Source organism: Mustela erminea, chromosome 12 (genome assembly GCF_009829155.1).
Source record: "Mustela erminea isolate mMusErm1 chromosome 12, mMusErm1.Pri, whole genome shotgun sequence".
Lineage (NCBI taxonomy): Eukaryota > Metazoa > Chordata > Mammalia > Carnivora > Mustelidae > Mustela > Mustela erminea.
Window position 1 is genome coordinate 88,261,034 of NC_045625.1, and position 118,204 is coordinate 88,379,237.

Consider the following 118,204-nt stretch of genomic DNA (forward strand, 5'->3'; position numbering starts at 1 on the left):
ATCTCTGTGAGGTATATACTGATATCACCTCTTCCCGTGTTTATCTATCCTTGGACTCTTCTGTTACATTGATCAACTCATTTGTTTTTGTCCTTGGGGTTTTCGTCTAGAAAATGTTGTTGAATTAGTATTAAAGGGTTTGAAATCTTACTCTTGGCCTCAGGACAACACTTGAAGTTGTGATTTTTTTCATCTGCAGCCCTCGCCATGCTGTGGCAGGCACCAAGGCTCCCACCCTGGGGGAATTTACACAATGAGAAGATACTGCATCTCTTTCTCCTACTGTTTTCCTTCCCACTTTCACCCCAAATCTTTATTCAGTCTCTTCCTCTCTGAATGTGTTTGTCTCTTTATAAGTATGAAAGCATACTCACCACTTACTTTTTTATTGGATATCTTCTCCTCATGCATTATTTTAAAAGCAGATGAATATGGGATTTAATATAAACAAGGAAATTAAGTTATACTTATCTATGTATGCTTAAATGAATTTTTTCTACTATAAATCCAGTGCACTCTAATTTTAGAAAAATATTTTGGTCTTTCACCATGAAAAAATAGATATTTGAATTCTACAAGGAAGTGATTTTATTCCAATTTAGCAACCGCCGTAAAATGATATATCCTTTCTATTTTAACTTAAACATCTATAATAAAAAATAAATATTGCATGTAACTGCATTCCTAGAATGTTTGCTCATAGCCAGAACATTGTAAGAGCAAATAAACTTTATCTCATATTCTCACATCTGGAGTAGAGTAGAGTCATGTAACAATATGCAAAGCAAATTTCCTGTTGGGATGTCTGCTGGCCCCATGGGACAATACTTGACTAAAACAAAGACAGTGGGTATTGTCTATCATTTCCCCATTCTGTTAATGTTTTTTTGGGTTCCCAGTCACTGGAACCAAAATATCAGGACCACATTTACTCCTCTCTTTTCCGCATAACTGAGCTTCAATATTGATCTAATCCTCTTTCACAGATCTCTTGTTCCAACTACTTCTTTGGTGAACTCTCTGATACCATACCCTTTGGGCCTTTACATCAGAATGTTCATATTTGTTCAAGCAATAGGAAGACCATTATCTTAAATAGCAAGAAGTATACAGGTAGAATGGCTCTGTCTCTGTTTCTCTGTAATTCTCTTGGCCCCACTCTACTGGGTGGTTGACTCTATGCCCAAGGTTTTATCATGACAGCTGTGGTAGTTCCACACCCTGGTCACATGCCCATCCCAAAACCAGTTGTTGGCAAGGATTTACTCAGGAGTCAGGGATGAAATCATCTTTCTCTGTGTCACAGGAGGATAGATACCTTAACCAAGTCAGGGCCTTGCCACCATGGAAGATGGGGGTTTGAATGTTGACAGACAACCAACAGTGTCTCCTCCAGACCCTAACTACTTCAGTTTGAATAATAGCAGCTTCCTCCTGATCATGCTCCCTGCCTTCTGTTTTTAGCCCCCATTTTCTCAATATTTATAATAAAGCCACTATAATTCTCCTTCAACATATTTCTGTCATCATAGCACTTTCTTAATACTCTGGTGGCTCCTCACTGAGTGTAGGATAAACTCTGAACACCTTGGCCTCCCCATTTAAGACCCCCACAATGAGCTTCCAACCCTTTATCCTTCCTTCTCCCTATTCTCTTATAACAGGCGTGGGCATTTTAAAATTTTCTGTAAAGGGCCAGAGAGTAAATATTTTGAGCTTTGTGGGCCCCATGATCTCTGTTGTAACTACTCAACTCTGCCATTATAGTGTAAAAGCAGCCTTACATAATATGTAAACAAAGGAGTGGGGCTATGTTTTGATAAAACTTTATTTACAAAAACAGAGAGTAGACCAGATTTAGTCCCCAGACCACACTTTGACTAACTCTGCCTTTTAAGAAACCCCTTACTCCACTGGCCCTTATACTGCCATAAGCAAAACCCCTTTAAAGCCATAAAGAAGAAAAAGAGGTTGTGGTTTGAGGCATTGCCACACACGTGGGCTATTTGGCAGGCTCTGGGCTTCACATATGATACATCATCAAAACTTACTATAGCAGCAAGATTTTTTGTAAACGGGGGTGCCGGGGTGGCTCAGTGGGTTGGGCCTCTACTTTTGGCTCAGGTCATGATCTCAGGGTCCTGGGATGGAGCCCCGCGTCGGGCTCTCTGCTCGGCAGGGAGCCTGCTTCCCCTTCTCCCTCTGCCTGCTTTTCTGCTTACTTGTGATCTCTCTCTGTCAAATAAATAAATAAAATCTTTAAAAAAAAAACTTTTTTGTAAATATATTAATTCAATTATCATACTGATTCAAAGATCAAAAGATCTGGTAGGGTTCTATTTCAAATCTTTTCCAAGCTGTGGTACTTGGGTTGCTATACTGAGACAAATAAATGGGTTCATTTCTCTGCCATGCAGATAATGTCTGGGCAAGTCATCAGTTCAACTCTTCTCACTATCCTCACTGGGAGATACACACCTTAACTCATGCAATCTTTTTTTTTTTTTCTCCATAATGCTATTACTTTTTTAAAATTGTGGTAAAATATACATAACATAAAATTTAATCTGAACCATTTTAAGTGCACAGATATATTCATGTTGTGCAATCATGACCACCATCTCCATAGCTCTTTTCATCTTAAAAGTTGACACTTTATACCCAGGGAATAATAACACCCTATTCCCCACCTCACCTTGCCCTTGGCAACCACTCATCTACTTTGTGTCTCTATGATTTTGATGACTCTAAAATATTTCTTTTATGTGGAATCACACAGTAATTGTCTTTCGGTGACTGACTTATTTAACTTAGCATAATGTCTGTAAGGTTCAACCAGGTTGTAACACATGTCAGAATTTCTTTTCTTTTTAAGGTTTAATACTACTATTCCATTCAATGCATATGCTGTATTTTCTTATCTGCCCATCGGCACCTAAGGTTGCTTGCAAGTTTTAGCTATTTTAAATAATGCTGTCATGAACATGGACATACAAATATCTCTTTAGAGACTCTATCTTCAATTATTTTCTTCATATATATTCAAAAGCAGAATTGGTGGATGATATGGTAATCCCATTTTTAATTGAGGAATTGCCACATTTTTTTCCACAGTGGCTATATATTTTACATTCCCATTAACAATATGCAAGGTTTCCAATTTCTACACATTCTCGCCAACATGTTATTTTCCTGGTTTTTTGGCAGTAGCCATTCTAGGGTTTGAGATGGTATCTGTTACGGTTTTGATTTGCATTTCTCCTATGATTAGTGATGCTGAGCATCTTTTCTTGTGCTTATGTGCTATTTGTGTGCATGGGAAAATGGGTATTAGTTTTATTTTAAATGTTTGGGAGAAATCACCAGTGAAGCCATCAGGTCCAGGACTTTTCTTTGTTGGGAGATTTTTTTTTTTTTTAAGATTTTTTTTTTTTTTTAATTTGAGAGAGAGCACATGAAGCAAGCGGAGAGGGAGAGAGAGAAAGAGAAGCAGACTCCCCACTAAGCAGGGGATCCCAGGACCCTGGGATCATGACCTGAGCCAAAGGCAGACGCTTAACTGACTGAGCCACGCAGGTGCCCCGTTGGAAAATTTTTGATTACTCGTTACTCGTTTGAATCTCGTTACTAGTTATAGTTCTATTCAGATTTTCTATTTTTTTATGGCATAGTTTTGGTAGATTTTATTTCTAGGAATTTATCTATTTCATGGATGTTATCCAGTTTGTTGGCATATAGTTGTTCACAGTACTCCTTAATAATTCCTCTGTTTTTGTTGAATTAGGAGTAATGTCACCACTTTGATTTCTGATTTTGATAATTCAAATCTCTTTTTTTCTTAGTTCATCTAGCCAGAGATTTGTCAATTTTGTTTTTCTTTTCAAATAAACAAATTTTAGTTCCATTTATTTTTTTCCTGTTGGTTTTCTACTCTCTATTTTGTTTATCTCTGCTCTAATCTTTATTATTTCCTTCCTTCTGCTAGCTTTGGGTTTAATTTGCTGATCTTTTTCTAGTTCCTTAAGTTATATATAGTTGGGCTGTTGATTGGAGATCTTTCTGGTTTTTTAATGTGTTTATAGCTATAAGTTTCCCCTTAGGACTGTTTTCACTGCACTCACAAATTTTGGTTTGCTGTAGTTTTTTTTTTTTCATCCATTGCTAAGTATTTTCTAATTCCCCTTATGATTTCCTCTTTGAACCATTGGTTGTTTAAGAGGGTGTTGTTCAGTTTTTAGAAATTTGTGAATTTTCCAGTTTTATTTCTTTTTGATTTCTAACTTCATCTGTGGTGGTCAGAGAAGGCATTTGATGATATTTATCATACAATTATACCTATAGTATGATGTGCATTTGAGAAGAATCTGCTGTAATCTGCTGTTGTGGGATACAGTGTCCTGTATATGTCTGACAGATCTAGTCAGTGTGTTGTGTTGTTCAAGTCCTCTATTTACCTACTGTTTATTCTATCCATTATTGAGAGTGGGGTATTGACATGTCCAGCTATTATTATAAAAAGATTTCTCCCTTCAGTTCTGTCAGTTGCTGCTTCATATATTTTGATGGTCTGTAGTTAGGTTTATAAATGTATTTATAAGTACTATATCTTCTTGCAAATTAAATTTTTATTAATATATAATGTCCTTCTTTGCCTCACAAACTTGTTGGTTTTAAAGTTAGTTTTGTCTGATATTAGTATAGATGTGCCTACTTTCTTTGAGTTACTATTTGTGTGGAATACATTTTCCAACCTTTTACTTTCAATCTTTGGACCTTTGGAGCTAAAGTGTCTTTTAGACTGCATATAGTTGGATTATGTGTTTTTTACCATCCTGTTGATCTTTGTTTTTTTTTTTTTTAAGATTTTTTTTTTTTTTTTTTTTGACAGGCAGAGATCACAAGTAGGCAGAGAGGCAGGCAGAGAGAGAGGAGGAAGCAGGCTTCCTGCTGAGCAGAGAGTCCAATGTGGGGCTCGATCCCAGGACCCTGGGATCATGACCTGAGCCGAAGGCAGCGGCTTTAACCCACTGAGCCACCCAGGTGCCCCTGATCTTTGTTTTTTGATAGGAGAGTTTAATTGATTTGAATTTATTGATTTATTTATTTACTTATTTATTTATTTGACACAGTGAGAGAGGTAACACAAGCAGAGGGAGTGGGAGAGGGAGAAGCAGGTTTCCTGCCGAGCAGGGAGCCCATGTGGGGCTTGATCCCAGGACCTTGGGATCGTGACCTGAGCCGAAGGCAGATACTTAATGACTGAGCCACCCAGGGACGCCATAATCCACTTAAATTTAAAGTAATTATGGATAAGGTAGGACTTAGTTTTGTCATGTTTCTATTTCCTATAAGCCTTATAGCTGTTTTGTTCTTCATTTAGTGCATTACTGTCTTCTTTCATGTTTAGTTGATTTTTTTTTTTTTGGTAGAGAGATGTTTAAATCCATTTCTCTCTCTCACTTTTTTGTGCGTATATATTCTATAGCTATTTTCTTTGAGATTACCATGGGATTACATTTAACATTCTAAATTTACAATGCTCTGATTTGGATTTATGCCACATTAACTTCAATAACATACAAAAATCCTGATCCTTTATGCATTGTCCTCATCCATTTTGATTATTGAAGTCACAAATTACACCTTTTATATAACATAAAGTAATATTTCTTTTTAGCACATTAATTTCTTAAATCATTTAGAAAACAAAAAGTGCATTATTACCATAATTCTAGCTTTTATAATTACCTGTATATTTATCTTTACTGAGAATTTATTTCTTCATTTGGTTTCGAGTTACTGTCTATTGTTTTATTTCACCCTGCAGGACTCCCTTGAGCATTTCTTGCAGAGCAAGTCTAGTGTTAATAACTATCAGCTCACTGTCTTCTGGCTTCCAAAGTTTCTGAGGAGAAATCTGCTAGTTATTTTATTGAGGATCACTTGTATGTGATGAGTTGCTTCTCTCTGCTGCTTTCAAGTTTCTCTGTCTTTTAAAAGTTTGACTATAATGTGTCTTAGTGGAGTTCAGAACTTAAAGTTCATTGAGCTTCTTGGATGTTTATATTCATGTCTTTAATCAAATTTAGGACGTTTTCAGCCATTACTGCTTCTGAGAAACAGAAAGAAAAGACATAAGTATGCAGGTCCTGGCTCATTTGATGGGGTGCCACATGTCCCTTTGGCTCTGTTTACCTTTCTTCAATGTCTTTTCTTTCTGTTTCTCAGACTTGACAATATCCACTGTCTCATTCTCAAGTTAACAGATTCTTTCTTCTGCCCATTCAAATCTGCCTTTGAATCCCTCTTGTGAATTTTTCACGTCAGGTATTGTACTTTTCAGCTCCATAATTTCTTTTTGGTTTCTTCTTAGGTTTTCTCTCTCTTTACCATCTTTCCATTTTGTTCATACATCATTTTCTTGACTTTCTCCATGTCATTCTTTAGTTATTTGAACACCTTTAAAAGTTGTTTTGGAGTTCTTGTCTAGTAGATCTGCCATCAGGTCTTTTTCAGGGATAGCTTATGTTGATTTATTTTTTTCTTTGCACCATACTTTCCTGATACCTTGTATGCCTTATTTGTTGTTACTGTTATAGAAAACAAGACATTTGAATCTAATAATGTAACTGGAAATCCAATTCTCCACATTCCTCTGAGTTTGCTGCTTTGTTACGATTTTCTTTGTTATTATTGTTATTGTTGTTGTTGTTGTTGTTGTTGTTGTAGGCTGTCTCTGTACCAAGGATCAAACTAAGGTGTAAACTTAAGGTCTTCTCCGGTCTTTCCTGAACCTGTTCCTTTCCTTGGCCATATACAGTCACTTTTACATTTTTTCCAATATATGCCATTGTTTTAAATGTCCTCGTCTTTAATGTCTGGCTCCCCAGAGGGAAGAAAGAGAAAAATGATAGGGATGGAGTAAGGAAAAGGGTGCTGACCCTTTAAGACCCCCTGGAAATCACTTCAGCTGGATGTGGAGGGGATTGCAGCAAGGAGAGGAGGTGCAACAACAATGGCCACTGCCTCTTTGTCTGTACCTCTATGATCTGATCCAGCCATCACTGATCAGAGCACGGATCCTCAGTATTGGGAGGACAGAGTCTTTTTCCCCTTCCCTGGCTCCCACAAGCTGTGTGTGAGCTACTCCAGGAACATGTGTATAGCTAGCTTCCTGTGGCAAGACAGGGTGGGGAATGGGCAGCTGCTATTGTGCTATGAGCTGAAATGTATCAGAATTAACTGCAATTTACCATGCCTTTCCCTGCAAATGGCAGAACTTCCATAGACTCCAGAGTTCCTGAATAGCTGTATCAGACAGATTCTGTCAATGTAATTATTGTCCAGGTGGTGAGACAGACTCCTGGTGCTTTTCTACTCCATCGTCTTCTTTCCACCAGTCATGCAGTCTTATCCAAGGATTACACTGCCTCCATCTCCCTGGCGGTGGGGAGGGACAAAAAACAGAAGAAACAAAAGGTTATAATCTCAGGATTACACTGTTAGACCTGCATGTATCAAACACTGGTGAAGAGACTGCTTTAGTGACCCACAATAAAACATGCCAGTGGTTAAAGTATTTCCAATAGTTATAGGAGTCACATACACGTCAGAAAAGACTAAAATTTGGCTTGTTTATTTAGTTTGCACCTATATCAACAAAGAGTATAATAAAACTCTATTAAAAAATAGGATGAGGCACCTGTGGGCTCAGTTGGTGAAGTGTCCAACTCTTGATTTCAGCTCAGGTCATGATCTCAGGATTGAGACCTGCATCAGGCTCTACTCCAGGCATGGAGTCTGCTTGAAATTTTCTCTCTCCCTCTCCCTCTGCCCCTTTCCTACCCCCCTTCCCCCAAAAAGAAAAGAAAATAGGATAGTAGAGTGAGTGAGAGCAGGGGCTCTAGAGTTAGGCTGTTTGGGCTTGAATTCTGGATTTACCGCTTTCTGTTTATTTGACCTTGGATAAGTTACTTAACTTTGCTTCTTCATGTGTATAATGGAGGCAATGATAATATCTCACTTAAGAGAGCTGTTAAGATAATTATGAGTTAATATGTAGAAAGAAAAAACCTCAAGCACATTATAAATACTGAATATGAGTTGGTGGAAGAATATATATGTTCTGTCCCTAGGCATGTAAAATTTCTATAAACAAAAGGACAGAGTCAGTATCCACCTAGGCAGGCAGTTTGCTCTGTGTAGCCATTCAGGGACTCAGATGGTTAATGGCTCTGTTATATTCAGTATGTGGTTTCCAAAGTTCCCTTGTTGGTGGGGGGGGGGGGTCTCCTTACAGCTTATTAAGCTAGAAAAGTACAGAGAAGCTGGATGGAAGGTTTTTATAAGCCAAGTTTGGAGACAGTGCACATTTCCCCTTCCATTGGTTAGAAATCTATCATACGATCATACCCGTTGCAAGGGAGGCTGGGATGTATAGTCTGTATGTCTAGTCTGTATGTCTAGTCTGCTGAAACGAGAGGTGTATATATGAGTTTGGAGGGAGAGCTATCAGTGTGGGTTATAGCTGATCATCTAGACAAAACCATATTGGTCTTGGTATCCCAGCAAGAAGGGTATATTGAATTGAAATAGCTATAATGTCATTGGCCTCTATTGCAGGTATTTTCACAAAGCAACTGTTTGAAACTGGTCATTACCTACGGATGAGGACGTTCTTCACTTCATCTCCCAGTGTACTTTCTAAGTGCACTCAGAAAAAGGTCCCTTTGATCTTGATGCCAAAATAGTTGTGTTTTCTTTTTTTCTTTTTTAAGATTTTATTTATTTATTTGACAGAGATCACAAGTAGAGAGGCAGGCAGAGAGAGAGGAAGGGAAGCAGGCTCCCTGCTGAGCAGAGAGCCCGATGCGGGACTCGATCCCAGGACCCTGAGATCATGACCTGAGCTGAACGCAGAGGCTTTCTGCATTCAGAGCCACCCAGGTGCCCCATAGTTGTGTTTTCTCAAGTGAGAATTTGTTTTGTTTTACCGCCCAACCTGGAAATATTATTAATGTGTTTAAATGTCCATTGTTGGCTTAGAAAGCTTAGAGCCAATTTTTTTTTTCATTCAACTAATATTTACTGAGTATTTACTACAAATCAAGCTTTGAGCTAGATTCTGAAGGTGCAAGAGACAAGAGAACAGACACAGCATGGCTCCTGCCTTGTGGAACTTGCTGCCGATGAGGGTCTGGGGGTGGAGATGGAAATACGTAATAAGCAACTGCATGCTCACATCAGGGGCAACAAGACCCATGAATAAGAGACCGAGGTAAAATTAATCAGTCAGGAACTGATTTTAAACACAGTGAGTAGGGCAGGAACTTCTTTGAAAAGCTAACGTTTAAACTGTGCTGCACAAGAGTTGGTATGCTTCCCGGCGGGAGCTACAGTTTGCACAAAAGCTTTGAGGTGGGACTGAGCTTGGCAGGATCAGGGGATAGATCGGCGCAGCCAGAGTGATCGGACAGTGGCAGGTGAGGTAGGGAGGAAGGTATGAAATTGAAACATGAGCCATACAGGGCTTGGAGTGCATCATGAAGAGTTTGGTTTCCATTCTAAATGCAATGGGAAGTTGTCAAAGGTTTTCAGGAGGAAAATGATTGATGCTGCTTGTGTTGTGAGATCACTTTTGCTGTGGTGTAGACAAAGCACTGAAGGGGCATAGAAGCAGGGAGAATAGTCAGACGATGGGTGTGGTAAGTCTGGAAAAAAGCAGACGGCAGCCCAGCTACAGCAAGCCCGTGTATTCTGACAGGGAGCACATTCCCGGCTTGTGCCCAGGGAGAAGCGGAGCCTCCGGTTTGATCTTATTCCCATTTCCCTCCCTTTTCTTGGCCCACTTTTCACTTGCGCTCTTGTGTTGTATGTTAAAGACCCTTAAATCCTTGCTGGGTATTCGATATAGTCCTAGAATCCTAGGCTATAGATCCCTCCTTCTTCCAAGAGTGATTCGTGATATTGCCAAGAAGGAATAAGTATTGTTTCTCAAGAGGTTTGGTGTTTCTGGGTAAATAAGAGAATTAAGCTGGAAAGACAAGTGGGACTTTTAGAGAAAGTGGGTCCAGAAAACCCAAACTGCTACTAAGAACAATTTGTAAATGGAGGTCATGGAGCTCCGAAAGACGTTTCTCTTTGATACTTCTCCTGGGTTAAATGAAAGAGAGATACTGAGGAATTGTGTGGACCATCAGGGAAACCTCCAGTTTGGTGCCTACAAAGAGAGGAGCTACCATTGGGGAACCAAAGGGTAAACGTGGAGAGAGGGAAGTACAGCAGGAGACTGCTTCCTCAAAATCAGAATGGTTATGAGGGTGCTCTGGTTTGAACTTCAAGAACTTACTGGAAATGAATAATGTCACACACGCGCGCACACAGACATCTATTGAAATGACGTAGCAAATGTCTTGCAAGTGAGCTTGTGGCAAGTTAAGTTCCATGATTATCCTTAAATCTCCTAAGGGAGAAGAGACATTGACTGCCCAGTGTGGGTATGGACAGGGAGTGAATATCCTGGCTGCTGTACCCATAATGGAAAGGTGCTGCTCCCTCTCTTCAGGCCAGTCCGCCCAGCCAGTTCAGTTTCCTTCCTTCCTAGCCAATGCACCACACACACTTGCTAACTCTGTCCACTCTTTTTGGTCACTTACCCCAGAATCTCTGTCATTTCACTATTAGTATCATGTCATGGGTCAGGCCTCTGGCTGGACCTTTGACAGCCTTGGGTACCTCATTTAACTCAACTCTCTTCCTGTTTTATAGAGCAGTGAGGTCAAAATTTAATGACCTTAGACATACCGTATATGGAGTAAAATGTTAAATTTGATTATTTAATAACACTAGAAAATTAACAACTTGTAGATCTATATTTGCATGAATGAAATATGGATGTATATATACATAAGTAGATTATATGGACATAGAGATATACACACATATCAGAGTGTTTGCATGGGAAAGAGATCAATAATGCCTGTGTGTCTATTGGATACAAAGTAGCTATAGCCTATGAGGAAGAGACCAAGGGAACAGGAGGGGAAGAGTAAAGTAACCAGAGCCTACAAAGAGTAGAAGCAAAGATGCCCACATACCTTCTACTTTTAATTCAAATACATCACTGTCAGATCCCGCCACTAGAATCCCCATGGTTCTGCCCCAAAAGATGCTGTTCTCTTCTCTAACCCCAAGCCAGGAAGGGCTCCATTCAATCCTCTTTCCTTTGTCAGGTTTGATATTCTTAAGAGGTCTCACTTTGGGGTACCTGGGTGGCTCATTCAGTTAACTGTCTGCCTTCGGCTCAGGTCCTGATCCTGGGGTCCTGGCATGGATCCCCGTGGCCGGGCTCCCTGCTTAGTGGGGATTCTGCTTCTCCCTCTGCCCCTCATCTTGCTCATGCTCTCTCTCTCTTTCTCTCTCTCTCTCAAATAAATTTAAAAACCTTGAAAAAAAAAAAAAAGAGGCCTCACTTTGACTAACAGGCTGAAGAACTCACATTGGCTTCTCTAAGGATATATACATATATATATCCTGATCATTTGGGGAGTGTTTAGTTGAAGATAGATGCCCATTATTACAAACATGAGGAGGAGCAATAGTAAATAGAAGAACTTGGAGCTAGACTCTGGGAGTTCACTCAGTTCTCCCGTTTACTCAATGTATGACCTCCAGCAAATAGTCTACCCTATACAGGCCTCAGCTTCCCTATTTATAAATGAGACTAATGAGAGTACCTACCTTATAGGGGTCTTGGGAGAGATAATTGAGTTCATACACATAAAGCACTTGGAACTGCCCTGACAATATTTAGACCTCTGTGAATATTAGCCTATATTACTGTTTCCCCTTCAGGAGGAATTACTACAGGTAGTAGCTGCTTATTCCATTCATTCTGTCTAATCCTCCCCCACACCAAACCAGTGTGATGGAATGTTCCACCATACCCGACGTGGTCAGGAAAGGAGGCTGGAGTGAAATTAGTGGAGTGGCTGGCCTCTGGTTTAGGGTGAAGGACCAGGTGTTTCTTCACTTTCCTCTACCTGTAAGAAGAGCTAGTGTGAACTGAGTAAGTCTAGATGTGGTCCAGCCTGTGTCCCTTTCCTTCCCATACTTGATTCATCTTTTATTAGTCTCTGGACAGTAGAAGGTGCTGAGTCATATGGCCACCACTCATGTCTCTTGCTGCACGTCCCAGCTTTATTTGCTAAGGAAAATGCTCAGGTTATTGGCCACTTGATGAGGAACATTAGGAAGAATCTTCCCCAAACATGATTGGAGTAAAATACCATTGGACATTATACCCTCAGAAAGTTCCTCAAAAGTTAAGTGACGTTTTCAACCAAATGAACTTCCCTATCTGATTTCCTGGAAAAGCCAGATATTCAAAGAAATTGCATGGCCACAGTAGCCCAACGAGATCAGTAAATTCTCCCACTGGGTTCCTTCTCAGGTCTGAAAAATTACCTGCTGGTATAGGAACATGTTTGAAACTTGTGGGCAGGGATGCCTCTAAATATTTGCCCTCCTGCAAACTGACCACTTGCCCACTTGTCCTCCCACAACTAGGTCTTGAGTTGCTGCAAAAAATACAAGTTGGTGGCTTTGTAAGTGCCGTTAAGCCAGATGACTAGCCCATCTCTTTTTCCACAGTATGTGTTATTCTAGTGGGACTTGTGTCTTCAGGTGTATATCCTTTGATCCAGAGATAACCCTTATAGCAAATTTTCCCAAGGAAACAGTCAGACAAGGACCCAGAGCTCACTGGGTGGAGTCTTTTATGGCACCATTGTTTTGTAATATCAACAATATGAGAAATAACCTAAGTGGCCATCAATAATGACAGCTCAAATACTAATGTACCTTACAACGAAATACTCATCAGTCTTTACAAAAAATCATGAGATCTATAATTACTGATATGGAAAGATGCTTACAATATCTTTGATGAGTGATAAAAGCACTTCAATGAACAACATCCTAATATAATGATGTGTGTTAAAATTACATTCATATATATATATATATATATATATATGTATATATATATCCAGAGAGCTATAGAAAATTATGTTCACCAAAATATGAGTGGTTATCTCAGGTATGGTTTTTTGGGTTATCTTCACTATTTTTAATTAATTAATTAATTAATTTTAAAGATTTTATTTATTTATTTGACAGAGAGAGAGATCACAAGTAAGCAGAGAGGCAGGCAGAGAGAGAGGAGGAAGCAGGCTCCCCGCCAAGCAGAGAGCCCGATGCGGGGCTCAATCCCAGGACCCCAAGTTCATGACCCGAGCCAAAGGCAGAGGCCTTAACCCACCGAGCTACCCAGTGCCCCAATCTTTACTAATTTTTTTTTAAAGATTTATTTATTTATTTGACAGACAGAGATCACAAGTAGGCAGAAAGGCAGGCAGAGAGAGAGGAAGGAAAGCAGGCTCCCTGCTGAGCAAAGAGCCCGACGCGGGGCTCGATTCCAGGACCCTGAGATCACGACCCGAGCTGAAGGCAGCGGCTTAACCCTCTGAGCCACCCAGGCACCCCTCTTTACTAATTTTTAATTTAAAATATATTTTATAATAATACGGGGTGTCATTTTGGAATTAAAAAACAAAGCTTTCTATATTTTAATTCTGAGGGGGAAACATGAGCTAGGTTTTAATCATATTTTTACAAATATGATTTTGGGTTTACTATACCAATCAGGTAATAGCATAAGAATAAATAACATTTATTGAGCACTTACTGTGTGCTAACAGACCCTGTTCTAAGCACTCTTCATGTATCAAACCATTAAATCTATACAGTATTCGACATTTTAGGTTTATCCTTATTATAGATAATGAAACAGGTACCAAGAGAGAAAAATCATTTGTCCAAACCCCCATGGCTGGCACAAGATGAAACCTATTTGGACAGGGTCTCTGATCGTGATTCCTGTGCTGCTCCAAGCCCAGTTCCCCTGCCCTTTATCTGCAGCGAGGAGCAGAAGGTGCAGAGATGTGAGAAGGAGAAGGACTGTTTTCTTCCCCTGTTGTTCGCAACCCTCTTCAGCCTCTCCCTGTTCACCTGTTCGCTTAACTCCTGTGGACTTCAGTTTCCTCTTTTGTAAAACAAGACTTCTGAGACCTCCCAGCTTAAAGTGACTGAGGCCCCTGTATACCATACATGGACTAGTAGCTACTCCTATTGTAGCACTTACCCCCTGCCCCCCACTGTTACCACCAACACCCTATCTCAGGATGAGAGACAGGCTCCCGTGTCCAGTACATATTGTAATGGCCACTGTTTTCGGTTCTCACCTTCCTTTCCGCCCTTTTACTCACTGTTCTTCATAAGGATGGCAGTGACCAAAGTAATCAACCCGTGATATTCTCTAGTGCTGAGCCATCAGTTAGAGTATGCGGGAGCCATCAAAATCACCTGATCAAAGTTTCCCCCAAAATGCCTATTTCTGCACCCCAACCATGGAGATTTTCAGTCAGGAGGTCTGTGGTAGTACCCAGGCACCTCTAGGCTTTTAAAGTTCCCCAGGGGATTCTGATGTGCAGCCAGGTTTGGGAAAAACTGATCTGGGTCAGAGTCTTCAAAACATGAGTCAGCTGTCTTCTCCTGTCTCTGACTGCGTTTGAAAAGATGAATCATCATTTCACTTTCTTTTCTTTTCTAACGAGTTGAAACCAAGAGTCAATATGAAAACTTCTTATTTCCTTTATCTGGCGTTAAATCCCCTCCTCTTCATCCAAGCACTGCCTCTTCTTTTAAAAATCTTAAGGGCAAAGGACATCGGTCTACGAATGTGGAGAAGATTCCCTCCTGCATTCAGTCCGGGGACCATGTTGTAGCCCTAATGAGCAATGGTTAGGGAGTCCTTGGATGAAAGGGCTATATGATTTCTGATTTCTAAAAGAAATAGATGTTTGGTCTTTGGTCTCTGTTTCTGGTATAGGGCTCTGCAGTCCCTTGGAATTTCCTAAGTGACAAGAGCTATGTTTTTGTTACATCAGTGAGTGAATTTCGGATGCACCTAAGTTTGGGCTGGTTGCCAGGAGAGCCAACCATGTGACTGAGGCTTGAAATTTGGAGTCTTAACTCCCAGACCTCCTGGCAGGAGAGAGGTGTCAGAAGTTAAATCAATCACCAATGGCCAATGATTTCAACAATCATGGCTACGGAATGAAGCCTCCATAAAAACCCAAAACGAGAGGGTTCAGAGTGCTTCCAGGTTGGGGAATCAGAAGTCTTCCACATGCCACTGTGCAGGGCCCAAAGTCTATCAGGACAGGAGGGCCTTTGTTTGGGATCTCAGCCTTTGTATCTCTTCATCTGACTGTTGATTAGTATTTTTTTTAATTTCTTTTGTAATAAGTCAGCAATCTAGTGAGGAAACAGGTTTCCTGAGCTCTGCGAGTCTCTTCAGGAAATTAACCAAACTCCAAGAGGGGTCATGGAACCCTCCAATCAGTAACTGCTCCATCGGAAGTCCAGGTAGCAGCGTGGACTTGGAACTGGCACATGAAGTGGGGTCAGTCTTGTAGGACTGAGCCCTCAACCTATGGAATCTGATATTTTCTCTGGGTAGTTGGGTCAGAGCTGAGTTGAATTGTAGGATGCCCAGCTGGTGTCTAAGAGCTGCTTGGTTGGTAGAGGAAAAACCCACCCCAACCACTTCAGGTTGGCTTTGGGGAACCTTCCTTCCTGAGTTACTGGGATACTGAGATACTGCTGCATCTTAGAGTGGGCCTCAATGTCTGGGGCCAACAGTCTTGCCTCCCTCTCTCCTCTCAGAGACGAGTCAGGACCAGGAAACAGGAGAAACATTGGGATCCATGTAGATTATTTAGTTCCTTAGTTTTACCTTACCTTCTCCCCCAAACCACCACAGCTGAGGCCAGGCCTAGGTCAGCATATAGCAGTGAGGGAATCTCAGCTTCCTCTGCCTCTCTGTGTAATTACAAGTGTCTGATATAACACTTGTGCAGAAATTCAAAATGTTTTGGAATTTCAAATTTCCAAAACTAATCCCAAACCTAATGGTTTTGAAATTCCAGCAAAATTCTAGCAAACCTAATGCTGAAACCACGGGCCAGACAGCAGAAGGAACTAGAACAAGGACCAGAATTCCAGTCAGGGCTATCTCTCTCTTCTCTGCTGCCTTCTTCCATTCCTCTCTGACGAGCTTCTGTGGGCTACGTGGCTGAAGCGGCCTCTACCTACCCCCGTCCTCCCGCCCCCCTGCCTGTTGGGTGGAGAGTGAGCTTCATTGTATCTCAGTCCCGTTTCATAATTTGCAGCTCACTTATGACTCAGTTCAGTTCCAGTTCTCTTAACAAGTTTTGAGATATAATTCACTTACCATACAATTCACCCATTTAAAGTGTACCATTCAGGGGCGCCTGGGTGGCTCAGTGGGTTAAGCCTCTGCCTTCGGCTCAGGTCATGATCTCAGGGTCCTGGGATGGAGCCCTGCATCGGGCTCTCTGCTTAGCGGGGAGCCTGCTTCCTCCTCTCTCTCTGCCTGCTCTCTGCCTACTTGTGATCTCTCTGTCAAATAAATAAATAAATAAAATCCTTAAAAAAAAAATAAGTAAAGTGTACCATTCAGTAGCTTTTTGTATATGGACAGAGTTGTGCAGCAAACACTACAATCAATTTTAAAACATTCTTTTCATCCCAAAATGAAGCCCCATACTCTTTAGTAGTCCTGCCTCCACCTTCCCTCCTAGTCCCAGTCCTAGGGCACCCCTAACTATATTCTGTCTCTAGAGATTGTCTATTATAGACATTTCATATCCGTGCAATTATACAGTATGTGATTTTTTTTTAAAAGATTTTTACTTATTTATTTGACAGAGAGAGACACAGCGAAAGAGGGAACACAAGCAGGGGGAGAGGAAGAGGGAGAAACAGGCCTCCAATGCAGGGCTCGATCCCAGGACTCTGGGATCATGACCTGAGCTGAAGGCAGACGCTTTGCCCCTGAGCCACCCAGATGCCCCGGTATGTGATCTTTTGAGATTGCCTTCTTCCTCTGAGCATGACATTGTCCAGGTTCATCCACACTCTAGACTGAATCAGTACTTCATTCACTTTTGAGGCTGACTACTGTTCCCCTGGGTGGGTACACCAGCGTGGACTTACACATTCACTGGCTGCTGGACAGTTGAGTTTGCTCCACTTGTGGCTGTTATGACTAATGCTGCTACAAACGTTGGGGCACACATGTTTATATGGACATGTATTTCATTTTCTCTTGGTTATATTCCTTCCTAGGAGGAAGTGCTTGGTCATATAGTAACTCTAGGTTTAACATTTAGGGAACTGCCAGAGCCCAGTCCCACTTGAAATTCCCATCTCGTATCCCTTTCAGTCTTCCCCTTACTCCCAGGACAGGGTAAACATTGGTTCAGCTGTCTTGCTGGGGGAGAGACAAATACCCCAGGCTGGGTCTGGTTCAGGCCAGTAAGTGTGGCCTCTGGTACGGGCCTAGGTCCCGATGCCTGTGGCTTAGTTCCCGTCTGTGCCCCCTTAGAACACAGAAGCCATGGAGTCTTTGATGGTCACTGAGGGCTCCAGGGCCTGAGATGCGGGGTGTCCCTATTTTCTTCATCCCTGGAGATATCCCCACAGCCTTTCCCTCCCCGGGCATGGTGTGCTTCAGGGAAACTTCCCCGCCCCTTCAGAAACTCCAAGCAAGAAGCAGGTGTCAGATTTTCTTAAGAGCACTCTCAAACCTCAGGATATCCAGCATCCCTTTCTTTCCCCCAAAGATGAGAGGGAAAAGCACAGTCCACCTCCCCTTTAGGTCCCCAGAATGTCCTCCGTGTCTCTGGAATCCGTATCTTGTATTACACATCAGAGGCTAGTAGACCAGGTCCGCCTCCGCCACTCTTCCGCTCTCGGCCCTTGTTTCCTGGCCCTGGACCTCAGAGACTTCCCTTACTGAATCCGACCTTTGTGACTGCAGTAACTTCTCCACGAGAAGCTGTCTCCCAGGTGTTTCTCCCTATGCAGTCGCCTGGGTGGAGGTGGGCAGGAAGCGTTCTTGGTCGGTAACTCACGTCCACCTATTCAACCTAAAATAAACCTCCCTTTTCTCTGAGTTGCTTTCAGGAAGGAACCAAACCTTGACCTTCTTGCTTCTAAAAACAAACATCCATCTCTGGTGTTCTGGCCAGAACACCCTTCCCATCTGCAATCTCCCTTTCCTCAGGGAAAGGCTATGCCTCCCTTCACAGGCAGGGGCCAAGTGGGATCCAAGCCCCGTGGGTGACGTCCGTAGGATCTCCAGAGGCTGAACTCCAGTCCCTGGGCTGAACATGGGTGGAGGAGGGGCGGTTTTCAGGATGGCCCCCAGGTGGTCTCCTCTCCAGCTACCCATGACTTTCTCCATTTTCAAGAGAGGGGGCTAGCCGTCATTGCTAGTCATCACCTTGCAGATAAACCTGCAGAATTTGGGTTCTCTGGGAGCAGAGAGGGAGCCGTCCTGCTGCTGTCCTTGGGGAGGGCACTGAGACTGGTTCCAGATAAGCTGCTCCTTCCTCGAAGTTCTCACCCCTCTTGATCTTGGCTCATTTCCCCAAAACCCTGGCTGCACTTCTCTCTCACCCTTAGGCTGTGTTCTCTTATTTAATTTATTTATTTTTTCTCTATAATGTGAAGCAGGGTGGGAAGGAGTGGACTTGTTTTTTGAATCTGCACTAGCTAACGCTGATTTAGTTCCTGCTGTTTGACAAGGACTCTTCCAGGGGCTTTCCATGAACACTTACATCCCATCACATTACGTTACATACACAGCATTTGGAGGAAAAATATCTGGGGAAGAAAGGATAGAAGTGACTTCTGCCCTGCATTCACAAGGTGACCCTGGTGAAGCTGTGCTATCTCTCTTTGCATCAGTTTTCCCTTCTACAGAACAGTTGGGTGGGGCCTGGTAGGCTGGTGATGTACCCTATGAGCCTGTTGCTGTGCTGCTCATACTGCATTATTTATGACCTGGATCCTGATTTTCTATTACCAAGCATCAGTGCAACATGTAGTGGTCTGTATCCTACCCACCCCTGCACGTGCACAGGCACCCACACACACAATTCAGCTATGCCTCCCCAGGATCTTTTATTATAAAGGGAACAACACTGAATTAAATAAATTGGGAACAGACATATGCTCTTGGCCAAATTCTTAAAATGTTTTCTTGTTGCTCTTGTTTAGGAGTTGAACTGTCCTGTCCGTTATTGACTCTAAAGGATTATTATTATTATTTTTTTTTTTTTGTCTTTACAGAAGTCCTTTGTGTCCATGGCAAGTTACTTGGGAAATAAAGGTAAAAGAAGCCACCTTTAAAAAAATCACCTGCAAGTACTGCACGCAGAAACACCACTCTTAACACTTTGGTGTCTATCCTGCTGGTGTTTTGTTGAAGCGTATGTATTTAGGAGGCAAGCAGATGTGCTGAGATTCCAGTTTGAGGTGCTTTGGGGCGCTGTTGTCGAAACACCCCAGGCTTCCCCCATCTGAGGTGAGTCTGTTTTCCTAAACCTCAGTTGCGCAGAGAAGAGCTGGGAGTGAAGATAGGCAGAGGGGGTGGGCTCAGACCAGACAGAGGAAGGCACACCGTGGGAGTGCGGCTCTCTCTTCAAGACAAGCAGGAGCGCCAGCGGGGGGTGTGGGGATCCCGAAGACACTCAACTTGAGAGCCACACAGGGGACACAGCCCACTCCTCAGACCATCAGGGAGCTGGGGAAGAAGGTCAGGGAAGAGCAGACCTCCGCCCTGCCACTGCCTACCTGGAGCTGAGGGTGGAGAAGCAGGTCCCCAGGGGGAGGCTGGCTTCCCGCAGACACAGCCCCATCCTTGGGGTCTAGGCAGCCAGTCCCATCTGTAGCCAATACAAGTTTCGGTCCCTCTTGTTTGAGGGATACACTTAAAAGAACAGGAGGAAAGGAGAACCCCACTTTTTCAGAAGAAAACCAATGAAGGGGAAGGCCTGGAGAGAAGACGAGAAAACATTAAAGAAATACGGTTGAAAAACGGGTCCTATCCGCGCTTCAGAGCCCTGTCCCTGCGCACCCATCCTTATGAGCCGAACGGACGGGGCGGAGGCACGGGGCTTGGTCATCCAGACTTGCGTCCGAGTTGGCCTTCTCTCGCACCTGCTTTGAGTCTTACTAGTGAAAAGCCTCACAATGTAGTGGGATCACAGCGGCCTAAGTTCCAATGCAACCCTGCAACCTCGACTCTTGCTTCATGTGTAAAATGGCTCTAATGGTGTCTAGACCACACATCGCTCCGAGAAAGAAATGGAGTACTATAGTGGGTTAGTGTTCCCCAAATATTTATGAGGCCCTGGAGCCTCAGAATATGACCTTATTTGAAGTAGGGTATTTGCAGGTGTAATTAATTAAGAGGAGGTCATCCTGGATTAGGGTGGGCAATAATCCAATGGCTGGTGTCCTTCTAAGAAGAGGAAAGGGGGGCGCCTGGGTGGCTCAGTAGGTTAAAGCCTCTGCCTTTGGCTCGGGTCATGATCCCACGGGGTCCTGGGATCGAGCCCCGCATCGGGCTCTCTGCTCAGCCGGGAGCCTGCTTCCTCCTCTCTCTTTCTCTGCCTACTTGTGATCTCTGTCTGTCAAATAAATAAATAAATAAAATCTTAAAAAAAAAAAAAAGAAGAGGAGGAAAGGACATTTGAAGATACACATAGAGAAGGTCATGTGAAGATGGAGACAGAGATTAGAGTGGTCAGCTACAATCCCAGAATGCCAAGGCTTGCCAGAATCTGCCAGAAGCTAGGAAGAGGCAAGGGAGCATTCTTCCCTGAAGCCTTCACAGGGCGTGTGGCCTGTTTTCACACCTCTGTCGCCTCCAGAAATGTGAGAGCGCTGGGAGCACAGTGTCTGTTGTTTGAAGCCACACCGTCTGTGTTAACTCCTGACGACAGCCCTGGGAAGCTCACACTGGAACCTCAACCTGTGTGAGGTTCCAGGCGCAGAGTGAGAACATTCTGGCGTTCTTTCGCAACCCCTCCTGCCACGATGCTTGCGCCTGCTTCCCCAGGGACATGGTTCAAGGAGTACCTGAGGGCCAAGAAGCCATGCTTAAAAGCAAAACCAAAACTTCTCAGGAGGCTGGGCTTCGGTCAGTTCCTCACAGCCAGTTTTGGTTTGAATTACCCTCCTGTTACAAGGAAGCCTGAGCTGGATGGAGAGGATATCTTCTCCTCCCTTGCCTCAAGGACTTTAAGTGATGGTTTTTCATGACCCATCCGTGTAGGTCCCTCTGCCAGCCAGAAGGAGTCCTGCCTTGGAGCTACTGCTTGTTGTAGTGCTCAAGGCATAACCTACATTTGTTTTGTTTTGTTTTGGCTGTTTGTTGGCTTCCAGGAGGGGATCTGATGCAAGGGCAACTATTGTATTTTCCTTTGCGTCTTTCCCTGAGGAGAGGTACCAAGTTCTGCTGCGAGTATCTAAGAGGCTGAGACTCTCTCCTATCTTGAGCCGGTGTTGCAGATGGTGATGAGGCCGCCACGGTTGGGTAAGTGCGGGCAGACTTTCACTCCACACCACTGGGGGCAGGAGGGAATCTGCCTTGGCAGTTGTGCTCACAGACACCAACAAGCTCGTTTCTGGCTGTCTCCAAAATAGTGGGATTTCTCCTCCTTGCTCGTCTACTTATTACTCGTGTTGGAAAGTTTTAGGAGATGAGGGTTGGTTTGTTTGTTTCTGCATGTAATAAATGCTCAGGGAAAAAGAAACGAACTGTCTTGAGATTGCCTCTCAGCTTACCATTTGGGGAGGATCATTGGAACTTAAAAATTTGTGTCTTTTTTTACAATAGACATCTTTTGTGGTTATCCCTTTGGCAGGCAATCACCAGTCCAGGTGAGCCAGTGTTTACAAGCTATGCTCTAAGGATAAGCTGTTGAAAACACAGAAGAGCAACAACAAAAATGGACCTACAATTAAATTAACTTATAATACAGGCAACCGTTAGTTAAAAAAGCAACATGATTTGATTAGAGCAAGTTTAGCTCAATGAGAGAAACCTGCGGCCTCCGTTCTTATTGCTCTCTGCCGGGGTGTAGATAGTAGAAAAGAGGTGACTATGGGTTCTCATGGGAGAGGGTTGAAAGGAGCGGCTTGAGTGAAATTCCCTACAAATAAGGCCTTCTAACGCTGAACTCTCATGGTTCTGTGGAATGGAATCACAGAGAGCCGTTGACAGAATGCACAGCAGGAATACTCAGTGTCAACAATAATCAGACACGGTCTCGGGAGTCAAATGCCAATTCCTTGGATATTCTCCAAGCTCCCTTCCAAGCCTGAGAGTCGCGGAGTGGATGAACCACATTGCTCTGAGAGCAGAAGCGGTCTGCGCATGTTCACCGCTTGAACTCTCACTACCAGCAGCTCTCCCCTACCTGCAGCTTCCAGGTGTCTTCTCCATATTTCGCTCGTGTGGGAGCCTTTCCCTTCAGCCAGAGCTCTTCCTGGGCAAGGACTGCGCCTTTCAGGTTCTCTCAATCCCAAGTGCCTGGCACAGTGCATAGGTGACGTGAGGGAATCTCAAAGTTTAGCCAGCCCCAGTCAGCTCAATGCCTTCCAGCCCTCTCTACCCCCTCTAAGGGCTTGTTCCACTTCTCAATTTCCAGACCTCTGTTATCAACCCCCTCTGCTTCTTAGAGTTTTCCTCCCTGGGCCCTGAGACCCTATGGTGGGGAAGCTTCTCCTACTCTTAGGACCATTTCTTCTTTGCCTTCTTCTCTTGTCTCCTATGCCCGCTCTCCTAATTTGGGGGCATTCGTCAGACTTCAGACCTTTTTCTCTAACCTGTGTTTTTAAGAAAGTTGATTCATTCCCCAATGTCAATTAATATTTGCATATTGGAATAACTTTTTTATCTTTATCTCTATCACTGAATTGTGTCCCAAACTTTAGGCTTTCATTTTTCTTATATTGTTTCAATTCCTTCATGACTCAAACCCAATTGATTTCATAGAACTCAGCTCAAAAACCTGGCTCCTAATCTAGTATTTCCTTCGTCTCACCCTTCTGCTGTGGCGTCAGTACGGTCTGAATTGTCAGGTCTCAAAACCACAGTCCACTTGTTGCCTCTCCTTCTTTCCTGAATGGATGATCACTTGTTAGTTGCTTTGTCAATTGTTTCGTGAATTGCCTTGTAGTAAGTTTCTCCTTCCTCTGCCTTTCTTCCCTTTTCTGACCCTGAATCGGGGACTTTACCAAATATTTGGATTAATACCATGACCCTCTAATTGAGTGACTAGCATTCCATTTCACTCCCTCAGTTCTATACGGATTTAAAAAAAAAAAAATTAAAAAGAAAAGAAAAATCCCAGCAGCTTTCACCTATTTTAAATACTCCTTTTAGTAACTGTCACTATCTCTTCCTGGCAGCTCTACCTGGCATTAAGCCCTTGACATTTTTGGCTCAACCTGCATTTCCAGTGTAGATATGGTACTCCCAGTACCCCTCAACAAGCTCTGTGTGTGTGAACCTCTGAGATTATTTCTAACATTTCTTCAGGGCCTCAAGAGTAGCTCCAACTCTCCAAAGCCCACTCGTCTTAGAAGTATCCTTCCACCCGTTAGCTTCCATGGTTTGGGCATTTCCATGCAACACCTTTCACATCACTTCTTACCATTTTTCGTGTGTACAGAATTTTGGCTTTCTGACTATGATACCATGTCTTCAAGGGCAGGAACCCTTTCTTACTTGAACCCTTTTCTTGATTCCGCACTTTGATTTGAATTGATTCCCTAATTTGAAGACTTGCAAAAAGTGGGAGCATAGTGTTTGTTGGCTAAAGAGTTGAGATGCAATTTGAATTTAAGTTAAACTTGAACTGAGGTTAAATAGACTATTGTCTTCTAATGCCTAGCTCAAAGACCACACAGTCAAAAGAAACAGCTTCCCTAGTGACCTGGCGGAGAGCAAAGGCAGGGCAGCAATCTGAGCAGGACTTTTCACCAATCTAAAAAGAGTATCTTTTGCTTCCTCTCTCTCTCAAGCCTGAGAACTTGTGAGTGAGAGTCCCTTCATGACTCTTCGTAGAGGCGCCAGAAAATGTTCTTGAATCTTTTATCCTATGCTGTTCTGTTCTGTTTTATACCACGATGACATCTCAACTGCTAGGTTGTGTTCATGGGCAGCATTGTTAAGAAATACCCAGAAATTAATTAAGAATTATCTGGAAATAAAGAAATTCTGCTAAACTGATTAAATGATTGAAAACTGATTTTTTTCTGCTCATGTTCTAATGTACCCCTTTGAGGGTAGCTTGCCTGAGAACAGATAGCTACAGTGAGCATCTGTCTGAGGAAAGCTCCAGCCCAAACAGCTCATACGTAAGGAATATACAATTAAGATAAAAACGAAAAGCCGTGCAGCCCTGGACAGTAAGATACTTAACATCCAGACCAAGGTGAATTTTAAAAGGCGAGACTGAAGAGGAGGTATGGTTGTTTGAACACATTCATTTCATCTCATGGTGAAGAGTCATCTCTATGCTCTTTTGGCCAAAGGAGAGCCTTACATATGGATGCTTTATAAATTATCCTTGAGTTACTTAATTTTGGCAATGTACTCTATAAATTCTCCAAATAAACTCTTTCAGGCTTTGCCAGCATGAATAGAAAAGAATTCATACTTTCCTAATATTGAAGGTTTCTAGAACCTGCTCTTTCAGAAAATGTCATTTTCCTAAAGCACCCAGAGGGCAAAGATCTCATTGAGGTAGACTGGCCTTTTGAGAGAGATTGGTGAGGGGCTTGGGGTACCTATGCAAATATTCTTTGGGGAGACAACCTTGTAAATAATCCTACTAAAGAGATATTCTTTTAATCTCCCATCTCTTTGGAAGCACTTCCTTCCACATGCACCTTCGCTCAAGCAATTTTAAGGGGGCGGGTGATGTTCCCACCCCGTTAGCAGCCCATTCCACTGTCAGTGACTTAAACTGATGAAAATTTCTTTCTTATTTGGGGCCAAAATTATTAACCAAATTAAGTTTTCTGTTTCTCCAATAGACAACGGAGTCAACTTGGGGGCCAGTAGTCTCAGAGTATGATGCTAAATGGCCATGCATGCACTCATTCATCTGTCCATTCACGGAACAGTCGTAATTGGTTATAAATAGTTATGAACACTCATGAAACACACACACACGCACACATACACGCAAACACACACAAAGAAAAAGAAAATTATTATAAGGACCTAACACAGTTCAAAGAACTCTTGTTCTAGCACAGAAGACCGATGTGTATGTAACCAGTTACTATACCAGCGTGGAGGTAAATGCTATTAACACTAGTTAATAGCAGATAACAGTTAAGGCAAGAGGAACAGCTGAGAGCAGTTAGGAAAGGCTTATCTCCTTGTGTTGAAGGCAGAAGAGCGTAAGGCCACTTAAGGAAATATTTTTGACCCAGGACAGTTTCTTTGAGCTCAAGTAGAAATTGAGATAGAGAGAAAATAAGATTAGACAAGATAAAGTAAGATCAGAAATGAGAGATTAGACTCTCAGAGCCCCTGTGAGGACCTAGTCATGGAGGGCACATGTATTATTTCTGTGACTGAGGCAGGAGGGACCAGATCACAAAGGGTTGTATAGTCCACGCTAAGGCCTTATAAATGGTGGGAGCTTTGAAGTCTTTCCAGCAGGAGTGTCATGATCACATTTGGTAATTCCATGTTCAGGAGATTCTTCTGTACAGGTGAAGGGCTCATTCCTTCAGCCAGTATTATCGGACTGCCAACGGCCTACCGGCCACAGATCTAGAGACTGAAGGAAAGTAGTACGCGAAACAAAGATGTCAGTCATTTTAGTGATATTCTTACGTACGATGTCAGTCATTTTAGTGATATTCTTACGTACGATGTAATCTAATATAAATGAATACATTATATGATATGTTAGGTAGGATTGAGTGCCTTGGAAAAAAGGAAAGTTGGGCATGCTAGAGAGAGAGGCGCTGCTCCCGCAATCTGCACGACGCAGTCTCACCAGAGAACAAGGGAAGTCTCTGGATATGGGGAGGTGCACCCTGGCAGCAAGGTCAGTGCTTGGGCAGTGGATCTGAGAAAGAAGCCCACAGGCCTGGGAGCAGGCTTAGGGCCGTTTAGAGATTTCCAGAGTCCCAGGATCCCAGACTACAATGGGTGGTGGGTTCAAGAGCTCCAGAGGACACTGTCAGTTCTGCAAATGCTTCACACTGCAGGGAGAGGCATGGCCACTCTTGTGTCTTCTAAAGTATGGGGCGCAAAGCAAATGTCTCTCTTGCTTGGGCTACTAGACAGCCTTAGGATTTTATTCTCAGTGAAATGTTGAGTCATCAAAGGATTTTGAGCAGGAAGCTCTGCTTCAATATAAGGAGGAATGACAAGAATTAAGGTGATAGCAGTGGGGTTGTAAAAAGAAAAGGCATCACCCAGAAATATCCCAACACAGAATTGACAGGACTGGGGGATGGACTGGATTTTCAAGATGAGAGATGTGTAAGTTTAAGATGACACACGCAAGATTCTGGCTTGAGGTGGCTGTTATTATTATTATTGGCATTATAGGAAAAGGGGGCACAAAGAGTTTTAATAAAGCGTCCAGGGTCTTAAAGGCTCATAATTTCTAGACCCAGGATTTGAGCTCAAATGTGTCTGACTTTAGAGGTTGAGATCTTATCCATTGCACAGAAGATAATACCCCTAGAAGGTTGGAAAGTACCTTCCTACCAGTGTCTATCTCTCTCGGCCAAAGAAGACATTGTACAAGGAAAGTCCCCGCAGACGGGCAAAGAAGAGAGGGAAGTTACAGCCAGAGGGGGTGAGCCAGACATCCCTTCTGTTGCCAGAGCATGTTACACGCTCTTGTTTTGAGCTCCAGAAATGCTGATGCTGGGCAAGTGCAGCATTAGGATGATACTTTGTCTGGGTACATTTGCATTTCAATAAGGAGCAGGGTCTTCAAGTCCAGCTAAAGTCCAGCATTTCCCTATGGAAAGCACTTGATGGGGCTCCCAGTTGATACCACCTGATGTGTCCCTCCCTAAAATGAGAACAAGACTACAGCCCACTGTGGACCTCACAGTCTCTTCTAGCTACGGCCTCATTGCTCGCTCCCATTATAACACTCTTCTCTGAAATGCTGCCTGTATTCTCCTGTCTCTGCACCCTTACCCTTATTTTCTCTCCACTTTACACCGGCTCTCATCTGCACAAATCCCCCCGATGTCCTGCTTGGCAGGCTCACTCATGACCTCCACGCTGCTAATGGCAGCTCTCAGCAGCATTTGGCTCAACCGAGCACTCCCTCCTTATAGCACTGCCTTTTAAGCTCTTTCATTATAATTGAGGTATAGGGAGGCCAACAGATCAGGAGATAACTGCTATTGAAAAAAAAAAAAAAGTTTGTTGTTCTCAGACCCAGAGAGAAGGAGGCATGCCACACTTTAGGGGCCACACAGGGAGGCATCAGGGTCAGACAGGAGGCAGAGCAGAAGGGGAAATGTGGCTAGAAGTCTTTATTGTGGTTTCCACAAGAAGGAGTGGGCAAGGCAGGGTAGGCAGGCTTCAATTGTCTAGTTTGAAATAGCTCATCAGGATTTGGAACAGAGGGGCTCTCCCTTGTTGTGTGGTACCTGGCCCTGGGGAGGTTAGGGCCATAAAGGAGAAGATTGAAGTTAGGGGTTCTCAGTTGTTTCATTTGCATTTGAAAGGACTCCCCTGCGTGAGTTGTTTACTATCTCTAGGAACTGGCTAATCCTGGGAGGGGCAACCTTGCAGGATCAGCAAGCATCAGAATACAGAAAATAAAAGACTTGATTAATTTCCATTTTTGCCCTTTCCCTGGATCTTCTTTGCTAGTGCCATCCCTCCCAGAGATCCCTGCATGTTGGAATCCCCCACATCTCAATCCTTGGACGCTTTTTCTCTCCTGTGTCTCTTGTGGTGATGTCATGCAGCTCCCTGGCATTAGGTAACAAGTAGCCATTGAGGACTCCCAAATTTCTCTCTACCCCAAACTCTAGGCTGTTATGCAACTGCTTACTAAACATCTTCATGTGAATGACTAGAGTCTCAAACCATGTACTGATTTCTGCTCCTTAATCTGTTTTTTTCCATCTTCTCCAGTTTAAAGTTAGCCCTTTGCTTTTCCTAGAGCTTCAGCCTGAAGGGTAGCCATACGGTCTTGCACACATTTAGTGGCCCACGGAGCTGCTCTCAAGGAACATAGGCTGTGGATGCCATCTTAGTGCTCTCCCTCTGCCCTGCTTCCACTCAGCAGTATGATCCAGAAGAAAGATGATATGGTCATCTGGAGCCCAGATTTTTGTGACCAACTCTAGAGAACACCTCCAGATTGCCTGGCCTTGGTGGCCAATAGGACTTACAGTTCCAGCCCACAGGACTGTATTATTTGCATATATCACTAGTTGCTGCCTAAGGATCTGACTTTCAACCAACCTGAATCTAGGTGCTAAGATCCTCCTCTTTGGGCTACTGACAGGTCTTGGCATATCCTCCACTGCTGGAAGCTATTAAAAATAAAATCGTTGGCTTCGACAAGCACAAAGGTTTGCAGGACAACCAAGAACTGAGGCACGGTTAGAGATCAAGTTTCATTTCCTACATAAGATCAGTTCTTCAAGACTGGGAGAGGGAGTTGTTTCATCTACTGTATAGAAACACAGAGAGTCAGGCAAAATGAAGTAACTAAGGAATATATTCCAAAGTCTTCAATAAATAATGTCGGAGATATTGGACAGCCATACACAATAGAATGAAACTGGACCACTCTTCTACACCATGCACAGAAATTAATTCAAAATGGATTAAAGACTTGAATCTAAGACCTGAAACCAAAAACGTCCTAGAAGAAAACATAGGTGATGAGCTCCTTGACATTGGAGTTGGTGATGATTTTTTAATCTGACACCAACCAAAACCAAAAACAACAAAAGCAAAAATTAAACTTAAAAAGTATCAAACTAAAAAGCTTCTGCACAGCAAAGGAAACCATCAATAAATTTAAGTCAACCTGCTGAATGGGAGAAATATTTGCAAATCATGTATCTGATAAAGGGTTAATATTAGTCCAAAATACCTAAAGAACTCACACAACTCAATAGTAACGCGCACACACACACACAGAGTCAAAATAAAAATGGGTAGAGGATCTGATTAGATATTTTTCAAAGAAAGACAAATAACCAACAGGTTCATGAAAAGATGCTCAACATCAGTAATCATCAAGGAAATGCAAGTCAAAACCACCATGAGTTATCACCTCACACTTGTTAGAATGGCTAGTATCAAAAAGATAAGAGATAACAAGTGTTGGTGAGGATGTGGAGAAATGGAAATTCTCCTATGCACACTGGATTCTAAGTTGGTACAGCCACTGTGGAAAACAGTGTGGAGATTCCTAAAAAAATGATAAATAAAAAATAAAACTACCATATGATCCAACTACCATATGATTCCACTTCTGGGTGTTTATCTGAAGAAAATGAAAATGCTAACACAAAAAGATATATGTACCCCATGTTTGTTGCAGTATTATTGCAGTATTATTTTCAATAGCCAAGACATGAATCAACCTGCTTTCATGTGTGTACGTGTGTGCATGTAATGGAATATTACTCAGCCAAGAAAAGAATGAAACTTTGCTATTTGCATCAACATGGATGGACCTCAAGAGTATTATTACACTAAGTGAATTAAGTCAGAGAAAGATGAATGCTGTACGGTTTCACTTATGTGTGGAATCTAAAACAAATAAACAAACCAAACTCATAGATACAGAGAACAGATTGGTGGTTGCCAGAGGTAGGGGTTAAGGGGGTGGGAGAAATGGGTAAACTGGTTTTTTTTTTCCTAGTGTTTAAAAACTGGAAGAAAAAAATAGGACATCGTAGAAAAGGTTAATTGCATGCTTGGGCAGCAGAGACATGAAATCAGCTTAAGGCAGCTTGTGCAGAAAGCAAACAAGCTTCCCAAGATTAATAGGAATGTGTGAAAAGCAAACAGAGGCTACCTTGAAGGAACTTCTAGTGGCTAAAATTACAGTGATTAAGACTATAAAAGAACAATTATTGGGGCACCTGGGTGGCTCAGTTGATTAAATGACTGCCTTCTGCTTAGGTCATGATCCCAGGGTGCTGGGGTTGAGCCCCGTTTCAGGTTCCTCACTCAGCAGGGAGCCTGTTTCTCCCCCTCTCTCTGCCTGGTACTCTGTCTGCTTGTGCTCTCTCTCTGTCTATGTCAAATAAATAAATAAACTCCTTTAAAAAAAAAAAAAGAACAATTATTATTATTTTTAAAAGCCCTCAAAATGGATCAGGGACCTAAATATAAGAACTAAAACTATAAAATACTCAGAAGAAAATATAGATGTAAGTCTTTGTAAGCTTGGATTTGGTGATGGTTTCTTAGATATGCCACCTAAAGCATAACCAATAAAAGAAAAAAATAGATAAATTGGGCTTCATCAGAATTAAATTAATTTGTGCTTTAAAATTAAATTAAAATATTTGTGCTTCAAAGAACGCTATCAAGAAACTGAAAAGACAATTTGCAGAATGAGAGAACGTATTGGCACATTATGTATTTGATACTTTGGCAGTTTCTCAAAAAGTTAAACAAAGAATTACCATTTAGCCAAGCAATTCCACTCCTACATATCCAAGAGAATTGAAAACATGTCTACACAGAAGTTTGTACGTGAATGTCCATAGCAGCATTATTCTAAAAGCCAACAACTAGAAACAGCCCAAATGTCCATCAACTGATGAATGGATAAACAAGATGTATATTCATACAATGAAATACTATTCAATCATGAAAAGGAATGAGGTACCGATACATGCTACAATATAAATGAATCTTGAAAATATTAAGCTCAGTGAAAACAGCTAGATTCGAAAGGCCACATAGTATATGATTCCATTTTTATGAAATATCCAGAATGAGCAAAACAATAGAGACAGAAAGTATGTTGGTGGTTGCTAGAGATTGGAAGGACAGAGGAGGGGAATTGGGAAATTACCATCAATGGGTAGTGGGTTCCTTTTTAGGGTAATGAAAATAATCCAAAATTTGATAGTGGTGTGGATTTCACAATTCTGTGAATATACTGAAAACCACTGAATTGTACCACTAAATTGTCTGTATTTTAAGTATATATGAATATATGCATACACATACACTCTTTTATTGTATGTCAATTATTCTTCAAGAAGGCTGTTGGAAAAAATAAGTTTAAAGAACAAATATGTATTTGTATATAATATATTCCTCTCTACAGACCACTTCTCACCTCTACCAGCACCACCATTCAAACCAAACTATCATCTCTGTGAAAACATTCCTCACTGATCCTCCTGCTTCTAATCTTGTCCAACCCACTGTCCTTCCCAAGTCTCTATTGTCTATGCCAAAGCTGAGTCCTCTTTTGAAAATGTAATGAGATCATGTTGTTCACCTGATCCCAGATCCTCTGCTGTCTTTCCATCACACTCAGAGAAGCATCTGACTTAGCCATATGGCTCCAACCAATTTCCCTTGGAAAAATGGTTCCATGGCCAGTAAAATTTTGAAAGTCTCTTTGAAGACAGACTAGTTCACAGTGATATATCCTGTCCCTTTTGCCTCAACCACAAAAAGTCCTTGGATTTGAGAAAGCCTGAGAACAAAGGTAGAAGTGTAGGAGGGCTAGCAGGACCAAAGTCAGGCACCCACTCAGTGTAGCCAGTTCTGTGCTCTTCCTGTCTAAACTTCTTAGTAACATGTAGTTCAAATAATCGGCAAACTTGATCACAACACTCAAAAGAGCCTGACACTCTCCTGCTCAGGCAAATATCAAGTGTTTATTGAGAATCTCTCTCTGCTCTACTGAGCCCTTTCCTTGAGTATCTGACTCCCAGAGTTCAAGGCCACCTGAAGAAGTTGGTGTGCATTATTCATTTGACAGTCATTTGGTTTTCAAGGACCCACTACTGAAAAAACTATGGGAGGTTTTGTGGAGGAGACAAAGAGGCTCAGATAATTACCAGTGTGGGTGACTCATGAGAACAGGTTCGTAGTCAGGAAAGGAAGAAGAGCTTCTGATTTGGATCGATGAAGATCACCTTGCTTCCTCTTACCTCGTCTCCCATCTCCTCCAGGCAACAACTTTGAACTTCTCTTCCTGGGGGTCCACCATGACTCTGCTGCCTCCAAGATGACCAGAAGGCAGTAGTAGGCTTCAGTACAACGGAGCCCCTGGGAGAGAAGCTAAAACTTCTCTTCTAGGGGCTTGTTTATGTGTCATTTCCCTGTTTTCAGGAATGAGCAACTCACCCAATCACGAGACCCAGCAAAAGTGTAGGAAGCGCTGAGACGTTCAATTGTCTGTTTCAGATCGGGTACAGACCATGTTCCTCCTTCCGCTAATTTTGAGCCTGGGAATGCAGCTTCATCAGACAGCAGGTAAGAACGGGCGAAAGGAGGGGGTCTGAGGAAGAGGAGTAAGCAGTTGCCCCCAGCTGAAGCCGATGATGAGAATGGGGTCCTCATGCTGAAGTCGTTCTCTGACAGGAAGTGGGATTACTCTCTGTTACGTGCACAGTAAAAAGAATGGTGCCCAGGTGGCCTGTGCTTGCCCATGTCCCTGTCTTACAGAAACAATAACCATTGGGCAGATGAGGAAACTGGAATTCAGAGAAGTTATTTAATTTACCCAAGATTATGTAGTTAATAGACGCCACAGACAAGCTTTCTACACAACTAATGTCCTTTCTGCAAGGACATCAGCTAGGTGATGTTGATAAACAAGCATGGCAGGCAGCTCCTAATCTTCCCCCTTTGGAAGGGGATTTTGGAATTAAGTTTGACTATAGACATATATTCAGTGTTGATACTGGATGTTCACAAAACCAAAAAGTATGATTGATGGATTATGTTGAAGAATTAACCAAAAGATGAGGTGCCCGAGCGGCTCAGTTGTTAAGTATCCGCCTTCAGCTCAGGTCATGATCCCAGGGTCCTGAGATCGAGCTGTCTCTCCCTCTCTGTCAAATAAATAAATGATATCTTTTAAAAAAGAGAGAATTAACCAAAAGGAAAGTATAAACAAGTTGTATCTTGCTTTCTCCTCAAGTTTCTCTTCTCTGCTTTCCACTATTCATTATGTGGATGATATCAGTTCAAACAAATATTAATTACCTGCCTAAATTGGACTACTTTCTCCTCAGGGGTCTTTTTGTTTTTTGTAAGTCTGATCATTTCCCATCTCCCTAATTAAGGAGTTTTAACTTCAAAGGTTTCTCATAGAGGCTACCTAAGCGGCAAAATGTAACAAAAGGGTCTGAGGATGGAAAAAAACGTTTATTTCTGGGGAGGGGAAGCAGTCCAGGATGAGGATTAAGAAGGACAAACTTATTTTTTTTTTTAAAGATTTTATTTATTTATTTGACAGAGGGAGATCACAAGTAGGCAGAGAGGCAGGCAGAGAGAGAGAGAGGAGGAAGCAGGCTCCCTGCCGAGCAGAGAGCCTGATGCGGTTCTCGATCCCAGGACCCTGAGATCATGACCTGAGCCGAAGGCAGCGGCTTAACCCACTGAGCCACCCAGGCGCCCTTTTTTTTTTTTTTTAAGATTTTATTTATTTATTAGAGAGAGAGAGCGCAAGAGAGGGAACACAAGCAGGGGGAGTGGGAGAGGGAGAAGCAGGCTTCCCACTGAGCAGGGAGCTCCACGTGGGGCTCGATCCCAGGACCCTGGGATCATGACCTGAGCTGAAGGAGACGCTTAATGGCTGAGCCACTCAGGCGCCCCAGGAAGGACAATGTTAACTAGTATGTTTCCCAGGTGGTTTTTTTTTTTTTAACAAGAAATACGCATTCATTTGTGTATTAAAAGAAGTATTATGCCCTTACTTGTCTATTAAAAGAAATATAAAAAAATTACATTTGTATGATAAAAATATAAATTTTAAGATATAAGAATTATTTTCAAAAGAATGCTTTCAAAAGCATTTGAAGGCATCAGATTATAGCATCAGGTGCCTGAGGACAGCCGCAGTTCTCAGGGCGGCCACCCTGCTGGCCTCCTCCCCCTCACTGTGCTTGTTCACCCCTAAACTTTCTCACCCCTAAACTTCCTCTCTTTGAGAAAGAAAAAAAGATAATGTGGACTGAATCAATATAATTCTTTATTACCTTCTCTATGTAAATTTCTATCTTTAAATTTTAAAAAGAATGCTTATAACAGCATTGTTAATCCTTCCAGAAAAGAAGCCCAAAACAACCAAATCCACATTAATCAACAGGATAATGCATAAATTGTGGTATATGAACAGAATGGAAAAACATACAGCGTTCAAATAAATTAATTGCAAAAATATGCAACTACATTTAAGAGTCTTAGTAACATAACATTGATTAAAAAATACAAAAAATCAAACATGGAATACAACATATAGTACAATGGCCTTTTTTAAACAATATATACCTATAGCTATATATATTGCAATATACCTATATATGTATAATGTATGCATATAATGCATGTGATATGCATATCATAATGATATGATATAAGCAGTATATATATGTGTATGTGTGTGTGTGTATATGTATGTGTGTGTGTGTGTGTATATGATAGAGCTAGAAAATAAGCCAGAGATTAATAAACACAATATTCAGGATGCTGATTACCTTTGGTGGAGATGTATGTCATTAGTAATGTTCTGGTTCTTGGGGTAGGTAATGGATTCGCAGGAGTTCATTTTCTTTGATTTGATATCCTTTAAAAATTTTTTGTAATTTAAACTTCTTTGTTGTAAAAGATGCCACAGGCAGAGAAAACCACATGAAACAAGTGTAAACCATCATGTTGCTGTAAGATGAATGCTTGTAACCAGTCACCCATGTCAAGTGGTAGACCTGTACCAGCCTTCCCTGAAAACATTCCCCTGCCCCAGTCCTACATAACCTCCCCCCAATAACACTCTACTATCTACCCTTTTCTCCATTAAAAAATTTTCCTAAATATCATTAAAAGAAATATTAGTAAGCACTCAGCAAAATAAGTTCTTTATAGTTTCTGAATCAGCAAATACAGATATCGCTCATTTTAAAGTGAATCTATATATTTCATTGGATATGCTGTAATTTATTTAACCAGTCCTTTATTGAGAGAAATTAGAGTTATTTAAAAAGCAATCGTTTCTTGCTAGATTAATGCTTGAAAAAATGTGTTTCCTAAGACTGTGATGAAGGCTGACTCCCATAAACCATTGACCATGAACCCTTTCCTTACTTGCCTGTCTGTGGGTGCTCTGTTCTGTTGTCTATCGAACAGCTTAATTGGCAGAATACATTTTCATTTCATTGTTTAAACATTTATTTATTTTCAAATTGACATACAGCAACATTTAGTCTTTTTCATAGAAACATCTACGAGTTTTTGGCAAACATGTGATCATACAAACAACGCCACAATCAAAATCCAGAACAGTTCCACGACTTGCCAAGCAAACAAACACAAGACACTCCCCAACTCTTAAAGCGAGGTACCCACTGATCTGTTCTCTGTCCTATAGTTTTGAATTTTCCAGATAATCACATAAATGGGATTATCTGCTACATACCTAGAGATGTGTTTTTTTCTGGCTTCTTTCACTTAGCATAAAGCAATTGAAGATTTTGTTTATTCATTCATTCATTCATTAGAGAGAGAGAGAAAGCACAAGCAGGCAAAGCAGCAGGCAGAGGGAGAGGGAGGAGCTGCTGGCTCCCCAGTGAGCAAGGAACCTGATGTGGGACTCAATCCCAGGACCCGGGATCACGACCTGAGCTGAAGGCAGATACTCCAACTGAGCCACCCAGGCACCCCATCATAATGCAACTGAGATTTACCCATGCTTTTATAGTATCAGGAACTCATTCCTTTCTGTTGCTGAGTAGTATTCCCTATAGAGACCAAATTTTGCTTATTCATTCCCCAGCTGAGGGACTTTTGGGTTGTTTCCTGTTTTGGGCAATTATGAATCAAGTTACTGTAAGTGCTAATGTATAGATTTTTGTTAGAACATACGTTTTCATTTCACCTGGGTAAATACTTGGGAGTAGGATCGCTGGGTCATGTGGTAAGTATATACTTAATTTTATAAGAAACCAGCAAACCTCTCCATAGTAGCTGGATTTCTTTGCTTTCCCAGCAGCAAAGTATAAGCACTCCAGTTGTTGCATTCCTGGGAGCCCTTGGCATTGATATTTTTGTGTTTTATAAAGTCATTTTAATAGGTGTGTTGAAGTATCTCTTTGTGGCTTAATTTGCATTTTCCTAGTATGTCATGATGATAAGCGTATTTTCACATGGCAATTGGACATATCCATATGCCTTCTTTGGTAAAGTTTGTATTCAAACTATTTGACCATTTTTAATTGGTTTATTCATTTTCTTACTTAGTTTTAGAGTTCTTTGTATAATCCAAATGCAAGTCCTTTAACAGATGTGTGATATGCAAGTATTTTCTCTCAGTCTGCGGCTCATCTTTTCATTCTCTTAACAGTGTCTTTTACACAGCAAAGATTTTAAGTTTGGTGGAATCCTGCTTATCCTTGTTTCTTACACGGACTATGCTTCTGGCATCATGTCTGAGAACTCTGCCCAGGCCAAGCGCTCAAAGATTTTCTCCTATGTTTTCTTCTAAACACATGATAGTTGTACATTTTACATTTAGGTTTATGATCCATCCTGAGTTAATTGTCATATAAGATATAAAGTGTAGGTTGAAGGTAATTCTTTTTCTTTTCCGTGTGTGGATGTCCAGTTTCTTCAGCCTCTTTTGTTGAAAAGACTATCCTTTCTTTATTGAGTTGCCTCTGCACATGTGTCAAACATCAATTGGTCATATCCGTTTGGGTCTATTTCTGGACTCCATTCTGCATCTGTCCTTTGCGTGTACCCTTTCCCTCATAGCACACTCTTCTGATATCTGTAATATTGTAATTCTTTTTTTCTTATGTTTTTATTTCAAAACCTAAGGTGGTCTTGTAACCGAGACACGGTTAAGGGGAAATATTCATTTCTGTATTTTCTCATGTCTTGGAGGCAAAGTAGCTCCAATTATTATTCCTTTTATTCATATTTTTCCTTCTTCCTTCACCCTCCAGGGAGGGATAAAAGCCAGGGGGTCACATGACCATGGTGACACTTGAGGTCACTCTGGGGTGGGGACCACACCTTGGGTCACTCCGCTCAACCTATCTTCAGGCTCTGAAACTACTTCTTCAGATCCCTGAGGTATACAAAGCAGAACTGTCAGGCTGCAGAAAGGATTTCTAAGAGCTGACATGTCCCCATGCAGTATTCCTACAAAGAGGAGTAGATGAGTCAGGAGCCCAGAGCAGGCTTCTATCCTAAACTAACAACTAGAGCTTTCTGAAGGCTGTGGTTGTGTCAAGCAGTCCCCACCTTTCAAGTTCATTAAGTACAGAGTCTGAAAAAACTTCAACTTCTGTTATTAAATGGAAAAAAAAAAGTATAAAATTAGCTTGAAGGGGAAGCTATCTTGGGAGGTAATGCAAATGATTTGTTTTGTGTTTCTGGAGACGTGACAGGTGCTGACTCCTATAGATGCCTGATTGCAAATAAAAGACAGTTTCCCTACGAGCTTTCAGAAAGGCTCCAGCATTACTGAAGCCAGCTGCTTTCATTTGCTTAAGGAAAATGCATGTATGAATTTTTCATGCCCTGGCCAAATGTGTTACCCTTTAATTTACTCAGGGAGCCAGAATGAATGGGAAAACCTGCTTTGTTTTGCTTTTGTCTGCTTAATTTTGTAGTTGCAGAAACTTTCCAATGTTCTCCTTTGTCTCATAACTTCAGGAGTTCAATGCTAGGTTGAAGCTTAATATAATAACCTCTAATTTCAAGCTGTATTACAAAAGTATAGTCATCAAAACAATATGGTATTGGCATAAAAACAGACATATAGGTCAATCAAATGGAATAAAGAACCCAGAAATACACACACACACATACGCACACACCCACACAAACCAAATTATATTTTCCTTACCATAAAGTTGAAAAGTATATCTATCTCCTTCATGGATATAATATATACACGCCAGTGGATACATTGTCGTATCTGTAGAGTTGTTAGTATAGGCTTTCGAGACACAGAGATACGAACTGGAATTCCAACTCCATGAGTTACCACTCTTGACCTTGGGCAAGTTGTATCACTTCTGTAAGCCTAAATTTCACCATCCATGAGATAGGCATGATAACTCCTGCCTTGCAGGGTTTGGGGAACGCCAAAGGAGATGATGAAGTAAAGATTAGCCCAGTGTCTGCCTCACTGTGTTGAATAAATGTTGAGGATTACTCTGCTTCCCAGTGAGAGCCCAAGTGCAGGCTCATGTTAAAAGAATGCTTCTCAGACAGTGACGTCCACATGAACCACCTCCGCTTTGTTAAAAGGTGGAGTCTGCTTCTCTAGGTCTGAGGCTGGGCCTGAGATTGGAAACCCCTTGCTTGCTTCCAGGTGAAGCTGAGGCGGGATCATAAAAGATATTTGCCTGTGCAGGTATTTTGTTTATCTAACCAATGCTTCCTAATACTCTGCACATTAGAAGCTTCCAAGGAAATCTTTAAAAAAATAATGGATGCTGGCCTCACAAAAGGATTAGAATTTATATTTAAAGAATCCAAGGTGGGGTCTGGTATTTTTTTAAAAAGCCTCCTGAGTGATTCCAATAATGGCCACAGTTGAGGCACCCTGCTTGGTGACTGTGATGTGCATCCAGGCTTGAGAAACATGTCTTCATGCAGTTGTTTGCAACTGTAATTTTATTGCCTCTGTAATTTACATCAAGTAAGAATAATTTAGGATCTTAAAAGTATATTGCATTTCCTGAACTCCTCATCTTTATGGGGTAATCAAGCTCTCAGCTTTGCACATCTTAGAAGATTTAACTGAGAAAAATTACACCAAATAACAATTAGTCCTCTAGTTTTCTGAGCTACTCAGATATTTGATTCAGGTTTGCTAATTACTCTTTCCTCTTATGAACATTAGCTGAAAAATATCACCTGCCTAAGAGGTAACATGCTTTATACCTACAACCCCTACACACACTCTGCACGAAGCAGAGTAGAAAAGAAGCAAGCAGAAAATGGACTTTTGTCAAAGGCCCAGAGTGTAAAGAGGGGAGTTCTGCTGTCTGCTATGGGGAGTTCCAGAGGAAGTTACTTCTCTCTCTCTCATGAGAAGAAAGCCTAAGTGCGGTAGATAAATTTGCTAAATAAATTCAATAGAGGCAACACCCAAGGTCCTCCGACACTTATATCAGACTTAGCAACTGAACTTACTTGCAAATCCCATTTATCTTCCCTGCTTCCTGCTGTATCATGTGTGGGGAAAAAAAAAAAAAAAAAAAGAATTCCTGAACCTGGCACACGGAAGACGGTTGCTGATGTACCAGATGGATGAGTAAATATTCCTCTGCAGGCCAGAGTGGATTGGGTAGCAGGTAGCTCTGTCTTGGTTAAAAGAGGACTTAGTAACTCAACGTTTGGCGATGACCCCCATCAGAAAGGGATCTGCCCTTAAGAGGTCCTTTTAGAGAGACCCAGAGTGAGAGTTACTACGAGTGGATGTCATGAAATGGAATCATGCAGGAAGTTCGGAAGCACAAATCTCTGTTCACGTGTGTCATCTCACAGTCTTCCCAACCTGTCCAGGCAAATGCGGGCGTGATCAGCAGTGTTTGACCGAGAAGCACTCATGTCCTAGACCTGCCCCAGCCCCAGCCTGCTGGCAGATGTGAATTCTTTCCTGTACTGCAAATCTGTCAGAAAGGCGTGTTCTAGTCATGGTGAAAACAGGGCTTGCAAAATGTAATCTCGCCCAGTTGTTCTTGAGAAAGCTCAAGTTTGGGCGTCACTACCAAGTGTGCTGTGTGATGATTAAGAATGCCAGCCAGCTGGTGCCCCAGGGGCAAGTTGCAGTTTGATGAGAGGAAGACAGACGTGGTCAGGCTCATCCGCTCTTACTTCTCCCTCTTGCTGCCATTTGCCAAACTCTTAAGTGGGAGGAACTATGTGCCAGGCGCTGAAGACACCAAAACAAACTTAGCCTGGTCACTACCTTCAAAGTCTTGCAGGTCAGAAGAGAATTGCAGTGTGAACCATTTAAGCAATAGGAAACCCAAAATTTACTAGTACTTTATTTATTTATTTTAAGATTTTATTTATTCACTTGACAGACAGAGATCACAAGTAGGCAGAGAGGCAGGCAGAGAGAGAGGAGAAAGCAGGCTCCCTGCTGAGCAGAGAACCCGATGTGGGGCTCTATCCCAGGACCCTGGGATCATGACCTGAGCCAAAGGCAGAGGCTTTAACCCACTGAGCCACCCAGGCACCCTTTACTAGTACTTTAAAATCTATTGCCCAGTAGGTTCCTGGGTGGCTTAGTCAGTTAAGCATCTGCCTTTGGCTCAGGTCGTGATCCCAGGATCCTGGGATGGAGCCCTGCAATGTGACGTCTCCCTCTCCTCTGCCCCTCCCCCTCAAACTGTGCTCTTTCAAATAAATAAATAAAATCGTTCAAGAAAAAAATCTATTGCCCAGGATGGTCAGGGAATGGGCTGTCCTGGTTAATAAAATATCACAGTTAATAAAGAATGGGCCTCGGAGCACCTGGATGACTCAGGGGGTTAAGCCTCTGCCTTCAGCTTAAGTCATGATCTCAGGGTCCTAGGATCAAGGCCCACATCAGACTCTCTGCTCAGCAGGAAGCCTGCTTCCCCCTCTCTCTGCCTGCCTCTCTGCCTACTTGCGATCTGTCTCTGTCAAATAAATAAATAAAATCCTTAAAAAAAAAAAGAATGGCCCTTGTTAGGTCCGTTATTAAACGAAATGAGACTGAGACAAAGTGAAAGTTATTTAAAGCTTTATTTTATGATAAGTATTAGAAGTCAGACTGATTGGTCAGGGGAACGAGACTGAGACAAGGTGAAAGTTATACAAAGTTCTATTTTATGTCAAGCATTAGAAGTCAGACTGACTGGCCAGGGCCATCTCTGAAGAGAGCGACCACCCCCAGCTCACAAGCTCAAGAATTGACTAACTGACCGGTCAGGGCCGCCTCCGAAGAGGGCGACCCTCTCCATCTTACAGATTACCTTTTATAGAGCAATAGTCTGGCCACACATAGGTGGCCAATGAGATTGTAGTCATGTTAGGTCACACTAGGTGGCCAATTGAATTACAATTTACCCTATAGTAGCTGTTTGACCCAACCTATTACTCTGGTCAGAATGGGTGCTCAAGGTTGGCGCCCAAACAGTGGGGTTTACATTCTTTGGTGGTTAGGGAAAAAGTATGTGTGTTTTTTACTGATTGGATGTCTCCACCCGGCCCGACTCGTCCTTGTATTCTGGGCTCTGTTACCAAGAACTGGCCGACCTGGCCTTGTATTCTGGGCTCTGTTATTAGGACTGGATGACCATATTTTACTGGTTCCCCAGACTTGCTTCTAAGTAAGTTCCTCTGGGGGAAGGGAGCAGGATCAGTTTAAGTTTTATTGCAGAAACAAGAAAATGGCTTTTAACCAAGATGGAGTTGCTCTGGCTAAATAGGTCCTTACAGCCCTGTGTTACATGTACAGATTACCACTTTCCCAAGAATTTTAACAGGGTACAAAAGACAGGAACCAGTGTTTGCTGACCACCTATCCCCTGCCAAAATAAGGCACTGCATACGTGCCATTTTGTCTAATATTCACCACAGTACTTAGATGCAGATATTAACCTTACACATTTATAGATAAAGAGAGACTCACAGAGCTAAATGACATATTCAAAATCAAAGAGCTCATAATCTCACCCCAGTCGCTCTGTCACTAGACCCCATGCTCTTACTGTACTGCTTTTTGTAATAGTAACATCTCCTTGAATAGCATATGCTTAGAAGCCACAAATATTTGTTGAATGGACGTCTTGACTAAATAAATAAATGAATGAAGCAAGCTGTCCTGAATATAATTTGATCTAGTCTTTTGTCATCGTTCAGAAATTACGTTAAGATCTTGCCACACCTCTGTGTAATGAATATCCATTCACTAATGATGGAGGTGACATAACCTTGTGCAGTTTCCCACAGTGTCTTCATGCACACACTACCTTCATTAGTTTTACTTTGCTTTACCACTCTTCATGCCGTTGTTTTTATAGAATTCCTTTAAATCAACTCAGCTTTTATTCTTTGAGAACAACGGAAAACAAGGACCACTGTTACTGGTAAACAGAGGATATAAGCAAAAATAAATGTGATGAAAGCAGTGTTATTAAATTCTACCCCGATACCTACAGTATCTGCCTGGGAGCTTTCTCTTTTATTAAAGGGAGAAATAGCCGTTATTAGAGGTATGAGAATCTAGTTGCAAATTATATGTTACTTGAAGGGTTGAAATAGGATTAAAGAGGAAATAAATTCCTCTCTGAATAACTCAGTTCCCTTTTGGCCTTAATTCTACCTTAAATATAATTATTTTGCATGCTTCATATTTGCCTCCTATTTTGGGACATACTGTTGCAGTAACTATAGAATTTTAGCGAAACAACTAATTGGCTCCCAATTTTAACTTCACTAACTGTGTGTCCTGGCGTGAACCTCTTTGAGCCAGTTTCCTCAACTGTAAAGCAGTAATAGTAATACATACTTCATGGTTGTATTTTCAGGATTAAATGATGTAGTTATAGAAGCCTAGCACGGTGCCTGGTGCATAGTAGGTCTACACTAAATATTAGTTCTATTCTTCCTTTCTCCTTACTGACAGAAAAGAAGAACCTTGTCCAGTGGGCTGATGCGACACGGTGGTTAAGGGCACACCTGGGTCTGATCCAGGCTACTTCCCTGTGCCTCAGTTTCCTTTTCTAACAAGACGATGGCTCTACTTTGCTGGCTTTCTGGGAAAACTCAATGAGATTGTGTGTTAGCAGAGGACTAACCCCTAGTAAGAACTCAACAGATGATAACTATGATTACTCCCAGTCACGAGAGGAGGTCGTCTTTGGCAGGGTTGATATAATCTGATCCATACAGAGAAAATGAGCCCGGGTGAGAGGCGCGAAGACAATAATCAGCCACACAGGTGGGGCGTGTTGAGAGAAGTAGCTCAAAACAGTGGGTCAAGAGCTCCACTCTTGCCCAGACAGGACAGGGCACTGGAGAGGAAGGAGCCTGAAGGACGGCCCAGTTCATGACAGGTGTCTCCCGGACCACGGGGGTGGGATGGGCCCCTCAGCTCCCACTCTGTACAGAACTGAGTTGTGAAGGCAAACAGTGGGAGAACGCCTTGTTTTTTGTTCAGCTTTATTTACAGTGACGGCCCCTAAGGAACTGTACACAGTGGACTATGGGAGCAATGTGACCCTGGAGTGTCGCTTTGACACTGGAGGTCACGTGGAACTCAGAAACTTAAAGGCCAGTTTGCAGAAGATGGAAAACTATACATCCTTGCAGAGTAAAAGAGCCAGCTTGCTGGAAGAGCAGCTGCCCCTGGGGAAGGCCTCATTCCACATCCCTCGAGTGCAGCTGACGGACGCGGGCCAGTACCGCTGCCTCATCATCTACGGCCTCGCCTGGGACTACAAGTACCTGACTCTGAAAGTCAAAGGTGAGTCGTTTCCAGGGCGGGAATCTGTGGAGGCATCTGCACAAGCAAAAACCAGGAGGATGGTTGCAAAGAGACGGGGCTATCTTAGAGAAAACAGAAGCACCTGCCCAGACATATTTTCTTAACATCTGAGTATAAGGTAGCTGAGGTGAGGGTACGTCAGGGTAGGAGCTGCAGGAATGATCTGGGTCTAGAGGGAAGGCAGGAAATGGGTCCCTGAAAGCCGGGAGGGTGCCAAAGATAAGCTTTGCCTGCTCACACTTCCTGCAAGGAACAACACTGGCTTGATCATTAAGCTCCTCTTTAAGAGAAACTTATTCCTCTAGTCCAGAGTTTTTCGAACCATGGTTTGCTGGCCATTCGTGGAATAAAGCATCGATTTAGTGAGTAGCAACCAGGTGGGTGTCTTTCTTCAAATAAAATGAATAGATCAGAAGGCATCACATAATAGGGCTGAATGTCATTTTGTGAAACTCTTGTTTCAGAGATAAGGGGTGTGTGTGTGTGTGTGTGCGTGTGTGCATTGGATTGTGATGTAAAATATTTTTTTTCACTGTGGGACACGGTCCCAAAAGTTTGGAGAACGCTGTTCTAGTCCAAGCTTCACGTATTGCAAATGAAGCAGCCGAAGTCCAAGAAGTGAAGGGTGGTGGGCTTGGGGAGCCCAGTCAGGTCCAACGCTGTCCCACTTCCTCTAGACTGAGGGCTCTCCTCACCACAACACAAGCCAAGAACCTAAGTCTGAAGAAATCTTCAAGGTCATGTTTGCTTTGGAAAAGGCCATTTTGAGAAAGCCTTCTAACAAAAGAACAGACTCGGTTCTGTTCCTAGCTAGTGTCTTTCAGCCCACACTGACTGATCTGGGTTTTCTCTGTCCTCTCCAGTCTCACCCAGTAAGCCTCAGAGGATCTGTACTGTCTTCTGGAAAGTCCATAGACTTCGGACCCTAAAGACCATGGAGCTTGGTAGCAATGTTGTGACTTCATGATCTGGGACAAGAAGGATAAAGTGGGAGGATTAGACATGAGGGTAAATGCTTTCACCTGTGATCCTGGGCAGGTTATTTCACCTTTACAATCACAGATTTTTCTTATTTGTAAAAGGATAGCCATAGTAGCACCTACCACAGAGGATTATTATACAAATTTTAAAAGATACTGAACCTAAGGAAGTGAGCATGGTTCTTGGCATGTGGTGAGTGTCTGGAGAGCTGGTCCAAAGACCTCCTCTGACCTCAGCTCTCAATAAGTCATGAGGAGAGTCATTAGCCTGGATGTAACTGCCTTCTCTCTTAATTGCATTTCCCGCACCCACAACTGGGATGAACTCCAGAACTTTGAAGTTCGTCTGATCTCAATTAATGGGAGGAAAGCAGGCTCTACATTCTCACGATCCCCTAATGAATTCAGTGTCTGCACCCCTAGCGCACTGCCTCCGTGTTTGTTAACCTCTGCTTGAATGCTAGAATGCATCGTAGGGTCCCTGGGCAACCTGGGGCCAGTCTTCCACTCCTCTCCAGCTGAGGGCTGCCCCTCCTTCCTGGGATGCCACGCTGCCAGCTTCATCACCTAGAGCAGAGATGGTCGGCTGCAGACCAGTGTATTCCTTAAATCTTAATTATTTATTCTTTAAATCCTTGTTGCTCTTCAAACGATGGTATATGGGGATCACAGGATTTTCTGAGGGTTCGCAGGGGCCCGGGCAATTTTAGGAAATGAGTTTCTAATTCTTCCTCTTCCCCACTTATTCTTTCCCCAAATTGAGTGTGCCTGAGAATTAGGCTTCCAGGCAAGTCTCTTGGGGTTCCCCTAAAACACTTCCTCTTTTATCATTGGCTTCTTCCATTTCATAAGAAGTGTACCTCTCACCAATGTGGTGTGTTGCCTCGGGGTGTAGAAAAACTCTTCCTTGCTAAACAAAAGACTAATCGGAAATATTGATACCGTATCAAACTGATGACTAACAAATCCCTCTGCAAAACAGGTGATACCAAATTCTGTTTTCAGCAAAGCTGGAGGAGGGCCTAATACAGTTAAGAGCTGATGCTAAAAAATGAAGTAGGGGTTGTTGTTGTTGTTGTTGTTGTTGTTGTTTTGCCAAATAAATCATAAGGCTATTGAGCATGAAATGACATCTCTATAACAAAACTCCTCCCACACCCACTACTTGTTTATATGAGTAAGTTTCCTTAGTATTTCTTGTCATAAAAATGGAAAAATTGAAATAGAGCTGAGGCTAGTCTTGCCTCATTCCAACAACCATATGCATCCTTGGATACATGAACAAATTGAAAAAGAGAGCCCCACCCATCCCCTTAAGGGATACATTTCCAGAAAACTTCTTTTTTTTTTTTTTTTTCAGTATTCCAAGATTCATTGTTTATGCACCACACCCATGGAGGACATTAGGAGAAGGACAACTCTTATCTTTTAATCATTATCAATATTCATAATATTTTAAATTTTGATTTTAGGTGTTCTGATAATAGAAATTAGATTTCAGTGCAGAAGGAAACTGAATACTTGAAGCCTTGTGATCACAAGCAAAAAAATTAATCTCAATAGCTATACATATTTTGTTGTTGCACAGAAATATAAGGATCCCCAATACAACATGTTGAGATTGGATAGAATCCTGTAGGAAAAAGTGGAATCGGAGCTGAAGGTCATGGAATGAAACAGTATGAAAAAGATAGTTTAAAGCTCTGACCATTACAGGAGAATTTTTTAAAAGATTTTATTTCTTTATTTGAGAGAGGGAGAGAACACACAGGGAGAGAGAGGGAGAAGCAGACTCCCTGCTGAGGAGGGAGCCTAATGTGGGACTCAATCCCAGGTCCCTGAGATCATGACCTGAGCTGAAGCAGATGCCTAACCGACTGAGACTCCCAGGTGCCCCTACAGGAGAATTTTTTTTATTTTTTATTTTTTAATTTATTTGGCAGACAGAGATCACAAGTAGGCAGAGAGGCAGGCAGAGAGAGAGGAGGAAGCAGGCTCCCCGCCAAGCAGAGAGCCCGATGTGGGGCTCGATTCCAGGACGCTGGGATCGAGATGTCAGCCAAAGGCAGAGGCCCCAGCCTACTGAGCCACCCAGGCGCCTACAGGAGAATTTGTATATGTATTTTTCCAAGGACAGGGGAGTGTATAAAAGATACCTCCTATGATGTCTAGACAGCATTAGGTACATATCTAAGAGGGAAATCATTGTTTTACTTAAAATATATGTTTATAAAATGATAAACATTATCTATTTTTCCAATACCCACACTTAGAAAAAATTTTAAGAACCTACCTAATAAATATGTGAGACGGTGCATACTGTGTCACAGCCTTTAAGAGGAATGTAAGCAAAAAACAGGAAAAGTTGAAGACCATCGCCTCAGAGTATCCTATCCTGATCAGGGGAGACCCAGTGCCTCAGTTAGGATCTGCTTCAATAAAACAGGACAGGAAGAAGTATGTACTTTTTCCTTAAAATGCCTGATCTATGGCATAAACTTGAAAAGAGGTTTATAGCACCTACTTCGATATCTGGGCAGTAGTTGATATTAAATATAGTGAAAAGAACTACTTTTTTAAAAGCACAGGAAAAACAGTACTAGGTAGAAGGGCTGGAGAGTCTAAAAGACCCAGGATCACAGGGACCTGACAGGCAGCTGTAGCGAGGAACCTGTCTGAGAGAGGGTAGGGAGTGTGGCTGCAGAGAAGAGGCCGGAGAGCCCAGGGACTGAGCCCGCACGCTGAGAACTGGCCTGAGCCAAGGATCCCAGACAGACCCCGAAGTCCTGGGCACAGAAAGGCCAAACCAGCCCCCACAGCCCTAGTAGGAAATGAGGAGGGGGATGGGAGGGCGCCAACCCCCAGAGTGGACTGAGGCTCACAGAAGTCTTTCAAATCCACAAAAAGGCCCAGGCTAGATGGGAGTTCGACTTGAGCGAGCAGAGGAAGGAGGCAACAAGGCTTCCATTTTCTCTCACCATGGCCTCGACCCGTCCTCGCCCAAGGGAAGCAGGGCAGCCTTGAAAGGGTAAGGGACAGTTGGCCTCTGGATAGAGAAAGCATTGGCTTAAAGCACTTACTGATGGGGCTAAGTCTCTCCCTTTCCTCCTTTGGGGAACCAGAAAGGCAATAAGGAAAGCTGGAGTTTGACAATGACCTTCTGAATCCCGCAGTGGGCAAAAGCTCCCTGGGAGTACAAGCTGTGTAACCCGAGGGTCCTCCCCAGGTCATCCGACAGAGGAATTGGGAGCAAGCCTAAAAGATTTCCCTCAGCGATTCCTAGAAACCTGCCTACATTCTGTAAGACCAAGGCGTGTGCAACTACATTTTTTCACCTTCGTTACCATCCTTACGATGATAGAGCAGATAATGCCGCCTGCTGCTTATCTCTATTTCAGAGATGCTAGAGTGTGGCTGGCCAGTCGCGTAGGGATCCTTCAGTCAGAGACGACCAGGGAGACAGAGACCATTCAAACCGGCAGAAATTTAAATTTGAAAACAGAAAATTCTTTTACTAGAACAGACAGAGTGACTAATCAGGGGGAACGGGGAGGCAAATCAGCAATAACGAGAAGCTGCTGCCTGCACTGCACTGGCGGGAGAGGAGAGCACAGGGCTACCGGAGCTCAGCGACCGGAGTCACTGAGACACTAGAACCTCAGCAGGCCCATCCAGCGGCAGCAGGAGGAAGGAAGAGCTGTGCGGGCTGCTGGAGAGGCTCTTGGAGCATAGGGCATTGTGGGGAAACACCGTAACTTCTCCCTCCTGTTTGCCCTCCAGACTTCCCACTGTGCCTCCTGTGGGCTGTAGGGAGCCTGGGAGACACGGCCTGCAGGAGTCAGCCTTCGCGCAGTGCAGAGCAGAGCAGAACACTTGCAGGATGGATTTGAGGACAGACAGGCCCAGGATCCACACAGCACACATCTTGTGCGTAAACTGGTAAAATGTGAGATGAATGGTGGTGTAATTGACCACAACTGTAACAGACTCAACAGCTGGGAGGTGTTGACTCAAAGCTGACAAAGGGTGATAGATGCTCTTGGGACAACCAGGAGACAGTCTGCAGGAGCCCACAGAGTTGTTATAGCCAACAACGCTGTACCTGGATCATTCATTTAATAACATTTATGACTTTAGGCTGCATGAAAACCCCAATGTGGGCCTAAAATGTGCTCAACACATGGAAGTAGTCATCCTGTGCTTCATACTGCTTAGGTAAAATCTGGAATATAGATCATGTTACATTGGAAAACAAAGTGAATCCAAAGACTGGTATGTGGAACTGAGTCTAAAAACTGTCCTGTGAGATATGTTTGAAGAAAGTAGGCATGTTTTACCCAGAAGGGAAAGACTATATGGAATCTTGCCACTTACCTTCAAATACCCAAAGGATCATATTCAGCAGCTAATGATCATTGCTAATATTAATTGAATTTTTACTATGGTCTAGGCACCTAGCTCATTCAATCACCCTAACACCTCTGTTAAGGATAGTTATTATCATACCTGGTTATAAAGGAGAAACTTGAGGGCTTTAAAGGTCACACAACCAGCCATTGGCTCAAGCCTAATCTAACCACGTTCTTAACTACTATGTAGCTCATACATTGACTTAGTAAACCAGACAGTTATCAAGGGGTTGAAGCTGCCAAGAGGCAAAGTTTGACTTGGGAGAAGAATGATCTTTCCAGTGAAAGTTTAACTTTCTTATTGTCCAATCATGGTAATGGCTGCTCCTAGCAGGAGGAGTTTCCATTTATAGATGCATTTAGCCAAAAGTTAGTTCTCTAGCAGCTTACCGATATCAGAAAAGATAATCTTTTTAAAAAAGGAAGAAAAAAGAAAAGATAATCTTTATTTTATTTATTGTTTTTTAATTATTTGTTTGTTTATTCCTTTTATCTGTATTAAAGATAAAAAGGGACATTTCATCAGGATAAAGAAGTCAATATGAGAGGGAGATGTAACAGTCCTCAATGTGTCTATGTCTAACAACATAACTTCAGAACATATAACACACACAAAAATTCTCTAAAAGCAGAAGTAGATCCATAATCTTTTGGAGATTTCAACTCATCTCTATTACAACAGGTGAAGTAAACAAAAAAGAAAATAGAAGAATTGTGTAAACATAGGCATCTTGGCCTATTGACACTTATACCCAACAAGAGCCGAGTAGGAAGTTGGACTCGTTTGAATTGTAAGATCACTTTTAGCTCTGAAATTCTAAAATTTACTCATCTTTTCCTAAGAATAGCCCCCTTGATGCAGCTTCCCCATTGTGTGTGGCTGATAGTGATGCCTTTCCCCCACTTCCCGAACTGCACAAGGCTGTGGAGGCGTCTTTAATATTGTATACATGCCGGTTGTGAGTGCCCATCCCTTTTCCCAACCTTGCTGGTTCTTCTAGTTGAACATCTCTCTCATCTTCTCCGTCATTTGTATATCCCACGTTACAGACTCAGCCTCCCTTCTGATTCTTGACCCTCCTCCCGATGAAATCACCTCTCAACGTGGCCCCCAAGAGCAGCTTCTTGTTCTGAGCTCCCCTGCAGGAATGGGCCAGACCTTCATATGCAACACGTTGCATCCATTTGTTCTCCTCCATCCCTCCCCCAAAGACCCCAGCATTAAAGAAATAACCTGCACTGTAATAGGATAAATGATCGTAAGAGGACATCAAACCAAGTGGAAATAGTATAGATAAATAAAATGAAAGATAAGTGAGTCTTCAAAATGCATGCTTCAGATACTGTTAAATTGCCAGAGGTAGATAAAAATTGGCTTAAAGGAGACTGGTAAGTCTAACCAGTTCAAGTTCTCAGTAGGCTGCTTCAAAGCTGATTCTCCTCATGTTCTACTAGTCCCGTGTGCCCCTAAGTCCCCGCCCTTCCTGTGTCTGTTGCTCCATCCCCAAACATTTTGCTATTACATAGACAATCATCCTCTTATGATGATTCAGAATAATGTAGCCATGAAGGGCATGAGTTCAAGTCCCCCACCCCACCCCAGATTCCAGCTGTTTCCCTGTTTATAAAATAGGAAAATGAATTTTCCCTAACGCCTCGGGTCCTTACAGAGTTTGAATGAGGTAATGGATTTTAAAGAGATAGAATCAGATTTTAGAGCCACTCACCTCTGTTCCTCTCTAAGCTATGTGTACAAGAATCAATAACCAAATGGGAAATGAACTCCATTTTTTAAATTCATAACCGGATGAGCACATGATTTTCTCCTTTCCCCTCTCCCAACTTCAGGGCTTCTTTGGTGGTCTACACTGGAGAACAAAGTGAATCCAAATACTCTTTTTTCTTGCACCCTCAGCTTAGAGTTCAGGTTTGCAGAAGACCCTGAAGTTACTCATTTATCCAGCATCATGGGTGAGAAAGTTCACCTCACCCACCCAGTTACAAGCAGAAGGTGGAAAACCATGAGTAGGGAAGATACCAGAGGTTTTTGAGCTAGGCCAGCCAGTGCTCCCAGCTGAGTAGCTTTCCCACACGGAGGCAAGAACTTAAGAGAGGGCTGCGGGTTGTGAACTGCGCTTCAAGACTCAGTCACCCAGTCCAGAGAACTGTGACCCACTGAGCATCTTTGACCATAACTAATCAAGTTAGCAACTCCTAACACAGGGACACAAAGGGGCAAAAATTGTGAAGAGGGGCCTGAACATTCCTTTCCCCTCTGCAGGATGTAAAATCACAGGGCACAAAGTTGAGCACCTAGAAAACCCTTAGTACCTCACTGTTAACGTGATTTTAAGTTAAAATCACTTTTCATAAAGGGTGTGCTCATTTCTACTCCTCCCAACAATTTAAGAAAAAAAATAGTTTTGTCACCCTTGTGCCATATATGCGATAAAGGTTTGCATCAAAATTCTGTTTCTTAAATATTTCCTACCTAATGAAAGCTAGTATGCATTTCTTCTTCCCTTCACTGAAAAATCAACAGGTTACTTCCCGTATTCCCTGGTATTTGCATGTGTTATTAATATGTGTTTTAGGTTATCATCTGAAATAATTGGACAATTTGTCCCTGTGTCTTCAATGTCACATCAATGTCACTTGTATTCATTTTAGATCTGTTTCCTAGAGGGCAGGGAGCAATGTTTGATTAATTCACTCAGCATGTACCACAAGTGTGTGCGGCTCACTGTGTGTGTGTGTGTGTGTGTGTGTGTGTGTGTGTGTGTGTTTTGGACAGGAGAAGCAAGTAACAGATATAGTCAATTCTTGACTACTTATAGACAGACTCTAGGTCTTTGTTTTTTCTCCTCCTAATCTCACAGAGAAGAAAGGAAAGAGGGAAGTGGGAAGAGAATTTTCTCCTGTAGAAGCAGCAACAAATAAACCAAGAATATGGGGGTGATCAAGGGATTTTATTTATCCCCCTCTCTTTTCTCCAGTCCTCAGCCGTGAGATAATTTGGAATAATACAGGAAGCCACAGAGTGTGGTGGGATAAAGTACTATTGAGATGTGCAATCAGACTTCCGGTGCGCAAACATCGACCCTCCCGGTTATTAGCCCCATGACTCTGGGAAAAATACTCAATCTCACTTCAGTTACTTCCAACAAAAATTGGGACTATCAATGATGCCATTTTTGTTATAAGAATTATATCGTTCAGTGTAAATGAGGTGCTATTTGAGGCAAAGAAATGTGTAAAGGCCATTATTACTTAGTATCGATAATGATAATTTTATTCATTTCGCATGTTATCAAGTCCAAAGCCGTCTCGGAACCAGAAAAGAAAGATTATTTCTTTTTCTTCTTTTATTATCCAGCTTCCTACAAGAAAATAAACACTTATTTACTTAGGATCCCGGGGGTAGATGAGGTAGAGCTCACCTGCCAGGCCGAAGGTTATCCGTTGGCAGAAGTATACTGGGAAAACATCAGCGTTCCTGCCAACACCAGCCACATCAAGACCGCTGATGGCCTCTACCAGGTCACCAGCATTCTGCGCCTCAAGCTGCACCCCGGCAGGAACGTCAGCTGTGTGTTCTGGAACGCTAACATGGACGAACGTACCTCAGCCGTCATTGAATATGGTGAGAGTGGTAAGAGTGGCTCCCCCCTTCCTAACTCCCTCGGTCAGGGCTTAGGCAGGAAAGAGATGGCACACTCAGAACGAGTCATTTGAGGACAGAGGGATGAAAGACCTATGTATGAAGGTGTGGCAGGATTTAGAGAAGCTAGTAAGCATATTGCAGGACCCTGGGGCCTCCCCAGTCAGAGAAGCAGTTACCACTGTTGGAGGGATTACTGAATCCTGGGAAAGGGAGCTGCAGGGAAAGTGCCCCTTGACCGGAGCAGTGGCCTCCAATAGAGGGACTCTGCCACCTGTAACAACTCTGCATGATGGAAGCTGGGCAAATGAACTCCCCAGCCTCCGCCTCCTCCCACCTGCCAATCTCCTGCTGGTGCCTCCCATTGGCTGAAGCCACTAGAAGTCAGAAAACAAGGGAGTCCACTGATGTGTTCCATAAAGGTCAACCTCTCAGAGCTCAGAGCGCAGTGTGGCAGTGTAGAGAATGGATCTGAAGAGGAAACAGAAAATACCCAGCACAAAAGCAAGTCGCTGTGACTCAGGCACAGTGCAAGGAATCAGCAGATGGATATTACTTTGCTGGCTTTGCTGATAATCAAGTGGTTATGGGGTTTCCACGGAAAACTGGTCTTTTGTAAAATCAGAGCCTTTGCTGAGTATGCTGAGTCCCACCCTTTAGATCTTCAGACACCAGGACAATTTGGAACGATTTTGGGAGTCTGGCTATTTTTTATTTGCTGAATAAGACTATTTATTTGCTGAGTAAGAGCAACTTATATCTAGTACCAAATTTCTTTCATAAGAGGTCACTTTATCACCAAGCACGTCATAATTTTCCTAGTGCTCCTATAACAAATTACTGCAAACTTCATGGGCGTAAGACAACATTAATTAACTTACGCTTCTGAGAATCAGAAACCCAAAAGGGGCTGTGCTGGGTTCAAACCAAGGTGTTGATAGGGTGACAGAGCCTCTAAGGGAGAGTTCCTTTTCTCATCTTTCCCAGTTTCTAGAGATCACCTGCCTTCCTTAGCTCATGGTTCCTTCCTCCCCCTGCAGAGCCAAAAGCTACATCCCTGAGACCTCTGCTTCTGTGTCCCCACATCTGTCTTTAATTCTCCTGCCTTGCTCTTCCACCTTATAAAGACCCTTCTAATTTCATTGGATGCCTTCCCGCAACCCAATAATTCAGGTTAACTTTCCCATTTCAAGGTCCTGAATATAATCACATCTGCAAAATCCCTTTTCCCATGTGGGATAACATGTTCACAGGTTTCAGGGATTCAAACATGGACCTCTTTGAGGGGACTCAGTATTCTCCTACCATACCAGCAAAGGACATAATCTCCGAATAAAGGACAGTCCCTAGCACTACTTAATATGACTTTATAGAAAATACACTGTGTTGTCATTGTATTTCACCTTTTGCCCTTCATGTTAGTTAGGCAAAACAGAACGTGTGATAGGAGCTTGTGTAGCATCTAAGTATTTGGGTGGCGACCTCAGGGAGCAAAAAGGAGATGTTGGGGAGATTCAGACAGAGCAGAAGGAAAACTAAACATAAGAGTACATTATCAAAGTTGTTGCTGTTGGGAAAACAGAGCCCAGATACCCAAGGACCAACTGAGAAGTGTACAGATGGCCTCCTCAGATGCTCACTCAGAGCACGTCAAGTGGAGGTCATCTGCTCTCACCCCTGCAGATTGACAGTGGTGTCCAGGATTGCACAGTCCATTCCCCCATGAGCTATGCATGCATGTGTGCTGAGTGAGCGCCCCACCCCAGCATCTGCACTGTCAGAGTCATCCCAGGACAGAAAGCAAAGTAGCCATTTGAGGTGATTGAAATCCATTTAGACTTCTGCTGAGCCATGGCTGAAGTTAGAGGTGAAGTGAGAGGCAGTGGGGTAGGACTACAGCGGTCTGTCCCTTGCATGCTCAAGTTCACCTATGACCCTACATTAAGTCCGCTGTGACTAAGCCTTCAGGCTGGGAGGCAGCCATGATCTCTTCAAAAGATTTCATATGCAAGAATTCAGAGAACAGATTACAGTTCCTGCTGCTACAGTTGATCCCAAGCCATAACTGGTCATTGAGATCTCTCTCATCCACCGGACAGTCTAGGTTTCCCTCACTCAGCACTTCAGATGGCACAGTCTGCTTCTCTCGGGGTGGGAAAAGGACCGGAGACTCTGAGTTCCAGGCCTGAGAGAACTGAGCCTTTAGTTGCCTTGCCCTGAACAGTGGTCGCAATTACCTTTTCATTGTTACTATCGAGCATGCAGGTCACAAAAATCAGAGACTCACGTGGTGAGGAAGGGGAGCTGACGAGCCCAGGAGCCATGTCAGGGGGTGGTTGCATGGCTACAACTCTGGCAAGGATGGGTGAAAGATCTCTAGCTGCACAAAGGTCTCCTTATCTCTTCACCAGCTGCATGTATGAGTGATCTCCCAGAAGATCCTGAGCTGATGTAGACCCACAAGCTGTTGAGTCTGCGGTCAGCTACGCTGGCTTCCGTGGAAAGAAGGGCCACCCTGCTTCATCTGTAACTTTTCACTAGTTCAAGGTTTCCAGAGGAATGGTCAGTGTGCCCTTTCACCTCTCCACCACAAAGAAAAAAATACTGATGTAATCAGTGGTGCAAAGGCTAGATTCTAGTTATTTCTAAATTCATCTTACCCAGGCCCCTATTTCCCTGACCCTTCTGGAAAACCACATTCCATCCAAAGTATTAGCTTGCACTTAACTAGGCAAGAGATTCCACACAGCAAAGAACAGTTAAGCAATTCCAAGAAAAATAAATCGCCCTGTGATTGTTAGCATTTAAATGCCTCTAAAGTTCTAGTGTGAATTAGCTACAGCTCAGTTTTCATAAGGTGACAAGTCTGGGGATCGTCACTGTGATAAAAAGAGATAGAAAATTTTGAAAGACCAACTTGCCTAGTTTACCATTTTTACTTGAAGTTGACCCTAAAAATGAGGCTTTTCTTATGACTTCATTTCTACCAAGATACTTAGAGTTATATCCATGCTTCTACCCACTGACATTGTTCCTGGGTTCTAGTCAGCTCCCCTTCCTCACCATGTGCTCTCTGAACTTGTTTGCACATCTCCCACTTTCGTGATTTCTTTGCTCAGGCAGTTTCTCCCACATAAAATATAATCACCCTCTTCACCAACTTGAAGCCCACCCTCTCTCCAGAGCAGCTTAGATAACTCCGGCGCACAAGAGGTTTTTACCTCATCTCTCCTCCTAAAACTGATTACATGTACCATGACTTTGTTTGCCTGTGACTATATATGTCTTTTATCGTTCGTTGCTATTTTACTTTCCATTTATTTTAATTGTTCACATGGGTCTTCTTTATACCCAGATGAAAGCAGAAACAGAGCAGTCTCCCTATTCTAAGTGTTCAATAAATGACAGATTAGTGGGTTGGAAGATGAGCCTTAATAATCCCAGTCCCATTATCCCAGCTTCCAGACTGTGTGGGCTGCCAGATCTCAGCAGTCAAATGATCTCCTCGTTTGTGGTCCAAATACCAGCAACAAATGACCAAAGTCATACATCCTCCCACAGTTCCTCACATCTAATTCTCAAAGGGATTTTTAAGTTGCCTTATGACTGTCCCCTTTCTACTCATTCTCATCAGTTGTGCTGCTCCTTGCTGACTTCTGTGACCTACCACATACTTCTTCAGAAGTCAATGAATAAAGCAAATACAGCAATGAGAGTGTGGTGATGGGAGGTGCTCCAGTGGCTCTAGGATATGACTGAACATCTTAATTTTTAACCAGAAATGAAAGGTCAATGAAACCATTTTCTTTTTGAAACAAGGGTTCTTCTGCTTGGCCAGTTGTTGCATTTTCATGAGGACATGTAACGAAATTGGAGACTGGAAATGACTCTAACAACATTCTTGTGGGGTGGGAAGTGAAGCCTTCCCAAGAGACCTGGAGGGGACTCTGACAGTCTTCAAGAGTCTTTAAATCCTCTTTCTGCTGCTGCTAGCTTTGAGAACATGAACATATAACCGAGACATCCTAGAACTTGGTCTCACATTTGTAGAATAAGGGTGACTAATGATAGATGCCTTAGAGCATGATTGTGGGGATGGAATGAAACATGCTTGCAAAGTCCTCAGCGCTCAATGTGGAAATGGGGAAAAAGATAGTGTCTCTAACAAGAGTGCATGGGATTGTGGCAAGGATAAAACATAGTTCTCCATTGCATCATCATATCATTGTTAAGTAACATGTAATTATTGTAAAATAATCTATAAGAATATATATTAGGGTATAGACTAGGCTTCCATAACAGAGAGACCTCAAAATATGACTCCAACAAGACAGGAACATATTTCTCTCTTATGTAATATTTAAAGACAGAAGGTGACTCAGAGCAGGGAAGTATCTACATTCTGTTCCTTCTGGGTTCTTTCCATCTTATTGCTCCCACATTCTGTAGAATATTGTCTCTTTGGAACTGTCAAAGCTGGATGACTACCACATCCATGTTTCCAAAAGGGAGAAGAATGGTGGAAGACATATCCATTATCTGAAGGCCAAGACTCAGAAGACCCATGACCTGAACTGAGTTTTCATGGTTGGTCATGCCTAACTGCAGGGGAAGCTCCAAAATATAGTCTTGAGGAGCCATGTGTCCAGCTAATGCCCTAATAGGGAAGACAGAGTGGATTTAAGGGATAAACATCAGTCTGCCACAAGATAACTAAGGACAGGAAGAATTGGGCCAGGCAGACTAGGTAGACAGATGATTAATTTATCACCCCAAATCCTTATCGACATCTTTCATGTAAATGGTATTTGGGTCTATAGGGGATTCAGAGGTGACTCAGGTGAAGTCTTTGCACTCCAAATCCTTACAGGTTGAGCACACCAATGTTCATTGTTAGAAAGTCTTCAGGGATGGATAGAGCTTATGTATGTGGAAGGGGCTTTGAAGGAACCTGCAAAGGACAGGGGTTTGCAGGGTGATGCTGTGGCAGGGATTTCTCCTGCTGTGAGGACTCTGAAGGTCCCAGGGCTCCTTGACTCATGTCGCCACTGCAGTGGTTCTTAGTAAGCATTTCCTAAAAAGTAAAGAAGCAGTTGTAGTCAGTGTGGGTTATCCAACGTGTAGATGAGCAGAGCCTCTGAATCCTTTCTTCCTTACTGTGCCCCACACTGTTTTCAGTAGAGACAAATACCTGTGGGGCCTGAGCTTTGGATCAAACAGATCCAGGCTCACAACCCTGACTTTGCCACTTAGTTAGCAGTGATAACCTCAGATAGATTATTGAGTATCTCTGAGCCTTACTTCCTGAGCTCTACAATGAGAGGCTCAGATTCAATGATCTTCTCAGCTAAAACAATCAATGATTCTCAGAAGGTATAGAGATGGGAGAGAGGGAAGGCAGTTGGCAGGACCGAGCCCTTCCTCCTCAGCAGTTTTGCCAGGTTTTTCCTGGACGAGGCTCTTGTGTTTATTCTGTATAAATTACTCCACAGGGCAAAATTCAGGCTTTTGGAAAAAAGTACAGCTTACTTTGGGTAGTCTTCTACCTCCTATTATGAAGCCCCCTCCAGTCCTTCCCATTGTCAGCCTGGAGCCCTTATTCTAATCTATAGATACCCACAGCTCTCCTCCACAAGACCTTCCCTGGTCTCCAAAATTGTTCATCTCATCCGCCTCTCTACTAAACTCACATTCTCCTCAGTGCCAGAACATTGATTAGCTGAGCCAAGGAAAGAGCTCATTGTAGTAATTCATACTGCGGTATAAATGATTGGATTTTGTACGTTAACACTATTTACAATATTATATTTTCCCAAAAGATCCTGTTAATTCTTGAAATTGAATGATTAATGGCATGGCTTCTGAGCACTGCGAGTGCTTGACAGTGGAGAGAGAAGATATGTTTGGGTTCAGGGACTATCCTACTGGAAACAATATTGATAATGATAGGTAGGTAGATAGATGGACGGAGGTATCAGAACGATGAAAAACACAGAATCTGGGACCAGACAGCCTAGATTATATCTCAGCTGTCTCTTACTGTGTAACTTTGGGAAAGTTTCCTAGACTCTCTGCACCTCACTGTCTTTATCCGGAAAATGAGGGTCATTGCAAATCCTGCCATGTAGGGGGTTGTGAGAAGGAAATGAGATAGTACACGCAGCACACACAGATTAGTACCTGGCATGGAATAAATGCTCGCTGCACATTGGCTGTGTTGGTTATAATCTACTCAGAGGGCCAACTTGCTGGTTTGCCTCTAAGCTACCATGTAATGGGATTCTGGTGCTTTTCTTTCATCCAGGTGGCAAAGAACCTGAAACCTCTTCAAACTGGCTGCTTCCTGTTTTCATCCCTTCCTTCATCATTGTTTTGATATTCGCAGCTACAATGATAGGCCTAAGAAAACAGCTCTTCCGAAAGCTTCCTTTTAGAAAAGGTAAGTACCTAAGTTTTATTCAAGGTAACTGAATGGACTGGTGTCTGCAGTGTGGGGCTCTCTCCAGTGGCCTACAGCTTCCCAGTTTCCCACGAATCTCCTCAAAGCCTCGTGCATCACTTCGGGCTCAGAGGGCCCATCCTGATGATTTTTCCCCAGAAGATAATGGCTCTAGTCCTCAGTGAGCTGAAATCCCCACGCTGTTTTAAATGGAATGTTTTGTTCCTGTGCTAACATAGTTCGCTTTGTTCCTTGAGCTAAGAAGTGTCATTAGCCTCATGAGATCAGTGTTATTTTGGCAATGTGGATGGCTGTGTGTCAGAGTTCGTGGGTAGAAGGATACCAAGATCGCTTCAGACGATTCCTTCAGTTCTCATCCCTTGATTCCCCCAACTGGGTGTAAGGCTGAGCTAAGCCTTCCCCCAAGCCCCCAGGAATCTGAATGCCCTGGTTCGTAAGGAAAGGAGAAAAGTGTGTGAGGCCATTTGGGGACAGGAAAAGCGCCTGTTTTGATGGTGCCCTGGAGTCTTTCAGCAGCTCCCGGAGTCCTTCCCTAGCCTGTCCTGTTGTCACCCATCCGCTCCTGTTGTGCAACATTTGAACCATGGCCACGATATCTGCAGACTGTCTGGTACTTTCCTAAGCTATTCCTTTGTCAGCATCCAGTGAGCCCCTCCCAAAGTCTACACATGGCCTTGTCTATAGAAAAGAAATGACATGTGGAAATAATTCCATAGAAATTCAGTGTGGCCACTCTTTGAGAATTGGGGGACCTTTAGGTTGTTGTCATGCTGCATCTATAGTCTAACTTCTGTGTTCTCTTCTGCCGTAAGATATTCTCTCCTCCTGCTCTGATACTCTCTCTCGTGCTCTGTTTGTCCATTGCCCTATGTATGCATCAACTTGTGTGCTAACCGCAAAACCGTCTACTATAAAATCCGAGGTATTATTGTCCACAGAAAGGGGGATGAGGGTTGAGGAGGAAGGAAGAAGTGAAGAAGGAAGGGAGGAAAAGAGGGAGAAGGAGAAAAGAAAAAGAAAGAGAGAGAAATTATAGAAATGGAGAAGGGCATCTCACCATAAAGGAGGATTTCCAGCATCTGATAGGACTTGAACTAAACGAGATCACTTCTGCAAGTGACCCCAGAGAAGCATGGCAGATGCCCCTCATTAGAATCTTGTCTTCTGCCATCTTCTTTCTCCTCTCCCATGCACACCCCTCAGAAACAGATTGATCCCTAGTTCCAGGCCTGGGGCCTGAGAACCCTTCAGTCACCTCAGGAACGAGCAAGAATTTTCTGTCCTGACTCTTTGGAAGAATGAAATGGGCCATACTCAAGATAGAGAAGAAAAACGTCTTCCCCTCATCCTTCATCCCAGTCTCAAGAAGGGGCAAGGATATCTGTAGCCCCAAGCTGGGCGTAAGACTCGGGTGCCAACTGTGGTGGGACACCCTTGTTGCTAGCGAGAGTTAAGCGACTAAATCTGCAGATGGTTCCTTTTTTGTTTTGAATGAGCCAGAGTAAAATCCTGGCTGCCTATATAATACCCACTCGTCACCCCCACCCCACAACTCGCGCGCACTGAGATCTGCTTTCTCTCATGGGAGACACATGCACATGCGGAAATGCATCTGCCATGTGCACAGACTCATGTGTCATGGAAAAAGGTTGAGAATGGCTGGCACTGTTAGTCGAGCTTCAAGCCAGGGTCAGAAGGCTAGGTCTGCACCCAGTGCTGCCATGTATTGGCTCCGTGATCTTGTATGAGTCACCTAACTTCTCTGAGATGGATTTTCTACCTGTAAATGGGTGGTTACATGAGAATGAGCTCTTCATGGCTTATCAACCCAACCTCACTGTCCCTCTCGGAGTTCACCTGAACTAGAACAGGACCTTCCAAGCTGTCTCCCTCCATCCACTCCTGCCACATCCGATATGGTCTATTTTCACTTTTAGCTGGAACAGGCTTTCAGGGCACTGAGTTAGAAGAACATGCAGCCAAGAATATTTTATCCAGCAAGACTGACATTCAAAATGGATGGAGAGATAAAGAGTTTCCAAGACCGGCAAGGCTTAAAAGACTATGCAACCACCAAGCTGACCCTGGAACAGGCTTTTAAATGCCACAAGTCTACCATGTCTCCATGACTGGACCTCCTCCATGGCTTCCTTCAATTCTGAGTTTTCTCAGGCAACATTCTCTCTCTCCTCCTCCTCCTCTTCCTCCTCCTTCTTCTTCTTTTAAAATTCATTGTTATCTTTCATTTTTAATAATTTTGTTCAACATCAATTTTTATATTAACAACATACAATGTATTATTGGTTTCAGAGGTACAGGTCTGAAATTCATTTTATATAACACCCAGTGCTCATTACATCACGTACCCTCCTTAATGTCCATCCGCCAATTACCCCACCCCTCTCCCCTCGGGCAACCCTCAACATTTGTTCTTCTTAAAGTACTTCTTTCTCCTTGTTCACCGAAGTTTGTCATCCTTCAAATCTCAGAGAAGCTGCCACTTCATCAAGCCTCCCCTGATTCTGCCCCCTGTCACACCCATTACAGCAAATCCCCTTGTGAGATGCTTCCATAGTACCTACTTCTTCTTTCAATACACTCAGCACACCCTTATATATCTAGGGCCCCTTTTAATACCCTGGGCTCCAAATGCAATTGCCTCCCTTTTAATTTTCCAATTAATTCCTTGAGCACCCACTTGCCTGTCTTAGCCAGAAGTCCAATGTCTCTCTCTTACAGCTTCTACTTCCCCACCTCCCACAGACTGTCAGGAGGCTAAATTCGCCAACAGTGCTCCTGCTTCCGAACAGGCCGGGAGGCTCCTGGGGAGCCAGGTCAGTTCCCCAGCGGGCCCTGGTTTTGAGCTGCTACTATTCCCACTCCTGCCATGTGGTTCTCCATCCCCCAGTCTTGCTCGTCTAGATCCCGACACAGACCAGAATGATCCAACATGACGACTTTCTGGCTCCCTTCACTTGTTCTGCCATTGCTTCCACAGCAAGACCCTCGGGAGCTGATGAGGCTGAAAGGGCTTCCTACTTTAACTACCACTGTGCCCAACCAGCCTCCTCGCCTCAAGGCCTTCACGTTAAGCCTGAGATGTCAGTCTGAACTTCCTTCTCTTGAGCTCCTCTTAGGGCCGGTGCTGTCCTGAACTTCTCAATCTATCTGAGAGAGTCAAGTAAAGGGGTGACAATCTCAGCCCCGTTTGCCAAGAAGACCCCTTGGCTCCATTTACCCACCTATGTCTCAGTGCCCAGCTCTGCACACCATGATGCCTGGGGAGGGCAGCCGGGGTCGGTCCATAAAAGGTTCTGCTTACCATCTCTACATAAGAGGAGCCCTCAAAGGTTCAGGGCTCCAGGTGACTCACTAGGTTCTGGAGAAGAATGTGGCAACTTCTGTTGTAAAAATAATATCAAGTTCTTCTTCATAAGCATAAGAGCTGTGTTTCTCTTATTCACTAATACATGTCCACTGTCTGAGACATTTCTTGGCATATGTAGATATTCAATAACGTTTTACACATTGAGCCCACTATATGCAGGTGCCCATGTTAACCTGCTCTTTATGGTACAATAGCCATACATGGGCATTTAAGTTTAAATTAAATAAAAATTTAATTCCTTGGTCACATCTTAAGTGCTTATACCTTGTTAATATTCAATAGTGACAATGGGACTAGAGGCCACTGCTTTGGACAGAGAAAATTTACAAAACTTTCATCTTTGCAGAAAGTTCTGTTGGACAGCACTGAGCTAGACCCTTTACAAATTCTTGTTCCGTTAATTTTGCAAAAACTGTGAGGCAAGGAGTAGTGTGTATATTGCAGATGAAGAAACAGAAATTCAGAAAATATTCCCAACGTCATATAGCTGGGGTGTGAACACATGTCTGTCAGACACTAAAATGTGTGGGCTTTTTTGTTACCAAAGTGCTTAAGAAAAATTGGCTCAACCTGAAGAGTATTATTTTGAGCAATGGAAAGAGAGAGTTTCAACCCAAAAGAATCGAGGGGCTTGATTGTTGGCTGAGCCAATGGCAAAGCCAAGAACAGAATCCACAAAGTGTTGCCTAGATATCCAGAGACTAGATACCTAGGAAATGCCTGTGGATCTTACGCACAGTATTTCTCAACCTCTCTAGGGTAAGGAAACATTTAGTCTTATATTTCTAATATGCTAGGGTCAATGCTTTTGTAATATATATACTAAAAATGGGATTACTAAAAAATAAAATAAAAAGACATACTAGCCCAGCTTTTACTGGATTCAATAAATATATGACATTTCAATGAACATCAAGGAAAAAACACAGTAAAAGAATTAACTATAAAACTTTCTAAAGGTTTACGCTAGATCTCTGTAACTGTCTCATAGTGGGTTGGTAAGCAGTAGGTCACGTACCACCACTAACCCATGAGCTCTACACTTTGAATGGCACTGCCCTAAAAGACTGAGCCAGAAGTTTATAGGGATTTAAACCAAAGACCAAATATATTGGCCAAAGGTTGTGTAAAAACCACAGAATGGCAGCGCTAACCCCAAGCCTTAGAGAGCAGTGCCCTGAAACTCCACCGTGTAAGGGCAATTTCTGTGGGTTAACTCCTAGAATCCTTTCAAATGTGAATCCTCTTAGAGGAGATGGCAGTGCTGGATGGAGACCCTCAAAGTCCAGGTCAAGGTCAGTATTGTCATGAGGGAGTTCCTAAAAAGCTGGTGTGCAGAGCAAAAGCAGAATTAGGGATTCCCTGAGTTCAGGAACCCAGGCATCAAGCTCAAAGAAAATCAGAGTGAGGGGGAATGTGTGATGTCAGGGGTTGAAAAGAGAAGAAACCAGGGGAACAATGGTGAGCGGCATCCCATTATGTGAACTTGTGCTTCTGCCCCCGAGTTACTTTGGGATATTATCTGTCATGTACACCGTAGTGTGAATTAATTGGTCCGACCTCTTGAAGTGAAGAGCAGAGCAGAAAATGGACAGAGAGTTCTGAAGCTGGAAGTTTCCTGGGCTGATTATTCAAATCAGCAGTGCCTCAGCCTCCCAGTGCCTCGGACCAGTGACTGAGAAAGGAACGGAAAGTAGAGGATTGCCTTGTTTGCAGTTTTCACCTAAGGGCACAAATCTCCCCTGTCTGTCCTTCAGCCTGAGGTCTAGAGCCACAGTGCACACTTGGACTTCTGCATGTGATTTATTTGGATTAAACTTTGTTTTGCTGTGTTTTCATCTAGAAACAGAATACTTTTCTGGTTACCCGTATTCCATCACTGGGATTTCTCTTTTTCAGACACAACAAAAAAATCTGTTGCCGCCACGAGGAGGGAAGTGGACAGAGCTGTGAGTACTCGTGGTTTCTCTTACCTTTTTGTCTCCCAACTTGAATTAAGCAATAGCCCCTGTACTGTGAATGCACAAAGAGCAACGGGAAGCTTTCAGCCTGTACAGAACCTTCCCGTTGAATGGCACTCCCGCTAATTGTAACAAGACACCCTTCTTGGGAAGATAAGGGTGTTTGGGTACAGCCGTAGAAAGTTGTAGAGCCTTCAGTCTGTCTCTATTCCTAAGGGCGGCTGCACAGGACATCTGGGCTTAGATACTAAATAACACAGTTAACACTTAACAGCAAGGGAGGATATTCAACAGCAAAGCAATCAACAGCTCATGGTTTTGCAATGACCACTAAGTACACTGTTGGCCGCTTGGGGTCAAGAATTTGATGGGGGAGGAGTAGAAGGCTCTCTGTGAGGCTGACAAGGCTTGGAGCTGGAATTTGTAGATGTGACGTGGAGGTCAGGAGAATTGGGGTTGCTAAAATCACTCAGGCTGGGGAGATGCTGTTTTGGGGACCCACAGGCCTGGGTCATATTGCACAGTGGGTATTTCTAACTTTCTTGGGAAAGCCCACCCTTCCTTTTGTAATCTAGCAATCATGTGATGTGACACATGAATTCATGTGTTCACCAGAATTAGAGGCAATTCACAGAAATTTCTAAATAACCTTGTTGTCAGCTACTCAAAATATTCAGAGCTGGTCATTTGAGAATTCGGCTGAATGTATCTATAAAATTCCAGAGAACCAACCGTAAAACAACTCTAGAAAACTTATAATACCGGGATCTGTGTCTGGCTAATACAGGACACATGGCAACTCGTGAGCACAGAGTATGACTGGAAGGGATTAAGTTTGGCCCGCCCCCTCCCCCGCACCTGCCACCACCTCCCTGAAAGCCACTCGTGAAATACACCCGTTACCGTAATACCTGTCCCAAGGAGCAAACGCTGCTCAGACCTGGACTCTACTTGAGGTCCGGTTGTGCTGTGTTTCTCTGAATCAGCAGCGAGATTTTCTTGACTCAAAAAAGCTTCAGATTAATGCTGGCCATCCTAATTGAAACACCTGTTTCTTGAGAAAGAACACTCCTGTGTTCCTGTAGATCGGTCCTCTTGATCTACAGGAGCGTTCCCTGGGAGTGGCCTCAGCATCTGTCTGAGTTTCATGAGCTCCAGGCTTTGTGTAAGTGTTTCCTTCAGTTGCTGAGTGTGAGGAGGGTAGAGTGAAAGTCCCGAGAGCAGAGGTGGTAAAGTCAGATGCCCACAGGGCCAGGCAGGTGCTGAAGTGAGGAAAAAGGACATTCTTTAACCAGATCGGGAATGGTGATAAAATGGAGGCCTAGTGCTGTCAATTTAGCACTAGCTTAACGCTGTCCAAGAAGATGGAAATCCAAAATTTTATATAAAATGTCCTGGTTATTAAATGCTGCCTGAAAGTGTTTCAAATCCCAAACAAAGCAAATAAAACATGTCCATAGGCTAATTGAGCCTGTTAATGACCAGTTGCAGCCTCTGTCCTAGAAAGTATTGTATCTGAGTAACGAAGGCAGAACCATCTGTCTGAGGAATGAGGGATGCTCAAAGGCTTGCAACCATTTCAAATGTCCCATCCTATGGCCCCCACATGGTGTGAATATTGTACTGCTTACAGAGTGATTTCTTTGGATTAACAGGGTACCACAACCATTTTTAACAATACATCTCCTTACAAACAGAGAAGTGTCATACCCTTTTTTAGTGGCATCTGAAATTCAAAATAAAGTGAATATCTTGGCCAAAAGTCAAAGTAAAGAAATCAGACTAATTCTCTTTTCCCCCAACTGATTACATATAGTCACCCTTTGTACCCTCCAACCAGGGGAAGGGAGAGTCAAGGAGGTGAGAGACTGATGCTCGCCCTCTGTCTTCGTCACCCCTCCCTTGCACTTGCCTGAGAATACGGGGTGTGCTGTAAAGAGGTCAGGACCACTTAGGTATACACCACAGAGGACTCCTATAGGAATAGTCCTGGTACTGTTATTTACAAGAGTAACAAATTAGAAATAATCAGATGTGAATCAACAGGGAGAACAGATGAATAGAGTGTATATATAACTAGAGTGTATATATATATATATATATATATATAGAGAGAGAGAGAGAGAGAGAGAGAGAGTATATATAATATATAGAGTGTATATATAACTAGAGTGTGTGTGTATATATATATATATATAGAGAGAGAGAGAGAGAGAGTATATATATATATAATATAGAGAGTGTATATATAAAATGGAAGTACCAGCACTGGATGTATTTTGGGGATGGATAACTCTGAAAAGTATAATTTTGAGAGGAAAAATAGATTTCAGAAAGATATAGACAGTATACTGGCAATTACAGAGTTTTGAAAGCTGACAAAGAACTTTACATAGTGTTTATGGAAATAGTCATGTGAAGTGAAAGTACAAAAACAGCAAGGAAATCATAAACACCAATTTTAACCTCTTCAGCTGGATGGTAGGCATACAGACGCAAACAGTATTCCGGGAGTGGGTGTGCAAATGTTGATATTATTCTGGGGGCGGTGTGCAAATGTTGATATTATCCTGGGGGGGCATGCAAGTCTTGATATCATTCAGGGGGTGGGTACACAAATGTTGATATCATTCCGGGTGTGGGTATGCAGATGTTGATGATATTATTCTTATACTTTGTTCTGTGCCTGAAATATTTCTCTTTTGTAAAAAAGAGATCATGATTAAAAATCAAGAGAATTAGATGCAACTTCTTCTGTGAGCTAGCTATACAATTTTAGGTAAGATCAACCCCCTTTCTGGGCTTCAGTTTTGTAAAACTGAAAACCTAGAAGATTGGACCAAAAGCGGAGGAGGGCAAACAGGCCCCTGTCAGGTTCAGGAGGTGCCTAGGGCAGAGATGAGGAAGGTTTGGGAGACCATTTCTAGGTGCGGAGTGTGGTGATTGATGAATGATGTCTGCTTTGGGTGAGGGGTGGGGGGGGGAGTCATAGATCTTGGCCATATAATTTGCTAAACTTGGAATAGATGCTCTTATGCAAAAAACAGTTTTGTGTTTGTCTGTCTGTCAGATAAAACACAAAGATACATGACATTTATCTGTCATGTACCCACATATTTTAACACCTGGGTAGTCCTGACACATTATGTTGTGTTTTTTGTGTTCCATTTGCATTCAAGTTATTTGTGGGTTGGTTCAAATGTAGAAATTGACAGTGATCAATGGCGGTGGAATATTAAAGGAAAAAATGGCTCATTTTTACTTAGCATAATGTTTTATGATTTTGTCAAGACAAATACCAATGTGTTAGATTTCAGCAGATTTTTTTTTTAAGTTCCTCCCTATAAAGTCGCTCACCAGTTGTTAACTCTTTATGGAGAACTAATTTAGCATTTTGGAGACTATCCCCCCAGGAAGAAGAGGGAACAGGACATGGAAATACTGATTTGGGGAATGGAAAGAGGTTGGGTCTGGGGCCCCTGTTTGGGTTGCCAAGAAAATCTGATACCTGTTGCTGAGGGAGGGGTACTTGGGGCTTCTCCCGGGGAACAGAACCACAGAACCACTTGGAGACTGGCAAGTGTGAATGAAATCTGTAGGGCAGGCTTGCGGTCCACAAATTCACTAAGACTTGAAATACGGAATCCAGAATTTGTTGAGTAGGCCAGCACGCTGGGAACTCAGGTGGGATATCTATACTACAGTCTGAGGCAGAATTCCTTCTCTGGGGAACCTTGGTTGCTCTTAAACTGATTCACTGAGACCCACCCACATTCTAGAAGGTAATCTGCTTTATGTAAGGCAATAGTTGAGCTAAACTGACACAGAAAGTTAATCATCACAGCCACCAACACGTGAAGGGGGCAGTCTTGGCTGGAGTAAGTGGATTTGTCAGACTTCCCTGAACCTTAAAAAAATAGAAGCAAGTGACTCTCTGTTATCTGGTCACAGATTTGTCCAAGAGGCCAGGGCTCTGTCTAAAACCCCTTGAAGCATGAACCTGCCACCCCAGATATGCGTGCAGACTCACTATTTAGGGTTTTCTGCTTAGCTCACTGCCTCTCTCAGCAACAAAAGGATGTGTGTGGCCTCGGCACCCTGCACCTGATGTGTTTTAGAATCGTAAATAGCTGAGTAAATATGGAGGAGGCAGAACAACACTGTCAACAAAATTCTCTGACAGAACTTAACTGAAGGGTTTGGAAATGATTTGTCTGCCTGACTGTTCCTTTGTCTGTGTTTCTTGTAGTTTCTTCTGCAGTAAATGTAAAAGGTAACTGATTTTGACCAAATTTGTCTCACTACTGAAAGATAAATCTTGCTTAATTTTAGTTGTTGGGCAGGTCAAAACTTTGAGAACATTTTTCAAATCACATCATTTTTTTCAGAACAAAAATGAAAAATAAAAAGGCATAAAGGAAACAAAAATAATTTATAATCCATTGCACACAGATTACCATGGTTAATACTTAATATTACTTTAATTTCTAAAATCTTTATGTATTTAAATTTCATAAAATTAAATTATAATGCATCTATAACTTGGTATAGTTTTTTTAACTTAATTTTATATCATTAGTATTACCTATGTGCTAAAAGTATAATTAATAGTTTTCATATTTTATTGTATACATGGACTGGGATTTATCTTAACTAATTGCCTCTTGCTGGACATTTCATGTCTACCTCATAGTCTTTTATGTTTTTGTCATTTAAGTATCATCACAATAGCCTTATACATAAATTTCTGCGTGCAGCTCTGATTATTACCATGGGTAAACTCTAAGATGCAAAATTACTACGGTAAACCTATAGATATTTCTAAGACTCTCAAACTGTATTGCTGAATTGTCCTCTAAAAAGTTGTACCAATTTGTACTAGCAATATATGAAAGAGCTAGTTTAATCATTATACCTGTCCCAATGCTGAATGTTATTATTTTTAAATTTTGCTAATTTAGAAATTAAGAACCGAACATCTTTCTTTCTTGCTTACTCTCTCTCTCTCTTTCTCTCTCTTTCTTTCTTTCCTTCTTTAGAGAGAGTGTGAGCAGGGGTGGGGTAGGAGGATGGAGGGAGAGAGACTCTAGAGCAGGCTCCACGACCAGCACAGAGCCCAAGCTCACAACCCTGCGATCAAGATCTGAGCCAAAATGAAGAGATGGACACTCAACCGACTGAGCCACCCAGGCAACCCCATCATTATTTTGCATTTTCAAGTTATTAGTGAGATAAAACATCTTCATAAATGTATAGGTTATATCTTCTTTTGGGAACTGTCTATGCATCTTTTGTCCATCTTTTTACTTATGTCTTCACTTAGAGTTAATAGTAACCCATTTCCTGCGATATATTTTATATATTTCCCCCTGATCTGTCACTTACTATTAAGTTGGTTTTTTTCTTATCCTGAGAAAACAGGCATTGGGTATAGTAAAATTAGGTTCAGAGGACCACATTATAAACATTGATGTCCTAAATGTGATATATTATTAAAAGAAAGTAAGTATAGGGGCACCTGGGTGGCTCAGTCGGTTAAGCATCTATCTTTGGCTCAGTCATGACCTCAGTGTCCTGGGATCAAATCCTGCACTGGGCTCCCTGCGGAGGGAGCCTGCTTCTCCGTCTTCCTCTGCTTGTGTTCTCTCTCTCTCTCTCTCTCTCAAATAAATAAAATCTCAAAAAAGGAAAATATATTAATTATAACATTTATGCTATGTAACAGCTTACAGCGAGTAGGATCTGCTGTCCCCAGGGGACTGAGTCACACATTTCTAGAAAGCAGGTGCAGTGTCTTCTTCTTCCTTTCAAAGCCTGTCACATCCTAGGATGTGTTGTACTCTCAGTAGCTGCCTTTGAAATGATGGTCGACCAAAGTGAACATTCTGCTCTGCACTGATACGTGTCAGCTCAGATGGAGTGGTGAACTACAGCCAGGGGGCCAAATCACTTCCTGTTTTTGTAAGCCAAATTTTATTGAAGCACAGCCATGTTCAATGCTGTCCTCTAGCTTTCCCCTCACCCTTTCCCCTGCATCCGACAGCAGAGTTGAGTGACTGTGGCAGAAACAATATAGCCCATAAAGTTGAAATATTTCACAATCAAGCCCTACAGAAAGCATGTGCTGACCCCTGACCCACAAGTTCCCCATGGCTCTGTGCCTTCTCTCACACGAATGTACCCGATCTTGCTCTCAGTGCTCTAACGCTACCCCCAGCTCCGATCTCAGCTCCGTAAAGTCTGAGGACAGAGCCCCACGGGCGTCCAGCCAACTCAGGGCCCTCAGGGCTCTCACCCGCCCACACACATCTCTGCCCTCCCAGCTCTGCCTCACCCCCAAGCCACCTATGTGGGAACAGAGTCAGGTGTTCAGGGCGTCCTGGCCCCCCTGTTTTTAGTCACATTCACCTACTGCATGGAGTCTTGGGACACACATGTCTGACGAGACGTCTGCTCAGATAAATAGTCTCCCTTCCCACTTAAGAAGGGAAGAGCTTGGTGGTTTTGCTTCGTTGACCAGAGACTGACATGAGACCTGATTCATGTGGGAGTGCCCAGCAGTACTAGCTCAGGTGACAGCTGTGTAGAGCCGGGTTTTCTATTCCATGGTTCTGCCTAGAACTCTCTAGGCAGCTCTGGGAGAGGTGTTGCCTGTTCTTATTCTTGTGCAGATTCAGACTTCTCAGTCTCCCCTGATGAGACTTCAAGGCCTTCACTTTAATGTAATAAAATCAAAAGACTCAGATCTAACTCAGTGTGGCCAAAGAGACAGCTCATTGTCATTTTTCTCCATGGTGGATATGATGATGTTTTTTGGTTTTTTGGTTTTTTTTAAAGATTTTATTTATTTATTTGACAGACAGAGATCACAAGTAGGCAGAGAGGCAGGCAGAGAGAGAGAGGAGGAAGCAGGCTCCCCGCTGAGCAGAGAGCCCGATGCGGGGCTCGATCCCAGGACCCTGGGATCATGACCTGAGCTGAAGGCAGAGGCTTTAACCCACTGAGCCACCCAGGCGCCCCGATATGATGATGTTTAGTGCAATTTCACAGAGTTCCTGGATCTCTCACTTTTCTGTATGTGATAGGATTGGACTTTTCTACAATTAGTCTGTGGTTAGGTGTGGTCATGTGATTTGCTTTGGTCAACCAAACCTAAGCATAAGTGACATGTGTTACTTCTGGGTAGAAGATATAAGGGCTAGCTTATGCTTTGCTATATTTTCTTTTTCCATCTGGAGTGCTAACCAGCAACATTTGAGGTAGTGATTGCTTCCTCAGCCTGGGTCTCTGAATAACTACAAATAACAGAGTCCCTTGCCGACCTCAGTGAACATGGAATAAATTTTTGTTTATTATACAGAGTTTTGGTGATTGTTTGTTACTGCAGCATAACCAAGTCTCATCCTGACTGATACAACAGGAGAAAACTGGAACCTCTACTCAATATGGCATATAATCCCATTTACAATTCTGTTTCTGAGGAATGAAAACATTGGGGAAATGCTTTCTAAATAACAAAAGAAAAGAGGGGTAAGATACAAATATATACTTACCATATCATTAATGCTTTATTTAAAAAAATGTTTTTAATATACCACCACACCCTTTTCTCCCAAAGAAGTGAAGTAAAAATACTTGAATGCCCATAATCATTGTCTTTACATGAAGGAAGCTTGTATTGTTTTCTTCTTTTATAGTTCCTGAATTTTTTTTGTACTTGAATACATTATTAAATGTCCCAGTGTATCATTTTTAAGTACTCAGCAGTGCGTGTTAGACGAAGAAGGATCTCTGTCCTCATCTGTCATTCTATGTATCACCTCTTTCATATCCCAGCATATCAAATGCATTGTATAGAACTCTTCACTGGGTCCTCATCAGCTTCAGGGAGTCCTCTTTCAAGGACACATACCAGTGTCTTAGTTGCCTTTCAGAGGTTTCTAACCCAGTGAACCTAGAAGGACTAGATGCATACTCCAAGGATATAAGAGGTCAGGTCTGGTCCCATGGCTTCTTGTTCTCACACAGGCAACCAAGCCGTCAAGCAGTATAACTTCAGCAGTATAACCATCAATACATATCATGGTCCTTTAAAAAAGTTTTGCTCATCATCACCGCACGGTTCATTAGCAGTTACAAACCATGTAACCTGACTTCCTCATTTTACAGATGGCAGGATTTGAGCTAAGAGGTGTTAAGTGACTTTCTTGAATGAAATCACGATAGAAAAATGAAAGGTCTTGTGATTCCCAGTAGAGTGCTAGTCATTCTCTCATTCCCTCCGAAACATGTCACGTCTGCTATTTGCATGACTCTCAAGTAGGCTATGTGGGAAGTGTAAGGATGAATGAAGCCCAGAAGTAGTACTCCAAGATTCTTACGATCAGGAATTGGAGATAAGGTGTTCAAAATCCTGTTCTCATTGGCGTAATTTGGGCTAGGATTAAAGAAGCCAGATTTCTATAGACCCTCTAGCAATTGATCAGATATCTGGGTTTTTGTTGTTTTCTTCTGTTGCATGAGACTCTTGTCTTCCCCCATAGGAACTTCCACCTGAGGACTGCCCACAACCTCCACACATTATGACACCGGTGCCTCGTTCCCCTTTTCTCTTCAGTGAGCGCCAACCTTTTCTTTCTTTTCCCATGATAACCTTTCATAAAGGAAATATTAGATGGAATACTTGTATGCCATGAGTGGGGGAAAGCTCAGTCCTCTTGTGTGTCTCCTTTACTCTCACTACTGCATACATACCTCGGACATGAATGCATGGGGTTTCTTCTCTACCAGGAAATTCTCTGCGACACCCGCTTGGTGTCCTGTGGCTTAACTCAGCTCTGACACTATCTACCTGGAAATAGCATGAGATCCCACCCATGAAAGGCTCAGTCCCACAAGACTGCCCTCCCGGACTTCTACTCCCCACTTCAGATGCCAAGGGCGAGTCCAGGTGGTCAACTGTACATCTGATCAATCAGCTAAAAATCTGAGGTTCCCGTGTCCCTTCCTTGGGTTCGATGAATTTGCTAGAGTGGGTCACAGAGCTCAGGAAAACGGTTTACTTACTGTGGACCAGTCTATTATAAAAGGTTATGAAGTGATACGACGAACATCCAGATGGAAGAAACACATAGGGCAGGGTATGTGGGGTGCCCATGCTGTATGCACACCTCACTCTCCTAGCACCAACATGTGCTCACCCGTGCAGAAGCTCTCGGAAGCCCTATTTTAGGGGTTGTTGTGGGGGCTTTATCAGATAGGCATAACCAATCATTAACTCCGTCTTCTTTTTTCCTCTCCCTGGAGAGTGGGGATGAGAGTGGGAAATGGGGCTGAAAATCCCAACCTGCTAATCATAGCTTGGTCCTTCTGGTGACCAGCCCCCGTCTAGGAGTTCAGCAAGAGTCACCTCTTTACAACAAAAGACAGTGCTATCATCCAGGAAATTTCAAGGGATTTGGGAACTCCGTCAGGAAGTGAAGGCTGAACATTAGAACAAGAGATGTTCCTAGTGCTCTTATCTCATGGGAAATTACAAGGATTTTAGGAATTCTATGCAGGAACCTGGGGCAGAGACCAGTACATCCATTTTCTATGACCTCATAAAAGTAGATTAAAACCATAGCGAGACTAGACTGATGGATATAAACATCCTACTGTAGGTCCCTGCAAAGGCCTCTAAGGGGCACATGTGCTTTTTGGAACATACTCAGAAAATCACGTAGCTCTCAAACTATCACTTTATCCCAAAGCCCACCTTATTTACACATCCTCAGAATCCCCAGAGACACCCACCCCATGTTCAGCTTCCTGCCACGCAGCGCCCAGCTGTTCCCTGGAGGAGGAGACACTAGCAGCCTCATCCACCTGGGCTCATGAGTTTCTAATTGTGCCAGAAGTCAGTGTCGTTTTTTATAGTTTTCTGTGGCTTTACAAGAAGTACAAATACAACATGAGAGTTCAGAGATGGGAAAAAAAAAAATAGCACTTTAGGGCGGGGATAATCAGGGAAGAGGGAAGTTTTCATGGAGGAGGTGACATTTGAACCAGGCAAGAATGGAAATAGCAGACTATTCTAGATGGAGGAGACCAGGGGGGGAGACGTGGGCATCCATGGGAAAAGGCGTGGGCTCCTAGCCTGGTAAGGGCCAGTGGGGAGATAAGAGGAAAGCCCGTCGGGGCCATCGTGGGAGCCAGGAGTTCCAGGCATAGAGGTTAGATTGTACTCATCAGGCTCAGGTCAGGTCTCAGCCGGAAGCAGAGGGCACCCTCAGGAGGGGTGACTGAGGCACGCTTCTAAGTTTTTACTAGTTACAAAGACAGGAGGAAGGTTGAGGGAGACCGGTGAGGAAGGTTGAACATCCTGGAACTGGCAAGAACAAGGAAGAGTTGACTACCCCAGGCCTGAAGGGGAAAAGGGAAGAAGGAGTTGCCACAAGGCTGGTGAGCCACAGTGGGAGAGGGCCACCCACAAGGATAACGCCAGTCGGCCACCGGTCTGGAGGCTGCGGAAGCACGCGCGCCCCAGCCTCACTGTGCTGCCCGTTCCGGTCTTCTCTACCTCCAGCCTGTGGGGGAAGCATGGAGTGGAAGCTAGGGAGAGAGCCCAGGGAGCAGTCCGGTGCCTTCCTCCTGGGACCTGAGCCTGGAGAGGAGAATGAGTCTGAAAGAAACGGTGGAAATGTCTGGTGCGATGGAGAACTAGCAAAGGTTTTGAACAGGTGAGCCCATGAACCGAGCTGACTACAAGCCAGAGAATGGGCGGAACAAGTCTCTTGCATTAGGTCTGGAGAGAGAGGTTGGAGACACGGACCCAGGGAAGTGGTGGAGTGGTAGAGGCAGTGGTGCAGACAAAGGTCAGGAACTATGCTGCTTTCAGATACACGAGCTTTTCTGCTTTGGCAGTCTCTCACTCCAATCCGATTTTTGAGAGCTTATATATTTTCTAACCAGAAAACTGATTTTCCTATTTGTGGACTTCTCTCCCCAGATTTGAACCTGTGGTTTCAGGAGCTGGGGTGACCTGATGGGACATCCTTAAGAAGCTTCTGGACTCTGAACAAGAGAGAGGCAGCACCTGGCCACGTGTGCTCAGAGGAAGCCAGGCACCCCACCCCTCCCAGATCCAGGCGCTCACCTCCACAGCCTGTGACTCTAAGCAAAGCACGATAGCACTTTAGGAAATGGCCACCCTGGATCGTAGACCCCAATGAGTGTTCTGAGGCTCCTTCTTGCTGCCAGGCTGAAAACAAAGGGAATTTCTGCCCCCTGCTTTTCCAGAGTGATTTCCAGAAGCAGAGATGAGTGGAAATTTTCAGTTGCAGAAATGGACCCATTGCCAATAGTTATTTTTATCAGCAGTTTCTTCTTGATTCCAGAAAAGCCTATTGAGTCCATGAACTCACAGAACTTTAAACAAAGTCAAGCCATAATTGGCGTATCATATGGCTTAGTGGAATCTGGAAAGAATCTGAGTCATTTTAATTAACAGAAAGCATTTAAGTACACAGTGGACAACTCTAATTGTGGAGAAAGGCCATTGAGTATTTCTGTGAGATCTAAATCACAAAGCATTTGTTTTAACCTGTAATGGCACCATACTAAATGATTTTTTTTTAAACTCCATCTTCCCTTTTAAAAATGCTGTTTTGTTTTGTTTTTTAACCTCAGAAGCCAAGGGCGTACATTAAAAAAAACCAAAACGCTAATATGCCGTACATGTAAAGATTTCAGATGGGTACCCATAATGGTCCAAGCCCCAATTGAAGGCTCCTTTCCTGGCCCTCTCTCTGACTCTGAACTCCACCTTTCAGTGTCTCTGTCCCTGTCCGTGACACAGTGACACTCACGAGTCAAGACCTTTGATGGCTGGCACTGTAGATACCCTGTGGGAGCCCCTTGTATGTGTCCTCGAGGGGGACGACGGTAACCGCATGCTGCGACAACCGGTGAATCCTCTTAAATTTGGTCTGTGTGCTGCAGTCGGGAAGTTTGGAGCACTAGTTGTCCTATGACATACCCAGATGTGTGCACTGTTGAGCTCAGCAGAGTCCTAGGTTCGCGGCCTATCTCTCTCTCAGTCTGGAGCCATGAGGATTGGGGTGCATGTGATCGCTTCCCCTTAGACAGCAAGCTCCTGCAGGGCAAGGAGGGAGCAGATTTGACTAATGCTGCAGCGAGCTGCCTCAGGCACGACTGACTCTAAGCCTCCTCCTAATACGGAAGAGAACGGCTACATGTAACATTCTTACTTTCTGTGACCTTAATATCATTGGCTAAAAAGAAGATAATGGCAATCCTTAAAAACAGAAGAACTGGAGGAGTTGTGTGTCTTTAAAAAAGAAAAAAGTACCTTTTACAAAAGAAGCAAAAATAACATTTGGGCGAGTTTGAGGAATTGAGAAAGGCCGAGCAAACAGAAATCACCGATGATCAACACAAGTATTTTCGTTTTTGCTGTTGGCGTTTGGTCCTTGTCCAGACATGTACACGATTTCAGCCATAGTTGTGATCGTCTGTCCTTTTTTTTTTTTTTTTTTCCAAATTTGTCATTGTACCACGGGTTCCCACCCATGTGGCTGACTAGTCCTCCTAAGTATCATTTTTGATGAATGCGTGAGTCACAGATCATAATGAGTGGGGATTGGGCCCAAACTCTCCTCATCCTCTGACCGCTATAAGCCCATATTTTGACTAGCGGCCTACAGTGACATTTAGGGTTCCTAAGGATTAGTATCATTTCAGAGTAGTGTTTAGGAATCCCTGAAAAGCCTGGGTATTTCCATTTCCCCCAGTGCACAGACACCTTCATAATGACCTCAGATCCCTTTGGGGATGGCTTTGAGGAAGATCTATAGTATGCAGCGTTGTTGCAGGGTCCTTTCTGAGAACTGGGGAAGAAGCTATGACTCTCAGTTGTGAAAACTCAAGTCAGATTTCTATTATATAAATCAAGTGATGCTTTGGTAGGCTGGCCGTCAACTTCATTCTTATTAGGGCCAACCACCACTGAAGATTCCCTGCAAGTAGAGAATTCTGATTACTATTCTGGGATCATATCCTCTCCACTGAAAGCAGGAAGCCCGTCTCAGGGGCAGCATCTCCTCCCAGCACCCTTGGCATGCAGAAAACAGCCACCTGGAAGTGTCCACGGTGGCTGGGGCTACCTCACTAATGCATTTCTCAATGCTTTGGTAAAGAGAATATTCCTTGGGCCCTTTGACAGTGAGGAAAGATGCACAGGTTACATACGATAAATTACTCCATTATCCCTAACTCCTTAAGCCTTTAGGATCCTTCCTGTACATTATTCCACAGAAATTCTATTAACTCAATGTCACTGTTGAACACAGCTTTCAGCCAAACAACTAAATAAACAGACCACTCCCAGCTGCTCGAACTCCTACATTCATTTCAGCTTGCTTCCACTGTATAACAAACCTTACGACTTATGTTTCTCACTTATGCTTTTATGATTGTGTACATTAGCAATTCAAGCTGGGTTCAGCGGGGGCGACTCATTTCTGCATCAGCTGGGCCCACTCACACATTTGCAATAAGTTGACAGATTGCTTGGAGAATGCTGGTCTTAGGAGGCCTCACTCACTTGTCTTGAAGTTGGTGCTGGCTGTGGGCTGAGCCATGCACCTTCGGGAGGTCTATCCATGCTTTTTTTTCAGTATGGAAGCTGATCCAAAACAGCAAAAAGAGGGCCAATCCCAACGTGCAAGTAGTTTTCAGGTTTCTGTTTGCATCACACTTGCTAATGTCTCAGTGGCCAAAGCAAGTCAGATAGCTAGGCCAAAATCAATGTGGGAGGGACTTATGTGAGGGCCTGATCTACAAAATGGTATGATCCCCTGGGGGCTATTGCTGTAACAATCTACCCGAGCATTAAGTCCAAAAACCTATGAAGAGCAGATTATATCAGGGTTACCTACATTTAGCCCCAATCCAATGTTGTATTCTGTTTTCCTTGGTCCAATATCCTTAGAGTCCATCTCAGTGTAGATTAGTTAGGTTTCTTCTAGTATAAATTTAACAAAATCTTGTAATTCTTTTGGAGTAAAGCCTTCTCCTCCAGAACAAGACTCTGCCCTTCTCCCCCTGAATATGCTGGGATCTGACTCTAAATAAAAGCCCAAAGACCATGAGAGCTGAGAGCAGTGGGGTTTGAAAAGGATAGGGATCTCCATGCAAGGGGACTCTCTCATCTGTGCTAATTACAGGTTTCCAAGCAAAGGAAGTCTGGTTTCATCAAATAGAAAATGAGAGGCTTCTTCCAAGGGAAGCTCAGGGATATTGAGGCATTAGGGGCAGTCAAAATTTTCAGCTTCGTCCAGGTCCGCCCAACATTCCTGTTCCCAGTCGTCAGGGTCCCATCCTTCCAAAGACCTGCCTCAGCTTTCCCATGTGAGACTTGGCCAGTCTGTGACTGTTGGACTTGGGTCTGATTGTTTAGATACATCTGTCCTATAGCTAAAAGGAATAAGAGATGTGTTCAGGGCAGGCTCAGAAGCCCTCTGATGCGCTGAAGACGATTTGAGCTTTTGAGCTGTAAGCTCTGGGCCATTAGTGTGTCTCCAAAACCCTGCGTCCTGCTGACACTCAACCTAGCTTGGACAGCCCCTAGTGTAATGAATCCCAGTGCCACTGTATGCTGACTACCTGGTCCCATTTTCTGCTGGTCAGGAGTTCAGCTCTGAGTTTGAAGCAAATCCAGCCCAGCGTCCTGTTTTACAGAGTCTGTTTCCTAGGATTACTCCTGGTATCCAGTCCTGTACCAGTCAGGGTCTGCTCAGGAAAGTGGAGTGGATTTAATATTAGGAATTGGTTATAAAGATATTGGAAGGTAGAAAGAGCAAAACGTAGATAGCCAAGAAACCCAAATATTAGAGCTGCAGACAGCAGCTAACTTTGTGACCTGCTTACCAAAGTGACAAGTGCAGGAACTGGAAACGGGAAGGAATTCTCCGCCTCCAGCATTCCCATGCCCTTGGGCCTCCTATCTATTGAACTTCCCGGGAAGTCAGCTGGCAAGGGAATCTGGTAGATACAGTTTGCTGAATTCCAGCCCCTTCCTGGAAGGAAGGTAGGTTTGGAACTGAGAACAGGAGGTAAAGAACCAACCAATTCCTGAGCCAAAACCTATCTAGGTAAAGGGAGATATATTCCCTGAGAGAGGAAAGCACAGAGGCAATGGATTCCAGTTACATTGCAGCACAAGGAACGTTCTTAAACTTTGTGGCATTTGCCCATATAACAAGAGCCTAATATATATTTATTGATTAACTGGACAAGAAGATAGCAATAGGGAACTGCCTTGGCCAAGAACATAGAATAAAATAAATTAATTTTTAAATGCATTTTGTAGAAGAAGTTGTATCAGTTGCATCATTTGGTTGCAAGTGAAAGAAAACCTGATGCAAATGGGCTTATATTAAAAAAATAGAATGCACTGGCTTATGTCACCAAACGGCCAAAGGTGTGGGTGGGCACCGGGGTCTAACATTAACATCAGGATCCAGTTTCTTTCTACCCTCTCTTCCCTCTGCTTAGCTTTTGTCAACCTATTGTCAAACACGACTTTGTATTCTCAACAGCAGGCTCCTCTTAGAGGAAGTAAGCTCCAAATAGCATGTTTTCCTCTAAGTTCTGTTTGTCCTATAAAAATAGAATTCCATGTTAAAACAGAACAGCTACAAGAAGTACTGAGGAAGCAACTAATGCCCAGAATTCCGGGTTGTACAGATTGAACAGTCATATAACCAGGCTTAAGAAAAGGGGAGGCGGTTAAAAAGAGAAAAGAGAAAAGAAATGTAATCAGACTGCTGGTCAAATCAGGCAACTCCCCAGTGTCTTGATCCCCTTTGCTTTAAAACTCAGCACATGAAATGCTCAACTTATAGGTAATTTAAAGTTTAAATCAAAACAAAATTTAAGGAAGCATTTTCAGTCATAACATTGGCAAATTCTTTTTTTTTTTTTTTTAAGATTTTATTTATTTATCTGACAGAGAGAGACAATGAGAGAGGGAACACAAGCAGGGGAACTGGGAGAGGGTAGGAGCAGGCCCCCGGCTGAGCAGAGAGCCTGCTTGGGGCTTGATCCCAGGACCCTGGGATCATGACCTGAGCTGAAGGCAGATCCTCAACTGACTGAGCCACCCAGGCAAATCCTTTTTATTGATAACATACACTGCTCCAGAATGTGTTGTTAAATTGGTGGACTCATAAATTGTTAGTGGTCATGTAAATCAGTACAATTTTTTTTGAGATGTATTTGTCTATAGATCAGAAACCATGCAATTTGTTATACCATTTGTTTAAGTAATTATACTTTATAAATCTGAAATAATCCAAAAAGATATAGAAAGCTAAAGATATAGAGACTTTCATGGCAAATATAAATATGTGTTTTTTTTTAAGATTTCATTTATTTACTTGACAGAGAGAGAGAGAGCGCGTGCACAAGAAGAGGGAGAGACAGGCAGAGGGAGAGGGAGAAGCAGGTTCTCCACAGAGTAGGAAACCTGATGTGGGGCTCCATCCCAGGATCCTGGGATCAAGACCTGAGCCAAAAGCAGATGCTTTACCCACTGGGTTACCCAGGCACCCCAAAATGTGTGATTTTTTTAGAAAAAAAGCTTTGCCATAACACTGAGTAAGGAAAAAAAAAAAGCAAAGTATATAACTCTATGCTCAGTTAAAGTTTTTTTTAAAAATGAACTAAAAAAAATATGCTTGGATATGTAGCAAGAACCATGTCTAGGTTTATACTTTTACCCCAAAATACCATTCTAATGATTTTTCGAAAGGAATCCACAGACTGAAGTAAAATGTGTCTTATATGAAAAAATGTACTAATTACTATCTTATCTGAGTGGCCCCAAACTGGAAATAACCCGTCAAACAAAATACAAGTGAGTTAGTCATAGTAATTTGTATTTGGAATGCAGACTATTATCTAGTCATAAAATGACAGTTATAAAGATCATATGGAAATATGGAATAGTTGTTGTGATATAGTTTTCTCTATTTTACAAAATTTTTGGTATTGTACAGCACTTTTGCAAAGTATTATTTTAAGTGTTCCCTTTGGCAACACCTACACTAAAACTGGAAAGATAGAATGTTAGCATGGCCCTGTGCACACAATTCTGCAAAGCATTCCATGTTAAAATATAGATATATATCGTGATATGGAAACCAGAGCTCACTCTGCTTATTGACCGTTGAAACACGGTGATACTTGGAAATAGCAGTGGTACTTCCGGCAGTGTATTATTAGAAATATGAAATATCGGTCATTTCTATCAGAGATTTTGAGAACTATGAGTTTACTTATATGTGGATTCTAAACAAAACAAATGAACAAACAATAAAAGAGAAAGAGTCTCATAGTTACAGAGTACAAACTGGTGGGGACAAGGGGAAGAGAGAGGGGGTGGGCAAAATAGGGGCAGGGGTGGAAGGGGTGTAAACTTCCGGTTATCAAATAAATAAGTCACAGCATAGGGAATATTGTCAATCATAGGGTAATAATTCTGTACAGTGGCAGGCGGTGACTAGACTTATTGTGATCCTTTCATAAAGTATGTACATGTCGAATCACTATGTTGTATACCTGAAACTAAGGAATTTTATATAGCAACAAAAAAATATGAAGTTCACTTCCACAAAGTCCTGCTTTTAGCACGTGTGGGAAGAAAATCCAAAATCCTATATTCCTTCCTTTTTTTCCTTCCTCCTCTCCTGTGCTGTCTCACCTGTAAAATGAGAATGAATAACAGTCTCTGTCTCTGTCAGCGTGGTGAGATTATGGCCAATTTTTATTTTCTTTATATTCTTCCTATATTTGGAAGGTTTTAAGAAACACATTTTACATTTTATTTATTTATTTATTTGTTTTATTCACACAAGCAGGGGGAGCAGCAAGCTGAGGGAGAAGCAGGCCCCCCCGTTGAGCAGGGAGCCTGATGTGGGGCTGGACCTCAGGACCCTGGGACCATGGCCTGAGCCGAAGGCAGATGCCTAACACACTGAGCCACCCAGACATCCCAACATTTTATATTTTAAATCTGAAAAAACAATAAAATTGATGTTTTAAATTAAATTATTTAATTTAAATTTAAAAGATTTTTTTTTTTTAATATTTTGAAATTTTAGGGGCACCGGGGTGGTTCAGTCAATTAAGCCTCTACCTTCAGCTCAGGTCAGGATCCCAGAGTCCTGAGATCCAGCCCCACATCGGGCTCTCTGCTCAGTGAGGAGCCTGCTTCTCCCTCAGCCTCTGCCCTTCTTCCTGCTCGTGCTCTCTTTCTCTCAAATAAATAAATAAAATAATTTTAGAGTTTCAGTGTTTATCTCTCGAAAATTAAAAGGTTGCATGAATGGCAAATATTATAGTATTTTTGGCAACAATTTTATGAGCACAGCCCCTATTTTTTCCCTCATGTCAGGTGCACATTTTCACCCATGTTTTTAAGAAACACTAAAAAGAAACTAAAAGAAAAGTTGACTAAGTGAAAGTGCGCAGAGGCGCGAAGGTTGCCAGCATCCTGCCCGCTCAGTCAGGTGTGGCGCCGGCCTCTGCACACAGCGCATGACGGGACTGTGACAGACCGTGTGACACACACATGTGATGGGTGAGCGCCTCCCTTCTGCTCCACGTTGCATGCTCCACGATGCGCCCTGGGGACTTGACCTCAGAAACCACCCTCCTGGGGGCAGGCAGGTCAGAGGTGGGGAGTGAGAGGGGTCTTCCCAAAACACACACATCGTTTGAGTTCTTGTCTAAAAATGAAGAGGAGGGGAGAACCGTGTGTGTAAGGTGCTGGAATGTGACGTTTGGAAGATGTTCGGGGAAATGCCGGTCCCACCATCTCCAGCTCGGTCCCCCCGAGAGGTGAAATGAAAAGTTCAAACCGGAGTCCAGAGTCTCTCATGATCTCATGTGACCCCAAACTGTGGGTTACAGAGGGAGGTGGGCGGGGGGATGGGGTGACCGAGTGACAGGCATTAAGGAGGGCACGTGTGGTGATGAGCATTGGGTGTTATATATAGGCCACTAATGAAATGCTGAACACTAAAAAAAAGAAGAAAAGTTCAAGCCCAGGCTGCCAGACACTGCACTTTTCTGAGTGTTCATCAGTGTGATTAGGGGTTCATTGGACTCCCCAACAACCTCTTCTCCCTTTCAGGGCCATCTTGGGGGAAAGGCCGCTGGTCTAGTCCCAGGGACCCATCAGAGTCCATGTTGGGGTCTTAGACCACCCCCCCTCCGCCAAGTCAGCACCATGTGAGATGTGAGGCGCACGTTCTCTAGGAGATAATCCGCACTTTCAGGGATTCTCAAGGGGCTGGAGAAATCCACACGGGAAAAGTTGTAGAAACAGCAAAGCCACCTGTTGCATGGAGCACTGGGTGTTATACACAAACAACGAATCACAGAACGCTGCATCAAAAACTAATGATATACTGTATAGTGACTAACAACATGATTAGAAAAAAAAAAAAAGTAAGGCCACTCACAGTTAAGTGATGAGAGGAAACAGACCATAAGACTCAAGGAATTGGAGTGGGTGGGAGGGAAAAGCACAAGACTAGGGAGGGAATGAAAAATGTACGGGCCTAGAAGATTTTTAGTGACAAGTAAGGAATAGATCAGTAGTGGAGGCCAGGCTGATGCTCGCAGACTTCGCGGACCCGCCCAGCAGTGGTGATGGACCACAGGCTGGGGAAGCCTCTGGAGGGTGGTTGCTGAGTGGTGGCCGGGGATATCTGAGGAACCTGGGGAAGCAGCAAGAGGGTCAGGATGGTGGGGGTCACTCAGGGAGCTTGGGACAGTGACTATTTTCTATCTAGATAGTTCTATCTAGTATCTGTATACTAGTTCTATCTAGTATCCAGTATCTGCTGAAAATCAGTCCTGAATGAGGGCAAAATGTATAAGAACGTGTAATATTTGCTTTTGTATCTGGCATTTCATTTGATCTACCTATCTGTGGATCTATTTATCTGTCTTTCTGTCTGTCCACAAGAAACCAAAAACACAGGTGAAGGGGCGGACATGGGTCTGAAGGCAGCCATCACTCATCCTTCATTCAGTCTTCACCATGCCTTTCACGAACTCGGGGCCCCTGGGTGTTGGCAGCTGGGCCCGGAGCTGAGGAGTCCATGCAGAGCTGGAATTGTCACCTGGGAACCGGAAGTCATGCCACAAGCCCTGACAGAATCTGAAAACGGCAACAGGAGGAAACAAGTGAATCATCATCTGAGTATGGATCCAAGTGAGGCGTCAGGGGAGGCGGGTCTGACAGGGAGGCAGGGACCCATCAGAAATCCGATCACGGTGTTTTGTCGGGAACTGATGGCTCTCCAGCATTGCAAACAGGTTTGAGAAGGAAACAATTAGAGCCTGAACCAACTGGACTCGAGAATAGTAATATTACCATCATTTCGATTTCCGTAGCTCGTTAAGATTTGCAAAGCATTTTCAAATATCTAGTTGAGCCTTCCTGACAAGTGATAAAGCAAATAGTGCAAAGATTCTCATCTACTGCTAGGGCAAATCAGGTTTGGAGAAGGAGAGTAACTTGCCCATTTCTTTTTAAGTAGGGTTACCAGTTGAGTAGCTCAAGGAGAGGCCATAAACACAGAACATCTTCATTTTCATTCCAGCACATACAAAGAGTTGCATTGATATGCATACACCTCAATGAATATGGTTGGGGAAAGAGCTCAGACTGACAAAGCATCTATTTTTAAAAATTGTCTTTTTTTCTGTTTACCTCTGTCTTAATTAGCAACCCACATAAGGACAAGAAGGTGAGCCTGTAAGAAAGCAGAGAGAATAATCAGTCAGGTAAGCAAGAGTTTTCTAATTTGGGGCGCCTGGGTGGCTCAGTGGTTTAAAGCCTCTGCCTTCGGCTCAGGTCATGATCCCAGGGTCCTGGGATCGAGTCCCGCGTCGGGCTCTTTGCTCCGCGGGGAGCCTGCTTCCTCCCCTCTCTCTCTGCCTGCTTGTGATCTTTGTCTGTCAAATAAATGATTAAAATCTTTAAAAAAAAAAAAAGAGTTTTCTAATTTAAGATCCCAGCCTGACTAAGTCAAGACCAAGGAGAGAGAGGGAGTATGAAGTCTTTCTTTCAGGTGTGTGGGCACCGAAGGTGGAAGAAGCTTGCTTTGATAGCAGTGAATGTGAAAAAAAAATCTCAGGACGTAATGAAAAACGATGAGTAACATCATATGCATAAAGTACAAATGTGCCATAACCACAAATGGGGGTTGAATTGAAATCCAACTGCTAAAAAGCTAAGAACTTGAACACATCTGATAGCAGGATACTGTTTAGGATTGTGAACAAATAGTTTTGATGCAACTTCTCAGTCTAGACCAGCCTGCATCTAGGGTGTTTTGTTCTATTCTCGGCCCTAATTAACTGGGACATTGATTGATGGGAATAGATTTGGAGTGGGACACCCAAAATAGTGACAGGGCTGGAAAACATTGTCGATTAGGAATACATAAGGGAGTTGGGTGTATTTCTCCCTTGATAAGAATTATCAAGGGAAAACATGAAAGCCGAGTTCAAGAGGTATGAGTTACACTGAAGTAGAGTTTGACCTAGAACTGGCAAGAACTCACTAACAACTAGAGCTACTCACCAAAGTTCATCTCCCAGTTGTTAGAAATATTCACACATCCTGGAACTACGTTCCCGAAGGAGCTATACTCATAAGGTCTCCTTTTTATCCTAAGATCTGTAACTGTTCGAACTAGTCTCTCAACTTCCTTCAGGGTCAGGTGGGAGCTGGGGCAGTGATGGTAGACTGAGATGGATTCCAGCTCTCCCCTGTCTGACGCATTGGTTCTAGGGTGGAGTTTCACTTCTGTTTCGCAGTGATACCACAGACTGGGATCTTGCATCAGCAGCATGACTCTCAAGATCTTATCCTCAAATGAACTTTCCTCTATCAAGATATTCTAACCAATCTATCATCAGATGAGCCCAGTTTCCGTACCTCATTGGCATGGTTCCTTGAGAACTATGTCAACTTGCCACAGTCCTTTTTTTTCTTTTTTTTTTTTCTTTTCTTTTTTTTTTTTTTTTTTTTTTTTTGCACAGAAAGGGAGAGGTAGAGAGCACAAGCAGGGGGGAGCTGCAGACAGGGAGAAGGAAAAGCAGGCTCTCTACCAAGCAGGGAGCCCAACGCAGAACTTGATCCCAGGACCCTGGGATCATGACCTGAGCAGAAGGCAGACACTTAATTGACTGAGCCACCCAGGCGCCCAGCCATATTCCTTTCTCAGTATTCTTACCTTTTCCCTCTAAACTCTGTTTGTAAACCCAAACATCCTGTTTTCAACACTCCTTGTGTCTAGGAGCAGAGTGAGGCTAATGACACAATGAGAGACTAATTCAAGGGTGGGAAATACCTGCCTTTTACCTGGAGGATAACATCAGGATTGAGGAAGAGCCGAGGGCTTGGTTTTAAGGCGCTAGGCAGGAGTCCTACTACCTCCGAGACCTGCATCCAGATAGGATCAGTCACTGCAGGCAAAGGAAGTGGTTGCGTCTGGGCGCGTGAAGAGGGATCCCGGGAAGTCCCGGTCCTTCCCACTATACCGACACCACCTGCACGTCTCCATCTTTCTGTCTGAACACTCACCTTCCGAGATTATTTCCTTTAGGCCTCAAAGCCTTTTTAGACTTCAAGAAGCTCCCTAGAAGCTACTGATTAACGGCAACAAACAAACTAAGACTTGGGAGAAAGGGCCATTTTTAGAAATGTAGGGTCCAGGGCTCTCCTTGGAAGATGTCATCATGGGAAAACCACACTGTTATCTTTTTCATGTATTTACCACAGATTTGGTGCTAAGCACTATATACTAGGCACAAGGGAGACAGAGATAGTAAGACATCGTTCTTGTCCTCAAGGGACTTGCAGATCATAGAAGTCGCCTTTCTGACCTTTTAAATAGTTGTTTACTATATACAAGGAAAAGATGTTATAAGATGACTCAAATGGGGAAAGCAGTTGGGGTATGTGGTGTTGGTTAACCCACGACAGGGCCTTTATCCTGCAGTCACGAAGGCGGTGGGGAGGGGTTGTCTAGAAACCGCTGGTTTGGTCAATGGAGGACAGTACACCCAGGGAGGGAACAGGGATCCTGGAAGAACTGGAGGGATGTCCAACAAAACCTCTCAGTCAGGAGCTGGGGCCATAAATTTTTCTGTAGGGTTTTATGTTTTCAGGCAGTCCTTTAGGAATTAAGGAGCCACCACTGCCCACCCCCCCAACCCCAACCCCTGCTCCCCTGGCAATACCAGTAAGGCTGGGGGGCTAGAATTCCTCAGGATTTTCTTTTGGTGTCTCAGGCAGAGGAAGGCAGATGAGAGACATAGCATGCTGTAAAAGCAGACTTTTCACCACGAAACACTGGGGGATAATGAAACACTCTTCCTCACTAACAGCAGCTAACTTCAGCAGAGATACACCACCTTGGGGAGGCACTGGCAAAAGCTCATGGGGAAAGGGGGAAATGGAGACAGACTTCATAAAGTTTCCTAGTTGGGTTTACATGACCTTTACCAGCTTGCCTTGAGACCTATAGATGAAGGCCTGAGTGAAACTGCTCTGCCACTGATTAGGGACACACCCACAGGCTGGCTGTCTGAGCCTGTTTGAGCCTGTTTCCTCACAGGTCAGATGACCAATCTCCCGCCCCCCAGCATTGTTGAGAGGAGTGAGGATAACATACTTAGTACTCACCCCCATTAGTATGTAACCAAATAGCCAAAGCCATTCCAGTTAGGATCTTGGTTTTACATTTATGTGATTAAACTAATTATTAAGTCTCCCCCGCTCTGAAAGAATCAACCTCAAAGGTAAATTTAAAATGTTCTTTCTAGGGCGCCTGGGTGGCTCAGTGGGTTAAGCCGCTGCCTTCGGCTGGGGTCATGATCTCAGGGTCCTGGGATCGAGTCCCTCATCGGGCTCTCTGCTCGGCAGGGAGCCTGCTTCCTCCTCTCTCTCTCTGCCTGCCTCTCTGCCTACTTGTGATCTCTCTCTGTCAAATAAATAAATAAAATCTTTAATAAAAATAAAATGTTCTTTCTGGGGGAAAAAAATCTGGCAACTTAGAAATAGCAGCTTCAAAATAAATAAATAAAAGAAAAAGAAAGAAAGAAGAAATAGCAGCCTCTCTCTACTGTCACACCCCAACTTCCTATTTCCAGCAATTAAGATGTCATGAAATATTGGCCCCCAGTTTAAGCTGGGCTGCCTCATTACATAGGGTGGTATTCTGTTAAGAGCTTATTTCCTGAAAACCCCAGGCTTTTCACTGCTAGTTGAGCAGACTCTGTTGTCCCACAACGTAGGTTTTGAGACAAATGAGCATCCTACTGGGAATCATTCACTGAGCTTTGGTTAGCTGGTGCCCAAGTGAAAGTGAAGAAGGAAGGAACCCTCAGGGAGGTCCTGCTGTGCTAAGCACTGTGTGGGCTGCTCTGCGTATACCACTAAATTTAACCCCTTCGAACAATTTGGAGAGATAAATAGGATTATCCTCATTTTTCTGTTGAGAAATGGAAGCTGAGGGCCCCATGTCCAAAGTAATGCAACTGTCAACTAGGCAGTAGTCCTGGGGCCCAAATACATTGCTCTCTAACTCCAAAATTTCTTACACAAACCGCAGAGGAAAATGTACTTTGGAGTTCATCTAAGCAAGACATAATTAAGAAGTACAATGAACTGGGAGATATGTTCACTACTTCTACGCACACATAAGTGATTTTCTCTCCATTGGACACTCACTTCCGGTTGTAACTGAAACCAAGCTACCCGGGTTCAAGTTCAGACACTTCCTCTCCACTCAGCCAACTGCCACAAAGGAAAAAGAAGTGGCCAAAGGCAGTTTCAGGTCCATCATCAGCAAACTCGACTAACCTTCTCTGGTCGCGAGGAGTCAAGGGACCACCACATGTGTCCACCCAGGACATCCAGCAGTTGCCTGGGAGAGCGACACCAATCCATTGTTTCCCAATACCCGTTGTTCTATTCGTCTGGCCCCAACAGTCGAAGCTGAAAAACCATCCTGCTTCCCAAGCAAAACCGTGTTTATGTGTAAAGGCACATTTGTATTCTGCCATTTGATATTCACTGCCGTCCCTCTGGTCGCTCTCAGGAAGCACTGGCTACACAGGTCTTTGCAGACCAGGGATCTTTTGGGGGGGGGGGTCCACACTTGGAGACACAGACCACACTTGGCGAAGAACGGTTACCATCTCACCCTGAATTACAACAGCTAACCTCATTTCCTTCCAAGATAAATCCCACCACTTGACCCTCGATGTGGTCTGCACCTATCAACTAATTGCAGATTACTTTCTTCCTCTTTTTGTCTTTTTTTTTCTTGTTTTATTTCAAGCAACCCAAAGGCCTGCCTAAAGCAATCTTCAATGGCTACAGATGTTCTGAAGGAAATAGAGAGATGAAGAGCTCTAGACCATATTTTCTTTTCAGCGATTCCTGTATAACTGAGCCCAACTGTTATTTTTTATCTTGAAAATTAAAGCTGCCCCTGGAGGTTCTAGGGTAGGACTTTGCTATTTGCATGTTTCTTCCCCTGCCTTCCCCTTTGGCTACCCCGCACCCAGGGGTTTAGAGGAACTGGCTACCTGTGGGAAGGAGGTAGAGAGATCACGTAAGCAAAGCTACCAGCCCAGGGTAAGCACCTGACTTGGCCTTTCTGCAGTCATATTGCACAATTCAATTTAAAAGCCAACGCAAATACCATCCTACCACCAACTATACCTTTCCTTTGTCAACTCTATTTTATGGTAACATGATTTTTCATCACTGAGTGATGAGACTGTGATGACCTTAAGGGATTTCTATGCTGAATTCCCAGAAGCAGTTTGGGGGAAGAATATTACTTCTCTTTTGCTTCGCCTCTCCAAAGTTCCCTCCTGTGCACCTCAAATTTACTCTTCAACCCACTCTTCTTTTGAGGGAAATGAGTCTATGTTTCCCCCACACATCCCACTCTTACCCCTCAGTGGCCAAAACACAGAAAAACCAGAGCCAGTCCCTCAGCCAATCGCAGGAATAACCTCCCACAGGGGCTGAAACCTCATTTGAGCCTGGATTTCCACCCCCCCCCCCAGGATTCCTCTTGGAGAAAGAGAATCAGGGCAGCCCCCATGGAGAGGACTGAGCATAGAACAAAAACCCCAGAGCCTTCCAGCTTCCAGTGTTTCTTTGGCTCCCATGAGCCACCTAGGGCTGGAAGGAGAAAAGTCTAGAACAGGAAAGACAGCAGAAGCTCTGGAGAGGGATTTCTCAGGAGACCTGAACAAGTGTGCAGAGAGCTCTGTAGTGACTAGGAATGCGAAGATATCAGTGCCTGACAAACAGTAGGTGCTCAATATCTGCTTATACTAATTGAACGATTGCATGAATGAATGCATGAATGGGGCAAAGGGGAAAGGAGGAAGAGATGAGAGCTGGGTACAGAGGACACTCGCCTGCCTTTCCTCCTAGGATCTTTCGTAGGGTTATTTCCATTTTTTCCACTGGCTCCAGGATGATGCACAGACATCACCTCCAGGCCGAAGGCTTCTCTATCGGTCCATCCTTAGTGCTGGCAAGACTTAGGTGTCCACTTCCGCACCTCCCAAGCAAAGGCTCAAGATAAAGCAACCTAGGTAGTTCAGGCAAAAGGAAAAGGAAAAGGTGAGCCAAGAAGCCTGCATTATCTTCCTTCTGTTTCAATTTACTGGGGCTTCCGGGAGAGTTAAATTCTTCAGGCCCTGTTATCCATGACTGAACTGTAGCTAATATCACCGAAGCACCCGGATGGGAAATCCACTGACACTAGATTTGTGACGTTGTAAAGGGATGGACCATAGACAATATCTAGAGAATACGCCTTCAAAACAAACCCTTAGTTCTTAGCAGCCCTTTCCTAAACCAGTGCTCCTCGAACTTTAATGCACCCTTGAACCTCTGGAGAGCTTTACCATATCATTAATGAAGTATACTGGACATACAATATTACATCACTTTCCGGTGCACAACATGGTGACTTGACATTTGTATATGCAGCAAAATGTTCACCTTCATAAACCAGTTACCATCTGTCACCATACAAAGTTAATAGTTATTTTTTAAATATAATGCTATTAACTACATGCCCCATGTTGTACGTTACATACCTAGAACTTACTTATTTTATAACTGGAAGCTTGTACTTTTTTTTTTTAAGATTTTATTTATTTATTTGACAGACAGAGATCACAAGTAGGCAGAGAGGGCAGAGGGAAGCAGGCTCCCCACCAAGCAGAGAGCCCGATGCGGGCTTGATCCCAGAACCCTGGGATCATGACCTGAACTGAAGGCAGAGGCTTTAACTCACTGAGCCACCCAGGTGCCCCTGGAATCTTATACCTTTTGATCCCCTTCTCCCATTTTGCCTCACCCTAACCCCCCTCCCCTCCAGCAACACTCAGCCTGCTCTCTGTATCTGAGTCTGGGTTTGGTTTGATTGGGTTTGTTTAGGTCGTAGCTCAGATTATTTGCCAAAATTGTCTTGCAGCTTTAATTCTTGAGAAGCCTGCCCCACCCTCGTGCACCTGCTGGACACTCTGGACATCATCGGTGACTTGCAGAGTCCCAGACGTGCCGGGTTCTTCACATCTGGGTGGCTTTGTCCATCCTCCGTCTGCTCTTCAGCCCCTTCCCTAGATGAGCTCCTTCATAGCTCAGCTCACGTGTAACTTCTCCTGGGAAAGGCTAGATGTGAAATGTTCTTCCACTATTTGGTAGAATTCACCGGTGAAGCTGTCCTGTCCTGGACTTTTGTCCATTGGGAGATTTTTGATTACGGATTCAATCTCCTTTCTAGTAATCAGTCCAGATTTTTTCTTTCTTCCTGATTCAGTCTTGAAAGATTGTATGTTTCTAGGTTGTCTAATGTGTTGACGTAGCCGTCGCTTACAATCCTTTGTATTTCTGTGATGTCAGGTGTAACTGGTCTTTCATTCCTGATTTTATTCGACCCTCTCTCTTCTCGTGGTAAGTCTAGCTAACAGCTTCTGTCAGTTTCCAAAGAACCAGCTCTTGGTTTTGCGGATCTTTTCTATGATCTTTTTAGCCTCTATTTCATTTATTTCCATTCTGGTCTTTACTATTTCCTTCCTTCTGCTAACTTTGGGTTTCATTTGTTCTTCATTTTCTAGTTCTTTAAGTGTAAGGTTAGGTTGTTTCTTCGAGATTTTTCTTGTTTCTTGAGGCAGACTGGTGTTGCCATGAACTTCCCTCCTAGAAACTCTTGCTGCATCCCATAGATTTTAGTGTGTCATTTTTCTGTTTTCATCTATCTCTGGGTATTTTTTAATTTCTCCTTTTAATTTCTTTGATGGCCCAGTGGTTGCTCAGTAGCACAGTGTTTAATCTCCTCATATTTGTGGATTTCCCAGCTTCCTTCTTATGATCAATTTCTGGTTTCTCACCATTGTGGTTGGGAAAGATGGTTGACAAGATTTCAGTCTTCTTAAATTTGTCAAGACTTGTTTTGTTTTGCCGAACAGGTGATCTGTCCTGGAGATTGTTCCATGTATAATTGAGAATGTGAATTCTGCTTTTGGATAGAATGTTCTTTATGTATCTATGAAGTCCATCCGGTCTAACGCAATGTTTAAAGCTGATGTTTCTTTATTAATATTCTGTCAGTGGATGACCTATCCATTGACGCATGTGATATCTTCATGGATATATACATGTCCTTTCTCGCTCCCCCTCCCTCTTCTCCTCAAGGTCTCTGAGGTTTGTTGTTTTTTCTTTTTTTTTTTTTTGGTTTTGGTTTTTTTTTTTTGGTTTTTTAATTTTTTAAATTTCTTTTTACTTTTTGCTGCTCTGTCTCAGTGGGTTTCCATGTCTTGTCTTCCAACTCACTGGTCTGTTCTGTTTTATCCAGTCTGCTGTGCTCAGTTATTGTACTCTCCAGCTCTGTGACTTATGCTTGTTGTTTTCTTCTCTTTGTTTGGTCTCCCTCTTGAAGTCCTTGCTCTGTTCATCCCTTCTCCTGGGCTCAGCAAGCACTATCATGGCTAGGGCTTGGGATCTTTCTCAGGCAGACCACTTACAGCCCTATCATTAAGGTCTTTTCCTGAGGTTTTGTCTTTCTCTCTCATTTAGAATGGCTTCTCTGTTTCTTCATTTTGCCTGATGCTGTGTTTCTGCAGAATAGCTGAAACAGCTGCCTCTTTCAGGGTTGAAGGAACAGCCTTGTGGGAGTGATGAATCTTCTTATTCACCCTTGTCCTAGTTCTCAGTTGTCTCTTGAACCTTTATGATTATCTAAACGGCCTGGTTTATTTTTGATAAGTCTCTGCTGTTAACAGTGTTCCAAGGCCTATCAGTGTTCCAAGGGGAGAAATCTCACTAGCAGCCACTTTCAGAATGACTGGAAGTCAGACCCACACAGAGAAGCTTTTGAAGTATGCAGAATGTACAGTCCTGTGAGGCCACGGTCGTTAAGCCCTTCTGGTCTCCAGGTTGGGAGCTCTGGATGTGTCCCTGGGCAATTGTTTCAAAAACCAGGGATCCAGATAAATGGAGAAGCTCCTTCCTGTGAGGTCTTACCAAGCTATGACAGGGCCAAGGGGGTGTGCAAGGATGGTGTCTCCTGAGACGTTTTCTGGGAGCACCTCCACAACCTCTAGCTGTGTGGCAACCGCGAAGCCTGTCTCTCAGTCTGAAGCTCCAGGATAAGAAAACAGGCCTTTCTCACATGAAAACTGGGACTGTGTTTCAGTAAGCTGCCTGTGCAGTGCCCTGGCCACACACCTGGCATTCTGATAGCTCAGGATCCCTGCCCCACCCCCGGCCTTGGCCACCAGGGCCAGGTGAACAAGGGGGCAGCCTCTATGTGGTTGGCAGAGGCTGCTGGCTTCTAGCAGGGCAGCTGGAAAGTGCACAGCTGACACCCACTGGCACCTCTGCCTTGGGAGAGACTCGACTATCCCTGACGCCCAACAGATGTCCCCGGACCAGCAGACGAATCTCCTCTAAGTACAGCCTAAGGGAATTTCAAATTTGCGCTTTTGTACTGGATCCTGGGGTGAGTGAGCCCACCCACACGCAAGCCATTTGAAAGGAGACCCTTCGTTTTCTAGAGCACTTTGGGTCCCACTGGTTTGGCGAGCTCGTTTCTCTGGCACAGACCCCAAGAGTTGGGGTGCCCGATGGGAGGCACCAACCTTTGTTCCTCCAGGGAAAACACCAGATGGGTGAGAGCCCCCCCATTGGATGTCCCCACAGTGGGTCGGTGGTTTTTTTAGCCGAGACCATATCTCTGTCTCTCTGTCCATCTTGATGTTGTCCTTTTATCCTTTGCTGTGGGGAGCAGTTCAGTAGGGAATTTTCAGACCAATTTCAGAGGGAAAGAAGCTGAGCTCAGGATCTTCCTACACAGCCATCTTGAAACCCCTCTCCCCAAAGAGCTGATTAAAATGCAGGTCCTGATTCAGCAGGCGGGGTGGGACCCAGGATTCTACAGTTCTCACAGTGTGTCTGGTGAAGCCAAAGCTGCCCGAAGGAGAGCCAGACTTGGAGTAGCGCGGGCCTAGAGTTTGGGTCTTAGCTTAGATCATTGTTGAAGTGTCTTCCAGATTCGATTTTTGTCAAGTCTCCCCCACTCTCGCGCACCTGCTGTACACTCTGGACATCATCAGTGACTTGCAGAGCCCCAGACGTGCCAGGCTCTTAGACCTGTGTGGCTTTGTCCATCTTCCCTCTGCCCTTCACCCCCCTTCGCTGGATGAGCTCCTTCTCGGCTCAGCTCACATGTAACCTGTCCCAGGGAACCTTCCCCAGTTGTCCAGCCTACCAGGCAGTCAGGTCCTCTCTCCTCTGTGCTCATCACACTGTACCATAATATACTGTCCACATGTCCTTGTTCATAGTATAGGGTTGCTCAGGTTACGCCCTACACAGGGGTCCTTGGCCAAGGAGGCAAGAAGGGGCTGAAATCCATTCTGTTCCCACTTGTTGTCCCTGAGCCCCGGCACAGAGCTGCATCCACCAGGAGGAAGGGCTGACTTTTTCCAGATCACACAAAGGAGCTGACGGTCTTTTCTGCCAGATGTGGGGGGTCTCATTCATCTCTCCTCGCACAGTGCCTGTCACGGCTCAGCATTCAGTAACACGTTTGAACGAAGGAATGATGAGAGAAAGAAATGAAGAGCTACAGAGAGGAAGGCACAGACAATAACTTCATTCAGTCCTCAGGGTAAATCAGCTGAACCATGAGCAAGAGATCTGGGAATTTGCTAATGTGCTGCTGGAAAGACCAGAGGACCAGGTCCTCCAAGCCCCAACTTACGAAAGGGATTATAACAGGTATTATGAAAAGAGACGGGAAGTCAGCGCCTGTAGGAAACTCATCAGAAAGAGCAAAGAAACAGGCTGTCCGCGAGCACTCCTGACTTGTACTGTCTTTTCGAGTCGAGGGGAAGAGGAGGGAGACTCCGAAGATACTGTTTGCTCAGAAGCTTCAGAAGCTTCTGAAAGCAGCAGTCTCTACAGCAAGAAGGACAAAAAGAGGTGATGACAAAACCATGAATTTGCCTAGAGGGGCTGAAGCCAGAAACAGAGGTGAAGGTCCCAGCTTGTAAAAGTGAGTCTCCTCTGACCGCGAAGACTCTGGGCTTGGTGGAGAAAGGTCCAGCCCGGGCAAAGGAGCATCTCCATGCAGTCTTTTCACCAGGGCGGGGGGCAGGGGGTCCTTTGGTCTGCTTTGTGAGAGTTCCTCCGTTGTGTCCACGTGAGCACTGCTCTGACAAGACTGTGAGCTTCCAGAAGTGGGGACTCAGACTCAGGCCTCTTTTATCTTCCTGGGATCACGTGCTGCTCTATGAAATGAAGTCGGTGCTGGACTTGCACAGCGGCCACCGCTGATAAAAGAAGGAAGGGTGAAGGTCTAAGAATCCTCAGTCAAATTCCAGAATTTCACTTTGGAATGGTGCAAGAAACTCCTTTGGGAGACATACTGATACCTTGCAGAAACCCAACCTGGACTTTGCCTCTTACATCACCTTCTTCTTGTTCAGACTGGTTTCTGAAGATACAGGCATGGTTCTGGAGTAAGGGGAACTGAGAATCTTGAGTACGGTAGGCTCTCCTGTGACTTCAGGATCACATGTTCAAAACAAAACCTAAATTCAGCGCGCGCGCGCGCACACACACACACACAGAGAGAGAGAGAGAGAGAAAGGAATGTGGGGTAAGATCTCTAGATCGACATTTATCTCTTATCAGAATTTAATCCCAGATTTCCTTGCCTCCAGCCAGTGTGGCAAATAATCAGAAAGAGCCAGACAGCTCTTACGGCATATCTTTCCGTCCAAGGGACTCTCTGTTCTTGTTATCTAGGATGAACTTTGTGATCAGATGACATACAATCACTGTCAAGAAGAATAGAGATGAGATCTTTCTAAGAGATCACCACCCTAACACTTAACACTAAAAGCTGCCCAACAGCTGGGGGGCTTCTTGAGGTGAGAACTGAGTACATACAAAGTTTCCTCTTTTTAAGGCAATAAAAAATGCTGAGTTCATATACTTGTTCCCTGTCTCATTTCTAGACGGAAGGCAGGCTAGTTAATTTCTTGTTTTACTTTCCTAAGAAAATAAGCCATGTTGCAACTGTTAATTTTTAAAAAAAAAATTGTTTTCAGGTCTTAAAAAACAATGCTCATTTTAGAAAAATGTGGAAATCGTCAAGGAGTTCAAAAAAGAAAGGTCCCTCTGAATGCCAGCAACTAGCACAAACTTACCCATATATTGCTGCAGCTTTTCAAAAGTCAGAGAGAAAATCAGCATAGGAAAAGCTACCTTCACATATTCACTAGTGGGTCAGATGCAGGCTATGTTCTTACCTTGGGGGAGCAGTGCAATAGTGGAAAAAAACTCATCTGAAAATGTGAAATGTCAGATCCAAAAATTAAGACACCGTGTGACTGCTGATCATGACTTCCCCTGGATAACATGACTTCCTGTTTTAAAACAGTTTGGAGAGGTTTGGACACACTTGTGTGCTGTCTCTACCTTTTGGAGGAAAGCTTCAAGCACCTTCTCAGATACTGAGATATCTCTTATGGTTGGTGTGTACGAGCACACATGCACGCATGCACACACGCACGCACACACACACACACACACACACACACAAATCCATTTGGGAGAATTTAAAGAAATCCCAACACATTATTTATCAGGCAATTCCCGGGTATCCTTTTGATAAAGGTCAACTCTGGCTATTTTATTACTGATAAGACGTTTCTTCTGAGTGTCCACGACATTTTTCCTTCTTACCCAGCTCTTCTTTCTTGAGTTCTTTCCCTGGTTCTCAGAAGACATTGGAAGAGATCTCACTTCCTTGGACACCTCACAGTAGACAGCTGAATGTCTTACTCTGTGATCCTGGCATTGCCTTGAGGCTGATTTCTGAAGCTTCAGACTTTGATTTAAGCACCCAAACTGCTGGAGTCGGTACGTGTGGCTTGGCCTCGCGGCAAGGACCATCACCAAGCCCTACCCATGCACCAGGCACTGTTCTTTGTGCCTTACAAATACCAACTCCTAAAATCCTCATCATTAAATCCTTGTAACCTTCCCACGAGCTGGACACCATAATTCCCTATTTCACATATGAGGGACAGAGAGTGGTTTGCCTGAAGTTGCAGGGCTGATAAGTGGCAAAGCCATGATAGAACCAGGCAGCCCAGGTCTGTCCATCAGCAGCCAGAACATTCAAGAACATCCATCTCAGTCCATTTTCCCAAGTGGAAAATTACATTGATTCCTTCTGTCTACCTCCATCCCTCGACATGTCGCCTTGAGTGACTGAATATGAAGTTCAAAGAGCTGCATCCTTGAACCGCTCCTTTCCTTGAGGTCCCTGGGAGAAGCCACCTGCTCGCCCATGCAGACTTGTGCGCTCCTTGTCCAGTGGGGTACAGTGGAGGCCAACACTCTGCCTGCATTACTAGGGGCACGGAGGTGAGTTTTCTTGTTCATTTAGCATGAAGAGTCGCTCAGGTTGAGGACTGCTGCCCCGTCCCTCCTCGGCTATGACAAGAGAAGGTCTCCTGGGTGTCAGCTTCACATGATCGGCCTCAAACAGAGACAGGTCATGTGCTCCCGAGAGCACATGCAGTTCATCACCGGGAAGAATTTCAAGAAATGAGCATGAGTGATAAAAACTTTGTTGGCTGACGTGCATAAACCCCACCAGCTTTCATTTTGTCAGCAGGGAACATAACTGACATGACTCAGGCAAAACCAGAAACCCTCAAGGTGCCCTATGAACAACGCTGTTCTTGGATGAGACCCCATAAAACCCGGGGATGGCAGAGCTGGAATGGAAATTCAACATCGTCCTGTCCCCCTGCCTTTTACAGAGAAGGAAACTGAGGCCCATGGTCGTGGTAACAAAACTCAATTTGTGGCTTTAAAAATATGTCTCTCCTTGTTGGCGTATTTCCTTTTAAAAAAAGAGAAGAACAAGAAGTAACTTGTCTGGCCTTCTAGAAATGGCTCATGGAATCAAGCTCGTGACACAAAGTCAGCACTCTGTCACCTTGTACGCAGGAAACTAATGACCACCGCAACCCCAGAATGGGTCATCTCAGACCCTTGGGTTGACGCAGGGCCATGAAAATGGACAAGTGCCTAGACTTGGGTCTCTTAGCTATAGTGCCTCTCACTGCCCATCTCCGGCCCATCCTTTAGCATCTGTTGGTCTCTACTACCCTTGGCAGGCTGCAGATATGCTCCAGCAAAGGTCCTCTCTTGATCACAAGTCCAACACTAGGAGTTCTTTTTTTTTTTTTTTTAATTTTTGTTTGTTTATTTATTTATTTGAGAGAGAGAGAGAGAGCACAAGCAGGGGGAGCAGCAGAGGGAGAGGGAGAAATGGGCTCCCCGCTGAGCAGGGAGTCCAATGTGGAGCTCGATCCCAGGACCCTGAGATCATGACCTGAGCCGAAGTCAGACGCTTAGCCCCCTGAGTCACCCAGGTGTCCTGCACCACTAAGGTTTCTTGCCACTGCTTTTGGGGCCCAGGTGCCAGGGCAGGTCATCATAGGCACCCCCCTGGCTGTCCCTGCACCAGAGGTCTCACCTGTCTGAGCATTGTACAAAGGGGCAAGCAGACCCCCAACTCTCACAGAACCTCCCCAAGACCACTCCCTCCAATTCCCTATCCCATTCTTCCTCCTCCTGAGCAGCAGGCCGCCTCTTTTCCTCTTTGCCTGGCCACCCCAGTTCTTATCATCCCAGAGACCTTCCAAAGCAAGGGCGATAACGCATCCCCGAGGCTAGAAAGCTCTGACCTCTGAGACACCCCCGACCCTGGGTTTGTACTCTTCCTTCCATTCACAGGGAGGCTAGAAAACCACCTCCCTGTTCTCCTGAACCCATTGTCTGTGTCATGGTGTATTTAATGTCTGACTGTCTCTGGACATGAATTAAGGAAGAGGGCTAGGTTAAGGTTAGGATGAGTGGTCGATAGAAATAACAAGATTCTCCTTGAAGGTTAGTCTCAGAGACAGAAAGGGGTAGAATAACGTTGAAAACTATTGAGAAGAATACACTTACGGGCTTACGAACAAATTTACCATGAAAGATGTCAAAGGCAGCAGTCAAGGATGATTCTGAGATTTTTTTAAATTGTCCCACCCAAATGTGCCACGGGACAGTGAGGGAAAGATGGGGCTTGGCAAAGGGTGGCAGGCGCTAGAGGGCTTGGGAACAGTGAGTCTGGTTTGAAAACTGGAAGACCCTGAGGGAGGCTGTCCTGCAGCACACAGATCTGCAGGCCTCATTGTTTTAAGTACCTGTGAGCAACAAAATCCAAATGAAATTGCAAAGTGGGTAAGGTTATCCTTAGAAATTCTGTTCTCCTTTAGGATCCATGTCAGGTCCCCAGTTCCCTAATATTTTGCTGATCCTCACCCACATCTGATCTTCAGAAGCAGGGGTGCCCGGGTGGCTTAGGGGATCTGAAACCCTTGATTTCAGCTCAGGTCTGGATCTCGGGGTAGTGAGTTCCAGCCCTGCATGGGGCTCCATGCTGGGCAAGGAATCGACTTAAAAAAAAACGAGGACGATCTGATCACGTCAGGTAATCCCAGTTGAAAAGGTTGACTACTGATGAGACACAATGAGCTAGCTCTCTCGTGTTACACTTGAACGCTAACATGGAAGCATAGCCTCAACTCAAAGGAATGGTCATAACACCACTCGTCAGAGGGTTTATTCCAGCTCTTTCTATATGCGGGGCACTGCTCCAAGCCGCGGTGCTCTTTCCAGCACCATAAGGTAAGAAACCTTTTATAAACGGGAAACCTGAGACCCTGGGATGCTAAGTGACGTGTCCAACATCGCACTGCCAGCTCAGATTGAAGCAGGAAGCATTCCCTAGCATGGCAACTCCAGAGTCTGTTCTTGGAACCGCTCTCCTGGGAATGAAAGCATAGGCATAGAAATTTAAGAAGAGTTGAAATGTGTAGGAAACTGTGTGGGTGGCTGAGGAGACACTTGGGAAAATTCAGATGCCATGTGTGGATGACTCTAGTCTCATCCTGCTGACTGGTGACGGCGATGACATGGGCTCTGCCCAGAGCTAACTCCAGACGAGTGACTTAATATCTTTCTGTTTCATTTTCCTTATATATAAAAGAAGGAGAATCAACCCATCTACAAGGTTATTTCTTATAGCAACGTTTGTAATAGCAAGTAGCTGGAAACAGCCTAAATGTCTCTTGAGAGGAGACTAGCTAAAAGATGACTGTAAACCCATAAGATGGAATATAATGCTCCCATGAAAAAGCAGTAAGGGAAAGCTCTATATACTGCTAAAGATTGAGTTCTAGAATATTTTTTTATACATACACACACACAAACTATGGTGCAGAACTAGGTATATCATGTGCTACAATTTGAATAAATAAATGAAATAAGAATCTGTAGATTCCTTTATATTGTGTGTGCCAACATAGGAAACCAGTAGAACTGGCTACTTCAGGAGAACGGGGTGGGTAGGGAACAGAGAGAAAAGAGGAGGGAACCTGTCCCTGTCATACACCCAATGGATGAGGGTGCCATGCCCACCCTTGTGCTAGCTACAGAGAGGAATCATTACCATGCCTAGGCCCCAAGGGATAAGGGAGTGAGGAGGAGAGAGAGAGAGTTGTAGGTACAGAAGGAGCCCCTGGACAGATGCTGGAACCCTTCCTAGATGCACCCACAGCCCAGCAGGGAAGGAGCTGGGGAAATAAATACCCTGACCCTGTTCTCCTCCTGCCCTCAACTCTGTTTTCAGTGCTGTCCCCTGGGAAAACCCTGCAAGAAGCCCAAGGGCAGGGAACATAATCAAGGCACCCTCAGAGGTGAGCATTTTAAAATAAAACAAGAAAAAAAAATTTTTTAAATACATAAAACAAGAGGGCGCCTGGGTGGCTCAGTGGGTTAAAGCCTCTGCCTTCGGCTCAGGTCATGATCTCAGGGTCCTAAGATCAAGTCCTGTGTCCGGCTCTCTGCTCAGCAGGGGGCCTGCTTCCCACCTCCCCCCCGCCCCGCCTCTGCCTGCCTCTCTGCCTACTTGTGATCTCTTTCTGTGTGTCAAATAAATAAATAAAATATTTTTTAAAAAATAAAATAAAACAAGAAACAAAGGGTTAGCGCAGATGGTTTCTGAACCTCTCCCTCCCTTCGAACTCTGCTTCCTTGAAATCATACCCCATAGCTCCATCTAGTGTCCAAATGGTGCCTCACTGTTCTGAGTTCGGTGTCCCCTTAGGGGAATTCTAACGCAAGTCACCCTCTCTGCCCCTAATCACTGCCTCGTGGAAGCCGTTTCTACTGTGAATTATACCTATTTGGTAAATGATCGTATCCCCTAAAAGTAGAGAATACTTATTTTGGGACGCAGAATATTTGTTGTTGTTGGTTTTTCTTTTCTTTTAAAAAGATAGTGGAAATTTACTTAAATTCAACTTTGAACTAACTAGTTACGATGTTTTCTCAAACTTCAAATTGTTAAATAAACGTAAGCAGCACTTGATCAAGACTGTAAATCTTCTATAAGCCCAGTTTTGAGCTTGTCACTCCCCTCTTTATATGTCCTTAATGCAGCGTATCTCAACCCTGCCTTCGAAATACCCATGGAGGGTATTAGCAAGCACCTACTGATGTCTCCAGCTTTGGTTTTCTTTTTTCAACATCCCTTGCTATTGGGGGTCTTTAATGGTTCCATACAAATTTTAGGAGTGTTTGTTCTAGCTCTGTGAAAAATATTTTGATAGAGATTCCATTGGATGTGTTGATTGTTTTGGGTAACATGGATATTTTAACAATATTTACTCTTCCAGTCCATGAGCATGGACTGTTTTTCCATTTCTTCTCCAATTTGTCTTCCTCCATTTCATTCATAAATGTTCTATAGTTTCCAAACTACAGATCTTTTACCTCTTGGTAAGTTTCATTCCTAGGGATCTTACGGTTTTGGTGCAATTGTAAATGGGATCGATTCCTTGATTTCTCTTTCTTCTGCCTCATTGTCAGTGTATAGAAATGCAACTGACTTCTGTGCATTGATTTTGTATCCTGCAACTTTGCTGAATTCCTGTATTAGTCCTAGCAATTTTTTCATGGAGTCCTTTGGGTTTTCTACAAAGAGTATCATGTTGTCTGTAAAGAGTGAAAGTTTGACTTCTCTGTCGATTTGGCTTCTTTTATTTCTTTTTGTTGTCTGATTGCTGGTTCTAGGACCTCCAGTACTATGTGGAACAGCAGCGGTGAAAGCTGACATTCCTGTCATGTTCCTGACCTTAGGGTGAAAGCTCCCAGGTTTTCCCTGTTGAGGATGTCATTGGCTGTGGGTTTTTTGTATATGGCTTTTATGATATTGAAATCTATTCTTTCTATCCTTACATTGCAGAGAGTTTTTATCAAGAAAGGCTGCTATATTTTGTCAAATGTTTTTTCTGCATCTATTGAGAGGATCATATGATTCTTATTTTTCTTTTATTAATGTGGTGAATCACATTGATCTATTTGTGGATGTTGAACCACACTTGCAGCACAGGAATAAATCCCACTTGGTCGTGGTGAATAATCCTTTTAATGTACTATTGGATCCTATTAGCTAGTATCTTATTGAGAATTTTCGCATCCATGTTCATCACGGATATTGGTCTGAATTCTCCTTTTTGGTGAGATCTTTGTCTGGTCTTGGGAAGATCAGTTCTCCTTTTTGGTGAGGTCTTTGTCTGGTCTTGGGTATTTTGGTGAGTTCTTTTTTGTTTGTTTGTTTGTTTTAAAGATTTTATTTATTTGAGGGGCGCCTGAGTGGCTCAATGGGTTGAAGCCTCTGCCTTCGGCTCGGGTCATGATCCCAGGGTCCTGGGATGGAGCCCCGCATCAGGCTCTCTGCTCAACAGGGAGCCTGCTTCCTCCTCTCTCTCTGCCTGCCTCTCTGCCTACTTGAGATCTCTGTCTGTCAAATAAATAAATAAAATCTTAAAAAAAAAAAAGATTTTATTTATTTGAGAGAGAGAAAGAGATAGAGCACACACAATCAGGGGGAGTGGCAGGCAGAGGGAGAAGCAGGATCCCAGCTAAGCAGGGAGCCTAATGCGATACCTGGTCCCAGGACTCTGAGATCAAGACCTGAGCCAAAGGTAGACACTTCACTGACTGAGCCACTGAGGTGCTCTTTTTTTAGTGTGTTCTTTGTACTGATTTGGTAGCTAGGTAATGCTTGCCTCATAGAATGAGTTTGGCAGTTTGCCTTCTATTTCTGTTTTTTAAAACAGCCTCAGAAGAATGGATTTTAATTCTTCTTTAAATGTTTGGTAGAATTCCGCTGGGAAGCCATCTGCCCTGGACTCATACTTGTCGAGAGGTTTTTGATTACTGCTTCGGTTTCTTTGCTGGTTATGGGTCTGTTCATGTTTTCTGTTTCTCCCTATTTCCATTTTGTTAGTTCGTGTGTTTCTAGGGATTCATCCATTTCTTCCAGATTGCCTAATTTGTTGGTATATGATTGCTCATAATATATTCTTAAAATTGTTTGTATTTCTATGGTGTTGGTTGTGTTCTTTCCTCTTTCATTCATAATTTTATTTATTTGGGGCCTTTCTTTTTTCTTTTTGGTAAGTCTGGCTAGGGGTTTATTGGTCTTATTAATTTTGTCCAAGACAAGCTTCTAGTTTTGTTGTTTTGTTCTACTGTGGTTTTTTTTTTAATTTCTGTATCATTGATTTCTGTTCTAATCTTTATTATTTCTATTCTTGTGCTGGATTTAGGCTGTATTTGTTGTTCTTTCTCCAGCTCTTTTAGGTGTAAGGTTAGGTTATGTATTTGAGACTTTTCTTGCTTCTTGAGAAAGGCCTGTATTGCTATATACTTCCCTCCTAGGACCACCTTTCCTGCATCCCAAAGATTCTGAACTGTCATGATTTCATTTTCATTTGCTTCCATTTATTTTTTAAATTTTTCTTTAATTTCCTGATTGGCCCATTCATTCCTTTGGAGGATGCTCTTTAACCTCCCTGTATTTGTGTTTCTTCCAATTTTTTTTCTTGTGGTTGACTTCAAGTTTTAAAGCATTGTGGTCCAAAAATATGCAGGGCATAATCTCAATCTTATTGTACCAGTTGAGACCTGATTTGTGACCCAGTATGTGACCTATTCTGGAGAATGTTCCATGTGCCCTTGAGATGAATGTGTATTCTGCTGCTTTAGATGAAATGCTCTGAATATATCTGTGAAATCCATCTGATTCAGTGTGTCATTCAAAGCCCTTGCTTCCATGTTGATTTTTTGCTTCATTGATCTGTCCATTGCTGTGAGTTGGTCGTTAAAGCCCCCTACTATTATTGTATTATTATCTATGTGTTTCTTTAATTTTGTTATTAATTGGTTTGTATATTTGGCTACTCCCAAGTTAGGGGCATAAATATTTACAATTGTTAGATCTTCTTGTTGGACAGACTCTTTTATTATGATATTGTATCCTTCTTCATCTCTTATTATAGTCTTTGATTTACAGTTTGGTTTGTCTAATATAAGGATGGCTACTCCAGCTCTCTTTTGATGTCCATTGGCATGATAAATGGTTCTCCATACCCTCATTTTCAATCTGGAGGCATCTTTGGGTCTAAAATGAGTCTCTTATAAGCAGCATTTTGATGGGTCCTGGGTTTTTGCCCTTAATCCATTTTCATACCTATGTCTTTTGATTGGAGCATTTAATCTACTTATGTTCAAAGTAATTATTGAAATATATGGTTCAGTACCATCGCGGTACCTGTACAGTCACTGTTTCTGTCGATGGTCTTTCTTCCTTTCTGGTGTTTGTTACTTTGGGGCTTTCCCTTTGCTCAAGGGAGCTCCTTTACTATTTCTTGCAGGGCTGGTGTAGTGTTCACAAAGTCCTTTAGTTTTGGTTTGTCCTGGAAACTTTATCTCTCCTTCTATTTTGAATGACAGTGTTGTTGAATAAAATATTTTTAGCTGCATATTTTTCCCATGTAGCACATTAAATATATCATGCCAGTTCTTTCTGGCCTGCCAGCCTTATGATTCTATCCTTGTAGGTTAAGGACCTCTTATTCTAAGCTGCTTCCAGGATTTTCTCTCTGAAATTTGCAAGCTTCACTATTATATGTCAAAGTATTGACCTACTTATTTATTTATTTTATTTTGAGGGGGTTTCTCTGTGCCACCTGGACTTGAAAGCCTGTTTCCTTCCCTCAGATTAGGGAAGTTCTCAGCTATAATTTGGTCATATAAACTCTCTGCCTTCTCTCCTGTTCTTCATCTTTCAGATATTATTTTATTATCCAGTTATTATTTTGCCTTATGGAATCTCTGAGTTCTCTAAGTCTCCCTTCATGATCCAGTAGCTGCCTCTCTTTCCTTCTTTTCCACTTCCTTATTTTCCATCATTTTATTTTCCATATCACTGACTTTCTCCTCTACCTCATTTATCCTCACATTCAGTGCCTCCATTTGGGACTGCATCTTGGTAATAGTCCCGAGAGTGGGTTGTCAGGATGTAAGTGGGGTAAGCAAAGGCAAACTGGAACACACAAGGATAGGCTGGACTCTGCATTAGCATCTCAACACTTCTAAACCTCTAGTACATTCATCATGGACTTAAACATACGCTCAACCCTAGAGTTGGAGAAGCTGAAGGAGATCCTACAGGAGTCAGAGGAATTATAACAGACCTCCTCAGTGTGAGGAAATATGGCCACTCCTTCACTTCCACTCTCTTTACTGAGCACAAAATGTCTTTTTTCTTTTCACATGAGAAGTCTAAGAGGCTTAGGGAAGTGAAGTGACTTGTAACCTAGAAGCCCATATGTACATATATATTTAATTCTAGTATAGTTAACATATAATGCTTTATTAGTTTCAGATGTACAGTATAGTAATTCAGCAATTCTGTACATTACTCAGTGCTCATCATGATCAGTGGCTCTTAATCCCCTTCACCTAGTCACTCCCCACCCCCACCCCAACCTCCCCTTTGGTAACCAACAGTGTGTTCTCTGTAGTTAAGAATCAGGTTTTTTTATTTGTTTCTTTTTTTCTTCATCTTGTTTCAGAAATTCCACATATGAGTGAAACCTTATGGTATTTGTCTTTCTGTGACAACATATCACTTAGCATAATACTCTCTAGATCCATCCATATTATTGTAAATAACAAGATTTCATTCTTTTTTAGGGTTGAGTAATATACCATTGTGTATATACACCACATTCTTTATCCATGTATCTATTGATAGACACTTGAGCTACTTCCATAATTTGGCTATTGTAAATAATGCTGCAAAAAAAATAGGGGTGCATGTATCTTTTTGAATCAGTGTTTTCATATTCTTTGGGTAAAGTCCACAGTAGAATTCCTGGATCATCTGGTAATTCTATTTGTAATTTTTTGAGGAAGCTCCACACTGTTTTCCACAGTGGTTGTGCCTGTTTACATTCCAATCAGCAGTGCAAGAGGGTTCCTTTTTCTCCACATCCTTGCCAACATTTGTTCTTATGCTGTTGATTTTAGCTATTCTGACAGGTGGGAACTGATATCTCATTGTGGTTTTGATTTGCATTTTCCTGATGAAGGGTGCTGTTCAGCATCATTCCATGTGTCAGTTGGCCATCTGTATGTCTTCCTTGGAGAAATGTCTGTTCATGTCTTCTGCCCATTTTCAAATTGGATTATTTGGTTTTTGGTGTTAAGTTGTATAAGTTCTTTATATATTTTGGAAACTACCTCCTTATTGGATATGTTGTTTGCAAATATCTTCTCCCATTCAAGTAGGTTACCTTTCAGTTTTATTGATGGTTTCCTTTGCTGTGCAGAAGTTTTTATTTTGATGAACCCTCAATAGTTAGTTTATTTTTGCTTTTATTTCCCTTGCCTCAGGAGACATACCTAGAAAAATGTTGCTACAGCCAATATCAGAACTTACAGCCTGTGGTCTCTTCTAGCAATTTAATACTTTAGGTCTCATATATAGGCCTTTAATCTATTCTGGGTTTTAGTTTTGTATATTCTGTAACAAAGTGGCCCAGCTGCATGTAGCTGTCCAATTTTCCCAACACCATTTGTTGAAGAGACTGTCTTTCCCATTGTGTATTCTTGCCTCTTTTGTCATAGATTAATTGACCGTATAATCATGGGTCTATTCCTGGGCTCTCTATTCTTTTCCATTGATCCATGTGTCTCTTTTTCTGCCAGCACCATTCTGTTTTGATTGTTTCAGCTTTGTAGTATATCTTGAAATCTGGGATTGTGTTATCTCTGGTTCTGTTCTTCATTTTCAAGATTGCTTTGGTTATTTGAGATCTTTTGTGCTTCTGTACAAATTTTAGAATTATTTGTTCTAGTTCTCTGAAAAATGCTATTGATATTTTGGTAGGCATTGCAGTAGATGTGTAGATTGCTTTAAGCAATATGGGCATCTTAACAATATTTGTTCTCTTGGGATGCCTGGGTGGCTCATTTGGTTAAGCTGCTGCTTTCGGCTCAGGTCATGATTCCAGGGTCCTGGATCAAGTCCCACATGGGGCCCATTTCTCAGCAGAGATCCTGCTTCTCCCTCTGCCTGCTCTGACTGCCACTCCCCCTGCTGTGCTGTCTCTCTCTCTCTCTCTCTGACAAATAAATAAATAAATAAAACCTTTAAAAACAAACAAACAAACAATATTTGTTCTCTTAACCCATGAACATGGAATATCTTTCTGTTTGTTTGTGTCACTTTCAATTTCTTTCGTGTTTTGTAGTTTTCAGAGTGCAGGTCTCTCACATCCTGGGTTAAGTTTGTTCTTAGGTATTTTCTTCTTTTTGGTGCAATTAAAATAGGATGGTTTTCTTAATTCCTTTTTCTGCTATGTCATTATTAGTGTATAGAAATGTAACAGATTTCTGTACATTGATTTTGTATTTTGCAACCTTACTGAATTCATTTATCAGTTCTAGTAGTTTTCTAGAAGACTATTTTTAACAATATCCTTACACATTTGAAACTCCTTTCAAAGGAATACATGTCAGCATTTTGGATCTGGGTACATGCTTTTCCTCCTCTCCAAGGGACATTCCTGACCTATGTACTTGTGCCTGTTACCTCTGATGATTTCATACATGCAGATTTAGGTAGCTTTGCAATAACAGACGTAACTTTATTATTATTCTCCAAAGGAAACTATTCATTCCACTGCAAATAGATGTGATTTCAGGACTGATTTCCTCCTGGATCTTGATAATATAAACTTAACTAAATCTGAGCACTGCATCCAAATGTTCATTTCATTTAAATGTGAATTAAGGGCTTTGAGCTAAGGCCAAGTTCTCAATCCTCTATCCAAATCTGGTACCAAATTATCCATGGTTGTTCTGTGACTGTTGATCTAAGGGGGGCAAGAACACTGTTTGGCAGAATAGGAGAGTAAAATTTTTTTTAACATTTTTATTTATTAGAGAGAGAAGGAGAGAGTGTGTGCACAAGCAGGGGGAGCAGCAGACAGAGGGAGAAGCAGGCTCCTTGCTGAGCAAGAAGCCCGATGCGGGACTAGATCCCAGGACGCTGAGATCGTGACCTGAGCTGAAGGCAGACATTTGACTGAGCCACCCAGACATCCCTAGGAGGCTAAATTCTTAAACTTCATTTCTCTCTTCTTGACTAATCATCTAGATGGAGTTTAAATCCACTGCCAAAACATAACATTAGAATTCAAATTATTTGGAGCACCTGACTGGCTCAGTTGGAAGAACATGTGAGCTTTGATCTCAGGGTTGTGAGTTCAAGGCCCACATTAGGTGTGGAACCTACTTAGAAAAAAAAAAAAGAATTAAAATTATTTAAGAGAGAGAATGATGTCTTTGTCAATGCATTTATTCTGAGCAATAATAATACAACAAAGTTCCAGTGATGGGTAAAGTTTGGCTAATCTTCTCAAGAATATTACAACAATATATAACTTGAAGTGACTTTTTCTCCCTCTGTATCTAAACTTACTGGACTAAGAGTAATTAATTAGAGTTGAATGCAATTTTATATTAGATGTTTTGCTACGATTTTATATTTTAAATAACAAATACTTTCTTTTATTTTATAATTAATGTAGTTTTAATGATTTAAGCACAGGATTACTCCCATATGCTTCTACACATATGTTTACAAACACTTGTATTTTAATGAAAGAAACTACAAATAAATACTTTAGTTTAAATCATTTCAGTAAAAGAAAATCTAGTTCCATAAAATAACAAATTGGAAGACGATGATTTAAATTTGCAATTTTTCCTCTGCCAAACTATTTGTCATAGAAACCTTTAAATGGTATGTTCCACTACTAACATTAAAATACCATTTAATTCACCAAAATATGATTCATAGTCCCCCTTTCTAGGAGTGTATTTTTACAAAGTGAGGTTTTTCAGTACTTCTTTCTTTTAAGTCATTCTGTTCTTTTTTGCTAATTTATTTTGGCTATTCATAAGATAGCTTACAACAAAATGCCCCCCACAACCCACAGATTTATAAATATTATACTCCTTGGGTTATATTCTGGTATGGTTATTTTTCAGAGACCTTGAAAGACAGACAGGCAAACTTCCTTCTGCAAAGAGGAAAAAGCCACCAATCGACTGAGCAAAGACTGGTCCACAGACAGACGGTAATAGGCTGCTTTGACCTTCACCTTCTTTAGTTTTTTGTGTCTTGACTTAAGGTGTCTGGATATGTGGCCCTGGGCTGTGGGTAACTGCCACAAACTGGATTTTCAGGGAAGCAGACTCTGAGACAGATTAGGGTACAGGGAAGTGCTCTTGGAATTCAACCACTCTATGCCCTGACTTAGGTCAATATTAAAGCAGAAAAACAGCGCCTTCCACCCCAGGCCAAGAGACGGATGAGCCTAGTTGGGTATACGACCCAGCCATCCCTCTCCACATGAAGCTACACCTTCCAGTGCCCATGCTGGAGGACATGTTTATTTTCATGAAGGCAGGAAATACATTTTCATCCAGGATTTGTAAATACTCATCACTAAACATTTTTTTGGAATTTGTAATTTTAATTATAATTTTCAATTATATTTTCAATCAATGAGCAATTTAGAGAAATACAACACTGTACTAAAATAAACTTTGTGTTTCAGATACTATCTTGGGAATTGGAAAATTAGTGTTTTCTGCCTTTTAGAAAATATAAATTTTTTCTTCCAAGTTTGCTTTTGGTGTTGTCTTTACGTGGTCACATAAGGCTCTCTCTCTATAACCATCTGTGTCCCTTCCCAAAATCTGTGCTTGCTGTCAGTTAGGTAGAGATGTTTAGCAGCAAAGAAAAATCTGGGCAGGACCCACCCAGCTTTTATATCCCGCATGGCTGAACTTTAATGGAAGTTTTAGCTTTTCCAAAAGTCTGGTCTTCGCTGACTGGGGAAGAAAAGCAGTTGGAAAAAAAAAAATGCTTTGAGCAATGTGAACCATGTAATTTCATTTGAACTGAGGAATTCCAAAAATACTTGCTTATTGAAAGGGCAGTTATGTTTTTGTGTTGGAACTTGTTATGGAGAATAAGAAGTACTAGCCCTTTCCTCCCTACTTTTTCTCATAAACATTGAAAAAAATTAAAGACTGTCTGAGTGGCTGGGTAGGAAAATAGTGTGGAGGGGGTAAAGTGGACCACATAGTGGGCCTGTCCCAGAACCCGTCCCTTGTTTGCTGGCGGGGCGTGTCTATCTACTCTTTGGTGACCTTTTGAGACCAATTCATCTTGAGACAACCCTCTCCTCACTCTGATGAGAATTCAGGGCTCTGTCTGGCCATGTCTTCAAGACTACAGTAGTTGGACTGAAACCCAGAAATTCTGTCAGTTCTGCTCACTGATGCCAACATAAATGCCATGGCAGCATCAAGATGGAGACTTCTGGACAACATGGTCAAGCAGAATATTTTCAGGTCATGTCTGACTTTAGGTGTCTGTGAGGAGATCAGGGGTTAATAAAAATGTTCATAACTAGCATTTTGGGGAAGAGGTACTATGTGCTGATCACAACATTGGGGGCTTTTACATGAATGACACACTTCAATCCCACAACAATCCTCTGTGGATTTTTGAAAGCTAGAGGGGTTAAGAACCCCGATTTTGAAACCAATCAGTCTGTCCCCAGAGTCTTTGATCTTTTTCCCAGTTCTGTGAGCCCTGGCTTTTGATCATGGGTTTCGGGATACTAGATTAGAATCTCAGACACCAGTGAAGCAGATACTGTTGGTCCCTGACCAGGTCTCCTTGGTGCACCACCTTGCAATGGCTTTTTCTAGTGTCTGGAAGTCCAGTTGTGGGCATGGAAGCTGCGTATGTAGAGATTCAATACCTCCCGGGAGCAGTCCTCCATGAATGACTGATCAGAGTTACTGTATAAATCCGAGCTCCCTCAGTTCTCAGGGAGAGTAACTCAGAGACATGGGTTCTACACTGGTTCCCAGAATTCCTCAGAGGGACAGGCACCTATTACCCATCGCGCTAACCAGGCTTGAAAACACCCCTTTGTTGGCTGTCTTCCCACCTCGTCTTACTGGCCCTGCAGACACTGCCTCACGTCACCCCCAGAATAAACTGTATGTGTGTTCTTGTTTCAGGTCAGCCTCCAGGGGAACCAAGATGAAGCTAAAGAGTAAAGGAGGGTGAGCCTATGAAGGAAGAGAATTCAGTCAGAAGAGATGCTGCATTGCTGGGGCGGGTAGTGTGGGGAAGCTCCTCACAGGTGGTTCCCTGTTCTCGAAGGTGATGGTGCCTGTGAGACAGGAGAGAAAGGTTTTGGAGGGTTATTAAATCTGGACTCCCTGGTCGTTACTTGACTGCTTGGTTGGGTGGAATTCTTTCAGAAGTTTCCTTTTTCTCTGTCCTTTTTTAACTTAGATTTCTCCGAATTTTCATGAAAAGTAAGAGAACCCAAGAAATGCAATTATTAATAACTGGAATAATAAAACAAAATATCAACATGTTCGCCATGGAACACTGACGATGTAATTGTAAGTAAATGGAGGAGGAAAAAGTACGGATATAATTTCAGAGGAGGTATAACTTACAGGTAACATATGGCCTGACTATAATAACGCTATATACTGTTTCATATTAAATTAGGTCTTTTACCAACTTTACTACACTTACAGGATAGTTCCTTTACTTGTGACTCTATGCTTTTTGTTGATAAACCGGACTTCTCATGGTACTTAAATACATTTTCAGGGACTAACATAAGCATGGGAAACTCGCTTTGTTAAGGTTAATGGCAATATCAAGTGTTAACTGTTGTGTTCAAAATTTAATTTTTTATGTCTTTAATTCTTTGATTGTTTTTGATTTCATATACTCAACTTCACATCTGCATTAATGGAGTTTTGCCTGGAACTGGACAACTTTAAATTTATTATATGCTGGTGGAATTGTCTGAATAAGTGTGTTTTGAAACTTTTGATTGGGGGGTATTGTTATTAATGCTTTCATGATGAAGAAACTTAGAAATGCCCATTATTTTTTAAAAGATTTTATTTATTTAGCTGTCTGACACAGAGAGAGAGAGATGGCAAGTAAGAAGAGAGGCAGGCAAGCAGGCTCCCTGCGGGGCTGGATCCTGGGACCCTGAGATTATGACCTGAGCCAAAGGCAGAGGCTTAACCCACTGAGCTACCCAGGTGCCCCATGAAATGCCCATTATTTTTATAAAATCTATAGATTAAAGGGATAAAGATGATAGCCAATATTGTAATAACATTGTATGGTAACAGATGGTGATTACACTTACAATAGGGAATATAGTGCAATGTACAGAAATGTTGAATCACTATGTTGTACCCCTGAAACTAATATAACATTGTATATCAACTATACTTCAATAATGGAATTTTTTTAAAATAGAGGATGATAAAACCTTTCATGAGTATTTCTTCTAGTGAGTACTTTAGCCACAAGAGGGAACCGTATGAGCAAAAATAGGGTATTTTGAGGTAATCTTTAGAGAATTTGAGCACCCACTCCCCAACCCTTGAGTCTTGAAACATCCCAATATGTTTGCCACATTTTAGCCAAATTGTGTTTTCACCAGAGATCTGGGTTACAGAGCTGAGTAACTCCTCATTGCCTTTCAACAGACATTAACAGATAAACTGTTTTTTTTAAGCTACCATAACATGGGAAGTCATGGCAAAATAAGGACAGACAATGGCCAACTTCCTTTTCAAATCCACATATTAGGCTGGTCTATACCAAGGTGCTTCCCCTTACCTGGTTAAGGTAAAAACATTTTTGCCATTTTTTCTTTATTATAGAGGAATCGTGAGACAACCTCTGAGAACAATGAGCTTGTTTAGGGCTGGGAAAGTGTAGGTAGAAGGGAGAAATTGGGGCACTGTGTCCCCTTCTCAGAGTCCAGCAGAAGAAGATCCTCTTATGCTGGGAAGCAACAGGAGGTGCAGTCGAAGGCAAGGAAACAGTCAAACCGGAGGGAGCTTTGGAGGAAAGTCAGAGCCTGTCGCGTTACCTTGGGTATTTTTAGGAAGTCACTTGGGTAGGGAGAGAGTCTTCCTTTGTGAATCATATATTGAATGAGGGGGGTGGGTTAATGTTGTTAATACCATCTAATTATTAAAAGGTTAATTCCTGATTAATTTATTGCCCCTGACATCATAATTGGGTAATGTAATTCCTTCTCTCTCTTCCTTGCACTGTTTATTTCCAGGAATTCACATGACCCTTTGGATAAATTATTGTCTTTGTTTTTGCTTGAGCTACAAATGATGTTATCCTCCAGGTGAATGTGAAAATACTGATCTCATTCATTTTCTTAGCAGAGTAATTTTTTTTTTTTTGCATGAATTAAAAAATTTAATCAATAAGTCAGCCCTGACATAATTTATTATGTATATTTAGTTAGTGAGGATATAAGTTTATGGAAAGAGACAGTAGAGTGAAGTTGTTAAACGTTGGGTTTCTGGGCTCAAGTTTGGACTTCACCACTTCCTATGTCTGTGAACCTTCGGCCTATAAACCCCAGTTTCGTCATCTGTAAAGTAGGGATAATAGCTGCCACATATGATTATTAAGAGGATAAAAATTAATGCAGAGTGCTTAGAGCAGTCTCTAGCACACAGTAAGGGCTGGATGAATGCTAGTTACTATCATCATTTGTGAAACAGCACCAACCATTAGGAAGGTCTTTGTGTCTAAGGCATGAAGTACTCTGAGCTCTTGGTTTCTAGCACTAAAAAAAAAAAAAAAAAAAAGTGACAATCTCGGGTGTCTGGCTGTCTCAGTAGGTAAAGCTTGTGACTCTTGACCTCTTGGTTGTAGGTTTGAACCCCACACTGGGTGTCGAGATTACTTAAAAAAATAAAATCCTAAAAAAAAAAAGTGGAATCTGATTAGATAGGTATTATCATCTTCATTCTATGGATGGGGAACAGTTAAGTGGAGCTGCGAGGACCCACGGTGCAGCGTGAAATTCATGGGGTTGCCAGGCAGTCCATTAGTATGATGGGCTTAACTCACCCACAATGGTTGCTATTGAATGACCTCAGGTCACACGAACCACTTCCTCTCATCCGGTTCATCAGGGTTTTGCATCCTTCAGATAGCTCTCTCATCAGGAGATCAGGATCATTCAGGTTTGCCAGAGAAGGGATCCCGATCACATTAACTAGGAATGCAGGGCACCTTCCTGACTTGTCTGGGTGCTGATAGAACCACGGAGCAGGGGGCAGAGATTCTAGCGCATGCGCAGAGAGTATCAACGGGGGCACTTCCACTATTTTACTCATCAACTCTTTATCAACCTTCTTAGTAAGGCCGAGAATCACTGGGATGTTTGTTAAAAATGCTAACTCCTGGCTTAGGACCTGGCTAAGGAATCTGCATTTTAAATGTGTCTTTGGGTAATTTCGATACCGGTGACTTAGCAGACCACACTTGGTGAAAACTGAGCTCCTCAATAACAAATTAGCATACTTAAAAAAAAACAACAACAACATTGATTTTTATTTCCGGTGATAGAAGAAAAACTTTGGGCATGCTAACAATAAAAAAGAAAGTAGAAGCCATTTGTAATTATACTTTCTATAGATGATGATTACCAATATCTTGATGGCTGTCCCTCTAGACCTTCTTTTTAAAACATGCAGCCTAGGGACACCTGGCTGGGGGCTCAGCTAGTTAAGCATCTGGTTTTGGCTCAGGTCATGATCCCCTGGTCCTGGAATGGTGGGGGGAGGGGGGCGCCTCCAAGCCCTGCTCTGCTGGGAGTCAGTTTCTCCCTTTGCCTCTCCCCCGTGCTCAGGCTCTCACTCATGTGCACGCTCTCTCTCTTTCTCAAATGAATAAAAAATTCTTAAAAAAAATATTCCTGATGAGTCTAGAAACTGGACTAGATACTATTTAAAACCTATTCTGACTCTGCTCTCACCCTCGTAAAAGTTTTGTCATTCTTCCAACATAAGGATTAACTGCGTTCGGACTGAAATTACATCCTCTGCACCTTGGAAGCTCAAGAACACATCTTTAAGTGCAGACCTGCTGACATGTCATAATGTCAAAGGCAATAACAACATTTCTTCAAAGATCACATGCAGGTGGCCAGCAAGTATGTGAAAAGTTGTTCAGTATCCCTCACCATCAGAGAAATGCAAATCAAAACCACAACAAGCTGTCATTTCACACCCGCGAAGACGGATGCTTTTATAAAAATGAAAAATATCAAGCGCTGGTGAGGATGTGGAGACGTTGGAAACCTTGTGCACTGTTGGCAGGATGGTGAAACGGCACAGCCTCCATGGAAAACCACATGGAGGTTCCTAAAACATTAAAAATAGAAATGCATGCAGCAATTCCACTTCTGGGTCTATGTTGAAAGCAGCTACTTGAACAAAGTTCACAGCAGATTGTTCACAAGAGACAACATGTAGAAGCAACCCCATTGCCCACCAATGGATAAATGGGTAAACAAAATGTGGTATGTATATACACACACAGACACAAGGGGATATTATTCAGCTTTAAAAGGGAAGGAAATCTTGTCACAGGCTACAACACGGATGCACCTTGAAGACATCACGCTCAGTGAAATAAGTCAGTGATGGAAAGACAAGTACCCTACAATTCCACCTGTGTGAGCAATCTGAAGTAGTAAAAAAAAAAAAAAAAAAAAAAATTTCCCACAGAAACAGAAAGTAGAATGGTGTTTGTAAGCGGAAGGGGGAAAAGAGAAGTTATTGTTTAATGAATACAGTTTCAGTTTTGCAAGATGAAAAAGTTCTGGTGATCTGTTTCACAATTATGAATGTATTTAAGATAGTGAACTGATCGCTTAGAAATGGTTAAGGTGGTAGATTTTATGTTATGTGTTTACCACAATTAAAGAATATAAACCAAACTGAAAATAAAATAAAAAATATTTTTAAGTGAAAAAAAAAAGAATATAAACCATACTACAAGATAATTAGGGCAGTGCTGCCCTTTTATAACATTTTGGATTGCTATAAAACAGTGATGTTATACAGTTAATGTTAAGGTTTGGTTTGATAAAACATTTTCATGGAAACTGCTAATCTGTATTCACTTGGGGTTTATAATTCTTGAAGTTGTCAGGTTAAACCTAGTGACAACATAACAATGGATGAGAATAGGACAGAAGTAAAAATTACTAGATACTGGAATGGGTTTTTTTAAGTGGGTATTAAATTTGACTCAAGCTCACTGATAAACCTGAGATATAAAGGAATAACACAATAAACTGTGAATTTTTGTCCAGACTAGTGAAGACATGTTTGTCTGAATACATAGGGAGGAGGAGGAGGAGGAGAGAGAAAGAGAGGTGTGGGGAGAGATCTAATTAGAATTATGGTGAACTCTCTTATTATGTCATCCTATGGAGTTAAACAATTTCTCTCTCCAACTCCTCCTGCTATTTTAGTAAAACATGCACACAGAAAATTCAGGTATGGCATTTTTTATACTGGAAAACTGACTGAGACATAGTCAAACAGA

General features: G+C 42.9%; 1 protein-coding gene and 1 long non-coding RNA gene across 14 annotated transcripts; one reads left to right on the forward strand and one right to left on the reverse strand.

Annotated features, from left to right (window-relative positions):
• Positions 1–5,411: 5,411 nt before the first annotated feature.
• LOC116570266 lies at positions 5,412–32,369 on the reverse strand. Its single transcript, XR_004277360.1, has 2 exons — positions 32,161–32,369; positions 5,412–7,440 (listed from the first exon to the last, which is right to left on the reverse strand). It is a non-coding gene; the product is annotated as an uncharacterized LOC116570266 (long non-coding RNA).
• On the forward strand, positions 19,290–113,277 carry PDCD1LG2 (programmed cell death 1 ligand 2). Of its 13 annotated transcripts, XR_004277356.1 has the most exons (11): positions 20,680–21,535; positions 32,417–32,485; positions 43,386–43,691; positions 52,478–52,744; positions 59,067–59,201; positions 64,510–64,559; positions 84,613–84,849; positions 85,391–85,436; positions 110,752–110,840; positions 112,807–112,851; positions 113,087–113,265. XR_004277356.1 is itself a non-coding variant. In XM_032307050.1 (7 exons), the coding sequence occupies exons 2-7, from the start codon at positions 32,431–32,433 to the stop codon at positions 73,265–73,267; spliced, it is 966 nt and encodes a 321-aa protein (XP_032162941.1). In that variant the 5' UTR covers positions 19,290–19,519; positions 32,417–32,430; the 3' UTR covers positions 73,268–74,900. The 13 variants fall into 13 exon arrangements, 6 of the variants coding, with proteins under 6 accessions (XP_032162941.1, XP_032162946.1, XP_032162940.1 ...); XR_004277354.1 differs by having other exon boundaries at positions 84,613–85,436; positions 113,087–113,277; XR_004277355.1 differs by lacking the exons at positions 110,752–110,840; positions 112,807–112,851; positions 113,087–113,265 and adding an exon at positions 89,276–90,184.
• Positions 113,278–118,204: the final 4,927 nt, after the last annotated feature.

Bases quoted from the DNA above. Each gene is read 5' to 3' on its own strand.
- PDCD1LG2 (XM_032307049.1), top strand. From the start codon at position 21,511: ATGGTGATGAGGCCGCCACGGTTGG. The intron at 21,536-32,416 runs GTAAGTGCGGGC...TGTCTGTTTCAG, and splicing joins GATGAGGCCGCCACGGTTGG to ATCGGGTACAGACCATGTTC. The intron at 59,202-64,509 runs GTAAGTACCTAA...TCTCTTTTTCAG, and splicing joins AAAGCTTCCTTTTAGAAAAG to ACACAACAAAAAAATCTGTT.